Raw genomic sequence first — 144,179 nt, forward strand, 5'->3', positions numbered from 1 at the left:
ACTGAGAAGGATCAGGAGAGAGAGAGAGAAGGAGGGAGGGAGGCCGGGTGGGGGAGGAGAGAGACAGACATGGTGGTGAGGGAGAAGAGAGAGCAGAGAGTTTGCCGAGGTAAGAAGCAAAGCTGTGACCTACTAATGCAGAACTGAGGAATTCTCACTGCTGACTCGAAACACATTCCTCCCGCTTGTACAGTTTAACCCCCACACCACCACCACTACCACTGCCTTCATCTACAGTGCAAACACAGGACAAAACTACACTAAACAATCTTCACAAAAATGTAAAAACTGTACAGTGTCACAAGAATGTAGCCATTCATACACCTATCAAATTACGAGGGGTTGTCCACGAAGAGAGAGACTCTGACTCCGAGAGAAGGTAATATTGTGTCCGAACAATGACAACGGTGTAATTTGAAGTGATGTGTGTAATTCAAGGTAAAACACATTTTTGAAGGTATTAGAACATCAATTACTGAACACAATGGCATAAATACTTCAGAAAAGGTATGAAGAGATGATAGTTAAAGAGGCTTTCTAGTTCTATCAAGATGTAAAACATTCTGGATACATAATACCTGACTTATCATAATACCCTTTCACCTTTAAAGTAAGAATGAACTATTATCTCAACTAAGATTGAGTGATTAGTAGGCCGAATTGATTTGGTTAATCAAAACATTTCAAAATATGAACTTTCATTTCATACTGGGATGGACATACTGTATATACCCTGATATACGTAACGTATATTCCAGCCTAAGTCTAAGTTATTAACTAACCCATTAACTAACCTAAACCAACCCAGACCAGAATGTACTGGAACCCCAACAGCCCCCCCCCCCCCCCCCCCCCCCACACACACACACACACACACCTCTCACTCCTGGGTCTTTCATATGTGCTGATTGCTGTGCACAAATTGATGTCAAAGCTCCTATACATCAATGTACTCAAATACAACTTGGACTTAAGTGTTAGTACAATATACAATATGGACACATCAAATCCAATTGAAAAATAATTTTGATTACATTTTATTGACGAAAACGAGGTGTGCTGCCGAGTGCTCTAAAAAATACGAGTTAGTAACTTAATTTACCCACGACACACAGAGACACTGGAGGACTGAAGCACTGCATGCATGAAAAAGCACTGCATGAAAAAAACCCCACAAATAATTCAGTATTTATGAAAAAGGCCCCTATCAGGCAATATGAATCCAAACAGAACTCACAGCTCGTCTGGTTCTGCCTTGTTTCAGCGGTCTGTGTCCTTGTCAAGCTGAGGTTCTCTGACCCGGACTCTGAGAGTGGGAATGCATCAATGATGGTCACATGCTGCTTTTTTCTATCTATGCCCCAGTCAGTCAGTCAGTCAGTCAGTTAGTTAGTCGGTCAGTCAGTCAGTCAGTCATTCCCTCTATTGTGGACCCAGTAGCCTGTTGTGCGTTCTGTAGCAGGCTAGTAGCCCACCCCTCTCAGAGTCAGACAAGTACTAGCTGTATAATTGATAGTGCAGGATGAGTTATGCTTCATAAAGGGAAGCACATTAGTGGCCTCATCCACCGCAGCACTGACGCTGAGACGGCTGGGAGAGCCTGAGGAACTGACGTCAAGCTAGAGCCGGTTCAAATATTTAACGGCTGGTAACTGATCTGTGGCATTCCATCATCACAGGCCATATATCTAGCAGCACTGACTGACCTCTCCATCATTTATTTCTATTGTCATATGAGGTGTGAGACCGTAGATCCACCATGTTGTCATAGTGTGATACTGTGCGATTTTGGACTAGCAAACAACACATTTTAATTTCCAAAAAGTACTACAGTGTACAATGCCTTTTCATCAAGATGAAAATACAAAACGGCAAATACAGTAAACATATGATTATACACTCTGAGATGTTTTTACACAAACCTTAAACTATAAAAGCTTAGTTTGCTAATGTGTTGAGATGATGGTATAAACCATATAGACCATCACCTTCAGTGAGACTGGGGGAAGGACAAGAGAGCACCGTTACGCCGTGCTTTCAGCCCACCTGATAAGACAATAGAGTAGAGATCTCAGTCAGGCCTTTCAGAAAGCCAGTCAGCCAGGCCTTCTTTTCAGCCCTTCTACCCACTATTAACCAAGCCTGCAGGCGCCTAGCGGTGGGGTGTCTAGGCCTGAGCTCCATACTTAAGTCCCCAGCTTAACCTCCATTCAGACACAAAGCCCCTTAGCCATGCCTATCAGGACCACGTCCATCCCCGCCGTCACCCTCCGACAACTCTCAATCGGGGTACCCCCCTCTCCGTCCCTTCACCAATTTTACACCCTGGCAGGGCGACGTCTGGGGGTGTCTTTGTGCGCCCGCGCGGAGGCCGAGGTACAGGGGCCGAGAGAACATGTAGGTCTCCATGGAGATGTACAGGGCAGCTAAGAGCTAGGATGCGATGAGAATATAACACACACATCTATGTACACACAGCAAACACTGGCCTCTGAAATTAAGTATGAACGGAGGGACACACCGACTTGTGTAAATCAAACAGTGGAAGCGAGGGTGGAAGCCAATAGCGTGGGGACGGACAGAGAAGGCCCACAGAGATTGCTGTAAGTTAGAGTGCCGTCCGTATTAGTCGGTAAATAGAGAAACACATTCAGAAGAGATGTGTTTATGTACAGACTAACAGACAGATGTATTGATAACACAAACAGACAGGAAGTAGGGGAGAACGAGGAGCGAGGTAGAGAGAGAGCGGCGATGGGGATACCCCTATAACAGAACTACATTCACTTCACAATGTCGCCTTTTTACCAGTTAAATATTATGTCAAACTCATCAAAATGACTCCAAACTGTGCAGACAAAATGCATGCAATAATTGAACGAAGCTTACAATGATAAAACACATACATACCCATACACACGAAGATTAAACAAACAAAAAAACTGAGGAAAATTAGCCCCCCCTTCTTCCCTCTCTTTCGGCCTCACTACTGGGGCCCAATTTTAGGTTTCACCTTTTCCAACATAGTTTTCAATGGGAAAATCCAAGCGAAAATATCAAAACTTACAATTAAAAAAAAGCAATCATTGCATTTCATTTGGGCGAGAGGGAAATGTGGAAGGACGGAGGAAAACCTTCCGATGGGAGCGGGAGGAAGGAAAGCGGGAGAAAGGAAAGGGTTCTAAAGTACACACATGGACAGAGACACTTTTTAAAAACAAGAGGAAAGACGAGTAACGCTGAAAACCCTAGAAGACACGAAAAGAAGAATCCATGAGCGATAGATAAAGAAACATAAAGGAAACAAATCATTTCAGAAACACTTAAAAAGAGAGTATGTGAATAACAAAAGGATGAGAAAAATACCAGCAGAGGTCAGATGAGTCTGGCAATATTTTCCCCCCTTTTCCTGCGTTTTTGCCCGATTCCACCTCGATCATCCCTCGATCCTTGTTGCTCTCTTCTTTCTCCCTCTCCTCGTTGCTTTGCCTCTTGTGTTGCAGCCTAACCCCAGTCTTCTCTCTAGTCCTCTCCCCTTTCTCTCTCCTTTTCTGCCTCCTCATCTCCCCTTCACACAGACACCTTTCTCTTATTTCTGTCCCCTCTTCCTAGATCATTCTTGGAAGAGAGCAGAGGGTTAAAGAAATAAAAGGTCTGGTGGAAAAGCAGACAGTGGGAAATCAAAGCAGAAAAGGCAGCAGAGTGGAGGCAGGATGTTGGCAAGAGGTACGCTGCTCCTGGCTCTGTGCATGGGATAGCTCACGCTGGATCAGCACAGAACTGTTTTCGCTGTACACTCGCTAAAGCACAAACACACCACAGCCAGGGAAAAAGGTATTGGTGGTGTAGTGGAGAGAGCTTGGAGAGAGAGAAAATGAGGGCGAGAGATGGAGGGAGGGTAAGAGGGCGTCAGTCATCTAGTGTGTGTGTGCAAGTGGGGTAGGAATGAAGGAGAGAGCAAGAGAGGGAGGGACAGGGCAAGAGAAATAAAGAAAAGGGGTGGTTCTGAAAAGAATATCTTAGGGGGAGGGTAAGAGGAGTGTATAAGTGGAGAGAGGGAAGGGGAAGGGATGGACATTTTTTTCTCTTTTTTCCGTTCACAATTTTGTCTCAAATTTCACCCATTTTTTTAAACGACCCTCATGCTCTCTCCCCCGTCCTCAGCTGCTTTGTCAGTAGTTCAGCCTCTCGCCTTCCCGTTTCTCCTTCCCTTCCTCTTTCCCTTTGTCCAAATCAGGAACATTTCTCTGGCCGTGCACTTGAACTCTGAAAGCTTTACTCAGTCGATTTCCCCTTTGCTGGCCCCCCAGCACACTCTAACACACAGCCAGCAGGCAGGGGGTGAGCTAGTAAGAGGCACAGACAGAGGAGAGAGCAATAGAGAGAGAGAGAATGAGAAAAATAGAGAGAATGGGAGAAAGAGAACAGAAGGAGAGAACGAGACCGAGAAAGAGAGACGGAGGGGCAAAAATGGACTTGGAGAACTACAGAGGGGGAGGGGAAAGGTTTGTCAACATGAATTCAAGGTTATGGCTACTCAGGAAATGTCACTATCTTGGATCATCAATTTGCAAGGGTTTCCCTCTACAACATTGAAGTATCGCTTATTTATTTTAAGAAAAACTTAGACTTCAAAAACAAAGTACAATTTAGGAAAAAAATACAACTCAAGACCCATGGTTATGTTAACAAGCAGTACATTTTCTTATTCATATCCATTTTTCTGTATTTAATTTAAGTGATTTTACTCAGATGGCCCAACTGAACAAAACTCTGGTCTGTGACTCTGTGTGTGTGTGTGTGTGTGTGTGTGTGTGTGTGTGTGTGTGTGTGTGTGTGTGTGTGTGTGTGTGTGTGTGTGTGTGTGTGTGTGTGTGTGTGTGTGTGTGTGTGTGTGTGTGTGTGTGTGTGTGTGTGTGTATGAGCGTGCGTGCGCGTGCGCGTGTGTGGGCGCACGGGTGTGTGTGAGGGTACATGAGTTTAGTGTTGACATAATAATCTTTCTGGTGGGAAAAAAGACAATATCCTATGTCTACTTGTGGGTTTAAAACTACTAAATGGAATCATACATTGTACAGAAAAGCTATCCGTAACTTGTGAAACAGCACTAGATCACCATGGTAACAACTGCTTTTTATGTAAAGGGTTCATCTCAGGGGCACTAGGTATGTACTTTTACATTCATGTGTTTTGATAAACATGCATATAAAATCAGCCTGTAAAATCAGCCAATAGGCTCTAACTACGGCTTTGTTGCATAATTCATTCTGATTGGTTGAAGGGTGTTCTACACAGGTACATTATAGAGTGTGTGGATTGGTGCTAAAAAATAGTTGTTGAGGAAAAGCACAGAACACTGCCTGTTCATGGCCAACTACATTCTAATAAAAACAGCAATAGCAAAGAGCAGCATATATCTCTTAGTAGTTCCAATTTTCATTCATACATGTTGCCCTTTACCACCTTTCCTTCCCATACTGACCATTGAGGGATAAGACTAGGTCAGAGGAACAAGGAACAAGGTTGGAGGATGAAATAAGATAACAACAAGATGGATAGAAACAGTTGCGGAGCTATAATATAAACTAGGCGTGAACATTATGAGACATAATACAGAGTCCGATCATTGAGAACAACGTCTGGAACACACATCACCTATTCAATCTGGGTGGTGTGATTTGACCGCACAGCACCAAAATGAGCAGGCAGTCTCCTTTTTCAATGTAGTACGAAGGCAGGCAGGCCTCTAATGCGTTACAAATACAAACTGTTATCGATCCATACTGACAGAGAGTTGTAACGGGGCTGGGGGAGAGAGGGAGGGAGGGCGGGGGAGGAGGGAAGGAAGGAGCGAGGGATGGATGGAAAACCAAGTGGATGTTAAAGGTCAAAGGAGAGGTGTGCCGCAATCTCTCTCACCTTTATTAAAGCACCGATATATACACACTGAACATAACCACATTACTACAGACCCAGAAGAGTGGTGAGGTGGGGGAGGGTTGGGGAGGAGAGAGACCCAATTCCATTAGAAACACTTCACTCCTAATGCAGACAAACTATTCTCCTGCCCAAGGACAATCATTACCTGAGGGGAAGAGAGGGAGGGCGTGTTTGTTAGGAGAAGGGATGCTTATACTGCCGCTGATCTTGGAAGGCCAGGGCTATCGATCGCGTTAAAGCTCTCTGCGAATTGGAGAAATCAATATGTTTTTAAAGGCGAAGCAGGTTGCATGTGGCGTGTGCGCGTGGGCTTCATTGATACCAGGCGGATTCATAGAGTGGCTGATGCCCAAACTATGGCAGATAAACGATCTGAATTTGAGGTCAGGTCTCCAACTTCCCAGCAGTTGTTTAGAAGTACCAGATCAAGGATCTGTGATCCGGCGAGAAATGCACAGGGAGATGCTATACATGTTTTGCATTCCTTCATTGTAATGAAACAAAGACAGGGGTGCTCGCCAGAGAAATACCAAATACAGAAGACAACTACAAGTAATTAATACGATAACCCAAAGAGTCCTACAGTATGACATGGCAATCCAAACCATGCCTGAGGAAGACCTCGTCTGGTCAAATTATAGAACTACACATAATAAACCAAAAGCCTATAATTAATAGACTATGAGACTAGAACTAAATAAGTCTATCTAACACACTATTGTTGTTAGAGTCTTAATATCACAAACAGAATGTGTCCTTTTTCCCCCTGCCCGTCAGGCATGTGCAGCTGATGATGGCCCATCTAAACTACACCTAAACTATATCGAAACTAATTTCACACATATGATAATATAGTTAGTTTAAAGACAAGATTAAAATGACAATAGTCTGATTGGTGAGAATATTATCAATTGTTAAATTGTATATGAAGAATCTGATGAACAGCACAGCTTGGAATTGGCACAGAGATGAAACGGAATTCCAAAAAAGGAGTGCCAGAAAGTGACTTTGACTAATTCTCCTACAGTCACAAGCAGGTAAGACATTCTGATGTCTATATAGTACTGTATCAAAAAGAGCAGATTCAACTATTCTATTTTTTGTGAATTACTGCTATTACTTGCATGCACTAGCAACACTCAAAGCACAGTAATATATGGTACCAGTCAAAAGTTTGGACACACCTCCTCATTCAAGGGTTTTTCTTTATTTTGTATTATTTTCTACATTGTAGAATAATAGTGAAGACATCAAAACTATGAAATAACACATTAAATCATGTAGTAACCAAAAAAGTGTCAAACAAATCAAAATATATTTTATATTCTTCAAAGTAGCCACCTTTTACCTTGATGACAGCTTTGCACACTCTTGGCATTCTCTCACTCAGCTTCATGAGGTAGAGTCACCTGGAATGCTTTTCCTTCACCACACCTCCAGGTGGTGAAGGTAAGCAACAACACTTGAACTACGCTGATTCACAACACAGGGACACAACAAGGGGCTTACTCAGCCCCCTCCTGCACTCCCTGTTCACCCATGACCGCTCCCACTCAATCATCAAGTTTACAGATGACACAACAGTGGTAGGCCTGATTGCCAACAACAACTAGACAGCCTACAGGGAGAAGGTGAGGGACCTGGTGGAGTCTGGCAAGGAAAATAACGTCTCCCTCAACGTCAACAAAATGAAGGAGCTGATCGTGGACTTCAGAAGAGCAGCAGAGGGAGCACGTGCCATCCTGATACGACAACTACACCGCCCGCAACCGCAAGGCTCTCTAGAGAGTGGCGTGGTCTGCCCAACGCATCACCAGGGGCACACTGCCTGCCCTCCAGGACATCTACAGCACCCGGTGTTACAGGAAAGCCAAGAAGATCATCAAGGACCTCTGTTCGTTTGCCCATCTTAATCTTTTATTTTTATTGGCCAGTCTGAGATATGGCTTTAACTTTGCAACTCCAGCATCCCGGAGTCGCCTCTTCACTGTTGATGTTGAGACTGGTGTTTTGCGGGTACTATTTAATGAAGCTGCCAGTTGAGGACTTGTGAGGCATCTGTTTCTCAAACTAGACACTCTAATGTACTTGTCCTCTTGCTCAGTTGTGCACCAGGGCCTCCCACTCCTCTTTCTATTCTGGTTAAAGCCAGTTTGCGCTGTTCTGTGAAGGGAGTAGTACACAGCGTTGTACGAGATCTTCAGTTTCTTGGCAATTTCTTGCATAGAATAGCCTTATTTCTCAGAACAAGAATATACTGATGAGTTTCAGAAGAAAGTTCTTTGTTTCTGGCCATTTTGAGCCTGTAACCGAACCCACAAATGCTGATGCTCCAGATGCTCAACTAGTCTAAAGAAGGCTAGCTTTATTGCTTCTTTAATCAGAACAACAGTTTTCAGCTGTGCTAACATAATTGCAAAAGGGTTTTCTAATGATCAATTAGCTTTTTAAAATGATAAACTTGGATTAGCTAACACAACGTGCCATTGTAACACAGGAGTGATGGTTGCTGATAATGGGCCTCTCTACGCCTATGTAGATATTCCATTAAAAATCTGCCATTTCCAGCAACAATTGTCATTTACAACATTAACAATGTCTACACTGTATCTCTGATCAATTTGATGTTAATTTAATGGACAAAAAAACTGCTTTTCTTTCAAAAACAAGGACATTTCTAAGTGACCCCAAACTTTTGAACGGTAGTGTACATACAGTACATACATACATATATATTTATACTCCGGACTCCGACATTGCCAGTCCTAATATTTATATATTTCTTAATTCCATTATTTTATTTTTTAGATTTCAGTATATTGTTAGTTATTACTGCACTGTTGGAGCTAGGAACAAAAGCATTTTGATTCACCCGCAATAACATCTGCTAAATACACTGCTCAAAAAAATAAAGGGAACACTTAAACAACACAATGTAACTCCAAGTCAATCACACTTCTGTGAAATCAAACTGTCCACTTAGGAAGCAACACTGATTGACAATAAATTTCACATGCTGTTGTGCAAATGGAATAGACAAAAGGTGGAAATTATAGGCAATTAGCAAGACACCCCCAAAAAAGGAGTGATTCTGCAGGTGGTGATCACAGACCACTTCTCAGTTCCTATGCTTCCTGGCTGATGTTTTGGTCACTTTTGAATGCTGGCGGTGCTCTCACTCTAGTGGTAGCATGAGACGGAGTCTACAACCCACACAAGTGGCTCAGGTAGTGCAGTTCATCCAGGATGGCACATCAATGCGAGCTGGGGCAAAAAGGTTTGCTGTGTCTGTCAGCGTAGTGTCCAGAGCATGGAGGCGCTACCAGGAGACAGGCCAGTACATCAGGAGACGTGGAGGAGGCCGTAGGAGGGCAACAACCCAGCAGCAGGACCGCTACCTCCGCCTTTGTGCAAGGAGGTGCACTGCCAGCGCCCTGCAAAATGACCTCCAGCAGTCCACAAATGTGCATGTGTCTGCTCAAACGGTCAGAAACAGACTCCATGACGGTGGTATGAGGGCCCGACGTCCACAGGTGGGGGTTGTGCTTACAGCCCAACACCGTGCAGGACGTTTGGCATTTGCCAGAGAACACCAAGATTGGCAAATTCGCCACTGGCGCCCTGTGCTCTTCACAGATGAAAGCAGGTTCACACTGAGCACATGAGCACATGTGACAGACGTGACAGAGTCTGGAGACGCCGTGGAGAACGTTCTGCTGCCTGCAACATCCTCCAGCATGACCGGTTTGGCGATGGGTCAGTCATGGTGTGGGGTGGCATTTCTTTGTGGGGCCGCACAGCCATCCATGTGCTCGCCAGAGGTAGCCTGACTGCCAATAGGTTCCCGAGATGAGATCCTCAGACCCCTTGTGAGACCATATGCTGACACATGCACATTTGTGGACTGCTGGAGGTCATTTTGCAGGGCTCTGGCAGTGCACCTCCTTCCACAAAGGCGGAGGTAGCGGTCCTGCTGCTGGGTTGTTGCCCTCCTACGGCCTCCTCCACGTCTCCTGATGTACTGGCCTATCTCCTGGTAGCGCCTCCATGCTCTGGACACTACACTGACAGACACAGCAAACCTTCTTGCCACAGCTCGCATTGATGTGCCATCCTGGATGAACTGCACTACCTGAGCCACTTGTGTGGGTTGTAGACTCCGTCTCATGCTACCACTAGAGTGAGAGCACCGCCAGCATTCAAAAGTGACCAAAACATCAGCCAGGAAGCATAGGAACTGAGAAGTGGTCTGTGATCACCACCTGCAGAATCACTCCTTTTTTGGGGGTGTCTTGCTAATTGCCTATAATTTCCACCTTTTGTCTATTCCATTTGCACAACAGCATGTGAAATTTATTGTCAATCAGTGTTGCTTCCTAAGTGGACAGTTTGATTTCACAGAAGTGTGATTGACTTGGAGTTACATTGTGTTGTTTAAGTGTTACCTTTATTTTTTTGAGCAGTGTATGTGTATGAGACAAATAAAAAATAAAAAGTATTATATTTTTTTAATGGTGTATGTACAGTATATTTAGGCCAGTGCTTGACTTGGACTGAAATAGGTGCCGGTACTCATTTTGGGTGCCGGTACCGTTTATAAGTAGGTGCAGAAACCCCTCAACAGTTTTTAGCTAATATTCTATGGGAGGTGCAGGAACTCAAACAGAAGAAAATTTGAGGTGCCGGTACTCAATTCTGGGGAGCTTCTGCCCAACTCAAGTACTGTGAATAGGTCAAAATCAAAATATTGTCCTGTTTGGAACACTGACAAGTAGAGCATTAAAAAAAATATATATATACATGTGTGCCCACCCAGGCCCACCCGTTCCTACACCTCTGGTACCATGTGTCAACTGTGTAACTTTGTCTCTCTTGAATCCCCACCTCTCCCTCAAGCTATCGGGAGGGCCTTACTCTAAGAGCTCTAAGGAGCCAGACCAGTCTTGGCTTTCAACACTCTCTGTCAGTCCTGATTGTAACAGGAAGCCAAACGACCCGTGGCTCTTTGGTCAAATGAATTGCTTGTTTAAAGGCATCAAGAAAAAAATGCAATCAGTCTTGCCGTCAATGACCGGAATGGCCCACTGAGATGTAGGCTAAGAAAATGGCCCACTGAGATGTAGGCTAAGAAAATGGCCCACTGAGATGTAGGCTAAGAAAATGTATGGGGGGAGAGAGAGAGAGATGCAGAGGGAAGATAGCAGAGGGGAGAAGGAGAGATAGTGAGAGACTTTGTTAAATATTCTTTTTGTCGTAAATTAATATTCCAACTCATATACTCTCAACAGACCACAGTGACCCTACAATATCTTTATCCTCTCTCTTTCTAATTCTCCCATCCCACCTTCCCTCTCTCCATCTCTCTCTCTCTGCGATCATTTCCTCTTGACTTGGCATCTGGGACAAGGGGGGTGGGAAAGTGAAGAAGAGACCAGACAGCAGTCTAACACACTGTTCTCTGGCCAGCTCCTGCTAAGGTGACGTCACCGCTGAGCCACCCTAGAATTTGAATGTGAAGAGATTAAGTGTGTGTATGTGTGTGTGTGTGTGTGTGTGTGTGTGTGTGTGTGTGGTGGGGGGTGATAGGAATTAGAGACGAGAGAGAGAGAGAGAGAGAGAGAGAGAGATAGAGAGAGAGAGAGAGATATATATAGAGAGAGAGAGGAGGAACATGAGAAACCTCAGACCAGTCTGCCCTCTGCTGGTCAAAAAGAAAGTTAGAGAGTGTAGCCTGTACTTCTTCAATCAGAAATCAGACCCACAGCTCCAGCAGTGAGGACCAATAGGTCACAGCAGCTCATTAGTTGCCATGGCGCCCTAGCAGCAAAAAGTTTGGACACACCTACTCATTCAAGAGTTTTTCTTTATTTTTTACTCTTTTCTGCATTGCAAAACTATTAAATAACACATTTGGAATCATGTAGTAACCAAAAAAGTGTTAAACAAATCAAAATATATTTTATATTTGAGAATATTCAAAGTAGCCACCCTTTGCCTTGATGACAAGGCTTTTGGCATTCTCTCAACCAGCTTAATGAGATAGTCACCTGGAATGCATTTCAATTAACAGGTGTGCCTTGTTAAATGTTAATTTGTGGAATTTCTTTCCTTCTTAATGTGTTTGAGCCAATCAGTTTGTTGTGACAAGGTAGGGGTGGTATACAGAAGAAAGCCCTATTTGGTAAAAGACCAAGTCCATATTATCGCAAGAACAGGTCAAATAAGCAAAGTGAAAAAACAGTCCATCATTACTTTAAGACATGAAGGTCAGTCAATCTGGAACAAGTGCAGTCACAAAAACCATTAAGCGCTATGATGAAACTGGCCCTCATGAGGACCGCCACAGGAAAGGAAGACCCAGAGTTACCTCAGCTGCAGGTGATACGTACATTAGAGTTTCCAGCCTCAGAAATTGCAGCCCAAATAAATGCTTCATAGACACATCTCAACATCAAGTGTTCAGAGGAGACCGTGTGAATCAGGCCTTCATGGTCAAATTTCTGCAAAGAAACCATTACTAAAGGACACCAATAAGAAGAAGAGACTTGCTTGGGCCAAGAAACATGAGCAATAGACAACAGACTGGTGGAAATCTGTCCTTTGGTCCCAATTTGAGACTTTAGGTTCCAACCGGCGTGTCTTTGTGAGAAGCAGAGTAGGTGAACGGATGATCTCTGCATGTGTGGTTCCCACCGTGAAGCATGGAGTAGGAGGTGTGATGGTGTGGGGGTACTTTTCTGGACACTGTCTGAGATTTATTTAGAATGCAATGCAATGGCTACCACCGCATTCTGCAACGATACGCCATCCAATCTGGTTTGCGCTGAGTGGGACTGTCATTTGTTTTTCAACAAGACAATGACCCAACTCACCTCCAGGCTGTGTAAGGACTATATGAAAAGCCAACTGACAATTACTCCTGAGGTTCTGACTTGTTGCACCCTCGACAACTACTGTGATTATTATTATTTGACCATGCTGGTCATTTATGAACATTTGAACATCTTGGCCATGTTCTGTTATAATCTCCACCCGGCACAGCCAGAAGAGGACTGGCCACCCCTCATAGCTTGGTTCCTCTCTAGGTTTCTTCCTAGGTTTTGGCCTTTCTAGGGAGTTTTTCCTAGCCACCGTGCTTCTACACCTGCATTGCTTGCTGTTTGGGGTTTTAGGCTGGGTTTCTGTACAGCACTTTGAGATATCAGCTGATGTAAGAAGGGCTATATAAATAAATATGATTTGATTTGACCAAGAAGGAGAGTGATGGAGTGTTGCATCATTTGACCTGGCCTCCACAATCACCCAACCTCAACCTAATTGAGATGGTTTGGGATGAGTTGGACTGCAGAGTGAAGGAAAAGCAGCCAACAAATGCTCAGCATATGTGGGAACTCCTTCAAGACTGTTGGAAAAGCATTTCAGGTGAAGCTGGTTGAGAGAATGCCAAGAGTGTGCAAAGCTGTCATCAAGGCAAAGGGTGGCTACTTTGAAGAATCTAAAATATAAAATATATTTAGATTTGTTTAAAACTTGTTTTGGTTACTACATGATTCTATATGTGTTATTTCATAGTTTTGATGTCTTCACTATTATTATACAATGTAGAAAATAGTAAAAATAAAGAAAAACCCCTTGAATGAGTAGTTGTGTTCAAACTTTTGACTGGTACTGTATATTTTGCTTTATGCTGTTTTTTCTAACATTAAACTTTACAGATTTACAGACAGACTGGCAAGTCAACTTTTTTTGTCTTGGCTAGCTAGCTGACTAATAATGATTTTCTTTGAATGATGCATTTGGACACTGTACCAGCTTTTTGTTTCACCTGGCTGCTGGTGCCTGATCTTTTGAAAACATAAATGGAGGAGTCAATTATGCTTGAGGTATATGAGAAAGTCGGCACCAAAATGCAGAAAATGAAAACACCACGAGCTGAACGGAAAACCCAATCTAAAATCTGTTTGAAGTGTAGACTTCCGGATATGTGATCTCTAAATGATAACCATTTCATTGAATACCTCAATGTTCTTCACAAGTTACATTATAGCAATGACTTGAGTTCCAGTGTTAAAATGCTAAACATCAGTTGAGGAGTCACCCGAAGCTTGAGAGGAAAAGGAAATGCAGTGGAGGAAAGCAGTGCTGAGGCAGAGGGCTTGTTGTGAGGACAACTGGCTACCACTCTGAACTGTGTGGTAAACTTTCTGGCGCCTAGAGCTGCTAAGGCATCACCCAAGTGGTTGCTACACATTGTGAAGGAGGAGAAGTCCAGTGGCTACATGACTCAGGCTGGTTCCCAGAGTAGCCCTCTACAAGATCATCATCAGACTCCATCTCCAACAACCATCTCCCTAATCTAACCTAATCTTCCTAACCATCTCCTTAATCTGATCAAGCCATGAACTGACCCTCTACATTTTTGGAGGATGCATGCGCTCAAAGACTTAGCTAGCTACTATTGAGATGCAGCCTGTGTATCAATTACAGTGCCAGTGTTGCTATTGAATGAAAGGCCTCCACACAGTGACGCAAGATGCAGTCCTTCAGTTTAATGTGTTGCTGTGAGCCACTGGCATTTATAGATGGTGTATGGACTTAGAGCACTGTAAGCAGCCATCCAGGTCGGGCCATCAGGAATTTCAAGGCTTCTCCTTGTAGCAGTCTGGAGGATGTTTTTGAATACAAGCCTAAAATGTAGTGTCTTGAATTTTGTTGACAAGAAAATTATTATTTTGATGACAGAATTAATTTGCCCCCAGACATTCTTAGGTAAAATGTGACTACCTGTCCTAAGTTAAATATACATCAGTAGTGAAGCCTACAAGATGCTATAGGCATGATGAGCGCTTAACTTAATCAATGATTCCTGAGTGGAAGAATAATTGCCCTTATGTACTGTATGTTAGATAAATGATGCAATGTGACATATTATAAAAACATGCCGTACGCCTTTAGACATGTTTCTTGTTGCGTCAAAACATCTGGTTGTCAGAGACTGCTGATGACACCAACATGCAGGCCTATGAAGTCACTACAAGCACAGTTACATAGGGTCAAAATAACTTTGAAATGAACATGGAAGCTTGTCACAGGTGGATTTCAAGTTTGGGTAGACTGACATTATACATTGAGGGGCTGTTGTTATTTTAGTAGTCTTATAAGCCACATGTTGTTAGGCCTACTATTCATCAATATAAATAATAATAGGTTAGGACTATAATAAGGTTATAACATGGTGAGAATTACATTTCATCCTTACATGTTTTTGAATGATAGCCTGTGATAGTAGAAGACTATCAGTTCACCGGGGCTTACCATATTTGGTCTGCAGCATATTGCTAATAGCTCCGAACAAGGAAGTGAGTCATATTTACGGTGTAACTTCTCGCTTGCAACACTACGCAACACATGGAAAATCCAATTGCATTAACATTTGTACGTCCTCTCTCCTCGTAACCTTATCAAAACCCATTGGTGGAGAAGGTCAGAGGGGCGGGACATATGGCTTTCTCATCCAATGGGTTTTGAGAAAAGACAAGAGCGAGGACGCTAGGAGTATGCAATTGAGATATTCCCACAGACCAACGCAAAACCAGGAACGTGGATCGCTTTGACTGTACCAAAGAGAACAAGGAAGCAACATGTGCCGATAACTATACAAGTAATATGATCACAGCAATATACAGAGGAAATAGAGAAAATAGTAATTGTACTGGATATTTAAAATACTGCGGTTATTATACAGGTAAGTGAGAAATATTGAGAAGTGTACCATATTTCTAAATCAACCTTTTGATGTGATTGAACAATTATTTTGTAAACAAATGTTGGCTCTTTCCACATGTGATTTAAATAACTTGGTTATTGTTTGGTTATTACAAACGTTGTAAATGTATTTATTATTTAGGGAATATATTGCTTAATGACCATAAATTACAGCAATTACAACAGCCTACTCACCACGACAGTCCTTGTAGCATGTAATCATTTAATTGTAGCCTAGTTTAATTGTTGTTTAGCTTTTTTATTCCCAAATCGAAGTATTATTTAAGTTTGTATATTTTAAACAATTTAGACTTAATCTTTAGGATAAACGCGGAATCTATTCAAGGAAACATTTAGAATTTCCAATTACATGGGGGGATTTCCGCGTTGAGAACCCACTCCCCTGTTCAATGTTTTCGAACAAGGCAAAAAAAAAAGTCTGCGCCACAACGCGGAAAATTACAAAACCACGGGCTGAACGGAAAACCCAATCTGAAATCTGTTTGACGTGTAGCCTACAGGATGTGTGATCTCTAAATGATAACAATTTATTTTTCTTCACAAGTTACATTATAGCAATCACTTGAGTTCAAGTGATAAAATGTATCCAATCTCTGCAGTGTGGACTCTTTCCATAGGCTCAGGAAGCACGTGGCCGGGCTATAGGACACTCAAATTCACTCTTTTAGATCTGAAGTTTCCGCAGTTTTCTTGCAATTTACATGAACTTGCTATCAACAAGACTCACCACATGGCATGGGGCAACAATCTAATGTATTGTATATGCTGCTATAACATTACTGTGCTATAACCATAATCTTTCAAGCTGCCATATTACTCAACAACAAACATTAATTAACTAGTGTCAAAGAAATACAGACAGCATGTATAACACAGAAGCTTCTCACTGCCAGTATTCACTCATCTTAATAGGAACTAGTTATTATACAATTATTGGTTATTATATAGGTTATGGAACTGTGTTAGGCTAGGTGGACTGGTTCACATTATTGGTTATTGAACTGTGTTAGGCTAGGTGGACTGGTTCAGATTATTGGTTATTATATAGGTTATGGAACTCTGTTAGGCTAGGTGGACTGGTTCAGATTATTGGTTATTATATAGGTTATTGAACTGTGTTAGTCTAGGTGGACTGGTTCAGATTATTGGTTATTATATAGGTTATGGAACTCTGTTAGGCTAGGTGGACTGGTTCATATTATTGGTTATTATATAGGTTATTGAACTGTGTTAGTCTAGGTGGACTGGTTCAGATTATTGGTTATTATATAGGTTATTGAACTGTGTTAGTCTAGGTGGACTGGTTCAGATTATTGGTTATTATATAGGTTATTGAACTGTGTTAGTCTAGGTGGACTGGTTCAGATTATTGGTTATTATATAGGTTATGGAACTGTGTTAGGCTAGGTGGACTGGTTCAGATTATTGGTTATTATATAGGTTATTGAACTGTGTTAGTCTAGGTGGACTGGTTCAGATTATTGGTTATTATATAGGTTATGGAACTGTGTTAGGCTAGGTGGACTGGTTCAGATTATTTGTTATTATATAGGTCATGGAACTGTGTTAGGCTAGGTGGACTGGTTCAGATTATTGGGACACCATGTCAACTTTCTCACACTTGCACAACATGGACTGACATGTATGTTGTTATTGGGCTGTAGAGAGGTCATGTCTCGGTCTTTACACAAAGATCAATACAGAGGTTGCTGCAATACCAGCACCTCAGTTTTACTGCTTTGTCTGTTAGAGGCAGTGGGCCACTGTGTACTGTCACTCAAAGACTGCTTCTGGAAAGGTTGCTCTGCTTGTAAATGCAATTTGCATACAGATCTGACTTGACTTAAAGACACACCCAGGCTCCTTTTCACCTCTTTATCACCTGATTTTACTTACCGAAAGGCACATCTCAATAGGAGGTCCAGGTATGTCATGACATGTAACAAGTGAGGGGGGGGGGGGGGGGGCTTTCATCTTCAAATAAAATTATATTGGTCACATACACATATTTAGCAATGTTATTGTGGGTGTAGCGAAATGCTTGTGTTCCTAGCTCCAACAGTGCTGTAGTATCTAACAGGTCACAACAATGCACACAAATCTAAAAGTAAAACAATGGAATTAAGAAATATATAAATATTAAGATGAGCAATGTCAGTGTGGCATTGACTAGAATACAGTATATATGGTATATAGTATATACAGAATGCAGTAAATACATATGAAATTAGTAAAACAGTATGTAAACATTATTAAAGTGACTAGTGTTCCATTATTAAGGTGACCAGTGGTTCCATGTCTACGTGCATAGGGCAGCAGCCTCTAGGGTAAAGGGTTGCGTAACCGGGTGGTAGCCGCCTTGTGATGACTTTTTAACAGTCTGATGGCCTTGAGATAGAAGCTGTTTTTCAGTCTCTCGGCCCCACCTTTGATGCACCTGTACTGACCTCTCCTTCTGGATGATAGCGGGGTGAACAGGCCGTGGCTCGGGTGGTTGATGTCCTCTATTTTCCTCTCAAGCAAGAGAGGATGCCAATCACATTAGACCAACTCCTTGAAGTTTGCAGTTGTGTTTAAAAAACCAAAAAATTCTCAAAGCGTATTGTTTTAACCTTAAGTGTGTGTACCAGAGGAGGCTGGTGAAGGGAGGACAGCTCATAATAACGAATGGAGTGAATGGAATGGTATCAAACATTCCATTTATTCCGTTCCAGCAATTACTATGAGCCCGCCCTCCCCAGTTAAAGTGCCACCAGCCACCATTTGTGTGAACATTACTCTATTTATACTCGGGATATTCTTTTTTAACAGGAAAAGTTCAAAAATAGCCTGAGTGCGTCTTTAAACCTCTTGGCCCCCTAAGGAGCATAGGGCATCCACCATGACTCCACCTCACTTCTGTCTGAGGACAGGTATTCCCAAATGGGGGTACGCGCAATGCCGTCGGGGGTATGCCAAATAAAAATGTGAATCACATTAAAAAAAAAGATATATATTTTTAAAAAATGTCTTCACGTTTTCAAACAGTCCATTTATATTTTCCAGCGGGGCTATACATTTGGGCAAGTTTTTTTTCTCGCCTAGGTAGCCTCGTTTCACTGCCAAAAATGTGGTTAAACCGTCTAGTGTTCAGCGAAATAACAACACAACGTCAAATACGGGTAGCCTAGTCAAATAATTTACATCCAATCACATTACCGTTACTCTTTCGCAGGAATTCCACTAACGGTCCGTATGTAGCCAAACGTAGCTGCTGCTCGTGTTGGTAGCTGCTGCTCATGTTGGTATCTGTACTGAGAGGGAGACATAGTGGAGTGGTAATGCTCGTGCAAGCAGTTGCTACCGACGCCACTTGGGTAAACTGCAGAATCCACCGAGAGGCTCTTGCTGCCAAGGGCATGCCTGACAGTTTTGGACACTACAGTGAAAATGGTTCACTTTGTTAAAGCAAGGCCCCTGAATTCTTGTGTATTTTCTGCACTATGCAATGAATGGGCAGCGACCATGTAACACTTTTACAACATACAGCAGTGCGCTGGTTATCAAGGGGCAAAGTAATGACACGTTTTTTTGAATTGAGAGACGAGCTTAAAGTTTTCTTTGCTGACCATAATTTTATCTTGTCTGGCCGCTTGCATGATGACGAGTTTCTCACACGACTGGCCTATCTGGGTGATGTTTTTTCTCGCCTGAATGATCTGAATCTAGGATTACGGGGACTCTTCGCAATTATATTCAATGTGCGGAACAAAATTGAGGTTATGATTAAGAAGTTGGAGCTCTTCTCTGTCTGCATTAACAAGGACAACACACAGGTCTTTCCATCATTGTATGATTTTTTGTGTGCAAATGAACTCAAGCTTACGGACAATGTCAAATGTTATATAGCGAAGCACCTGAGAGTGAGTTAGGTGCGCAATTATGCAGGTACGTTCCCGAAACGGATGACACAAACAACTGGATTCAATTTCCCTTTCATGCCCAGCCTCCAGTCCATTTACCGATATCTGAACGAGAGCCTCATCGGAAATTGCAACAAGCGGTTCAGCGAAAATGTCATTTAATCAGAAGCCACTGCAGATTTCTGGATTGGGCTGCGCTCAGAGCATCTTTCCTTGGCAAATCGTGCTGTTAAGACACTGATGCCCTTTGCAACCACGTACCTATGTGAGAGTGGATTCTCGGTCCTCACTAGCATGAAAACTAAATACAGGCACAGTGTGTGTGGAAAATGATTTAAGACTGAGACGCTCCAATACAACCCAACATTGCAGTTATGTGCATCCTTTCAAGCACACCCTTCTCATTAACCTGTGGTGAGTTATTCACAATTTTTGTTGAACAAATAAGGTTTTATACATAAGATGGTTAAATAAAGAACAAAATTATTGATTATTATTATATTATTATTTGTGCCCTGGTCCTATAAGAGTTCTTTGTCAGTTCCCACAAAACCCACAAAAACTCACACTCATTCTTATGTTTCATAAATGTATCGTATAGTGTGTGTGTGGCAGGCTTACAATGATGGCTAAAAACAACATTTGAGAGTGTGCTGACCCTGGTGCTAGAAGGGGTACACAGCTGGAGGTTGAATGTTTGAAGGGGTACAGGACTATAAAAGTTTGGGAGCCACTGATCTAGGATATAGATGAGGGTCTGTTCATGGCATTACATTTTTTAACTGAAAAATGTCATTTATAGACAGGAAGATGTTTAATTCTGGTCTCAGTGGTCCTAACATATTCTAATCTAATCACGAGCAATGTCCACATCAATCCAGTCTAAATAAGGTAGTGAATGATTTAGTCATGACAGCGATAATGGCACATTAATATGCAAAGTTTATGATGACAGATGAGGCAACCAGTAAATGACTGGGCCATCATCTAACATGAGGTCAACTCTCTGAGCTGTAAGAGGTTTCACACTAGACTGTAGAGTGGAGTGGAGCATCGCACAGAATGAAACTTCTCACCACCTGTTGACTTGATAACCCTCGCCATTACATGCCCTGGCCTAGATACTGCACAAGAACCACATTGCTATGTTCAGAGATGCTCATGTCTCTCAATTTGCCTCTCAGTGTCCTCGGTGATATACAGCAGTGGCCAAAATATGTGTCTGTTAGTTACACTTCTGAGAAATGGCTCTACAGTTGTATAATCTTAATATGATCAATCTGTTGTTGCTGAAATGCACCGCAGGAAATGCAGAGGAGCACACTAACACACAGTTATATTAACAATATTGCACTTTTCATGTAGCCTACCTTTGGCGAGCTGATATCCTAACCACTGATCAAGCAACATTATGCACTAAACATTCCAATCCAGTCGCTGCAGGATTATTTTGCTGTGACAATATAGGTCAAATTAAGATCCTACATCTACAGTAGATGTTGCTGTGCAGTCTGAAAAAGAACAAACATGTGGCGATAGTTGTGGTCGATATTATTAGACTGAAAGACATTATGTGGCTGTGAAGTTAGAGAAGGGGTCAGACTGGGAACTACTCGGTCAGAACAATGTGATGAGTCAGTAGTCTGTGTCTGTAACAGTCTGTGTTACTGTATTTCTGCAAAGATGTAGGATCTTCATTTGGTCACCCTGTTGCAGGAGAATTTTCCTGCACAGCAGGACATTTTAAACGTGCAGTGTATTTGAGGTTTAAAAAGGCTTCTGAAGTTTATAATTTCCACGTTGAAATTTCAGACTTGATTTTCCCTTACAAAAAATGTAACCCTAACAGAAACATACATTAATTATAATCCACATAATAATTCTAATTTCCTGTTGCTGCAGGATTATTTTCCTGCTATAGCAAAACTCAAATTAAGATCCTACATTCTTTCTTTCCACCAACGGTGGGACGAGGCAGTTTAAAAGTGCAGACTAGAGGCACCACCCTTAAATGCTTTTCAGTTATGCCAGCTATCTGAAACAGGAAATCCTATCTGAAAATCCACCGTCAGCTGGGTTTAGAGAGTTGTCTTCAGACTGAGGGTACTGTTTGTAGTGTGTATCTGTGTCTGTCTGCGTGTGTGTTTATGTGAAAGAGAGATAGAGGGAGAGAGTTTCGACATAACATCCTGAGGCACACTGAGTTCTTCAAGGACTTGTGACCGTGTACTGGTAGAGTTCTAATGAAAAATGCATTCTGTTATTGAATAAGATACAATCACAGTACCATGTGATCATCAAAAGCATCTGAAAGCAATATTGTGAAGTAATAATGTATTGAATAGGACTTTGTTACCTCACCACCTGGTATTTCTCTACAACTGAGTTACAACGTGGTTACTAACTGTATAAGCTCACTGAACCTACCCCACTGGGACAAAACTGGTTGAATCAACATTGTTTCCTCGTCATTTCAACCACCAAAATCAATGTGATGACGTTGAATCAACGTGGGAAACTAATTGGATTTGCCAAATTTTTTGAGTTTTTTCTTTCCTCTTCAGATTTCACATTGAATTCAGGTTAGTTGACATTCAATCAAATGTAAATCAAAACTAGACGTTGAACTGACATCTGTTGTCACGCGGGACTAGGTGGGTGAAGGAATCAGACGCAGAAAGTTCCACTGTGCAAAAGTGCCCTTTACTTCGGCACACAAAATGATAAGTCCAAGAATACAGGGCGCGGTCAACAACGTGACAACCCAAAAAACACAGGGTGCCAAGTTTAAGAAAATAAATCCACCTCTACCTAAAACGCACACACGTAACATAAAGACAAAAAACAATAAACTGACAAAATAAACGAAGACGAAACAGTCCCGTATGGTGACAACACAGGAACACACGAACAGGAACAATCACCCACACCCCACAATACAAAACAGGCTACCTAAATATGGTTCCCAATCAGAGACAACAACTAACACCTGCCTCTGATTGAGAACCATATTAGGCCAACACATAGAAATAGACAAACTAGACATACAACATAGAATACCCACTCAGATCACACCCGTGACAGTAGCCCCCACCCGAGGTGGGGACTCCGGCCGCAAAACCTAAACCTATGGGGGAGGGTCTGGGTGGGCATCTGTCCGTGGTGGCGGCTCTGGCGCGGGACGTGGACCCCACTCCACCATAGTCATTACCCGCTTCATTAACCTCTTTGGAGCGGCGACCCTCGCCGCCGACCTTTAACTGGGAACCCTAATAAAGGGCCCCACTGCACTGAGGAGCGCCTCTGGACTGAAGGGCAGCTCCGGACTGGCTCCGGACTGAAGGGCGGCTCTGGCGGCTCCTGACTGGCGGGCGGCTCCTGACTGGCGGGCGGCTCTGGCGGCTCCTGACTGACGGGCGGCTCCTGACTGACGGGTGGCTCTGGTGGCTCCTGACTGACGTGCGGCTCTGGCGGCTCCTGATTGACGGGCGGCTCCTGACTGACGGGCGGTTCTGGCGGCTCCTGACTGACGGGCGGCTCAAGCGACGCTGGACAGACGGATGGCTCAGGCGGCGCTGGACAGACGGACGGCTCAGGACAGGAGGGCGGCTCAGGCCTGCGGAGGCGCACTGTAGGCCTGGTGCGTGGTGCCGGAACTGGTGGTACCGGGCTGGGAACCCCCCCGGTGCGAGTGCGGGTTGCTGGAACTGGAGGCCTGGTACGTGGGGCCGGCACCGGAGGGCTGGTGCGTGGAGAAGGCACCGGATAGACCGGACCGTGGAGGCGCACTACGGGTCTCGAGCACCGAGCCTGCCCAACCCTACCTGGCTGAATGCTCCCCGTAGCCATGCCAGTGCGGCGAGGTGGAATAGGCCGCGCTGTGCTGGCGAACCGGGGACACTATGCGTAGGGCTGGTGCCATGTACCCCGGCCCGAGGAGACGCACTGGAGACCAGATGCATAGAGCCGGCTTCATGGCACCTGGCTCGATGCCCACTCTAACCCGGCCGATATGAGGCGCTGCTATGTACCGCACCGGTCTATGCACACGTACTGGAGACACCGTGCGTATCCCCGCATAACACGGTGCCTGCCCGGACCATCTCTCTCCACGGTAAGCGCGGGAAGGTGGCTCAGGTGTCCTACCTGACTTAGCCACATATAACCACGTATAACATCCCTTGCCGTCTAGAATGTCCTCCCATGTCCATTCCTCTCGAGCTTTCGGTCGCTGCTGCTGCCCGTTACCACGCTGCTTGGTCCTTTGGTGGTGGGTGATTCTGTAACGTCCATCGTTAGGAGAAAGAGAGGAGGACCAAGGTGCAGCGTGGTAAGTATCCATTTTAATAAGGATACTTGAACATAAAGAACAAAAAACAATAAACTGACAAAATAAACGAAGACGAAACAGTCCCGTATGGTGACAACACAGGAACACACGAACAGGGACAATCACCCACACCCCACAATACAAAACAGGCTACCTAAATATGGTTCCCAATCAGAGACAACAACTAACACCTGCCTCTGATTGAGAACCATATCAGGCCAACACATAGAAATAGACAAACTAGACATACAACATAGAATGCCCACTCAGATCACACCCTGACCAAACAAAACATAGAAACATACAAAGCAAACTATGGTCAGGGCGTGACATCTGTGCCCAGTGGGACTGTACGGTAAAGCTATTTGTTATGTTGGTCTTAAGGGAAATTAACTTCTTCACTTGTGAACTGTAGAAACAAATTGTTTTTGTATAATTGCTTAACAGTTTACATAATGCCATTAGTACATAGTTGTGTCACCAGAAAAAGTCTGTCACCTCCGGGAAGATGCTTAAGGTGGAATATAATTGTCACGCCTTCCTCAAGCTGATGCAACTAATGTTTTTTTTTTTATTCTCCCTGACTCTCTCTGTATGTCAGGTCTACACTAACAACAACAATTAACCCTCGCACCTCGACTAAACCAGAGCAGGAAGTTAACACACTTGCACTCCTCACATACGTAGTTTCATGATGGTTAATCAGCCACACTGGCTCAGCGTTTCTGCTAAGCTGGCAAACATTCCACTTCTTTGACCGGTACTGTAGGCAGGGGTTGTACTGTACTTTCTCCCCTGTGTCAATCTGACACTGTCTGGCACTATTGAGAAGAAACAAACTCTGTATCTATCAGAAGGCACATACTGTACCTTTGGTCTGTAACTGAATCTGACACGTTTTGCGTATGTAACATATTGATATGCCAACATGGCCTATGAGTCTATTTGCATCTTGTTTGCCTGTATACAAACTACGACCTTTGGCTCCCAGTTTGTTTAAACAACAGAAGGCCAGTCTGACTTGCGTACATTGAACATATATATACATCTAGTGTGGTCTGAAGGTAATGATAATAGAAAACACACAGTGGCTAAATACTCTAGGAAGTGGTATTATCCGAGAAGCTGACTTCCTCCTGCCCAACATTAGACTGAAAGGCAGACCGTGAAATAGGGCTATTCTGGGGTTTGAGGAACTGTGAAAATAATTTTGTTGACAGTGGTGGTGGCTTGTGAATTGTACACACACGCTGTAGTTTCGGGAATATGTTTTTCACGCTGTACAGTTGGTTAAAATATTCTAAATTAGTTGAGTAGCTTTACAGGATAGACTAATGCTTTCTGCACCTATTTCCTCACAGAAACTATGAAGAGAGAGGTAAACGCCGGGGTAAATTTCCTGAGAAGCCTAGCCGTGGAGCGGGGTGGCTTGGATAGAACCAAAGCTGACGCTTTTGCTGGAAAGCTGCGGCTACTTCTGTGCGACAAATTCAAAGACCACTGGTACCCCGACAACCCCAACAAAGGACAGGCATTCAGGTAGACAACAAGGGAAGTGAAATATTAAAGAATTTAAGTAACTGGGTTGTTATTTCGTGTGGATGTCTATGAGAAGATACACATACAGTGCTGTGGAAAAGTATTTGCCCCCTTACGGATTTCAGAAATTTTTGCACATTTGTCTCACTTAAATGTTTCAGATCATCAAACAAATTTAAATATTACACAAAGATAACCCAAGCAAACACAAAATGCAGTTTTTAAGTGATGATTTTATTTATTAAGGGAAAAAAGCTATCCGAACCTTCAAAAGGTAAAAGCCCCCTAAACCTAATAACTGGGTGTGCCACCCTCAGCAGCAACAACTGCAATCAAGCATTTGCGATAACTGGCAATGAGTCTTTCACATCGCTGTGGAGGAATTTTGGCCCACTCTTCTTTGCAGAATTGTTTTAATTCGGCCACATTGGAGGGTTTTCGAGCATGAACCGCCTTTTTAAGGTCACGCCACAGCATCTCAATCGGATTCAAGTCCGGACGTTGGCTAGGCCACTCCAAAACCTTAATTTAGTTTTTTTTAAGCCATTCAGAGGTGGACTTGCTGGTGTGTTTTGGATCATTGTCCTGCTGCAGAAACCAAGTGCACTTCAGCTTGAGGTCACGAACTGATGGCCGGACATTCTGCTTCGGGATTTTTTGGTAGAGAGCAGAATTCATGGTTCCATCAAATCACAGCAAGTCGTCCAGGTCCTGAAGCAGCAAAGCAGCCCCAGACCATCATACTACCACTACCATATTTTACTGTTGGTATGATGTTCTTTTTCTGAAATGCTGTGTTACTTTTACGCCAGATGTAGCGGTACGCACACCTTCCAAAAATTTCAACTTTTGTCTCGTCAGTCCACATAATATTTTCCCAAAAGTCTTGGGGATCATCAAGATGTTTTTTGCCAAAAGTGAGACGAGTCTTTATGTTCCTTTTGGTCAGCAGTGGTTTTCGCCTTGGAACTCTGCCATGGATGCCATTTTTCCCCAGTCTCTTTCTTATGGTTGAGTCATGAACACTGATCTTAACTGAGGCAAGTGAGGCCTGCAGTTCTTTAGATGTTGTTGTGGGTTCTTTTGTGACCTCTTGGATGAGTCGTCGTTGCGCTCTTGGGGTAATTTTGGTAGTTCGGCCACTCCTGGGAAGGTTCACCAGTGTTCCAAATTTTCTCCATTTGTGGATAATGGCTCTCACAGTGGTTCGCTGGAGTCCCAAAGCTTTAGAAATGACGTTGTAACCCTTTCCAGACTGATAGATGTCAATTACTTTTTTTCTCATCTGTTCCTGAATTTCTTTGGACTACTTCACTTTGTCAGACAGGTTCTATTTAAGTAATTTCTTGATTCATCAGGTCTGGCAGTAATCAGGCCTGGGTGTGGCTAGTGAAATTGAACTCAGCTTTCCAAAAATGGTGATTAACCACAGTAAATTCATGATTTAACAAGGAGGGGCAATTACTTTGTCACATAGGGCCATGAAGGTTCTGTAACGGGCGTCATAATCCTCGGACGAGGAGGAGAGGCGAGAAGGATCAGACCAATATGCAGAGTGGAAAGTGGTCATCTTTTAATTCACGTAGACTGAACACTTAATATACAAAATAACAAACGTGACAAAACCGCAAACAGTCCCGTGTGGTACTAACACTGACACGAGATACAAACACCCACAAAACACACGTGAATCCCAGGCTGCCTAAGTATGATTCTCAATCAGGGACAACGATTGACAGCTGTCTCTGATTGAGAATCATACCCGGCCGAACACAGAAAATAACACATCGACAACCCACCCCAACTCACGCCCTGACCAACTAAATAAATACAAGAAAAAAGGAAAAACAGGTCAGGAACGTGACAGGTTCGGATAGCTTTTTTCCCTTAATAAATAAAATGAACGCTTAAAACGGCATTTTGTGTTTACTTGGGTTATCTTTGTGTAATATTTAAATTTGCTTGATGATCTGAAACATTTAAGTGTGACAAATGTACAAAAAAATAAGAAATCAGGAAGGGGGAAAATACTTTTTCACATCACTGTACATGATAAGTTGACTGTGGTCCAGGTGAACAGCTCTCTGCCCTTTGACCTCTCTTAGGTGCATCAGGGTAAGCGAGGGGGTGGTGTGTGATGAAGAGGTGCTGAGAGCGTGTGAGGAGAGCAAGCTCAAACCCAGCGAGCTGGGCCTCCCATGCGAGATTGCGCTGTGGATCGACCCACTGGAGGTGTGCGCACGGTGAGTCACACTATGTTACTCACACGTGCACAGACGTACACACACAGTGAGACAGTGACATACTCAGTCTCAGAGACAGAAGGCAGAGGAAGAAAGTTTTCATTCATTGTACAGTCATACAGTCAGCTCTCTGGAGGTACCATATTTATCATCATGATGCATGTGTTGTACGAACCTGCCCATTATGTGATGACTCATCAAGTTACGGTAGGAGGAGGGTGAGAAAATACAACAACTACAATGAGGGAATGATCCTGAGGGAGATGGGTTGATAGAAGTGAAACTGTTAGACCAGGGGTGTCAAACTCATTCCACGGAGGGCCTAGTGTCTGCAGGTTTTTGGTTTTTCCTTTCAATAAAGCCCTAGACAACCAGGTGTGGGGAGTTCCTAACTAATTAGTGATGTTAATTCATCAATCAAGTACAAGGGAGGAGCGAAAACCCGCAGACACTCGGCCCCCCGTTGAATGAGTTTGACACCTGTGTGTTAGACCCTTCAAACTTTTACTGCAGTGGGCTAAATCACGGTCACACAGAGTGATTATTGGTAGTCTTAAACAAATCTATTGTGAAACAAAAGCATACACCTCACACACATGGTTATGGGCTTAAAAAAAAAGACACCTGTTCCATGTCAGATATACAGTTGAAATGTATTCAATTTAGAGTTTGCATCCTAATATTACACTTTCTATACATCACAGAAGACTGAAATGTTTAAATAACGTTTGACATAGAAACACCAGATTTCCGGTGGCTTTTTTGATTATGAAATTATGAAAAATATGAATAACATTCCACTCATGAGGCCACTAGGTCATTTGACTGCAGGAAAGGGCTACAAGGTGGTTTATAGGTCATTCCAATGTGTTTTGTTACAGAAACTAATGTATTCTCTTTCCTCTCTCACAGGTCAGGGGAGAACTGCAGATACTTCACAGTAGCTCGTTTCAAAGAAGGAGAGGAGGAGGATGAGGAAGATGTGAAAGGAGCCAAAGATGTTGAACTGGATACGTCCGACTACCACTCTGCCAGCTCGTCTGACTGTGGCTCTGCTGTCTCCAGCGATACAGAGGAGGAGGGGAAGGATGGAGAGACGGACGGAAGAAAAGATGAGAAGACGAAAGAGAAAGAGGGAAAGAAAGAGAAGGAGAAGGTGGGGGGCGAACCTTGTGTGATTGCCATGATGCCCAGGGTTCGGAACAGGTTCAGGGTGGAGCATGCTCAACAGAAGGTCACCAAAACACTGGTAAGAACTTTTCTGTTAATCTACATTACCTTAATGTGGTACCAAATCTCCCTCTCTGACATCCACAATGTAGCACTATGGACACGTGGATTCACGTAGCACCAGATCCTACACATCCAGAAGAAGTGATCTCTAAGTACTATCTGATTGAATTGAAGATGAATTATAATCGAAATCCTATCTAAGTTCTCTCTCCCTCTGTTCTCTCTCTCTCCAGCTCCAGCCCACCTCTCAGCAGTACTTCTACCACCCTGCCCCTGTGTGGCCCACAACGTACAAGAAGAAGGGTCCTGTGTTCCTCACCACAATATACGCGCCTCCGCCTCCCCCAGCGTTCGGCTACTACGTCCTGCCCCAGCCACCCCCGCAGTTCATCATGCCTTATGCCACTCTGCAGCCATGGGGGGCTGTGAAGAGCTAAAACAACTGGTTAGAAAGTTAAACTGCTATTTTACATATGAGCCGATCACAATGGGCCTATGCAGGTTTTTGAAGGTGTGGGTGAGGCGCAATTAAGATAGTTTGACAAAATATTTGAAGGGTTAGCGAGGAGCAGAACTTGATTCATTATATCATTTTTTGATTGCTGTACACTTCTTTTTCTTCTTTTTGGTGACAATCAGTTTTGGGGATTTCCTCTATGTAACTTTCTTAGGTAGAATTGCCACTGAAGTAAACAGGGAATATACTAAAACAGGCATTTAGCAAATATTGCTACAGGCACTTCCCTAAGGGCTGCCAGTGTGTTTTGGTTTAGGGTAATCCACTGATTAAAAGTAGTCTATTCATATTGAAAAAAAGCAGTGGAACTGGCTTTGAGGTCCAGAGTGTAGTTTGAGGGCTGTATTCCTTCATTGGGTGCTCATAACATCTCAGGAATCCTCAGCAATAAGCTGAAAAACAAAGCTTTGATGATTTTAGATATTTTTGTAAATATTATAGACTACCTTTCATCTGTCACCTCTATGAAGCATCAAAATGGTAAATGTGCACTGTAAGATATAGACCATGTCATGGTCCTGGTGGGCCTAAAATACTTCAGTTTTTTGTTTCTACCTGGTAGTTAATTGGACTCACCTGGTGTCACAGGTCTGAATTAGTCCCTGATTAGGAGAGGATGAAAACCAGTAGTGTTTCGGCCCTTCAGGACCAGGATTGGGCAGCCCGGCTATAGACTGTAACGATATGCAGCTACATGTGGTAACATATGTACCGTGTCTCTTGAATTCTCAGAAGCTGCATCTAACTGCACATCATTACAATATAATGTATCAATACGAGACAATAGTCTTATTATTTTTGACAATTCACTGTGATTGTAACCTGTATATTTTACCTGTTAAGTACAAACCTCTCTCTATTTTATAATGATTAACAGACCAACCAGAAGCTTTTTGTACATACTGTTAACTTATTAAGAAAATGTAATTATCAACCACATTTGTTTTTTTAAATTTGTTGTAATTTATTTTTCCAACTGTGGGTGGTACCAAATTCACTGTTGTAAAGTCAAATTCCATGCATATTTATGGAGATTCTTTGTTTTACATATCTTGATAAAGTTTGTAGTGTTGGTGCATGTATAATTTTAATAATTATTTGTTTATCATTTCCTTTTTTAGAAATCTTTAGTCTGATAAAGGCCAGATTGAAGAACATCACAATTGTGATGTACTCTTATAATCTCCACCCGGCACAGCCAGAAGAGGTCTGGCCACCCCTCAGAGCCTGGTTCCTCTCTAGGTTTCTTCCTAGGTTCCTGCCGTTCTAGGGAGTTTTTCCTAAGCACCGTGCTGCATTGATTGCTGTTAGAGGTTTTAGGTTGTGTTTCTGTATAGCACTTTGTGACATCTGCTGATGTAAAAAGGGCTTTATAAATAAATGTGATTGAGTGATTGCTGGGATAAAATGGGTCTGAACTTAACTGTATTCACTCCTGTATAATCAGTCTTCCATGGATTTACTGTAAATTGTTTTCTATACTGGAAATAAAAAATGCTTGGGTGATCCAAATGTTTAGCTTTAATATGAATAGATGTTTTCATAACTTAATACTTATATTCTATATTTTTATACTGGCTTTTATTGGCCCATTGATCTGCTCTGGATGCATATTTATTAAATTTTATTAATTGCCTTTTCACTTGTTCTGAGTACAGAGCAGTACTCTGTTCACACAATTCTTACTGTATCTGATAGACAATTGTCCATGCTAATGTCTATGTTAAGCTGTGTCCGTTTTTATACTAATCATCTCTCTGTCTTGTCAGCACATAACATTAAATCAACCGATTTATAAAATCAAATTGTGTTTTTGCAATCTGTTACCTTGTGTATACTGTACTGTTTCACACAGACAAGTACTGTATTGAGAGAATATGTATATATTTACATGCGCAAGAGCTGTCTGTACGCTACCTCAGGCCAGAATCACTTGTAACTAAACTTTATAGCAACATACACTACATGGCCAAAAGTATGTGGACACCTGCTCGTCGAACATCTAATTTCAAAATCATGGGCATTAATATGGATTTGGTCCCCCCTTTGCAGGCCGTCATTGTAAATAAGAATTTGTTCTTAACTGACTTGCCTAGTTAAATAAAAGGCTGTTATAACAGCCTCCACTCTTCTGGGAAGGCTTTCCAGTAGATGTTGGAACATTGCTGCGGGGACTTGCTTCCATTCAGCCACAACAGCATTAGTGAGTTCGGCACTGATGTTGGGTGATTAGGCCTGGTTCGCAGTCGGCGTTCCAATTCCTCCCAAAGGTGTTCAATAGGGTTGAGGTCAGGGCTCTGTGCAGGCCAGTGAAGTTCTTCCACACCGGCATTGTCATGCTGAAACAGGAAAAGGCCTTCCCCAATCTGTTGCCACAAAGTTGGCAGCACAAAATTGTCTAGAATTTCATTGTACACTATAGCATTAAGATTTCCCTTCACTGCAACTTAGGGACCTAGCCCGAACAATGAAAAACAGTCCCAGTGTCACGCCCTGATCTTGGAGATCCTTATTATTCTCTATGTTTGGTTAGGTCAGGGTGTGACTCGGGTGGGAAAGTCCATGTTTTCTATTTCTTTGTTTTTGGCCAAGGGTAGTTCCCAATCAGAGGCAGCTGTCTATCGTTGTCTCTGATTGGGGATCATATATAAGTTGTCATTTTCCTTTTGGGTTTTGTGGGATCTTGTTTTCTGTTTAGTGTCTGTGCCTGACAGAACTGTTCGCTTTCGTTTTTTTCTTTGTTATTTTGTTTTGGTGTCATCAATAAAAAGACGATGTACGTCTACCACGCTGCGCCTTGGTCCACTCTTCATTCTACAAACGAGAGCCGCTACACCCAGACCATTATTCCTCCTCCACAAAACTGTATAGTTAGCACTAGCATTGGGGCAGGTAGCATTCTCCTGGCATCCGCCAAACCCAGATTTGTCCGTCGGACTGCCAGATGGTGAAGCATGATTCATTCATCACTCCCGAGAATGCGTTTCCTTTGCTCCAGAGTCCAATGGCGGCAAGCTTTACACCACACCAGCCGATGCTTGGCATTACGTATGGTGATCCTAGGCTTGTGTGCGGCTGCTCAGCCATCAAAACCAATTTCATGACGCTCCCGACAAACAGTTATTGTGCTGACGTTGCTTCCAGAGGCAGTTTGGAACTCGGTAGTGAGTGTTGCAACTGGGGACATGACTTTTACACGCTACGCGCTTCAGCACTCGGCGGTCCCATTCTGTGAGCTTGTGTGGCCTACCACTTCGCGGCTGAGTCGTTGTTGCTCCTAGATGTTTCCACTTCACAAATAACAGCACTAACAGTTGACCGGGGCAGCTCTAGCGAGGCAGAAATTTGATGAACTGACTTGTTGGAAAGATGGCATCTTATGACGGTGCCACGTTGAAAGTCACTGAGCTCTTCAGTAAGGCCATTCTACTGCCAATGTTTGTCTATGGAGATTGCATCGCTGTGTACTCGATTTTATACACCTGTCAGAAATGGGTGTGGGTGAAATAGCCCAATCCACTAATTTGAAGGGGTGTCCACATACAGTACCAGTCAACATTTTGGACACACCTACTAATTTCAGGGTTTTTCCTTTAGTTTTACTATTTTCTGCATTGAAAAATAATGGTGAATAACACACATATTGAATCATGTAGTAACCAAAAAAGTGTTAAACAAATCAAAATATATTTATATTTGAGATTCTTCAAAGTAGCCACCCTTTGCCTTGATGACAGCTTTGCACACCTTTGCACACCCTTGGCATTCTCTCAACCAGCTTCACCTGGAATGTTTTTCCATTGTCCTGTTGAAAAACGAATGATAGTCCCACTAAGCGCAAACCAGATGGGATGGCATATTGCTGAAAAATGCTGTGGTAGCCATGCTGGTTAAGTGTGCCTTGAATTTGAAATAAATCACTGACAGTGTCTCCAGTAAAGCACCCCCATACCATCACATCTCCTCCTCCATGCTTCAAGATGGGAACTACACATGCAGAGATCATCCGTTCACCTACTCTGCGTCTCACAAAGACACGGCCAGTTGGAACCCAAATCTCAAATTTGGACTCATCAGACCAAAGGACAGATTTCCACCAGTCTAATGTCAATTGCTTGTGTTTCTTGGCCCAAACAAGTATCTTCTTCTTACTGGTGTCCTTTAGTAGTGGTTTCTTTGCAGAAATTCGATCATGAAGGCCTGATTCACACAGTTTCCTCTGAACAGTTGATGTTGAGATGTGTCTGTTACTTGAACTCTGTGAAGCATTTATTTGGGCTGCAATTTCTGAGGTTGGTAACTCGAATGAACTTATCGTCTGCAGCAGAGCTAACTCTGGGTCTTCCTTTCCTGTGGCGAGCCTCATGAGAGCCAGTTTCATCAAGTGCTTGATGGTTTTTGCGACTGCACTTGAAGAAACTTTCAAAGTTCTTGACATGTTCTGTATTGACTGACCTTCATGTCTTAAAGTAAAATGGACTGTTGTTTCTCTTTGCTTATTTGAGCTGTTCTTGCCATAATATGGACTTGGTCTTTTACCAAATAGGGCTATCTTCTGTATACCACCCCACCCTTGTCACAATACAACTGATAGGCTCAAACGTGTTAAGGAAAGAAATTCCAAGAAAAGCTGTCATCAAGGCAAAGCGTGGCTACTTTGAAGAATCTGAAATATAAAATATATTTAGATTTTTTAAACACTTTTTTGTTTACTACATGCTTCCATATGTGTTATTTTATAGTTTGATGTCTTCACTATTATTCTACAATGTCGAAAATAGTAAAAATACCTGAAATGAGTAGGTGTGTCCAAACTTTTGACTGGTACTGTACTTTTGTATATATAGTGTACTCCGGACTCTGACATTGCTCGTCTTAATATTTCTATATTTCTTAATTCCATTCTTTTAGTTTTTAGAATTGTGTGTATTGTTGTGTATTGTTAGATATTACTGCACTGTTGGAGCTAGGAACACAAGCATTTTGCTACATCTGCAATAATGTTTGTGTATGGAGATTGCATGGTTGTGTGCTGAATTTTATACACCGGTCAGCAATGGGTGTTGCTTAAATAGCAGGATCCACTAATTTGAAGGGGTGTCCACATACTTTTGTATATATATAGTGTACTATGTTGGCCTTGGGCCCAGTATTTATCAAATCAGTCTCCACCAATTAATCATAACCCTGTTTTCACAACCTCTCCCGGACATTGATACAGAGACCAGGTCAGGTCAGGTCGTGATACAGAAACCAGGTCAGGTCCAGTAGAAAGCAACTCTGAGGCGGTCATCCAGTCACTTAGAGCCGTGAGAGTAGTGACACTGTCGTCAGCAGCAGCCCAGCACAGGATACCTTGTCGGAAGGATCCGTGTGAGGTGAGTGCGTCACATGGCCCAAGGTCATGACGCTGTTCCTCCCAGGCATAGAACCTAGGAAATGGGGTGAGAGGTTGTGTACACTACACTATAGCTCAAGGATTTTTGAGGAATGTTACTTAGGTGTCTGGGGGGGGGGGGGGGGTAGTTATCTAAATGTCACTTATTGCATAAATTTCTTGTGGAGAGATAAAGATCTCTAGAGTTTAGTGGTTGAGACATCTGAGAACAGTACAAAACAAAATACAACAATTACGAGGTGATGTCTACATTCCATGGGACGTTTATTAACAGTAAAATAATAACAATGCAGTTTTATTCAAGAGAGCCTGAAAATCCCTCTCATATAAATGCGGGTCTGATAATAAATAGTTGGCGACATACTGTATACCATTGTCCCTAAATCTCAATAAACACCCTACTCCTTTGTCCACCAGAGGTCCCCCTGGAGCTGTGAAAGTGTTGTTTGAGAATAGGCTCACTATGTCAATGCACAGGTAAATAACAACAGTACTAGTCTATAATGTGCTTTTTATTGGTGGCCTATGTTACAGCTTATTTGCAATTGATAATGCCTTAATTCATTCATTCTAGAAGGCCACAGAATATAATTTTGGGAGCACACAGTATTGTGGTATTTTTAAAACAATTTGTTTCATCAGGGATTGCTGGATTTTTTTAAATCCATTTTTTTTTATCAGTACTGTAATTAATGGAACACATCACTGAAAAACCCATCAAGATGGGATTTAAAAAAGAGAGCGACAAGCTAAAATAGTTGTCCAACTGAATTGGTGATTGACTCCTCACCATCTGAAATGATCATATTTGATCAACCTGTCATAAAACCCTTACATCCTGTATCTTGCAAATACCAGCCTATAATTATCCAATGAGTAGACTAGCCTACATCTGCGTGAGGACCCCCCCCCCCCCCCCCCCCCCCCCCCCCCAACGTAAGTTGTTTTTTGGGGTATCTGTGCTTTACTTTAATACATTCCTAAAGAAAATAGCTTAAAATACGGAATTTGAAATGATTTATACTTCTACTTTTACTTTTGATACTTAAGTACATTTTAGCAATTACATTTACTTTTGATACTTAAGTATATTTAGAACCAAATACTTTTAGACTTTAGTAGTATTTTACTGGGTTACTTTTACTTGAGTAACTTTCGATTATTAAGGTATTTATACTTTTACTCAAGTATGACAATTGGGTACTTTTTCCACCACTGTATGCACGCACGCACGCACGCACACACACACACACACACACGTAGAGAGAGAGAAAGAGAGAGCGAGATACTTTTTTATGGCGCACTCTCATACACTATATCCTCATAACCCTTGCAAATAAGAATAGCGGCTCCGTCAACCAGTCAACTGTCAGTGGTGAGCGTATCACATGCCGCTAGTGGAGGTGTTCGATGTTCGTGTTCAGGTGACGATGTTTGCGTTCAGGTGAGCGCTTACAGTTAGTTATACAGTCCTTATGCCGCTACCTTCATGAGCCACGGAGAGGAGGACCTGGGACACAGCTGGCCCATCGTTTCCCGCACTCCAGGGAAGAGCACGGACAAGGCAGAGGCGGGACAGTGAGAGGACGAGGCATCAGAGGACAACAACACGGAGAGCCGACACAGCCGAACCAAACGCGACATGGAGATGACAACCCGCAATTTGCACCTCGACCCCAAAGTTGACAATTGCGATGGAGTGATCAACATAAACCGCGGGGACATGACGGAGATATCTGTGCCGCTGTCCCACTCTGGGAAGCGTATGCCTCAAATCGAGGGGGGCAATCTTTATAGATTGCGAGATAGAAAAGTTTTATTGGAGGACAAAAAGTGTCTGTGCGCTTGGGCTCTAGGCACCGCGCTGCTTGGGACACTGCTCATGATACTGCACGCGGAGCTGTGTCCGTTTATTTACCAACCGGTAAGTCATTTTGGTCACGTCACATTCCGTAAAATTCACTTTCAACTACCAACAAGACTGTTAAAATATAATCATGCTAACGAATTTATCAAGGAAAGCATAACAAATCCCTGGCTATTAAAGTTGTTTGCGGTTGGTTTTCAGTTTCTATGAAATAAAGTGGACCTACATTATAGTCTTACAACTCTCAAGTTGAAAGAGAAGAACTGAAAGAGCTGTTTCTATTTAAAAATGATAAGATCAAGACAGTGAGCTTAAAGTACAATGCTTCCCTCAGAAAGCCAACATTCAAAGTGGGTCAAAGACAGGTGTCAAACATATGCCACTATTGCCACTTTGTACAGGCCATTATGGATATATAGAAGATTCATAATTTCCCAGCTCACATATTTTGATTAATCAAGAGACAAGTTATCATGTGCCATAAAAGTGATTTAGTCTAAGACACCTGTTGTCACGCCCTGGCCTTAGTATTCTTTGTTTTCTTTATTATTTTAGTTAGGTCAGGGTGTGACATGGGGAATGTTTTTGTTTTGTTGGTGTTGGGTATAGTATAGGGGTTTGTGTGGAGTACATGTGTCTAGTGTTGTCTATGTATGTTTGGTTGTCTAGGAGAGTCTATGGTTGCCTGAATGAGTTCCCAATTAGAGACAGCTGATTTCGGTTGTCTCTGATTGGGAGCCTTATTTAGGGTAGCCATAGGCTCTCATTGGTTGTGGGTAATTGTCTATGTAGAACGTTTGTAGCCTGTATGTGCACAACGTTATTTAGCTTCACGGTCGTTTGTTGTTTTTTTGTTCGTTTTGTTAAAGTGTTTCGTATCGTGTTTATTTTTCGTCATCTTAAAAAATAAAAGAAGATGGCTTACTTTCCAAAAGCTGCGTTTTGGTCCATTAATCCGCCACACGATCGTGACAGAATTACCCACCATAGGACCAAGCGGCATGGAAAGCGGCAACAGGATCTACCTACACAGGATTCATGGACATGGGAGGAGATACTGGATGGTAAGGGGCCATGGGCTCAACCGGGAGAATATCGCCTTCCTCGTGAAGAGCTGGAGGCAGCTAAAGCCGAGAGGAGGCGATATGAGGAGGCAGCACGGAGACAAGGCTGGAAGCCCGTGAGTACAACCCAAAAATTTCTTGGGGGGGGCCTTAAAGGGAGTGTGGCGAAGTCAGGTAGGAAACCTGCGCCTACTCCCTGTACTTACCGTGGAGAGCGAGAGTACGGGCAGACACCGTGTTACGCAGTAGAGCGCACGGTGTCTCCTGTACGTGTGCATAGCCCGGTTCGGTACATTTCAGCTCCACGTATCGGCCGGGCTAGACTGAGCGTTGAGCCGTATGTCATGAAGCCGGCCCAACGCATCTGGTCACCAGTGCGTCTCCTCGGGCCGGCGTACATGGCACCAGCCTTAAGCATGGTGTCCCCGGTTCGCCTACATAGGCCGGTGCGGGTTATTCCACCTCCCCGCACTGGTCAGGCGACGGGGAGCATAGAACCAGGTAAGGTTGGGCAGGCTCGGCGTTCAAGGGAGCCAGTAAGCCTGCACGGTCCGGTATTTCCGGCGCCACCTCCCCGCCCCAACCCAGTACCACCAGTGCCTCCTCCACGCACTAGCTATATGGTGCGTGTCTCCAGCCCTTTACCACCAGTGTCTAAACCACGCACCAAGCCTCCTGTGTGTCCCCAGAGTCCTGTGCGTCCTGTTGCTGCTCCCCGCACTAGCCCTGAGATGCGTGTCCCCAGCCCGGTGCCACCAGTCCCGGCACCACGCACCAGGCCTACAGTGCGCCTCAGCCGGCAGGAGTCTGCCGTCTGCACAGCGATGACTGAACTGCCCGTCTGCCAAGCGCCATCTGAGCCATCCGTCTCCCCAGCGCCATCTGAGCCATCCGTCTCCCCAGCGCCATCTGAGCCATCCGTCTGCCATGAGCCTGCAAAGCCATCCGTCTGCCATGAGCCTGCAAAGCCGCCCGTCTGCCATGAGCCTGCAAAGCCGCCCGTCTGCCATGAGCCAACTGAGCCGCCAGACAGGAGCCGCTAGAGCCGCCAGCCAGACAGGAGCCGCTAGAGCCGCCAGCCAGACAGGAGCCGCTAGAGCCGCCAGCCAGACAGGAGCCGCTAGAGCCGTCCGTCAGACAGGATCTGCCAGAGCCGTCCGTCAGACAGGATCTGCCAGAGCCGTCCGTCAGACAGGATCTGCCAGAGCCGCCAACCAGACAGGATCTGCCAGAGCCGCCAACCAGACAGGATCTGCCAGAGCCGCCAACCAGACAGGATCTGCCAGAGCCGCCAACCAGACAGGATCTGCCAGAGCCGCCAACCAGACAGGATCTGCCAGAGCCGCCAATCAGACAGGAGCAGCCAGATCAGTCAGCCAGCCATGAGCAGCCAGATCCGTCAGCTAGCCATGAGCAGCCAGATCCGTCAGCTAGCCATGAGCAGCCAGATCCGTCAGCTAGCCATGAGCAGCCAGATCCGTCAGCTAGCCATGAGCAGCCAGATCCGTCAGCTAGCCATGAGCAGCCAGATCCGTCAGCTAGCCATGAGCAGCCAGATCCGTCAGCTAGCCATGAGCAGCCAGATCCGTCAGCTAGCCATGAGCAGCCAGATCCGTCAGCTAGCCATGAGCAGCCAGATCCGTCAGCTAGCCATGAGCAGCCAGATCCGTCAGCTAGCCATGAGCAGCCAGATCCGTCAGCTAGCCATGAGCAGCCAGATCCGTCAGCTAGCCATGAGCAGCCAGATCCGTCAGCCAGCCATGAGCAGCCAGATCCGTCAGCCAGCCATGAGCAGCCAGATCCGTCAGCCAGCCATGAGCAGCCAGATCTGTCAGCCAGCCATGGGCCGTCCCTCAGTCCGGAGCTGCAGTCCCTCAGTCCGGAGCTGCCATTCCTCAGTCCGGAGCTGCCATTCCTCAGTCCGGAGCTGCCCCTTACCCTGGTGCTGCCCCTTATCCTGGTGCTGCCCCTTATCCTGGTGCTGCCCCTTACCCTGGTGCTGCCCCTTACCCTGGTGCTGCCCCTTACCCTGGTGCTGCCCCTTACCCTGGTGCTGCCCCTGACCCTGGTACTGCCCCTGACCCTGGTACTGCCCCTTACCCTGGTACTGCCCCTTACCCTGGTACTGCCCCTGACCCTGGTACTGCCCCTTACCCTGGTACTGCCCCTTAGTCCGGAACTGCCCCTTCATGCAATGGGGTTAATGTGGAGGGGGGTCGTTTGGAGGAAGCCTAGGGGGTGGTTAGGTACTGTGGTGACGTGGGGACCGCGACCAGAGCCGGAGCCACCACCGTGGATGGAAGCCCACCCAGACCCTCCCCTAGACTGTGTATGGTGCGCCCGGAGTTCGCGCCTCAAGGGGGGGGTTATGTCACGCCCTGGCCTTAGTATTCTTTGTTTTCTTTATTATTTTAGTTAGGTCAGGGTGTGACATGGGGAATGTTTTTGTTTTGTTGGTGTTGGATATAGTATAGGGGTTTGTGTGGAGTACATGTGTCTAGTGTTGTCTATGTATGTTTGGTTGTCTAGGAGAGTCTATGGTTGCCTGAATGAGTTCCCAATTAGAGACAGCTGATTTCGGTTGTCTCTGATTGGGAGCCTTATTTAGGGTAGCCATAGGCTCTCATTGGTTGTGGGTAATTGTCTATGTAGAACGTTTGTAGCCTGTATGTGTATGTGCACAACGTTATTTAGCTTCACGGTCGTTTGTTGTTTTTTTGTTCGTTTTGTTAAAGTGTTTCGTATCGTGTTTATTTTTCGTCATCTTAAAAAATAAAAGAAGATGGCTTACTTTCCAAAAGCTGCGTTTTGGTCCATTAATCCGCCACACGATCGTGACACCTGTTGACCTGTCATATCCACATGCCAGAGAGAGAGAGACAGTAAAGTCAGTGGTACATTATATTTGGAAAGCTCACAATATATGATTCCCCTTAGAACAGCAAATACCATAATGATTATCAAGTTACTGTTGAATAGGCTAGTGGTGAGAACACCAATGTTGTCCTTGTAATAAGTAAAATAAATTAGATTGATTCTCTACCTAACCGTTAACTACACCTGTTTGACACCACAAGGATGGCTTGTTGGTTTGCTGCGCTAGAGACCTCTTTAGGGTTCAATACCTTGTCCCCACCTGACCAATGATAAAATGACAAGCAACGCAGGCCTCAACAGCAACATGTAATACAACTGAAAACTGCAGGAATCAACTGACCTACTGCTGGCCAGGCCACCACAGAAATTCATTGAATAGTAGCAACTATCTCAGGGAACCAGATATCCTGTATACCCCTAGTACTCTGACTAGGCTGCTCAAGAAAGAGAGTCTATCTGAGAATAGGTCACAGACCTACTGAACACTATTTGTGATTTTTTTATGAGTGAATGTCACCCCCCTTGTGTGGAGAATGTGTTTCAACCTCTGCATGGATAATTAAAATGTTAAAGGGATACTTTGGGATTTTGGCAATGAGGCCCGTTATCTACTTCCCCAGAGTCAGATGAACTTGTGGATGCCATTTTTATGTCTCTGTGTCTAGTATGAAGGAGGTTGGATGTAGTTTCACGAGCAATGCTAACTAGCATTAGCGCAATGACTGGAAGTCTATGGGTAACTGCTAGCATGCTCTGGGGAAGTATAAAGGGTCTCATTGCCAAAATCTTGAAGTGATTTGACATGAAGTGGTCAGTCAGACGGACAGAAAACAGGTGTTGTTGATACAACATAAAGATCATGAATGCTATTATCAACCTACATGTGCCCTGTAGCTCTACCACAAAGTCCTTGGATTAATCTACGTACAGAAATACTATATCCAGTCCATTCATAGGAAGAGAACGGAACGGCATGTCTAATTGTTGTCGTAACCATTTCCTTGATTAACAGACCCGTTAAACAAGCATGACTTGCGTCGCAGCATAATAGCATAACCCACACCTGGGATTTGAACTCGGTGACCTGATTATGAGCCCATTTCCAGAACCACTGCTTGCTACTGCCGTCTCTTCACATTAACATACAGATTAGGGTGGATAACAACACCAGTCCACACAATCAAGCAGTTTTTAACTCCGTCCCACTGAAGTTCTAGAATATACGTGCCAGTTCCATAAGTAGAAAAGAGGCTCTCAGCAACTCACCTATGGTGCAACCAAATGTCAGGCCACCTTAACACTATAAGGTAGGTGATTCCTACCCTGGTGTAACCAGCCTGACCACTGCACTCAAAAGAAATTCAATTCACTTTCACTTATCAAGTGAAGTGAAAACAATGGAGTGAAACAATCGGTCAGCCTGATTATACCTGCCTGGCCGTCCAGTGAAAGGAGATCCAATCTGAGGTCCCTATACTTAGAGGTAATTACAGCTAGATGAGCAAGCTATAGCCCATGTCCAGCTGACCTAAATCCTCCTTGTAATGATCCCAAGGCAGGTGAAGTGAAAACTGCTAAGTGCAGCAGGCAGGCTGTTTAAATCAGGCTGATTTCAGGGAAAGGAGATCCAATCTGTTTTGTTTGATTAATATGATTGTCATGATTGATCAAATATTGATTTGCAACTAGGCTGACATGCAGTGTAAGCCTGGGCCTGGAGGAAGTTGATTTTGGAAGTTGATGTTGCAACCAGCTCCATATGCTGATGAATCTGGCAATTACCCAGGCAGGCATTTCCATGCATTTTCCCCTATACATTATCTTGATTTTGAAAACCAATTGAGTTTGCCAAACTATTATTTTTGGAAATGCATAAGTTGTATCAAAACTCTAAAATAACATAGGCTATATGATGAGTGAGATAACTGGATGCTCAGAAATAGCTAGATGCCTGGTATACCCTCTCTGCATGACAGTGTATTTAAGGATACTTTTCCTTGGAAACCAGGTTATGCAGGATGAGGAAAATGTGCTATTTGTGGTACTTTTTCCACATTGTATTTGTTTCCCTTCACAGCTAGTGTTTCTCAGGTTGCCCACGGTCATTTTGGATCTTTCCACATCATTTGTGTTTCATTAGAGACTGTTTGAATAATGCAAGAGTTTCACCTCTCCTGGAGATGGGGGGCTGGGCTGAGGCTGGGCTGATTGTCAAGGTCTTTGGGCCAGCATGCCAGACTGATATGACTGAGTGTGACCATCTAGTTAGTTACATCAGCTAATCTGCACTGTGTTTTCCAGAGTTAAATGGCGTCAGGTTTGACTGTGTGCCAAGAGGATGCGTTTCTAGTAAAACAAACAGCAATGATTATTGATGTTATTAGCTACGCCTAACAGCTGTTTGGGTGTGCCATTGTCACAGAACACAGCACACCGAGGACATTGTTGCAAATTAACTAGACCTTATCAAAAGTGATCAACAGAAGGGGTTTTCCTTTCTTTTAATAATTAATTCAGAATTATGATGAATGTTTCAGGCTCTACTCACATCATCTACTCACAGCGTCTGTCTGAAGGCTGATGGGATGGATTCTGGCCTGCATTGGTCTTAGGTGGCCTTTCTGTCTGTCCAAGGCCTGGATAAACAACCCGTGTTAGAGTTACTATAAATTAGGTCGTTTCAAAAAGGCTTGCAATTACTCTGTTTCCAAAGGGAAAATATTACAAAACAAATTTAGACATTCAGAGCTGTGGTCTCCATGTGATAGGTCTAATAATGTAGTCAAATTAACGTTACGCTGATGTGGAGTCCAATTAGGCGTGGGATAAAATTAGACATGATGCAGATGCTACAAGTGAAATTGTGGAAAACAATCAAAGTTGCCAACGCACGTCACACCATACCACCTCTCTGCGTTGAAGTTTCCCTAACGTTGTCTGAAAATGTGCAATTATATCTTTTAGACTGTAAACTCCAACCACCCATCATTAAATGAACTCCCCGTTAAAACTTTCATCGAGGTTACATCAGTTGCCTGCGTGGACGTCATGGCAATAAACAACACAACTTTTATCATAGCCTACTGTCGAGACGATCGTTTCAAGTACAGTGAAGTCAAGTGATATTTACTCACAGGGTTAATTATTAAGACACTCATAGCCTACCTACCAGATGTGTTAACATATCATTGCATAATTCGCGGGGAGTAGTATGGCCGCGCTGAAAGTCTGCTAATACAGAACTAGTAAAGGCCCAGTGCACTACTTTTGTGAAAATATTTAAACAAATCTATTTGTATTTGAGTTTTTACCAGCATTTGTAACTTGAGTCTGATAATTATCTGTACAAAACAGTTAATCTGATAATACTGTACTTCTGGAATATAAAAATACTTGTTTGATATATGTTTTCCATTTTCTTGAAATACTCTGCAAATGCAACTTATTTCTATGTGTAAATTGAAACGGTCTATTCATTCCTTCTACCTTTCAGTAGATCTTAACCAGAGCAATTTACAGTAGTGAATGCATACAGGTGCAGCAGTAGGCTAGTGGTTAGAGCATTGGTCCAGTAACCGAAAGGTTGCTAGATCAAATCACAGAGCTGACAAGGTAAAAATCTGTCGCTCTGCCCCTGAACGAGGCAGTTAACCCACTGTTCCTAGGCCGTCATTGTAAATAAGAATTTGTTCTTAACTTACTTGCCTAGTTAAAAAAAAAAAAAAAATCATACAAGTCTGCTGTGGGAATTGAAATTCACAACTGTAGTGTTGTGAGTTCAACAACTAAGCCACATCATCATAAACCACTTGATGTCTCAATGTACTGCATTGCACTTTGTTTTTCTTTATGGTGATAGAAATATTTGAAGACAGACTTTCTGGATTCTATTAGAATGTCAATTGCTGAGAAAAAGACAGGGCAACAACTCTTACAATTACAACCATTGAATCCTGCAAGATACTGTTCTTACAGTTTTTCCCAATTGTTGACACACTAAAATTGGAACTTGAAACGCAATCACCAAAACCTGAAACTCGTGTACTAAATCCCGAAACCAAGTCTGCAAAATTGCAAGCACAATTCCTGCTTTACACTCAGTTTTCAATTCTATATCACACTTTTTGCAAAACACTACACACAGATCTCTACATTAGGCCCAACATTCAAAATTAAAATCTCTTTAGTCCCTTTGGAAAGCAACGCCAATCACAATGCCAAGCTCTATAAACCAATTGGCAACTGTATTGCATTTGTGTGTGTTTATTTATGTATATTTGAGTAGGTATACATTACTGTAACAATCTTTTACAACCGGCTACAGTGTAACACTGAAAATGCAAAGGGCATAAACCTGCTGATGGGATATTCATAGTAGTGTTTTGTGTTGAGCACATCAGTCCATTGTTGGTTGGTAGACAGATCTATTCATATGACGCGTGTGTTTGTCATTTTGATGCAAAAAAAACACTTTGGAAAGAGATAAAACAGTTTGGATTGTAGTGTTTGCTTTTGCTAGATAGTTGTAGAGATTTGCATTTTGTGTTCGTGGTTTTGTGTTTTGTGTTTAGAGTTTTGGGAAAATGGCCCAAAGATTCAGCAAACGTGTGTAAACAACTGCGGAAAACCATAATTATACAACTACCTTTTTTGGCAAAGTGGAGATACTGAAAAAAAATGTATGCCCATGCTACAGATGTCTATATCGGCCCAGTGCACTACTTTTGTGATAATATATATTTTTGGGGTTTTGAAATTGTACTTTTTATTTGTATTATATGTTTTTTTATTCAGATTTGTCAGGGGCTGCTGCAACACCCTCAGCACCCCCACTTCCAGCGGCTATGCTCATAGCTACAGAAGCCAAATCCTATTCCCTTTTCTTTCATCTAACTAAATGTACCATGATCTTTAGGTTTTGCTGCAGTCCATGGTAAAGTTGATAAACTGATTTAAGAATCTTGGATAGCATGTCACCTCTCACCTGGTTAGTACAGTTTTAAAGTTCACTTGCTGCAATTTTACACATTTCGCCAGAGGGCAGAGAGAATATTTACCAATTTCATAACTGATTTCACAGAATTCTACTCATTTTGCTATAGGGAGGAGAGAAATGTTTGTAGTTTTTTTGCACTGACTTATGCCATGTTAATATGATATATCTGAGTGAGAGCGAATAACAAAATTAATGGGAGCCCCCTGGAAATCAGGGCCCCTGGGTAATTGAACCACTTTTACACGATTACTAGTTTATATAGCTGTCTAGACCAATATAGAAAAAGTTAGCTGATGTGCTAATTGAGTGAGTCTCAGTGACTGACATAACAATAGAAAAACTGCTTATACACAACCAAATTTTGATTGCACCTTGTGTATTGTGTACCTTGTGTACCTTGCACCAAATTGCACCTTGTGCATTCTACTATTCTAGCTCTCAACAGTAAGTTGAGACCCTGACTAAGTTCCTAAAAGAACCAATAAACAAAAAAATATACTTATTTTGGGTCGGGGGCACCCTAGCAGGCGCGGGGCCCTAAGCGTTTGCTTATGTCGCTTAGTGGCTAGGGCCGGCTCTGCTAGTTTATAAAGATCGTCTTAATGCATCAGCTAAGAGCTTTGTAGGCCTATACTCATTTTATTTGGTTGCGCGACCTGGTGGTCCACTTGAAGTCAATACTGCATATCATGCCAGGTCAATATGCCTCCTTGATCTAATGCCACCCAAGTGTGTGCGTGCGTTCATGAGTGTGCATGTGCATCACACACATTATAAAGTTGTCACCAAATCAGTGTGCGTGGCCAGCGGAGGGTGAAGGTCAGAGCATTCCACTAACACTAACACACTGCTACTGGAAAACGCCAAACGGAAAAGAATCGAAAACAGAAGCACTGTTTGAATAACTTTAAACCTCCCTTTAATGTCTTTATCTTGTCTGTCCTCCTCTTCCTCCCCAGGGCTCCCGCTACGCCTTTATCATCAACTGCTCCATCAGCATGTCCACTGGGTGTCTTCTGATTCTCATCGTAGCCTTCCATTATAAGGACATCAGGGTGAGTGTGTGTTCTCTCTGACCTCTGACCCCAGTACTGACTGTGCAGCCCAGCTCTCTATCACTGGAAAGAACTGGGTTAGTTACTCTTTGAACATAGGAGTTGAAGGCAGGGGTTACATTAAATCACTTATTGTTAAAGGTAAGCAGGATTAGGCGGCCACCTGTTGCCTACAGGCTAGAGATAACAAGTATGATAATGTAATCAGACAGACACTATTTACATCATGCAGGTTTTTCCGATCAAATAGCCTAACCTAAATGGCGCTCAATCAAATTAACAAGCAACATATCCTAAAAACAGGAGAGGTCAAAGTAAAATGGACAATATGGAATGTACAATCAGAACTGTTGTCCAGGAGTTTCACCCCATTGTCATGATCAGTGGTTTCAAGTTTGTATCGGTCCGATTTTGACAAGCTGATCATAGCGAAAAAATTAAATATTTTTCCTGCTGTGTAAACACATTGCAAATAGGCTTGAGATACCCAACTTTGTCAGGAGTTATCTGATATTCAGAGTTTACAGTTTTTTACATCGCTTACACACTAAAAGTGGTACTTGAGGCGCACTCAGTGAAACTATTAACTCATGTACTACCTAATCTTCGGACCAAGTGTAACGCTCGTCTTCCTCCTCTTCTGAGGAGGAGTAGTAGGAAGGATCATAGGACCAATGTGCAGCGTGGTAAGTTTCCATACTTTAATAAAGCAAATAGAAACACTGAACAAAAACAACAAAGTGAACGAACGAAAACGAAACAGTCCCCTTTGGTAACAATACAGACACAGGAACAATCACCCACAACCCACAATGACAAACAGGCTACCTAAATATGGCTCCCAATCAGAGACAACGACTGACACCTGCCTCTGATTGAGAACCATATCAGGCCAAACACATAGAAACAGACAAACTAGACATACAACATAGAATGCCCACTCAGATCACACCCTGACCAAACAAAACATAGAAACATACAACGCAAACTATGGTCAGGGCGTGACACCAAGTCTGCAAAACTGCAAGCACATTATCTGCTTTACAATCAGTTTGTAATTGTAAAACACACTTTTGCAAAACACTAAACACAGTTCTCTACATTAGACACATCATTCAAAACTAACAGGTCTTGTGTTTCGTTTGGAAAACATTGCCATTCCAAATGCCACACTCATTTACCGATTACCTACACACAGTGCTCCTGTTTGAAAACACTTATAGCTAATTTCTTCACTTCTAAATCAGAGCTTGAGCACTATAAACAATGGAGGCCAATTTTGGAGAGAGAGTATTTGTTTTGTCTGTTACTGTTCATCCTGAAATCTGGATGAAAATACAATGTTTTGAGAAAGAAATAGATTTTATTCCCCCCCTTGCATTTATGTTTACAGTACAAATATATACTGAATATGCATACATACTGTATATATTTGTGCACATACATGTACGCGTGAGTGCTATAACAAACTGCCATGGATTCCACCGCACACTGAACATGCAAAAGACACAAGATTGTAGTGTTTTACATTTTTCACATCCATGTGTAGTTGGCATGTATAAGAGCTAATCATTTGATGCTTTGTGTGTAGAGTTTTGATGCAAAAACACTATTTTGAGAAAAGTTAAAATAGTTTTGAATGAAGTGTTTAGTTTTGCAAGAGATGTGTGACGTTTTGCATGTTGTGTGTGTGTTTTGGGGTTTTGTGGGTAGAGTCTAGAGAAAGGAGCCATATCAAGGGAAGGTGTGGCAAAATCAAGGGAAGGTGTGGCAATAGCTAGGGAAGACTGTGGCAATATCAAGGGAAGAGTGTGGCAATATCAAGGGAAGGGTGTGGCAATATCAAGGGAAGAGTGTGGCAATATCAAAGGAAGGGTGTGGCAATATCAAGGGAACGGAGTGGCAATATTAAGGGAACGGTGTGGCAATATCAAGGGAACGGTGTGGCAATATCAAGGGAAGGGTGTGGCTGAAGTTACCCCTCTGCTGCAGGAACTGGGTGGCGATTGGGTAATGGGAAAGTCAGTCAAGGGCAGCAAGACTATGAACTGAGTGTTCTAATATGCTACGGCAGTTTCAAATATCAAGAGTTACAAAGAAACCTCAAAGCAACAGGAATTGGAGGTTTTGGCCAGCGCAGGATTTGGTTTTCATTGTCTTTAGTGATATAAAAAAGTGATATCTTGGACTTGTGTCATGTCAGACTAGGATCAGACAGGATTATATTCATCATCTAAGAGACTTGTGAGTCAGAGGGCTTGTGTCGCTTACAACCCCCACAATCTTGACTTTCACTGGCTCCGTATCTGCTTGGGTGGGTCTTTGTTTGCCTTGGCATCATGTTTCTGTCGTTGCTGTTCTTCCAATTCCCACCTTTAGTTAATCATCATTTCCTTAATGCTTCAAATCAAATGAACAATTCTCCGTTGACATCCTTCTTTTCCTACCTCTCTCTCTCTCTCCCACTCAATCCCTTTCCCTCTTGCAATCTCTCTCTCTCTCTTTCTCTTTTTATTTATCTTTCACTCTCTTTCCCCCTCTCTCTCCCTCTAACTTTCCTCCTCCCTCTGGCTCTTTTGTTCGCCCTCATCCCTGTCCCGACCCCTCTCTTTTTCTCCAGCTCTTCATCATTGACCACAACCAGGTGGACTGGCGCATCGCTATGACAAGCCGCAGGGTGCTGGGCATCTCCCTCGAGCTGCTGGTCTGTGCCATTCATCCCGTGGGCACCTACTGGGAGGTGGGCATCCCTGCGCCCATCGCCAGGGAGGGGGTAGAGGTCAACTCCTCCAACTCGGCGCCGCTGTGTGTGTCCTCCCGCCACGGGGAGGTGCTGTTGGACACAGAGCTGCTACTGTCGGCGCTGATGTTCCTCAGGCTGTACCTGGTCCACAGGACGATCCTACTGCACAGCAAGGTGCTGCTCAGTGCCTCCTATAGGAGTATCGGCTCGCTCAACAACATCAACTTCACGTTCCGCTTCGTGCTCAAGGTGCTGATGAACAAGTACCCGGCGCGCACGCTGATGGTGTTCATCTTCTTGTTCTGGCTCATCGCCTCCTGGATGCTCACGCTGTGTGAGAGGTAGGGTGGAGGGGCGCGCACACGTCGGCACACACTCATGCTCACTCACTCACACACACACACACACACACACACACACACACACACACACACACACACACACACACACACACACACACACACACACACACACACACACACACACACACACACACACACACACACACACACACACACACACACACACATCTCATGCATAACTCACACACATCTCATGCATGACTCACACACACTCTCCTGTTTGAGAAACACAGGCACAACCAGACGTCTGTGTGATAGAAAGAACAGAAAAAGAGGACACACAGTAAGAGATAAAAACAGTTTGCCTAAATATAAATATAACACATTACTACTGCCAGCACAGAAACACGCACACATACACATACACCCCTGCACAGTTTATTACAAACAGACTGAGGCAATAAATTGCTCACTCTACTTCAAATATTGATGGTCAATTTGAGTTCCCCATTCAGAAAGGATGTCTAATAACAAATTCAATGTTGATTGTTTTCTGTTGAGTTACTCCGACAAATTACTCTTCATTGCGAGCCAACACATACCATCCTAGGCCTCTGAAGTCGGCTTGTGGCCAACGTGAGGTCATTTGTTTAGGCTGAACCTACAATGGGATGGGATTCTGAGATCTCAGTTACATAGAGAAATCAAACGTGTTAATTAATCAAGCTGCATGTTAAACAAACTGACGTTTTGGTTATACGATCTGATGATTGACAGATTGTAAGACTTCTGAGTAACACCCGACAGGTATAATGCATTATAACTTCCCTGTAGGCAATAGAATACTTAAGATGAACACTGAATTGGAATGGTCTTGAAATAGATTCTGAGAAAACAACAACTTACAAAAGTCAGCCCATTTTTGAGTCAATTTCACCATCTGTCCAGACAATTCAACTTCCATTTTCTCTTTCCTGGAATTGAAACAGGACCTTCCCTGACCCCACAGCCACTGACAGATAAACAGATAATCACAGTCTAACTGTAACTACAACGCTTGGATCTTTGGTTGCCCATAAAGATTCTAAATCTCAAAACAAAACAAATCAAATGTTATTTGTCACATGCGCTGAATACAACAGGTGTAGACCTTACCGTGAAATCCTTCCTTACAAGCCCTTAACCAACAATGCAGTTTTAAGAAAATAGAGTTAAGAAAAGATCTACTAAATAAACTAAAGTAAAAAAAATCTAAAATAACAAGAATGAGGCTGTATACAGGGGGTACTGGTACCGAGTCAATATGCGGGGGTACAGGTTAGACGAAGTAATTTGTACATGTAGGTAGGGTTAAAGTGACTATGCATAGATAATAAACAGCGAGAAGCTGCAGTGTACAATCAATGATTAATTGTAAAACAGTCTTATGGCTTGGGGGTAGAAGCTGTTAAGGAGGCTTTTGGACCTAGACTTGGTGCTCTGGTACCGCTTACGGTGCGATGGCAGAGAGAACAGTCTATGACTTGGGTGACTGGAGTTCTTGACAATCAGATTTGCCAACTTAATATATCTCTGTTTTTGTCTTACCCATTGGTCTGATCTTGTTAGTAATGTAATGTCTATATAATATCGATAAAATCTATGAATATCTTCATGTAAGACATATGTATCTGTGTATGTAGTGAGTGACCCCAGGGTGTGTGGCCCTCTACAGGCAGACACAGGAGGAGACTGGTCGTATGGACACGGCTCTCTGGCTCATTGCCATCACCTTCCTCACAGTGGGATACGGGGACGTGTCCCCCAAAACCAGCTGTGGAAAAGTGGTGTGCCTCTTCACCGGAGTCATGGTAACTATATGGAGTCATGGTAACTATATGGGGAGGGGAATATGGAGAGATAGCCTGAGTGTCAAAGCATGATTAAGCCTGTATCTTAAAGGTTACAATGGCTTTTTATAGCAGAACATTACTGTAAAGTAGACAGGCTAAATAACATACAGAGGCTTGCGAAAGTATTCACCCCCCTTGGCATTTTTCCTATTTTGTTGCCTTACAACCTGGAATTAAAATATATTTTTTGAGGGTTTGTATAATTTGATTTACACAACATGTCTACCACTTTGAAGAATATTTTTAATTGTGAAAATAACAAGAAATAAGAATTGTGATACAGTGAATTATAAGTGAAATAATCTGTCTGTAAACAATTGTTGGAAAAATTACTTGTGTCATGCACAAAGTAGATGTCCTATCCGACTTGCCAAAACTATAGTTTGTTAACAAGAACTTCGTGGAGTGGTTGAAAAAAACGGTTTTAATGACTCCAACCGAAGTGTATGTAAACTTCCGACTTCAACTGTATATACTGAGATCATGTGACACTTAGATTGTTCACAGGTGGACTTTATTTAACTAATTATATGACTTCTGAAGGTAATTGGTTGCACCAGATCTTATTTAGGAGCGTCATAGCAAAGGGGGTGAATATATGTGCACGCACCACTTTTCAGTTTTTTATTTTTAGAATTTTTTTGAAACAATATATTTTTTTATTTCACTTCACCAATTTGCAATATTTTGTGTATGTCCATTACATGAAATCCAAATAAAAATTAATTTAAATTTGAGGTTGTAATGCAACAAAATAGGAAAAACAACAAGGTGATGAATAATTCTGCAAGGAACTGTACATGTACTTGTAATGGCTGTCTAATGCCTCCTCCTCGGATGAGGAGGAGGAGTAAGGGTCGGACCAAAATGCAGCGTTGAATGTAGACATAATTAATTTATTTGACAAGACGAACACTGACGCGAACTACACTTGATAATTAACAAAATAACAAACCAACGACGTAGACTGACCTGAACATAAGAACTTACATATAGACACGAAGAACGCACGAACAGGAAAGACTAGCCAAACGAATGAACAAACGAAACAGTCCCGTGTGGTGCAACGGACACAGACACAGGAACAATCACCCACAAACAAACAGTGAGAACAGCCTACCTTAATATGGTCCTCAATCAGAGGAAACATCAAACACCTGCCTCTATTTGAGAACCATATCAGGCAACACATTTAACCCAACATAGAAACACATAACATAGAATGCCCACGCCAACTCACGCCCTGACCAACTAAACACATACAAAAACAAGGAAAACAGGTCAGGAACGTGACAGAACCCCCCCCCCCCCCCCCCCCCCTCAAGGTGCGAACTCCGGGCGCACCACCTAAAGTCTAGGGGAGGGTCTGGGTGGGCATCTGTCCACGGTGGCGGCTCCGGCTCCGGACGTGGTCCCCACCCCACCATAGTCAAACCCCGCTTCTGTATCTTCCTCCAAATTAACCCCACTGGATTAAGGGGCAGCACCGGACTAAGGGGCAGCACCGGACTGAGGGGCAGCACCGGACTGAGGGGCAGCTCCGGACTGAGGGGCAGCTCCGGACTGAGGGGCTGCTCGTGCCTGGCGGACGGCTCTGGCTGCTCGTGGCTGGCTGGCGGCTCTGGCTGCTCGTGGCTGGCTGGCGGCTCTGGCTGCTCGTGGCTGGCTGGCGGCTCTGGTTGCTCGTGGCTGGCTGGCGTCTCTGGCTGCTCGTGGCTGGCTGGCGGCTCTGGCTGCTCGTGGCTGGCTGGCGGCTCTGGCTGCTCGTGGCTGGCTGGCGGCTCTGGCTGCTCATGGCTGGCGGAAGGCTCTGGCTGCTCCTGTCTGGCGGAAGGCTCTGGCTGCTCCTGTCTGGCGGAAGGCTCTGGCTGCTCCTGTCTGGCGGAAGGCTCTGGCTGCTCCTGTCTGGCGGAAGGCTCTGGCTGCTCCTGTCTGGCGGAAGGCTCTGGCTGCTCCTGTCTGGCGGAAGGCTCTGGCTGCTCCTGTCTGGCGGATGGCTCTGGCTGCTCCTGTCTGGCGGAAGGCTCTGGCTGCTCCTGTCTGGCGGAAGGCTCTAGCGGCTCCTGTCTGGCAGATGGCTCTGAAGGCTCATGACAGACGGGCGGCTTTGAAGGCTCAGTATAGACGGGCAGTTCATGCGGCGCTTGGCAGACAGACAGCCCATACGGCGTTGGGCAGACGGGCAGTTCAGGCGCCGTTGTGCAGACGGGCAGTTCAGGTGCCGCTGGGCAGACGGCAGACTCTGGCCGGCTGAGGCGCACTGTAGGCCTGGTGCCGGAACTGGAGGTACCGGGCTAAGGACACGCACCTTCAGGCTAGTGCGGGGAGCAGCAACAGGACGCACAGGACTCTGGAGGCGCACAGGAGGCTTAGTGCGTGGTGTAGGCACTGGTGGTAATGGGGAGGAGACACGCACCATAGGGCTAGTGCGTGGAGGAGGAACAGGGCTCTGGAGACGCACAGAAGGCTTGGTGCGTGGTGCCGGCACTGGTGGTACTGGGCTGGGGCGGGGACGTGGCGCCGGATATACCGGACCATGCAGGCGTACTGGCTCCCTTGAGCATGAGCCTGCCCAACCTTACCTGGTTGTATGCTACCCGTCGCCCGACCAGTGCAGGGAGGTGGAATAACCCGCACTGGGCTGTGTATGCGAACCGGGGACACCATGCATAAGGCTGGTGCCATGTATGCCGGCCCGAGGAGACGCACTGGTGGCCAGATGCGTTGGGCCGGCTTCATGACATCCGGCTCAATACTCAATCTAGCCCTGCCAGTGCGGGGAGGTGGAATAACCCGCACCGGGCTATGCACACGTACAGGAGACACCGTGCGCTCTACCGCATAACACAGTGTCTGCTCGTACTCGCGCTCTCCACGGTAAGCTCAGGAAGTTGGCGCAGGTCTCCTACCTGACTTCGCCACACTCCCTTTAAGGCCCCCCCCAAGAAATTTTTGGGCTTGACTCACAGGTTTCCAGCCTCGCTTCCGTGCTGCCTCCTCATACCACCGCCTCTTGGCTTTAGCTGCCTCCAGCTCTTCACGAGGGCGGCGATATTCTCCTGGCTGTGCCCATGGACCTTTTCCGTCCAATATTTCCTCCCATGTCCATGAATCCTGCGATCGCTGTTGCTTTCTCCCGCGCCGCTTGGTCCTTTGTTGGTGGGTGATTCTGTAACGGCTGTCTAATGCCTCCTCCTCGGATGAGGAGGAGGAGTAAGGGTCGGACCAAAATGCAGCGTGGAATGTAGACATCATTTATTTATTTGACAAGACGAACACTGACACGAATTACACTTGATAATTAACAAAATAACAAACCAACGACATAGACTGACCTGAACATAAGAACTTACATATAGACACGAAGAACGCACGAACAGGAAAGACTAGCCAAACGAATGAACAAACGAAACAGTCCCGTGTGGTGCAACGGACACAGACACAGGAACAATCACCCACAAACAAACAGTGAGAACAGCCTACCTTAATATGGTTCTCAATCAGAGGAAACGTCAAACACCTGCCTCTAATTGAGAACCATATCAGGCTACACATTTAACCCAACATAGAAACACATAATATAGAATGCCCACCCCAACTCACGCCCTGACCAACTAAACACATACAAAAAGAAGGAAAACAGGTCAGGAACGTGACAGTACTGTACATGGCTCCATGTCTCTGCAGGTGTACAGAAGTATGATCAAAAATGTAGCCCGTTTTCTACAGCAGGGAAATAATCCTGCAGCAACAGGAAATGTGAATTACTATATGGATTATAATTAATTAACATTTTTGTAAGGGTTGATACATTTTTCGTAAGGGAAAATCATGTCTGAAATTTCAAGGTGGAAATTACAAACTTCAGAAGCCTTTTAAAACCTCAAATACACTGCATTGCAGGAAGGTTATTCTGCAACAGGGTGATCAAATGAAGAAGAATAGAGGGAAACTGAAACACTAGACAGTGCTTTCTAGTTGGTTGTTTTGTAAGTACCTATTACGTTGAAGTGGCTGCAGAAAGTTATTTACTTACAGTAGAAATACAGTGGTGCTTGGTGCCACCCAGTCCCAATAATGACTTTGATGCTGGCGGCTAGTTGCTGGGTACATGCAGAGAGCATGCCATGTACAGTACTGTTGCTACTGACTCATTGTTTGCCTGTCGCTACTCCCATCGATCTCTCTTGTTTTGGCTTCTTTCTCTATTATTTTCCCATGATGGCATTCTTACAATTTCCTACACTACAGCATGTGCCCCCTGTGTGTTGCCAGTGCATGCTATGATGTCTTAAAGTACAGTAGCTGTAGTTTTCATATTGAAGCTTTTCTATTCTATTCTGAAAATGTAACACTACTGTACCAGTGTAATATTATTTTATTATTGTTTTCCCCACGGTCAGCCTGTATATTACATGTTCAGGGGAGAATGCCCAATGATGTCTTGGTTGTTTATGGGTCAGAGAAGTGATTTTCTGGTACCAGGCACTCTCTCATCACACGCACGCACGCACGCACGCACGCACGCACGCACGCACGCACGCACACACGCACACACACACACACACACACACACACACACACACACACACACACACACACACACACACACATTGGAGTAGTTGTTATGTAGATGTCTTGGCACTGAGCAGAGGTGGGAGATGTGAAAGGTTACAGTGAGCTTACTGTTTTTATGGGTGAACTCAGAGAGTACAGGCACTGATAATATTGAACTGTATTTTTATAGCACGTTTCTTACAGAATGCAGCCCCAATGTGCTCTACATGATAACATATGACCTTTCTCTTGTCGAACGACGAAAGCAGTGTGGTTATTGATGCATGTATTGTTATGTCTGTGACTCAAACACTTTGGTTACACCCACTGGTAACAAAGGTACACGCAGTAGAAAAAAAGCTAATTTGAAGCACTGTAAGCATATTTGAAATTTGTGAAAGAGCTGCGACTCTTATGTTCAAGCAGTCTGGGTGCCATGGAAATGACATTAAATAATACACTTCAGGTGTTGTTTAGTCATAGAAAAGAACAAAGGAGTTTCACTATGATATATTGTCATATTCAACTGCCATTGTTTACTAAACAATGGACCCTCACCAGTAAGAATATAGGCCAATATCTCAGTTAAGTAGGTTGATGCTGAGTACAAAGAGTTGATAGGTTTTTACAATGGAAGAATATTTGAGAAGGAGATGGAGAGAGATGGAGAGTAAAGGGAGAGTGAGAGGTGGGAGGTTGGAGGGGGGGGGGGGTGGTAAGAGGGAGTGGGGGAGTGAAAAGGAGAGTGAGGGAGAGTGGAATGCAGAGGGAGATGCAAAGGTAGAGGGAGAGTGAGACGTAGAGGGAAAGGGCAATGGAGACAGAGAGGGAGAGAGATGCAGAGTGAGAAGTAGAGGGAGAGATAGAGGGAGATTTAATTTTTACTCATATCCACATGGCAGTCAATCAAATCAAAGTTTATTGGATATTACAATACATACACAACAAAACGTTCAAGTTGAAATCACAAGAGAAATTCAAGACAATATGTACATTCAGGAGACTCAAATTTTGTTTCGTTAATATACAGTACCAGTCAAACGTTTGGACACACCTACTCATTCAAGGGATTTTCTATATTTTTAATATTTTCGACAGTACCAGTCAAAAGTTTGGACATACCTACTTATTCAAGGGATAGTCTTTATTTTTTACTATTTTCTACATTGTAGAATAATAGGGAAGACATCAAAACTATGAAATAACACAAATGGAAGCATGTAGTAACCAAAAAAGTGTTTAACAAATCTGAATATATTTTATAGTTGAGATTCTTCAAAGTAGCCACCCTTTGCCGGGATGACAGCTTTGCACACTCTTGGCATTCTCTCAACCAGCTTCACCTGGAATGCTTTTCTAACAGTCTTGAAGCAGTTCCCACATATGCTGAGCACTTGTTGGCTGCTTTTTCTTCACTCTGCAGTCCAACTCATCCCAAACCATCTCAATTAGGTTGAGGTTGGGTGATTGTGGAGGCCAGGTCATCTGATGCAGCACTCCATCACTCTCCTTCTTGGTCAAATAGCCCTTACACAGCCTGGAGGTGTGTTGGGTCATTGTCCTGTTGAAAAACAAATTATAGTCCCATTAAGTGGAAACCAGATGGGATGGCATATCGATGCAGAATGCTGTGGTAGCCATGCTGGTTAGGTGGGCCTTGAATTCTAAATAAATCACAGACAGTGTCACCAGCAAAGCACCCCCACACCATCCCACCTCCTCCTCCATGCGTCACGGTGGGAACCATACATGCGGAGATCATACGTTCACCTTCTCTGCGTCTCACAAAGAAACGTCAGTTGGAAACCAAAATCGCAAATTTGGACTCATCCGACCAAAGGACAGATTTCCACCGGTCTAATGACCATTGCTCATGTTTCTTGGCCCAAGCAAGTCTCTTCTTATTATTGGTGTCCTTTAGTAGTGGTTTCTTGCAGCAATTCAACTATGAATTTGCCTGATTCACGCAGTCTCCTCTGAACAGTTGATGTTGAGATGTGTCTGTTACTTGAACTCTGTGAAGGATTTATCTGGGCAGCAATTTCTGAGGCTGGTAACTCTAATGAACTTATCGTCTGCAGCAGAGGTAACTCTGGGTCTTCCTTTCCTGTGGCGGTCCTCATGAGAGCCAGTTTCGTCATAACACTTGATGGTTTTTACGACTGCACTTGCAGTCTTGCAACTTATTGAAACTTATTGAAACTTATTGACTTATTGAAACTTATTGAAACTCACTTGCAACTTATTGAAATGTTCCGCATTGACTGATCTTCATGTCTTAAAGTAATGATGGACTGTCGTTTCTCTTTGCTTATTTGAGCTGTTCTGGCCATAATTATTTATTTTTTTACCAAATAGGGCGATCTTCCTAAAACCACCCATACCACCCAATAATACACCTGATTGGCTCAAACAAATAAAGAAGGAAAGAAATTCCACAAATACATTTTTAACAAGGCACACCTGTTAAGTGAAATGCATTTCAGGTGACTACCTCATGAAGCTGGTTGAGAGAATGCCAAGTGTGTGCAAAGCTGTCATCGATGCAAAGGGTGGCTACTTTGTAGAATTTCAAATATAAAATATATTTTGATTTGTTTAACACTTTTTTGGTTACTACATGATTTCATGTGTTATTTCAAATTTTGGATTTCTTCACTATTATTCTACAATGTAGAAAATAGTAAAAATAAAGAAAAACCCTGGAATGAGAAGGTGTGTCCAAACTTCTGACTGGTACTGTACATTGGTATGGAATGGGCAACTTTTTATATTTCTCAGTCCTGGCATGTGGAATAGAGAGCAGGTGAATCTGTCTGACACTTGTCCTCGGCAGACGGGTAACTGTTCTCTGAAGGGGGTCTTGAACAGGGAAAAAGGAAAGTCAAGGTACAGTTTCTCTCTTCTATCATGAAGTGAGGGCAGTGATAGTGACGTCAGAGCATTGTTGTTTCCAGGATATGCCGTGCCAGGGATGGTTCTGCAAACACGCTTCTGTATGGGTTTGAGTTGTTCAGAGAGGGCTTGAGTCAAGGAGCTGTGCCAAGCTGTTGCGGTATACTCTAGGCAGGGTTGAACATAGCCCGTGTAGATGGCTACCAGGTCCATTTGTGGCATGTTAAATATTTTAAGTCGACGTTGGAAGACTTTTTGCTTCCCTTGCGAATCATTGAATCGATTTGTTCGTCCTATTGCAGAATGTTTTGCACAATGACTCCAAGGACTTTCACACTTCCACAAACTTGCAGGTTTTCCCCATATATCATAAGGGGACATGCAGGGGACAGGTTTCTCATACATGCTACCAACAGGATCTTGCATTTTGAAGGGCCTTGGGCCATGTGACTAGTACAGGGAGAGGGAGGGAGGTATCTGGGTGTTTTCTGCTTGTTGGGCTGTAAGGACTTGGCTCTCTGCCTCACCTTAGCTCTGTCCGTTTCCGATCCGAGTAGATAAGCGGCGGAGAGTCACAAGACCAGCAGAGGGGCGCGAGCCAGGCCGAGACACCTCCCTGACACAGTGGAAAATTATCCTTCACTCCTCTTTCTCTCCCTCTCCCCTTGTTTTTATAAGCTTTCCCCTTTTTAAGGGGAAACTTTCCACCATTTCCATTTTTCGGTAGTTTATAGCCTTTGGCACCACTGGAACAGGAGGGCGTGCCAACCTGTGCCAATGACTTGAAAAAAAAAAGAATTTCCTACTCCCAACAGGGCAGCTCTCTAGGACAATGAGTGAAGCAGTACTCACACCTGTAGTCCTCGGCTGTCAATGACCCCTAGGCTCAACACCTCTATCCTGGGCTGGTCTGCCTCTCTGGTAGTGTCCCAGCTGTGTTGGGGAGGTGAGCGGAGCAGCGTGCTCACCACACATCCTATCAGTGGGGTGTGGATGGATCCCTGGGAAGGATGTTGTGCCTCTTAGAATTCCCAGATTACACTGGTGCAGATTCACATGGAATCTTTGGTTCCAGTCATGCCCATATCAGTACCAGTGAGTGGGTTGGTTGATGTTAGGAAGCAGGCAGAGTATTTTGGGAGCTCTTAGGAGGGGACAGGGGACTAGTGCAGGATTTGTGATTTATCCATCCGAATGGCTCTTAGCATTCTCTCTGTGACCAGACTGTAACCCGTGTTTCATTGTGAGCCTTGGCGTGCATGCTAATGTGATTGTTCTTTTTTTATCAGACTTTGATCTCTCTCTCTCTCTTTTACTAATGCAAACAAGGGAAGGGAAACAGGTAAAAATTGGTCTTCATTTTCAAACAAGTCTAATCTTTAAATGATATGATTACACTGTGTCTCTAAAACCATGTACTGTATTTCCACAGTAATTACACTGGCAGGTACAATGCAATTACGTTGTAGGTAGATACACATTGGTACAACTGTGAGCTTTGTGCAATTACAGTACATATTGATATAAAATTGCACTCAATGGTAAATTAACTATGTTAAATCTCCCCCATAGGTTAGAATTGTAGTCTAAGATTACACAGTCAGAATTTGTGTGTTGAGACTATTGTACCACACTGAAATATAGTCACTTTTAGTGCCAAGTCACTCTGATTCACTCTGTGGGGTTCCTGAGCATTCGTCAGCATTTAGTTGTTCTCTATACTACTATATCAGTGGCACAGTGGCATATGATTAACCATTTCACGCTCACATAAGCATAAGGTCAATTCCGTGTAACTAGTATTATTAGGCGAAATAGGCAAAATAGGCCCACCCTATTTGTCCAAGTTATAGCAAGTCACAACTATGTCATAACTTCTTGAAAAGGAATTACGATGTCTATCTTGATGTTGGCCAAACAGACCTGAAGCTATAGGGCTGATTTTGAATGTTGACATGATCATTTTGTGAATTCCGACTGACTCCCGCTCTTACGGGTCACAAGAGGACACGAGGAGGATGACAAACGGCGATGGTGGTAACCATAGTGACGGTGGTGTGGCTGTCTGTGTGTTTGTCCATAGGGTGTGGCTTGTACCGCCATGCTGGTGGCCGTCATGACCAAGAAGCTGGCACTGAACAAAGGAGAGAAACACGTGCACTTCTTCATGATGGACATCCAGATCTCCAAGCGGGTGAGACGAGGAGAATGACTGCACTAGAGTTTTTCCATATACCATGTGTCCACCTAGTCAGGAAAACTCTGGGCCCTAGTTCTAACCTTTACAAGGGCTGGGAGTTTTTCCTGGTCAGGTGGCCACATGGTCAGTAAAAATACCTGGCTCTATAATGACAGTAATGAATGAACATGTTGTGGGTGTCTCTCAGTTCAAGGAGTCATTTATCCCCATATTTCCAATAACTGAATGATAAGAAAAACATACTGTGACGATCCAAACCACTGTCTTGCATTGATAACTGGTAGCAGCCAGCTCCCTTCAAAGGTTCCCTCGGTCTCACAAGAAAAACAAAACCCTTGACACAACAGATGAGGCCTTCTGGGTGGATGCAGCGATATTTTCCACGTTGCACGCGTGTTATGATTTTGGAGTCTTTTTATAATATTATTTTTTCCTTAAATAGGCCATTCCAGAGGACAGGATAGTGTGGGAAAAGGACTGGGGGGGTGGAGGGCTTGGGAGGTGGGGCCCGCCAATCTCTTAATAGCCTCCAAAAGGCGTCAAAAGGAGGAAATAATCGTGTCCCTGTCAGGAAAGTAACTTGTGTCAGTCCAGGATGGGGAGCTCGGACCGACAGGAAACTGGATAAGATGATGTGTGTGTGTACTCACTGCCATAACTGAGGACACAGTGAGCAAGCGTTTGTTGGTGAGGGGTTACTTCATGTTGAAGCCTCTGACAGGATCCATCTGTTTGCTTATCGCCGGGAAGGAGAATCAACAACCTGAAAATAAACGAGCACAACGGAAGATGCTAGCATGATTTCCATATCCATTTCCAAATATTCATCATTCTCTAATATGTAAGTAGTGTATGGCAGGATTCTTTGACATCCACTGACCTGATTGAGCATTAGCTGAGCGCTAGGTTGGCAGTGTAGGGTGTAGGCTACACCTGGCTGCAGGCTGCAGTGTGTTGTCAGTGTGAGGATGTGAGGTTGTAGGTCTGCTGAGGATATAACCACTTCCTCCCTGGCACTGAACACATCCTCTCACTGGGTGCATCCTTATGTCTGTTTGTAGTTGTTTGGTGTGTGTGTGCGCGTCCCTGCGGAGCTGTCCGTCATTGCCCTGATTTACGTTGACAGGAAGAATAAGGAAAGACATCTGGGCACGGCCCCTGACGGCCCCTAATAATAACCCCACACAGAGGACAACACAAGACAAGGCCCGGCTGTAGTGACATCACCAAGCTCAGATAGCAGGGCAGTTACGGTGTCCTCGTCAGGAAGGATAGCAGACATGAATAGAATCAAAGAGAAACAAGAGGAATATGTTTCCGTAACCAACATATGGCCCACTGATGCCTATTCACATCCTCAAATATTATTCCCTGTATGACGGGTACGTGTACATCCGTTTGGGTTTTTAGCAAACACCGCCGTGTAGCAAACATTAGTGTACAGCCCATCCCGCCTGACCCAGTTCTGCACTAGGCAACATTGTTTTCATCAACATTAACCATGGACTACCTCTCACTTCATAACAGCAGTTTAATCAGCAAATAAACATTCTCCCATGATGGCACCATGACATAAACATTCTCCCATGATGGCACCATGACATAAACATTCTCCCATGATGGCACCATGACATAAACATTCTCCCAAGATGGCACCATGACATAAACATTCTCCCATGATGGCACCATGATATAAACATTCTCCCATGATGGCACCATGATATAAACATTCTCCCATGATGGCACCATGGTATAAACATGCTCCCATGATGGCACCATGACATAAACATGCCCCCAAGATGGCACCATGATATAAACATATTCCCATGATGGCACCATGATATAAACATATTCCCATGATGGCACCATGATATAAACATTCTCCCATGATGGCACCATGATTTAAACATACTCCCATGATGGCATCATGATATAAACATTCTCCCATGATGGCACCATGATATAAACATTTTCCCATGATGGCATCATGATATAAACATTCTCCCATGATGGCACCATGATTTAAACATGCTCCCATGATGGCATCATGATATAAACATATTCCCATGATGGCACCATGATATAAACATTCTCCCATGATGGCACCATGATATAAACATTCTCCCATGATGGCACCATGGTATAAACATGCTCCCATGATGGCACCATGACATAAACATGCCCCCAAGATGGCACCATGATATAAACATATTCCCATGATGGCACCATGATATAAACATTCTCCCATGATGGCACCATGATTTAAACATTCTCCCATGATGGCACCATGATATAAACATTCTCCCATGATGGCACCATGATATAAACATTCTCCCATGATGGCACCATGATTTTAACATACTCCCATGATGGCACCATGATTTAAACATATTCCCATGATGGCACCATGATATAAACATATTCCCATGATGGCACCATGATTTTAACATACTCCCATGATGGCACCATAATATAAACATTCTCCCATGATGGCACCATGATTTAAACATATTCCCATGATGGCACCATGATTTAAACATACTCCCATGATGGCACCATGATATAAACATTCTCCCATGATGGCACCATGATTTAAACATTCTCCAATGATGGCACCATGATTTAAACATTCTCCCATGATGGCACCATGATATAAACATATTCCCATGATGGCACCATGACATAAACATGCCCCCAAGATGGCACCATGATATAAACATTCTCCCATGATGGCACCATGATTTAAACATTCTCCCATGATGGCACCATGATATAAACATTCTCCCATGATGGCACCATGATATAAACATATTCCCATGATGGCACCATGGTATAAACATTCTCCCATGATGGCACCATGATATAAACATTCTCCCATGATGGCACCATGATATAAACATGCTCCCATGATGGCATCATGATTTAAACATTCTCCCATGATGGCACCATGATATAAACATATTCCCATGATGGCACCATGATATAAACATGCCCCCAAGATGGCACCATGATATAAACATATTCCCATGATGGCACCATGACATAAACATATTCCCATGATGGCATCATGATATAAACATTCTCCCATGATGGCACCATGATATAAACATTCTCCCATGATGGCACCATGATATAAACATTCTCCCATGATGGCACCATGATATAAACATGCCCCCAAGATGGCACCATGATATAAACATATTCCCATGATGGCACCATGACATAAACATATTCCCATGATGGCACCATGATATAAACATATTCCCATGATGGCACCATGATTTAAACATACTCCCATGATGGCATCATGACATAAACATTCTCCCATGATGGCACCATGATTTAAACATTCTCCCATGATGGCACCATGATATAAACATATTCCCATGATGGCACCATGATATAAACATATTCCCATGATGGCACCATGATATAAACATATTCCCATGATGGCACCATGATATAAACATATTCCCATGATGGCACCATGATTTAAACATACTCCCATGATGGCATCATGACATAAACATTCTCCCATGATGGCACCATGATTTAAACATTCTCCCATGATGGCACCATGATATAAACATATTCCCATGATGGCACCATGATATAAACATATTCCCACGATGGCACCATGATATAAACATATTCCCAAGATGGCACCATGATATAAACATATTCCCATGATGGCATCATGATATAAACATATTCCCAAGATGGCACCATGATATAAACATATTCCCATGATGGCACCATGATATAAACATATTCCCATGATGGCACCATGATATAAACATATTCCCAAGATGGCACCATGATATAAACATATTCCCATGATGGCATCATGATATAAACATATTCCCATGATGGCACCATGATATAAACATTCTCCCATGATGGCACCATGATATAAACATTTTCCCATGATGGCACCATGATATAAACATATTCCCATGATGGCACCATGATATAAACATTCTCCCATGATGGCACCATGATATAAACATTTTCCCATGATGGCACCATGATATAAACATATTCCCATGATGGCACCATGATATAAACATTCTCCCATGATGGCACCATGATATAAACATTCTCCCATGATGGCACCATGATATAAACATTCTCCCATGATGGCACCATGATATAAACATTTTCCCATGATGGCACCATGATATAAACATATTCCCATGATGGCACCATGATATAAACATTCTCCCATGATGGCACCATGATATAAACATTCTCCCATGATGGCACCATGATATAAACATTTTCCCATGATGGCACCATGATATAAACATATTCCCATGATGGCACCATGATATAAACATTCTCCCATGATGGCACCATGATATAAACATTTTCCCATGATGGCACCATGATATAAACATTTTCCCATGATGGCACCATGATATAAACATATTCCCATGATGGCACCATGATATAACATGCCCTCAAGATGACACCATGCTAACCTTCCGGTTAGTGCTGTAAGTCTTTATAACTTAATCCTGCCATAAGCATGAGTGTTAGCTTAATGCATCACCGTTCCATATACTCTTATCTCCAGCTTTGACAGTCATGCTGTACAAAGGAGTGTGTGTCACACACGTACACGTTAGGGCTGCAGGTTTGATTGACTGGGTCTTGATGTTGGCACTCTGTCTGTCCCAGATCCGCCATGCTGCTGCCAATGTGCTGAGGGAGTGTTGGCTGCTGCACCGCACCAACCTGACCAGGGGAAACAGTGGAGAGCACCGCAGACACCAGAGGTGCCTACTGGAGGCCATCAGAGTGTAAGTCCTCATCACAGTTTAACCTTTGTATTTCAGATGGGAGTAGGCCATCAGTTTGTCCTCTACTATATGCATCTTCAGGTTTCTTGACACATCTCATCTCTACTAGATTTGTTCTGCAGAAACACTGGAGAACAGAAGAATAGCAATACTTTTAGAGACCGTTCAGAACACTAAGCCGTCTAAAGTGTGTGTGTGTGTGTGTGTGTTGTGATGGTTTTATGGGTCATTAACTCTTTGTCAACACTGAACTGAGTCTATTTTGTTTGGATGCTATGGTCCAGCAAAACAAGCTTGGCACTCCACCCCTTCGGTAAAAGATTAGGCCACTATCTAAAATCGACTTTAGACATCAATCAAATGGATACATTCACTGACAATAGTACAGTTTGAATTCAGAATAGAGTAAAGCATACAACATAGTCTCACTCTTACAAAAGCTCTCATGACTAAAATAACTGGACAGTGGTCATCTGACAAACAGTGAAACATTTATTTGACACAGAATTCAGAAGAAGGAACTTCCATCATGTGAAGTCAAATCACAACTAAGAAACACCGGAAAAGTTACAAAAAACTGCTTGTGTTTGACAAAAAAAACATCCTGAATGACAGCTCCTTCTCCATAATAGCACTTGGGAACTTTGACGTCCTCTGCCTGCTTCCCCATGTCTACTTTCATTGTTGTTCATCCATGATGTTTGACAATATGTATCCTAGCCTTCCTGCTAATAACAAGTGGAGTGAGGTGTGGGGTTGCCTGACTTCTTTCACTGGAGATCAAGGAAGCTTAGACGTGTGAATGTGTGAGTCATTATCAGGTAGCAGGACTTCATAATACTGTGTGTGTGTGCATGTGTGTATGTGCATGTGTGTGGGCGAGAGAGAGTATGCCTGTTAGGGTGGAGGGGTTACATTTCCTGTTGTACAGTTAGCAGACCCACTTTAAATACACGGTGGAAGAAAGCATGAGGAGGCACTTCCAGCACCTTGGAATGGAGACGGAGCCAAACAGTTAAGTTACTATTTAGAAACTCCTTTTGCTTTTACTTTTTCAGGTTTTTATGCATCGGTTCTTTGGCTCTGGCATCCCCACTAGGACATTTTAGTGCACATGAGTGCTTGATGGAAGTTCCCTGCAATATTGGTTTCTGTTTTTCTTATTCTGGGGCAGTTCTGGTTTCATCCAGCTTAGAATCTAAATGTAGTTTTTTTCCCCAACCCTAAACGTCGAAATCATTGGAGCAACAGATATTTCTCCAATCTACCCATTCTGAACACAAAGCAGGGCTCCTGGATGTTGAGTTATTGACAGTATCTAAGAGCCAAACACGATAAACTTAAAGGGTCAACCTGCAGATGCTACATCCAGTCTCCCCAGGGGACTGGGGTTGGTTGTCTCACAATTTGGTTGTCACAGTGCTAATTAATCCCAATGTCAATGGCACTGTGTAATACACTATATTTAAGGTTAACATGTGTGAATTCTTTGAAAGAACTCATCCACCTGGTCAATTCATGTCAGCATGACAAAACATTGAGGTGAGGGGAATGTATGTCTATTTCATAGGTGAAAGTTAAAAAAAAAATTGATTGGTGCTTTCTTTGTAAATGTTTGAATTTTGGGAGTATCTATGAACAATTATGTTTGTTGAAAATAGGAAAGGGAGGGCTATATTTCAAACCTATTTCTGAGTTCCTAGGTCAAATCATGTGATAACTGTTGGGGATGGTTGTCACATGGAATGTGAAGTAGGTTGTCGCTATCAGCTCCATTACATCCCAAGCTCTTTAGTTATTGTGCTATAAAGAGCTCCCTTCTCACACACATATTTTTTCTAACACACACCCACATAAAAATGATTTGTTACGTTAAATTATATTCTGGGCAGAACAAAATAATAATTTGAAGTTGATGCGTCATTTCTAACAAAACCTTTTGATATAGCCAATCGTTTCAGTGACTATTTCACTGGTAAAGTGGACAAACTGAGAAGTGAATTTACAACATTGAACAGTGAACCATCATATTATTGTATTGAAGATCTAATAATGAAAGAGAATGATTGCTGTTTTGAATTTGGTCAACATTGTGCGTGTAACAGTATAACTTTAGTATGTCCCCTCGCCCCGACCCGGGCGTGAACCAGGGACCCTCTGCACACATCAACAACGGTCGACCACGAAGCATCGTTACCCATCGCTCCACAAAGGCCGCGGCCCTTGCAGAGCAAGGTGCAACACTACTTCTAGGTTTCAGAGCAAGTGACGTAACTGATTGAAACGCTAGTAGCGCGTACCCACTAACTAGCTAGCCATTTCACATCCGTTACACTCACCCCCCTTTCAACCTCCTCCTTTTCCGCAGCAACCAGTGATCCGGGTCAACAGCATCAATGTAACAGTATAACTTTAGTACGTCCCCTCGCCCCAACACGGGCGCGAACCAGGGACCCTCTGCACACATCAACAACAGTCACCCACTGAGCGTCGTTACCCATCGCTCCACAAAAGCCGCGGCCCTTGCAGAGCAAGGGGCAACCCTACTTCTAGGTTTCAGAGCAAGTGACGTAACTGATTGAAACGCTAGTAGCGCGTACCCGCTAACTAGCTAGCCATTTCACATCCGTTACATGCGGAAGAGGTGGAAAAACTATTGGTATCCATCAAAAAGGATAAGTCACCAGGTATAGACAACCAATATGGGAAGCATTTGAGAATAGTAGCAGACTGTATTGCCACCCCTATTTGCCATGTCTTTAACCAAAGCCTAAAGGAGTGTGTGTCCACAGGCGTGGAAGGAAGATAAAGTAATTCCCGTACCTAATAATAGTAAAGCAACCTTTACTGGCTGTAACAGATGCCCAATCAGTTTGCAGCCTGTTCTTTGTAAGAGATGGATAAAATTGTGTTTGAACAAATGCTACGCGATTTTTCAAAGAACAAGTTAACTACTGACTTCAGTGTGCATATAGGGAAGGGCACCCAACTTGTACTGACTAAGATGGCTGATGATTGGCTAAAATAAATGGATAGTAAGATGATAGTTGGAGCTGTATTATTAGATTTCAGTGCAGCCTTTGATGTTATTGATCATCATTTGCATTGAAAAAAGGTGTTATGGATTTACATCACCTGCCATTATACGGTTAGAGAGTTACTAATCAAATGGAACTCAGAGAGTATTCTTCAATGGAACCTTCTCCAACATCAGATACAGTTGAAGTCGGAAGTTTACATACACTTAGGTTGGAGTCATTAAAACTAGTTTTTCAACCACTCCACACATTTCTTGTTAACAAACTATAGTTTTGGCAAGTCGGTTAGGACATCTACTTTGTGCATGACACAAGTAATTTTTCCAACAATTGTTTACAGACAGATTATTTCACTTATAATTGTATCACAATTCCACTGTATCACAATTCCAGTGGGTCAGAAGTTTACATACACTAAGTTGACTGTGCCTTTAAACAGCTTGGAAAATTCCAGAAAATTATGTCATGACTTTAGAAGCTTCTGATAATTGACATAATTTGAGTCAATTGGAGGTGTACCTGTGGATGTATTTCAAGGCCTGCCTTCAAACTCAGTGCCTCTTTGCTTGACATCATGGGAAAATCAAAAGAAATCAGCCAAGACCCAAGAAAAAAAGTTATAGTCCTCCACAAGTGTGGTTCATCCTTGGGAGCAATTTTCAAACGTCTGAAGGTACCACGTTCATCTGTACAAACAATAGTACGCAAGTATAAACACCATGGGACCACGCAACCGGCATAGCGCTCAGGAAGGAGACGCGTTCTGTCTCCTAGAGATGAATGTACTTTGGTGCGAGAAGCGCAAATCAATCCCAGAACAACAGCATAGGACCTTGTGAAGATGCTGGAGGAAACAGGTACAAAAGTATCTATATCCACAGTAAAACAAGTCCTATATCGACATAACCTGAAAGGCCGCTCAGCAAAGAAGTAGCCACTGCTCCAAAACCGCCATAAAAAAGCCAGACTACAGTTTGCAACTGCACATGGGGACAAAGATCTGACTTTTTTGAGAAATGTCCTCTGGTCTGATGAAACAGAAATAGAACTGGTTGGCCATAATGACCATCGTTATGTTTGGTGGAAAAAGGGGGAGGCTTGCAAGCCGAAGAACACCATCCTAACCGTGAAGCACAGCATCTCGTGATGCCATCTATTTTGTGAAGTGCACCAGTACCTCCTGCAGCATCATGTTGTGGGGTTGCTTTGCTGCAGGAGGTACTGGTGCACTTCACAAAATAGATGGCATCACGAGGAAGGAAAATTATGTGGATATATTGAAGCAACATCTCAAGACATCATTCAGAAAGGTAAAGCTTGGTCGCAAATGGGTCTTCCAAATGGACAATGACCCCAAGCATACTTCCAAAGTTGTGGCAAAATGGCTTAAGGACAACAAAGTCAAGGTATTGGAGTGGCCATCACAAAGCCCTGACCTCAATCCTATAGAACATTTGTGGGCAGAACTGAAAAAGTGTGTGCGAGCACAGAGGCCTACAAACCTGACTCAGTTACACCAGCTCTGTCAGGAGGAATGGGCCAACATTCACCCAACTTATTGTGGGAAGCTTGTGGAAGGCTACCCGAAATATTTGACCCAAGTTAAACAATTTAAAGGCAATGCTACCAAATACTAATTGAGTGTATGTAAACTTCTGACCCACTGGGAATGTGATGAAAGAAATAAAATCTGAAATAAATCATTCTCTCAACTATTATTCTGACATTTCACATTGTTAAAATAAAAGTGGTGATCCTAACTGACCTAAAACACAGAATCTTTACTAGGACTAAATGTCAGGAATTGTGAAAAACTGAGTTTAAATGTATTTGGCTAAGGTGTACAGTCATGGCCAAAAGTTTTGAGAATGTCACAAATATTAATTTTCACAAAGTCTGCTGCCTCAGTTTGTATGATGGCAATTTGCATATACTCCAGAATGTTATGAAGAGTGATCAGATGAATTGCAATTAATTTCAAAGTCCCTCTTTGCCATGCAACTGAACTGAATCCCAAAAACCATTTCCACTGCATTTCAGCCCTGCCAGAAAAGGACCAGCTGACATCATGCCAGTGATTCTCTCGTTAACACAGGTGTGAGTGTTAACGAGGACAAGCCTGGAGATCACTCTGTCATGCTGATTGAGTTCGAATAACAGACTGGAAGCTTCAAAAGGAGGGTGGTGCTTGGAATCATTGTTCTTCCTCTGTCAATCATGGTTACCTGCAATGAAACACATGCTGTCATCATTGCTTTGCACAAAAGGGCTTCACAGGCAAGGATATTGCTGCCAGTAAGATTCCACCTAAATCAACCATTTATCGGATCATCAAGAACTTCAAGGAGAGCGGTTCAATTGTTGTGAAGATGGCTTCAAGGTGCCCAAGAAAGCCCAGCAAGCGCCAGGACCATCTCCTAAAGTTGATTCAGCTGTGGGATCAGGGCACCACCAGTACAGAGCTTGCTCAGGAATGGCAGCAGGCAGGTGTGAGTGAATCTGCACGCAGAGTGAGGCAAAGACTTTTGGAGGATGGCCCGGTGTCAAGAAGGGCAGCAAAGAAGCCACTTCTCTCCAGGAAAAACATCAGGAACAGACTGATATTCTGAAAAAGGTACAGGGATTGGACTCCTGAGTACTGAGGCAAAGTCATTTTCTCTAATGAATCCCCTTTCCGATTGTTTGGGGCACCCGGAAAAAAGCTTGTCCGGAGAAGTCAAGGTGAGCGCTACCATCAGTCCTGTGTCATGCCAACAGTAAAGCATCCTGAGGCCATTCATGTGTGGGGTTACTTCTCAGCCAAAGGAGTGGGCTCACTCACAATTTTGCCTAAGAACACAGCAATGAATAAAGAATGGTACCAACACAACCTCCGGGAGCAACTTCTCCCAACCATCCAGGAACAGTTTGGTGACGAACAATGCCTTTTCCAGCATGATGGAGCACCTTGTCATAAGGCAAAAGTGATAACTAAGTGGCTCGGGGAACAAAACATCGATATTTTGGGTCCATGGCCAGGAAACTCCCCAGATCTTAATCACATGGAGAACTTGTGGTCAATCCTCAAGAGGCGGTTGGACAAACAACAACCCACAAATTCTGACAAACCCCAAGCATTGATTATGCAAGAATGGGCTGTCATCAGTCAGGATGTGGCCCAGAATTTAATTGACAGCATGCCAGGGCGGATTGCAGAGGTCTTGAAAAAGAAGGGTCAACACTGCAAATATTGACTCTTTGCATCATCTTCATGTAATTGTCAATAAAAGCCTTTGACACTTATGAAATGCTTGTAATTATACTTCAGTATTCCATAGTAACATCTCACAAAAATATCTAAAGACACTGAAGCAGCAAACTTTGTGAAAATTAATATTTGGGTCATTCTCAAAACTTTTGGCCACGACTGTTGCCTTGGGCTGTTACTATTCTCTATTGTTTACAAGAATGCACACTCTACACATAAGCACCTACAGCCAGTGAGCTCACTGAGGCTCTTAGTAAAGAGTTACAGTCAGAATGGGTAATTAACAATAAACTGGCCTTAAATACATCTAAAACCAAAAGCATTGTATTTGGTTAAAAGCATTCTCTAAGCCTCAACTGGAGTTGTGCAGGATGTGACCAGGATGTGACCATTGAACAAGTTGAAGAAGCTGAACTCCAGGGAGTAACATTGGATGGTATGTTATCAAAGTCTGGTTATATTGACAAAGTTGTTATAAAAATATGTTCTGCGTTTGTGACACAAAGATCAACTGTACTAGTTGTTCGGGCTCTGATCTTGTCCAGTCATAATTACTGTGTCTGGTGTTACGGTCAGGTTCAGCAAAGAAAGACTTAGCAAAGCTGCAGCTGGCTCAAAACAAAGCAGTGTGCCTTGCCCTTAACAGCACAAACAGAACTAACATCAACAACATGCATGATGGTCTCACGGTTGAGGGTTGAGGAGAAATTGACTACTTATCTTCTAGTCTTTTGAAGAAACATTTGTGTGTTGCAATATGACTAACCACTTGTATAATCTATGTGCATACACTTGAAAAAGACACATTCCCCACCAGACATGCCACTATGGGTTTTCTTCACGGTACCCAAACCAAAAACAGATTTTATGCGTTGCTTAGTTATGTATAACGCCATGTCATCGTGGAATGCTCTGCCACCAGAGGTTACTCAGGCAAAAAGCAAGTTTAGCTGTAAAAATCTGATAATAAACATACAGTATTGTATCACAGCGCCTCTCCTCTTTCTAAAGATCTGATTTAACTGTACTGTATATAAGAATATGAATATACACTGAGTATACAAACATTAAGAACACCCGCTCTTTCCATGCCATAGACTAACCAGGTGAATCCAGGTGAAAGCTATCATCCCTTATTGATGTCAATTGTTAAATTTACTTCAATCAGTAGCGTGAAGGGGAGGAGACTTGACACAATTGAGACATGGATTGTGTATGTGTGCCATTCAGAGGGTGAATGGGCAAGATAAACTATTTAAGTGCCTTTGAACGGGGTATGTTAGTAGGTGCCAGGCACATCAGTTTGTGTCAAGAACTGCAGCGCTGCTGGGGTTTTAACGCTCAACAGTTTCCCTTGTGTATCAAGAATGGTCCACCACACAAAGGACATCCAGCCAACTTGACACAAGTGTGGGAAGTGTTGGAGTCAACATTGGCCAGAATCCCTAGGGAATTATTTTGATACCTCGTAGAGTCCATGCCTTGATGAATTGAGGCTGTCCTGAGGGCAACTGTTCTGTACTTTGTCATGTATTTGTATGTTTTATGTGGACCTCAGGAAGAGTAGCTGCTGCATGTGCAGTAGCTAATGGGGATCTTAATGAACTTAACTAAACACATGTACATACACATTTACTCAGAATGTCATATGATATTCTCACAACATAAAATGCTGAATTTGGTCAGGAATATTGTTCAATCAAAGAAAGGCTATTTGTAAGATGTTATATTTCTTCATTTCCTGTTACAAAATGAATAAACTACTAGCAAACATTGTGAAAATCAACAACATACTGTGTGACATCCAACCCCACGATGTGGCTGGTTGTCACAAGTGGACAGAGTGTGTTTGATGGCTTAGAACTCCATATTAGAATAAGATATGAGGTTAAAAAGGGTCCCCATTTCAACCGAAGACCTTGGTCTTTCTCCTAATATTAAAAAATAATCTTGTTAGATATACTAGTGCTGAGAAATACACACAAGAGTACAATGTGTGACAACCAACCCTGGTCTCCCCTAACCATTGATCCTTGAAGAGTATGACTTACTGATGAGGCATTTATAAAGTTCAACTGTTGTGCCTCTTCAGAACCCCAAATATAAGCTAGTTATGCTCCAATGTTTTGAAACAAAGTAAATGTAAACAAACACTATATAGCCTCAAACATAGTTTAAACTATTTTGATAGTATGGATGGTCAGTTCTTGCATCCATAGCCCTGTCTATGAATGTGAGTGGTTTCATTTCTACAGCTCCATCCCTCAACTTTTTACCGAAACAGGGGCATGGAGAACGCTATGTTCTTGTTTCTATTGCTGATTGCCATTTTAAGTCTGAAGCAATTGTTTTCTTTTATGTACCTCAGCTTTTCTCAAAGCCAAAGGATTGTGTAATTGTTAGTATAAGGGGTGTTGTGATTGTTCAGTGAAGGGGACCCTCTATAGTGCACACACTACCCAATCAGATCTATACTGTAATGGGTAGAAGTGGCAGTAATGACAGTTTCTCACTTCAGGCCCAGACATTTATTTAAGGTCACTATCACACCGTTATCATACTAAGATGTTGCTATGTCCTTTGTCTGTTTTGGACAGATTCCGGCACCTGCGCCTCAAACAAAGGAAGCTGAGAGATTACGCCAGTGAGATGGTCGACCTGCCCAAGGTAAACCAACCACACCATACAGTAGGCTAGAACAACTCACGGCAGAGCTGTGAAATGCACCCTACTATGTTGTGTGCATTTGCATGAATGAAAGCTGAAGTGTAGGCCTGTGTATGTCTCTGCTGGTATGTGATGTTTTTTTGTCTTGTGTGTGCGTGTATGTGTGTATCTAGTGCGTACATGCATGCATGCGCGTGCTTGTGTGTGGGTATAAGTGTCTCCATTTGTGTGTGCATTTGTATATGTGTGTGTGTGTGTGAGTTCATGTGTTTTTCTGCTGCATTGCGTGGCTGTGCCGGTCATTGTGTGCCAGTGTTCAGGTTGTACATGACCCCTACTCATCTGGGAGGTCCCTCTTTCATGTCCCCTGCTCTGCTCTCTACTGAAACTGGGTCAAAGGATAAAATATCAACAAGCACACACACACTGATGAACGCACAGACACCTACATTTGCAAGCGCGCGCGCACACACACACACACACACACACACACACACACACACACACACACACACACACACACACACACACACACACACACACGTGTGCAGGATAACCCAGATCCAGGTAATAACCACACTTTTGAAACAGACCATTATCCAGTATATTAAATTTGCTGTGTAATTTATTACTAGGTGTTGAGACACATAAAATGTCTGTAAAAGACACATAAAACTCTATAAAACAGCCATGAGTTCTAGCAGAAGGTTCAAGTCACTCTGTGATGTATTCCTAGACTCAGAGCTTTTTACCTAATGGGCAGTATACCTGGCAAAGAATGCACAACTAAAGAAAATGTCTATAGTTAATGGGTGGTAAGCACTTTTATTAATTAAATTGATCAATATATTTGTGCAAGTCCAGCTCATGTGTATATCGAACACAGGAACCAGTTTATGAGGAAGAAACGATCACAGGAGACATGGGAGATGGGAGATAAGTACATGTGTCATATGTGGTTCCCCTCAATGTTTTAACTACCCTAGGGAGTTGTTTCCCCCAAGAGAGTTGCCACTGTCACCCTCAGCTCATCTGGGGTTAAGTCTGGGTTTATCTGAATTCCATGTCTGGATTTTGTTAGGCATGCTTGTGTTGTTACGACAAATAACTATAAAAAAACACAACACAACTAGCATTGGGTGAATGGATTAATTGTCTGTTTGATCGTTTGTTTGGTTGATTGACGGTGAACAGATGCAGATGATAATGTTTGGTTGATTGATGGTTGATCGATGGTGAACAGATGCAGTAGATCATGTTTGGTTGTTTGGTTGGTTGATGGTGAACAGATGCAGTAGATCATGTTTGGTTGTTTGGTTGGTTGATGGTGAACAGATGCAGTAGATCATGTTTGGTTGTTTGGTTGGTTGATGGTGAACAGATGCAGTAGATCATGTTTGGTTGTTTGGTTGATTGATGGTGAACAGATGCAGATGATCATGTTTGGTTGGTTGGTTAATTGATGGTGAACAGATGCAGATGATCATGTTTGGTTGTTTGGTTGGTTGATGGTGAACAGATGCAGATGATCATGTTTGGTTGATTGATGGTTAATTGATGGTGAACAGATGCAGATGATCATATTTGGTTGGTTGGTTGATTGGTTGGTTGATTGATGGTGAACAGATGCAGATGATCATATTTGGTTGGTTGGTTGATTGGTTGGTTGATTGATGGTGAACAGATGCAGATGATCATGTTTGGTTGTTTGTTTGGTTGGTTGGTTGATTGATGGTGAACAGATGCAGATGATCATGTGCGACTTGAGTGCCAACTGGAACAACTCGTACCGGGAGCTGGAGCAGCGCATCATCTCCATGGAGCAGAAGTTAGACGAGCTGAGCCACTGCTTCCAACAGACCTCTGAGCTGCTGGCACAGGCCCTGCGCTACCGCAACCCTGAAATCAGGTACAGCTAACACAACCCCAACCCTGAAATCACGTATAGCTTACACAACCCCAACCCTGAAATCAGGTAGAGCTAACACAACCCCAACCCTGAAATCACGTATAGCTTACACAACCCCAACCCTGAAATCAGGTAGAGCTAACACAACCCCGACCCTGAGATCACGTATAGCTAACACAACCCCGACCCTGAGATCAGGTATAGCTAACACAACCCCGACCCTGAAATCAGGTATAGCTAACACAACCCCGACCCTGAGATCAGGTAGAGCTAACACAACCCCGACCCTGAGATCAGGTAGAGCTAACACAACCCCGACCCTGAGATCAGGTAGAGCTAACACAACCCCAACCCTGAAATCAGGTAGAGCTAACACAACCCCGACCCTGAAATCAGGTAGAGCTAACACAACCGCGACCCTGAAATCAGGTAGAGCTAACACAACCCCGACCCTGAGATCAGGTATAGCTAACACAACCCCGACCCCGAGATCAGGTATAGCTAACACAACCCCGACCCTGAGATCAGGTAGAGCTAACACAACCTCGACCCCGAGATCAGGTAAAGCTAACACAACCTCGACCCCGAGATCAGGTATAGCTAACACAACCCCGACAATGAGATCAGGTATAGCTAACACAACCCCAACCCTGAGATCAGGTAAAGCTAACACAACCTCGACCCCGAGATCACGTACAGCTAACACAACCCCGACCCTGAAATCAGGTAGAGCTAACACAACCCCGACCCTGAGTTCAGGTAGAGCTAACACAACCGCGACCCTGAAATCAGGTATAGCTAACACAACCCCGACCCTGAGATCAGGTATAGCTAACACAACCCCGACCCTGAGATAGGTAGAGCTAATACAACCCCGACCCTGAAATCAGGTATAGCTAACACAACCCCGACCCTGAGATCAGGTAAAGCTAACACAACCGCAACCGTGAAATCAGGTAGAGCTAACACAACCCCGACCCTGAGATCAGCTACAGATAACACAACCCCGACCATGAGATCAGGTAGAGCTAACACAACCGCAACCCTGAGATCACGTATAGCTAACACAACCCCGACCCTGAGATCAGGTATAGCTAACACAACCCCGACCCCGAGATCAGGTATAGCTAACACAACCCCGACCCCGAAATCAGGTATAGCTAACACAACCCCGACCCCGAGATCAGGTATAGCTAACACAACCCCGACCCTGAAATCAGGTAGAGCTAACACAACCCCGACCCTGAGATCACGTATAGCTAACACAACCCCGACCCTGAGATCAGGTATAGCTAACACAACCCCGACCCTGAAATCAGGTATAGCTAACACAACCCCGACCCTGAGATCAGGTAGAGCTAACACAACCTCGACCCCGAGATCAGGTAGAGCTAACACAACCTCGACCCCGAAATCAGGTAGAGCTAACACAACCCCAACTCTGATATCAGGTAGAGCTAACACAACCCCGACCCTGAGATCAGGTACAAATAACACAACCCCAACCCTAACTTCAGGTAGAGCTAACACAACCCCGACCCTGAAATCAGGTACAGCTAACACAACCCCGACCCTGAGTTCAGGTAGAGCTAACACAACCCCGACCCTGAGATCAGGTAGAGCTAACACAACCCCGACCCTGAGATCAGGTAGAGCTAACACAACCCCGACCCTGAGATCAGGTAGAGCTAACACAACCCCAACCCTGAAATCAGGTAGAGCTAACACAACCCCGACCCTGAAATCAGGTAGAGCTAACACAACCGCGACCCTGAAATCAGGTAGAGCTAACACAACCCCGACCCTGAGATCAGGTATAGCTAACACAACCCCGACCCCGAGATCAGGTATAGCTAACACAACCCCGACCCTGAGATCAGGTAGAGCTAACACAACCTCGACCCCGAGATCAGGTAAAGCTAACACAACCTCGACCCCGAGATCAGGTATAGCTAACACAACCCCGACAATGAGATCAGGTATAGCTAACACAACCCCAACCCTGAGATCAGGTAAAGCTAACACAACCTCGACCCCGAGATCACGTACAGCTAACACAACCCCGACCCTGAAATCAGGTACAGCTAACACAACCCCGACCCTGAGTTCAGGTAGAGCTAACACAACCGCGACCCTGAAATCAGGTATAGCTAACACAACCCCGACCCTGAGATCAGGTATAGCTAACACAACCCCGACCCCGAGATCAGGTATAGCTAACACAACCCCGACCCTGAGATAGGTAGAGCTAATACAACCCCGACCCTGAAATCAGGTATAGCTAACACAACCCCGACCCTGAGATCAGGTAAAGCTAACACAACCGCAACCGTGAAATCAGGTAGAGCTAACACAACCCCGACCCTGAGATCAGCTACAGATAACACAACCCCGACCCTGAGATCAGGTAGAGCTAACACAACCGCAACCCTGAGATCAGGTATAGCTAACACAACCCCGACCCTGAGATCAGGTATAGCTAACACAACCCCGACCCCGAGATCAGGTATAGCTAACACAACCCCGACCCCGAAATCAGGTATAGCTAACACAACCCCGACCCCGAGATCAGGTATAGCTAACACAACCCCGACCCTGAAATCAGGTAGAGCTAACACAACCCCGACCCTGAGATCACGTATAGCTAACACAACCCCCACCCTGAGATCAGTTATAGCTAACACAACCCCGACCCTGAAATCAGGTATAGCTAACACAACCCCGACCCTGAGATCAGGTAGAGCTAACACAACCTCGACCCCGAGATCAGGTAGAGCTAACACAACCTCGACCCCGAAATCAGGTAGAGCTAACACAACCCCAACTCTGATATCAGGTAGAGCTAACACAACCCCGACCCTGAGATCAGGTACAGATAACACAACCCCAACCCTGAGATCAGGTAGAGCTAACACAACCCCGAACCTGAAATCAGGTACAGCTAACACAACCCCGACCCTGAGTTCAGGTAGAGCTAACACAACCCCGACCCTGAGATCAGGTAGAGCTAACACAACCCCGACCCTGAGATCAGGTAGAGCTAACACAACCCCGACCCTGAGATCAGGTAGAGCTAACACAACCCCAACCCTGAAATCAGGTAGAGCTAACACAACCCCGACCCTGAAATCAGGTAGAGCTAACACAACCGCGACCCTGAAATCAGGTAGAGCTAACACAACCCCGACCCTGAGATCAGGTATAGCTAACACAACCCCGACCCCGAGATCAGGTATAGCTAACACAACCCCGACCCTGAGATCAGGTAGAGCTAACACAACCTCGACCCCGAGATCAGGTAAAGCTAACACAACCTCGACCCTGAGATCAGGTATAGCTAACACAACCCCGACCCCGAGATCAGGTATAGCTAACACAACCCCGACCCTGAGATAGGTAGAGCTAATACAACCCCGACCCTGAAATCAGGTATAGCTAACACAACCCCGACCCTGAGATCAGGTAAAGCTAACACAACCGCAACCGTGAAATCAGGTAGAGCTAACACAACCCCGACCCTGAGATCAGCTACAGATAACACAACCCCGACCCTGAGATCAGGTAGAGCTAACACAACCGCAACCCTGAGATCACGTATAGCTAACACAACCCCGACCCTGAGATCAGGTATAGCTAACACAACCCCGACCCCGAGATCAGGTATAGCTAACACAACCCCGACCCTGAGATCAGCTACAGATAACACAACCCCGACCCTGAGATCAGGTAGAGCTAACACAACCGTAACCCTGAGATCACGTATGGCTAACACAACCCCGACCCTGAGATCAGGTATAGCTAACACAACCCCGACCCCGAGATCAGGTATAGCTAACACAACCCCGACCCCGAAATCAGGTATAGCTAACACAACCCCGACCCCGAGATCAGGTATAGCTAACACAACCTCGACCCCGAGATCAGGTATAGCTAACACAACCCCGACAATGAGATCAGGTATAGCTAACACAACCCCGACCCTGAGATCAGGTATAGCTAACACAACCCCGACCCCGAGATCAGGTATAGCTAACACAACCCCGACCCCGAGATCAGGTAAAGCTAACACAACCGCAACCCTGAGATCAGGTAGAGCTAACACAACCGCAACCCTGAAATCAGGTAGAGCTAACACAACCCCGACCCCGAAATCAGGTATAGCTAACACAACCGCAACCCTGAAATCAGGTAGAGCTAACACAACCCCGACCCTGAAATCAGGTAGAGCTAACACAACCCCGACCCTGAGATCAGGTAGAGCTAACAGAACCCCGACCCTGAAATCAGGTATAGCTAACACAACCCCGACCCTGAAATCAGGTAGAGCTAACACAACCGCAACCCCGAGATCAGGTATAGCTAACACAACCCCGACATCAGGTATAGCTAATACAACCCCAACCCTGAGATCAGATATAGCTAACACAACCCCGACCCTGAGATCAGGAAGAGCTAACACAACCCCGACCCTGAGATCAGGTATAGCTAACACAACCCCGACCCTGAGATCAGGTATAGCTAACACAACCCCGACCCTGAGATCACGTACAGCTAACACAACCCCGACCCTGAGATCAGATATAGCTAACACAACCCCGACCCTGAGATCAGGTATAGCTAACACAACCCCGACCCTGAGATCACGTACAGCTAACACAACCCTGACCCTGAGATCAGGTATAGCTAACACAACCCCGACCCTGAGATCAGGTACAGCTAACACAACCCCAAACCTGAGATCAGGTATAGCTAACACAACCCCGACCCCGAGATCAGGTATAGCTAACACAACCCCGACCCCGAGATCAGGTATAGCTAACACAACCCCGACCCCGAGATCAGGTAGAGCTAACACAACCGCAACCCTGAAATCAGGTAGAGCTAACACAACCGCAACCCTGAAATCAGGTAGAGCTAACACAACCCCGACCCCGAAATCAGGTATAGCTAACACAACCGCAACCCTGAAATCAGGTAGAGCTAACACAACCCCGACCCTGAAATCAGGTAGAGCTAACACAACCCCGACCCTGAGATCAGGTAGAGCTAACAGAACCCCGACCCTGAAATCAGGTATAGCTAACACAACCCCGACCCTGAAATCAGGTAGAGCTAACACAACCGCAACCCCGAGATCAGGTATAGCTAACACAACCCCGACATCAGGTATAGCTAATACAACCCCAACCCTGAGATCAGATATAGCTAACACAACCCCGACCCTGAGATCAGGAAGAGCTAACACAACCCCGACCCTGAGATCAGGTATAGCTAACACAACCCCGACCCTGAGATCAGGTATAGCTAACACAACCCCGACCCTGAGATCACGTACAGCTAACACAACCCCGACCCTGAGATCAGATATAGCTAACACAACCCCGACCCTGAGATCAGGTATAGCTAACACAACCCCGACCCTGAGATCACGTACAGCTAACACAACCCTGACCCTGAGATCAGGTATAGCTAACACAACCCCGACCCTGAGATCAGGTACAGCTAACACAACCCCAAACCTGAGATCAGGTATAGCTAACACAACCCCGACCCCGAGATCAGGTATAGCTAACACAACCCCGACCCCGAGATCAGGTATAGCTAACACAACCCCGACCCCGAGATCAGGTAGAGCTAACACAACCGCAACCCTGAAATCAGGTAGAGCTAACACAACCGCAACCCCGAAATCAGGTATAGCTAACACAACCCCGACCCCGAGATCAGGTATAGCTAACACAACCCCGACCCCGAGATCAGGTATAGCTAACACAACCCCGACCCTGAGATCAGGTAGAGCTAACACAACCGCAACCCTGAGATCAGGTATAGCTAACACAACCCCAACCCTGAGATCAGGTAGAGCTAACACAACCGCAACCCTGAGATCAGGTATAGCTAACACAACCCCGACCCTGAGATCAGGTAGAGCTAACACAACCGCAACCCTGAAATCAGGTAAAGCTAACACAACACCGACCCGGAGATCAGGTAGAGCTAACACAACCCCGACCCTGAGATCAGATATAGCTAACACAACCCCGACCCTGAGATCAGGTATAGCTAACACAACCCCGACCCTGAGATCACGTACAGCTAACACAACCCCGACCCTGAGATCAGGTATAGCTAACACAACCCCGACCCTGAGATCAGGTATAGCTAACACAACCCCGACCCTGAGATCAGGTACAGCTAACACAACCCCAAACCTGAGATCAGGTATAGCTAACACAACCCCGACCCCGAGATCAGGTATAGCTAACACAACCCCGACCCTGAGATCACGTACAGCTAACACAACCCCGACCCTGAGATCAGATATAGCTAACACAACCCCGACCCTGAGATCAGGTATAGCTAACACAACCCCGACCCTGAGATCACGTACAGCTAACACAACCCTGACCCTGAGATCAGGTATAGCTAACACAACCCCGACCCTGAGATCAGGTACAGCTAACACAACCCCAAACCTGAGATCAGGTATAGCTAACACAACCCCGACCCCGAGATCAGGTATAGCTAACACAACCCCGACCCCGAGATCAGGTATAGCTAACACAACCCCGACCCCGAGATCAGGTAGAGCTAACACAACCGCAACCCCGAAATCAGGTATAGCTAACACAACCCCGACCCCGAGATCAGGTATAGCTAACACAACCCCGACCCCGAGATCAGGTATAGCTAACACAACCCCGACCCTGAGATCAGGTAGAGCTAACACAACCGCAACCCTGAGATCAGGTATAGCTAACACAACCCCAACCCTGAGATCAGGTAGAGCTAACACAACCGCAACCCTGAGATCAGGTATAGCTAACACAACCCCGACCCTGAGATCAGGTAGAGCTAACACAACCGCAACCCTGAAATCAGGTAAAGCTAACACAACACCGACCCGGAGATCAGGTAGAGCTAACACAACCCCGACCCTGAGATCAGATATAGTTAACACAACCCCGACCCTGAGATCAGATATAGCTAACACAACCCCGACCCTGAGATCAGGTATAGCTAACACAACCCCGACCCTGAGATCACGTACAGCTAACACAACCCTGACCCTGAGATCAGGTATAGCTAACACAACCCCGACCCTGAGATCAGGTGTAGCTAACACAACCCCGACCCTGAGATCAGGTACAGCTAACACAACCCCAAACCTGAGATCAGGTATAGCTAACACAACCCCGACCCCGAGATCAGGTATAGCTAACACAACCCCAACCCTGAGATCAGGTATAGCTAACACAACCCCGACCCTGAAATCAGGTAGAACTAACACAACCCGACCCTGAAATCAGGTAGAGCTAACACAACACCGACCCGGAGATCAGGTAGAGCTAACACAACCCCGACCCTGAAATCAGGTAGAACTAACACAACCCCGACCCTGAGATCAGGTACAGCTAACACAACCCCGACCCTGAGATCAGGTACAGCTAACACAACCTCGACCCCGAGATCAGGTATAGCTAACACAACCCCGACCCCGAGATCAGGTATAGCTAACACAACCCCGACCCCGAGATCAGGTATAGCTAACACAACCCCGACCCCGAGATCAGGTATAGCTAACACAACCCCGACCCCGAGATCAGGTAGAGCTAACACAACCCCGACCCCGAGATCAGGTATAGCTAACACAACCCCGACCCCGAGATCAGGTATAGCTAACACAACCCCGACCCCGAGATCAGGTACAGCTAACACAACCGCAACCCCGAAATCAGGTATAGCTAACACAACCTCGACCCTGAGATCAGGTAGAGCTAACACAACCGCAACCCCGAAATCAGGTACAGCTAACACAACCCCGACCCCGAGATCAGGTACAGCTAACACAACCCCGACCCCGAGATCAGGTATAGCTAACACAACCCCGACAATGAGATCAGGTATAGCTAACACAACCCCGACCCTGAGATCAGGTATAGCTAACACAACCCCGACCCCGAGATCAGGTATAGCTAACACAACCCCGACCCTGAGATCAGGTAAAGCTAACACAACCGCAACCCTGAGATCAGGTAGAGCTAACACAACCGCAACCCTGAAATCAGGTAGAGCTAACACAACCCCGACCCCGAAATCAGGTATAGCTAACACAACCGCAACCCTGAAATCAGGTAGAGCTAACACAACCCCGACCCTGAAATCAGGTAGAGCTAACACAACCCCGACCCTGAGATCAGGTAGAGCTAACAGAACCCCGACCCTGAAATCAGGTATAGCTAACACAACCCCGACCCTGAAATCAGGTAGAGCTAACACAACCGCAACCCCGAGATCAGGTATAGCTAACACAACCCCGACATCAGGTATAGCTAATACAACCCCAACCCTGAGATCAGATATAGCTAACACAACCCCGACCCTGAGATCAGGAAGAGCTAACACAACCCCGACCCTGAGATCAGGTATAGCTAACACAACCCCGACCCTGAGATCAGGTATAGCTAACACAACCCCGACCCTGAGATCACGTACAGCTAACACAACCCCGACCCTGAGATCAGATATAGCTAACACAACCCCGACCCTGAGATCAGGTATAGCTAACACAACCCCGACCCTGAGATCACGTACAGCTAACACAACCCTGACCCTGAGATCAGGTATAGCTAACACAACCCCGACCCTGAGATCAGGTACAGCTAACACAACCCCAAACCTGAGATCAGGTATAGCTAACACAACCCCGACCCCGAGATCAGGTATAGCTAACACAACCCCGACCCCGAGATCAGGTATAGCTAACACAACCCCGACCCCGAGATCAGGTAGAGCTAACACAACCGCAACCCTGAAATCAGGTAGAGCTAACACAACCGCAACCCTGAAATCAGGTAGAGCTAACACAACCCCGACCCCGAAATCAGGTATAGCTAACACAACCGCAACCCTGAAATCAGGTAGAGCTAACACAACCGCAACCCTGAAATCAGGTAGAGCTAACACAACCCCGACCCTGAAATCAGGTAGAGCTAACACAACCCCGACCCTGAGATCAGGTAGAGCTAACAGAACCCCGACCCTGAAATCAGGTATAGCTAACACAACCCCGACCCTGAAATCAGGTAGAGCTAACACAACCGCAACCCCGAGATCAGGTATAGCTAACACAACCCCGACATCAGGTATAGCTAATACAACCCCAACCCTGAGATCAGATATAGCTAACACAACCCCGACCCTGAGATCAGGAAGAGCTAACACAACCCCGACCCTGAGATCAGGTATAGCTAACACAACCCCGACCCTGAGATCAGGTATAGCTAACACAACCCCGACCCTGAGATCACGTACAGCTAACACAACCCCGACCCTGAGATCAGATATAGCTAACACAACCCCGACCCTGAGATCAGGTATAGCTAACACAACCCCGACCCTGAGATCACGTACAGCTAACACAACCCTGACCCTGAGATCAGGTATAGCTAACACAACCCCGACCCTGAGATCAGGTACAGCTAACACAACCCCAAACCTGAGATCAGGTATAGCTAACACAACCCCGACCCCGAGATCAGGTATAGCTAACACAACCCCGACCCCGAGATCAGGTATAGCTAACACAACCCCGACCCCGAGATCAGGTAGAGCTAACACAACCGCAACCCTGAAATCAGGTAGAGCTAACACAACCGCAACCCCGAAATCAGGTATAGCTAACACAACCCCGACCCCGAGATCAGGTATAGCTAACACAACCCCGACCCCGAGATCAGGTATAGCTAACACAACCCCGACCCTGAGATCAGGTAGAGCTAACACAACCGCAACCCTGAGATCAGGTATAGCTAACACAACCCCAACCCTGAGATCAGGTAGAGCTAACACAACCGCAACCCTGAGATCAGGTATAGCTAACACAACCCCGACCCTGAGATCAGGTAGAGCTAACACAACCGCAACCCTGAAATCAGGTAAAGCTAACACAACACCGACCCGGAGATCAGGTAGAGCTAACACAACCCCGACCCTGAGATCAGATATAGCTAACACAACCCCGACCCTGAGATCAGGTATAGCTAACACAACCCCGACCCTGAGATCACGTACAGCTAACACAACCCCGACCCTGAGATCAGGTATAGCTAACACAACCCCGACCCTGAGATCAGGTATAGCTAACACAACCCCGACCCTGAGATCAGGTACAGCTAACACAACCCCAAACCTGAGATCAGGTATAGCTAACACAACCCCGACCCCGAGATCAGGTATAGCTAACACAACCCCGACCCTGAGATCACGTACAGCTAACACAACCCCGACCCTGAGATCAGATATAGCTAACACAACCCCGACCCTGAGATCAGGTATAGCTAACACAACCCCGACCCTGAGATCACGTACAGCTAACACAACCCTGACCCTGAGATCAGGTATAGCTAACACAACCCCGACCCTGAGATCAGGTACAGCTAACACAACCCCAAACCTGAGATCAGGTATAGCTAACACAACCCCGACCCCGAGATCAGGTATAGCTAACACAACCCCGACCCCGAGATCAGGTATAGCTAACACAACCCCGACCCCGAGATCAGGTATAGCTAACACAACCCCGACCCCGAGATCAGGTAGAGCTAACACAACCGCAACCCCGAAATCAGGTATAGCTAACACAACCCCGACCCCGAGATCAGGTATAGCTAACACAACCCCGACCCCGAGATCAGGTATAGCTAACACAACCCCGACCCTGAGATCAGGTAGAGCTAACACAACCGCAACCCTGAGATCAGGTATAGCTAACACAACCCCAACCCTGAGATCAGGTAGAGCTAACACAACCGCAACCCTGAGATCAGGTATAGCTAACACAACCCCGACCCTGAGATCAGGTAGAGCTAACACAACCGCAACCCTGAAATCAGGTAAAGCTAACACAACACCGACCCGGAGATCAGGTAGAGCTAACACAACCCCGACCCTGAGATCAGATATAGCTAACACAACCCCGACCCTGAGATCAGATATAGCTAACACAACCCCGACCCTGAGATCAGGTATAGCTAACACAACCCCGACCCTGAGATCACGTACAGCTAACACAACCCTGACCCTGAGATCAGGTATAGCTAACACAACCCCGACCCTGAGATCAGGTATAGCTAACACAACCCCGACCCTGAGATCAGGTACAGCTAACACAACCCCAAACCTGAGATCAGGTATAGCTAACACAACCCCGACCCCGAGATCAGGTATAGCTAACACAACCCCAACCCTGAGATCAGGTATAGCTAACACAACCCCGACCCTGAAATCAGGTAGAACTAACACAACCCGACCCTGAAATCAGGTAGAGCTAACACAACACCGACCCGGAGATCAGGTAGAGCTAACACAACCCCGACCCTGAAATCAGGTAGAACTAACACAACCCCGACCCTGAGATCAGGTACAGCTAACACAACCCCGACCCTGAGATCAGGTACAGCTAACACAACCTCGACCCCGAGATCAGGTATAGCTAACACAACCCCGACCCCGAGATCAGGTATAGCTAACACAACCCCGACCCCGAGATCAGGTATAGCTAACACAACCCCGACCCCGAGATCAGGTATAGCTAACACAACCCCGACCCCGAGATCAGGTAGAGCTAACACAACCCCGACCCCGAGATCAGGTATAGCTAACACAACCCCGACCCCGAGATCAGGTATAGCTAACACAACCCCGACCCCGAGATCAGGTACAGCTAACACAACCGCAACCCCGAAATCAGGTATAGCTAACACAACCTCGACCCTGAGATCAGGTAGAGCTAACACAACCGCAACCCCGAAATCAGGTACAGCTAACACAACCCCGACCCCGAGATCAGGTACAGCTAACACAACCCCGACCCCGAGATCAGGTATAGCTAACACAACCCCAAACCTGAGATCAGGTATAGCTAACACAACCCCGACCCCGAGATCAGGTATAGCTAACACAACCCCGACCCTGAGATCACGTACAGCTAACACAACCCCGACCCTGAGATCAGATATAGCTAACACAACCCCGACCCTGAGATCAGGTATAGCTAACACAACCCCGACCCTGAGATCACGTACAGCTAACACAACCCTGACCCTGAGATCAGGTATAGCTAACACAACCCCGACCCTGAGATCAGGTACAGCTAACACAACCCCAAACCTGAGATCAGGTATAGCTAACACAACCCCGACCCCGAGATCAGGTATAGCTAACACAACCCCGACCCCGAGATCAGGTATAGCTAACACAACCCCGACCCCGAGATCAGGTATAGCTAACACAACCCCGACCCCGAGATCAGGTAGAGCTAACACAACCGCAACCCCGAAATCAGGTATAGCTAACACAACCCCGACCCCGAGATCAGGTATAGCTAACACAACCCCGACCCCGAGATCAGGTATAGCTAACACAACCCCGACCCTGAGATCAGGTAGAGCTAACACAACCGCAACCCTGAGATCAGGTATAGCTAACACAACCCCAACCCTGAGATCAGGTAGAGCTAACACAACCGCAACCCTGAGATCAGGTATAGCTAACACAACCCCGACCCTGAGATCAGGTAGAGCTAACACAACCGCAACCCTGAAATCAGGTAAAGCTAACACAACACCGACCCGGAGATCAGGTAGAGCTAACACAACCCCGACCCTGAGATCAGATATAGCTAACACAACCCCGACCCTGAGATCAGATATAGCTAACACAACCCCGACCCTGAGATCAGGTATAGCTAACACAACCCCGACCCTGAGATCACGTACAGCTAACACAACCCTGACCCTGAGATCAGGTATAGCTAACACAACCCCGACCCTGAGATCAGGTATAGCTAACACAACCCCGACCCTGAGATCAGGTACAGCTAACACAACCCCAAACCTGAGATCAGGTATAGCTAACACAACCCCGACCCCGAGATCAGGTATAGCTAACACAACCCCAACCCTGAGATCAGGTATAGCTAACACAACCCCGACCCTGAAATCAGGTAGAACTAACACAACCCGACCCTGAAATCAGGTAGAGCTAACACAACACCGACCCGGAGATCAGGTAGAGCTAACACAACCCCGACCCTGAAATCAGGTAGAACTAACACAACCCCGACCCTGAGATCAGGTACAGCTAACACAACCCCGACCCTGAGATCAGGTACAGCTAACACAACCTCGACCCCGAGATCAGGTATAGCTAACACAACCCCGACCCCGAGATCAGGTATAGCTAACACAACCCCGACCCCGAGATCAGGTATAGCTAACACAACCCCGACCCCGAGATCAGGTATAGCTAACACAACCCCGACCCCGAGATCAGGTAGAGCTAACACAACCCCGACCCCGAGATCAGGTATAGCTAACACAACCCCGACCCCGAGATCAGGTATAGCTAACACAACCCCGACCCCGAGATCAGGTACAGCTAACACAACCGCAACCCCGAAATCAGGTATAGCTAACACAACCTCGACCCTGAGATCAGGTAGAGCTAACACAACCGCAACCCCGAAATCAGGTATAGCTAACACAACCCCGACCCCGAGATCAGGTATAGCTAACACAACCCCGACCCCGAGATCAGGTATAGCTAACACAACCCCGACCCTGAGATCAGGTAGAGCTAACACAACCGCAACCCTGAGATCAGGTATAGCTAACACAACCCCAACCCTGAGATCAGGTAGAGCTAACACAACCGCAACCCTGAGATCAGGTATAGCTAACACAACCCCGACCCTGAGATCAGGTAGAGCTAACACAACCGCAACCCTGAAATCAGGTAAAGCTAACACAACACCGACCCGGAGATCAGGTAGAGCTAACACAACCCCGACCCTGAGATCAGATATAGCTAACACAACCCCGACCCTGAGATCAGATATAGCTAACACAACCCCGACCCTGAGATCAGGTATAGCTAACACAACCCCGACCCTGAGATCACGTACAGCTAACACAACCCTGACCCTGAGATCAGGTATAGCTAACACAACCCCGACCCTGAGATCAGGTATAGCTAACACAACCCCGACCCTGAGATCAGGTACAGCTAACACAACCCCAAACCTGAGATCAGGTATAGCTAACACAACCCCGACCCCGAGATCAGGTATAGCTAACACAACCCCAACCCTGAGATCAGGTATAGCTAACACAACCCCGACCCTGAAATCAGGTAGAACTAACACAACCCGACCCTGAAATCAGGTAGAGCTAACACAACACCGACCCGGAGATCAGGTAGAGCTAACACAACCCCGACCCTGAAATCAGGTAGAACTAACACAACCCCGACCCTGAGATCAGGTACAGCTAACACAACCCCGACCCTGAGATCAGGTACAGCTAACACAACCTCGACCCCGAGATCAGGTATAGCTAACACAACCCCGACCCCGAGATCAGGTATAGCTAACACAACCCCGACCCCGAGATCAGGTATAGCTAACACAACCCCGACCCCGAGATCAGGTATAGCTAACACAACCCCGACCCCGAGATCAGGTAGAGCTAACACAACCCCGACCCCGAGATCAGGTATAGCTAACACAACCCCGACCCCGAGATCAGGTATAGCTAACACAACCCCGACCCCGAGATCAGGTACAGCTAACACAACCGCAACCCCGAAATCAGGTATAGCTAACACAACCTCGACCCTGAGATCAGGTAGAGCTAACACAACCGCAACCCCGAAATCAGGTACAGCTAACACAACCCCGACCCCGAGATCAGGTACAGCTAACACAACCCCGACCCCGAGATCACGTACAGCTAACACAACCCCGACCCCGAGATCACGTACAGCTAACACAACCGCAACCCTGAAATCAGGTATAGCTAACACAACCGCAACCCTGAAATCAGGTAGAGCTAACACAACCGCAACCCTGAAATCAGGTATAGCTAACACAACCCCGACCCTGAAATCAGGTAGAGCTAACACAACCCCGACCCTGAGATCAGGTAGAGCTAACACAACCCCGACCCTGAGATCAGGTAGAGCTAACACAACCCCGACCCTGAGATCAGGTAGAGCTAACACAACCCCGACCCTGAGATCAGGTAGAGCTAACACAACCCCGACCCTGAGATCAGGTAGAGCTAACACAACCCCGACCCTGAGATCAGGTAGAGCTAACACAACCCCGACCCTGAGATCAGGTAGAGCTAACACAACCCCGACCCTGAGATCAGGTACAGCTAACACAACCCCGACCCTGAGATCAGGTAAAGCTAACACAACCTCGACCCTGAGATCAGGTAGAGCTAACACAATCGCAACCCTGAAATCAGGTAGAGCTAACACAACCCCGACCCTGAGATCAGGTAGAGCTAACACAACCCCGACCCTGAAATCAGGTACAGCTAACACAACCCCGACCCCGAGATCAGGTAGAGCTAACACAACCCCGACCCTGAGATCAGGTAGAGCTAACACAACCCCGACCCTGAGATCAGGTAGAGCTAACACAACCCCGACCCTGAAATCAGGTATAGCTAACACAACCCCGACCCTGAAATCAGGTATAGCTAACACAACCCCGACCCTGAGATCAGGTATAGCTAACACAACCCCAACCCTGAGATCAGGTATAGCTAACACAACCCCGACCCTGAGATCAGGTACAGATAACACAACCACATCACATACTGTATATCAGGTACAGTTAACCCAACCACAATCCAACCAAGTGCTAACAGTCACTATCTGGACAATATGTGTGAAATGCTTGATCATGTATGTGATATCAACAGAGAGGTATATTTTCTGGGTAACCTAAACATTTACGGGCATTCATCAAGCTGTCCACTCAAGACAAAGCCTCAAACTATAACAAGTGCCTGCAACCTGGTTCAGGTTATCAATCAACCTACCACTGTATTTACAAACAGCACAGGAATGAAATCATCCAAATGTATTGATCACATCTTTACTAATGCTGCATAAATCTACACATCCATCAGATATAGTAATCAAAATATAGAAGTTATATCTAGGAAAACCAAAGGCTGGGCCTAATATAGTGTATAAGAGATCCTACCGAGGTTTTGTAATGATTCCTATGTTGAAGATGTAAATAATATTTGCTGGTCTGTGGTCTGTAATGAGGAGCAACCGGACGTTGCACTTCATGAAATTGCTTATTCCAGTTACTAATAAGCATGCACCCATTAGGAAAATGAATGTAAAAACTGTTAAATCCCTGGTTGAGGGATGAGGCAAAAGGAATGGCAAATAAGTCTAGCTGCACAGCCGATTGGCAAACTTACTGTAAATTGAGTGTTGTTGCTACCATGCTGTCATGTCATGTGCTATCATGCTGTGTTGTCTTCGGTCTCTCTTTATGTAGTGTCTCTCTTGTCGTGATGTGTGTTTTGTCCTATATTTTTAATCCCAGCCTCCGTCCCCACATGAGGCCTTTTGACTTTTGGTAGGCCGACATTGTAAATAAGATTCTGTTCTTAACTGACTTGCATAATTAAATAAAGGTTAAATAAAATAAAACATTTTACTTAACTAAACAAAAAATAAGAACATTTTTTACTATGAAACAAAGATAAAGGATGACAGTAAAAAGCTTTGGAGCTCCTTAATGAAATTTTGGGCAAAAAGCTAAACTCAGCTCCATCCTTCATTGAATCAGATGGCTCATTCATCACAAAACCCACTGATATTGGCAACTATTTAAATTATTTTTTCATTGGCAAGATTAGAAAATGTAGGCATGTAGCCAACAACAAACTCTGCCCCTACACATCCATGAATAACTGACTAAATTATGAAGGACAAACATTGTAATTTTAAATTCTGTTAAGTGAGTGTGGAAGAGGTGAAAAGATTATTGTTGTCTATCAACAATGACAAACCACCTGGGTCTTGCAACTTGGATCGAAAATTACTAAGGATGATGGTGGACTATATTGCCACTCTTATTTAATCTCTTCAATCAAAGCCTACAGGAAAGTGTGTGCCCTCAGGCCTGGAGAGAAGCAAAAGTGATTCCGCTACCCAAGAATAGTAAATCCCCCTTTACTGGTTCAAACAGGCAACCAATCAACCTGCTACCAACCCTTAGTAAACTTTTGGAAAAAATGGTGGCAGCTGACTAGGCCCCTTACATTTTTCAATCTTTACTAATGACATGCCACTGGCACTGAGCAAAGCCTGTGTGTCTATTTATGCTGATGACTCAACATCATACGTCAGCTACCACAGCAAGTGAAATCACTGCAACACAACAAAGACCTTCTGTCAGTTTTAGAATGGATGACAAGTAATTAGCTAGTCCTAAATATTTCTAAAACTTTGACTAACCATTCACTAAACCCTAAACCTCAACTTAATATTGTAATGAATAATGTGGAAATTGAGCAAATTGAGACTAAACTGCTTTGTGTAATCCTGGATTAGAAACTGTCAGTCAAAACATATTGATGCAACGGTAGCAAAAATGTGGAGAGGTCTGTGCATAATAAAGCGCTGCTCTGCTTTCTTGACATCGCTATCAACAAAACAAGTCCTACAGGCCCTAGTTTTGTTGTAGCTGGACTACTGCCCAGTCATATGGTAAAGTGCCACAAAGAGGGACATCGGCAAATTACAGTTGCCCCAGAACAGAGCAGCACGGCTGGTCCTTAAATGTACACAGAGAGCTGACATCAATAACATGCATGTCAATCTCTCCTGGCTCAAAGTAGAGGAGACATTGACTGCATCACTAGTACTACTTGTCTTTGTGAGAGGTATGATGATGAAATTATGAAAGCACCAAGCTGTCTGTTCAAATGACTAGCACACAGCTCAGACACCCATGCATACCCCACAAGACATACCACCAGGGGTCTCTTCAGTCTCCAAGTCCAGAGCAGACACCGATAAACACACAGTACTACACAGAGCCATGACTACATGGAACTCTATTGCACATCAATTAACTCATGCAAGCAGTAAAAATCTGATTTGAAAAACAGATAAAACTACACCTTATGCAACAACGTGGACTGTAAAGAGACGCACACATACGCACACACATTGTAATGTTGTTGTATTGTGGTATTATCCATTTTGTATTGTACATACTGAATGTAGTGGTAGAGTAGTGGTGTAATAATGTGTTGTATGATGTACTGTTTTAATTTGTTTGGACCCCAAGAAGTGTAGCTACTGCCTTGGCAGCAGCTAATGGGGATCCTTAATAAATACAAATACAAACTCATATCAGGTACAGCTAACACAACCACAACCGTTACTGTATATCAGGTATAGGTAAGACAACCACAACCCAAACACAACCCTGAGATTAGACCATTTCACAACCACAACCTAAGCAGTTTTTACAGTAGACCTTAAAGGTGCTACAAATAGGGATTTTTTATGTAATTTCAGAAAATGTCCATCATATACAGTATCTGGCGCTAATTGTGGAATGATAGAGTTTCACAGTATTATTTATCTGCCAGTGTTGTGATATTCACCTATTGATTTTTCCAGCCAGAGCAGCATCTGTTGTCAAAGCTGTTCTGACTTTGTGGCTGTGTTATCTAGTGGGAATTGCTCGGTCATTTCCTGGTTGCATTTTCCGTTTATGTGAGAAAACAAGCACTTAATAGTGTAAGGAATCATGGCACTAAATCACTGTGATATATATTTTCAATAACAAAAATATTGTTACTGTTACTTCCGGTTTTGGTCCACCAGCTTTAAACAGCTGAGAATAAACTGAGAATAACCTGCACTGTAGATTCTAACTATTCTCTCTCTACAGGTGACTCGTGGCTGTGTGGTGGTGGTGGTTGGATGAACCACACTCGCTGCAGGCCTTTCCCAAAGACTAAATATGGATGCTACCAGCCTTCTGTAATTTCCATCAGACCGGGATGGGAATCCTCTTCCCCCCAAAGCTGCATTTAACATTTGGCCTGCTGCACCACTTGGACTACTGCCAGGACCAAGGCTGGTCATCATGTTCTGACCCAGCGGCTGAATGGACCCTACGCACAACGACTCGTACTTGTAAAGACAAAAAAGAAAAAGGACTTCATTTTCTGAAATAGATGACTGGTGTATTTTTATCAGATGTGTTTAATGTAGAAGGTTTTGCGTTAACAATCTCAATTAAGAACTCCAGTAACATGGCCTCTGGTTCTGTAGCTTGTGTCATCTCAGAGGGAGGGGCTCTATGGGTTCACCCACTGATGGCTCTGTAAAGTATGTCCCCTAACTCCTGCTATTAGTGTTACACGTTACATTGGAGGCCCCTAAACATAATGCCTGGTTCCTATGGAATGAGAGGTTTAAACAGCGTTTTTAAATGTGAGGGGAACTTTGAATGCCACTCAGTATTGACAGCCTCCCTCAAAGCATCTTTCAATCATACCTTTTTCACAAGTAAAACACAACGGTAATTCCACACGGTTTTCCTAACAGGAAGTATAAAGAGGTGACATTCTCAGAGGCACCAGTGTATGGGACAACTGCCTTATTACTAGAGAGAGCTGCTGGTCACTTTTAAAATACACATCTCTGTTCTCTTACTGTTCTAATCCTCTCCATTTTGTTAGATTAGGAAATAAAACACAATTTCTCTTCACACGGCCTCAGTCAGAGGGATAAACTGCTAGTCAGTTGCCATGTCTCAAGGGCTGCCCGCTCGCCCACTCAAACACTCCCTACGGTACTGTGGAGTTACCAAAGTAGACTCTGAATTTAACAGACTCTTTCGCATAAAGAACTAATCTAGACTGTTAAGGCCCGACATATTGTTGTTTTAAGGATGATTGTATGGGGAAGCAGTCAATTTATATAGTTAAGCTGTTCTCATAACGATCAAGATACAAGTAGCATAGCCTAATAAAGTATGCAGGCTGATATTTATTGGGATGACTCATGTACTGGAGGCAGCTCTGTAGAGTGGTCACTATCTGGCACAGCCACAGTCATAAAATCTGATTTGAAACCTAACCACACTGCTAAACATAATGCCAAACCAAATTTGTGTTTTCAATAATTTTGACAATATAGCCAATTTTGACTTTGTAAGTGGCCCATCTAGTGGAAACCGCTCAGTTCTGCTTCCAGGGCAAGACTCACGACAATAAACGTCAACCTGCATAAAGTACATGGAGACATTTCTCACTGTTATTCTAATTCTGATGTGACAGCTCCCCCCAGAGGATATGTACATGCATGACAATCACACACCAGTCATAGACATGAATGAATGTCAAACGATGTCATATTCTTGGGTCTCTGTGTCAGCCTATGGGTAATACATCAGTCTAAAAACTTTTGAAATCTTTTACCAAACAATACTTGTGTGACATGGATTGTTTTTGGACTAGTAACGGCCAAATTATACTTAGTACACAGGTAGGATTAAAAGTGGCCAGTCTTTAAATGAGTGTGCATTTTTAGAACACAGCTCTCAATACCTGTTGCACTCAAGTGTGAATGGGGAAATATGGGTCAGGGGCACTGCATTGTCTTATATGCATAATTTATGTCATTCACTTTGTGAATCCACAAATTGTACCTGTTCTCCAGCCCCAATGGTAAGGCTGGTAATCTGGGGCATTACTAAATCAAGCACCTTGTGAGGACAACTATTCCCATGGCTGTATTTAAACTGGACTTCTGTATTTTCATTAACTGGAGTTAAGATATTTAATTAAAAAATATATATATTTTGTTTTTTTAACATGAGGATCACATGTACAGGTAATATTGTGAAATCGGCTTACAAAAGGATAAATTCTGCAAAAACGATAACTGAAAGCGTTTACAGCTTTTCTTTTGCACATGATAAAACCATGCATTGTAAATACATTTTCTGGTCTTCCTGACAATTTAAAGCCATTGGTGAGTGGAAGTATTTGAATGAGTATTGTTCTACCAGCTAAATCATAACCTACTTATAATATTAACAATAATATAGCCATCTCATGGAACTGAATTAATGATAATGCTTTAGTCTTCCTAATGTACCCTATGACCTCTTACAAAGACAACTCAAGTAAAATATATAATTTTAATATGATTGTATTTTTGCTCTTTTGGTGAAATCAGAATGTTTTAGTGAAAGTGAAAACACATTTTAAACGAATACATACATACATACATAGATTATTTCTTAAGGAATCATCTTTCATTCACAGTGAAAAAAGTCAAACAAGTCCACAAACTGCATTGTCCTCCTCTACCCCTAAGCATAGTAAATGATAGGCTTGCCTGCCTGTGTGAGCCATGGAAAAACCACTGCTTTGAATAGGGCCTAGACTGGGCCCTGCTGTGGGCCCATTTCAGTGTTAAGTCCTTTGGGTGTTTTTCAGTTTGTGCCAGAGAAAAGCAGCAGGCCTACAAAACATCTGCCCACAGTGACAGGAGAAGGGTATCCGGCACTCTTTCCTCAGCTTCAAAGTTATGCTGTCACCTGGACATCTAGTCGTGTTGGAAACTCCAACCATGTGCTGTGCGAGGCACTTTGCGCCGTCGAAGGTCTCCCCGCAGGCAGTGCATATGTAGCGGGTGGCCTGGGCGTGCTGGAGGTAGTGGCGCAGGAGGTGCAGCCGCCGCAGGAACGACCTACCACAGTGGCAGCGGTACCGCCGGGAGCCCCGGTGGAGGTAGCGGTGCTTCACACTGAGCGAGGGCTGCTGCGAGACGGCGCCGCACTGGCGGCAGGTGTAGGTGCCCTTGGAGCGCCAGCTCATCTTCATGCGTTTCTCCAGGGCCAGCTCCTTACTTCTATTCACAAACATACACATGATGCTAAGAGGGGCTGGGGCAAAGGCAAGGGTAAGGGGTGAAGACTGAGCTAGGGGGGGGGTAGGGACAGGTGAGAGGTGGATCATGGTGATTTTCCCCAGGGCCGAGGCTGAGACAGGTCTAGGGGATGGGGTGGTGGGGGATCTGATAGGCTCCATGGCTAGGGCAGTGGGCCTGGGTGTCTGCTGTTGGACAGATTTTGCCTGATGGACAGTCTGTTGAAGAAGGTTAGAGAACTGCCCAAGGGTCTTTGTTGTGTTAGTCTGCGTGGGTGCCGTGACCTGCGGTTTGGGAGGGTTGGTCTGTGAGGCCACTGGGACCAGCCTGGCCATTTTCCCTGGACCACCACCAGTGTTGTCAAAGAGCAAGGTGGCCACCACAGGAACAGCTGGCTGGGAAGAGGAGGTGGTAGACAGCATTACTCTAGGCAGAGACACAGTAGACTGTCCAGCAGGTGTTAGCTGGCCAACTGCACTGGGGCCCTGATCAGCCACGGGGACTGGGGCCAGTTGTTTCAGCTCCTTGATGCCACTACTGTAACACATCAGGGTGGAGCTACTGGGGCTCTGCTGGCCTGAGGTGGTAGAGATAGCCATGGGTACGAAGGAGAAAGTCGTAGCGGAGGACCCACCAGCTTGGGTGACCAGCTTGTCAGCGTGAGCCAAAACAATATGGTCCACCAGACTGCCCTCAGTAAGAAAGTAAGCTTTACACATAACGCATTGGATGCCCTTCTGTTTATTGCAGTACTTCATGTGATGTTCCAGACTAGTGAAGGGCCCTCTTCCGCAACGGACACAGGCCCCTTTGTCAGGCGTCTCTGTGACTGGGCTCTGAACTCGGGACTTGGTACTGTGATAGGAAATCATATGGTTGGCCAGGACATCACTAGAAAAGAAAAACTTGCACACAGAACATTGGATGCACTTCCTCTCAGAGCAGGTCTTCATGTGGTTGTCCAGATTAGTGAATGGCCCCTTGCCACAATGGTCACAGGTACCTTTGTCAGGGGTCTCTGATGGGATACTGTGAACGAGAACCTTATGGTCGGCCAGGGCTGTCTCTGTAGGAAAGAAAACGTTGCAAACAAAGCATTTGAAGCCCTTCTTCCCAGAGCAGGTCCTCAAGTGGATATCCAGACTAGTGAATGGACCTCTGCCACAATGGGGACAGGTACCTTCAGGGGTCTCGGAGTCCGTGCTCTGGACTTGGTATGGGATGCTCTGGACTTGGTATGGGGTTCTATGGACATGGTATGGGGTGCTGTGATAGCAAACCATATGATCAGCCAGGACCGATTCAGTAGGAAAAAAAACTTTGCACACAGAGCATTTTAAGCCCTTCTGCTTAGAGCAGGTCCTCATGTGGATGTCCAGACTAGTGAATGGTCCACTGCCGCAATAAACACAGACACCTTGGTCAGAGGTCTTTGATGTGGCGCTGTGATATTTAAGATTATGGTCCACCAGAGATTTCTCAGAAGGAAATTGGACTTTGCACTCAGAGCATTGGAAGGACCAATCCCTAGAGCAGCTCCTCAAATGGAAGTCCATATCAGTGAATGGCCCTCTGCCGCAAACAGCACACATAGTGGAAAGCTGTCCGTGAACTGAAACATTATGGTTCTGCAGGGCCTTCCTATTATGGAAGAGTACTCTGCACTCAGTGCATGTAAGACCTTTCCAACTGCAGCTTCTCAAATGAACATCCATATTAGTGAATGGCCCTGTTCCACAATGGATACACGTAGTGGGATCAGGAACATATGGGGGGGATGTGTCTTTTTTGGGACAGTTGTGGTTTTTGTAGATGGCCAGATCGGGGAAGACCTGACGGCAGAACTCACAGGCGTACATTTGGCCCGATATGGCTTCAGAGTGAGCCCGAACCTGATGGTCCAACATGGCCATCTCAGTAGGGAAGACTGCTTGGCATAAAGAGCATTGAAAGTCCTTCCTCATATTGCAGGTCTTCACATGAAATTCCATATTATGATACGGTCCTTTGGCACAATAGATGCAATAATAAGGCATGACTTGGGACAACTTGGTCTGGGGCTGCTTAGTCCGGAATGGCCGGGTCTTGGCGTTCCGTGTGCGTACAGGAGTGTAAGAAGACCCACTGGATTCCCCAGTGCTGCTGGACCCCGTGTCAGAATCTGATAACTCTTCTGGGTTAAATTCTGACTCCTGCTCAGACGAGGAGGGCTCAACATCTTCGTCAATAAGCATCTCAGCATCTTCGTCCTCTTTTTCGCTGTGGATGTCATTCTTCCTATCCTCCTCCTGTTTGCTTTTAATTTCCTCCTCTTCTTCACTCAGCCTGATGTCCTCCTCATCGATATCCGTTTCCCCGCTGCTCTCTGTTAACCTTTCGTTGTCTGTTCCTCCAGCGCTCTCAGTGTGTTCGCTATATTCACCCCCCTCTCCATCGCTGATACCCTCATCCCACTGGAGGGGGGCGCCATCAACCTCAACCCCTCTCTCCAGTTTGACACAGATCCTCAGTGTGGGAGTCAGAGTGGAGGGGTCTGGTTTGACATCTTCCTCCTCCTCCTCTGATTCCTCCAGCCTATGTCTTGTCTTTGTCACTCTCCCATTGCGTTCCATGCTGTATGTATGGTCTAGGGTCACCGCTGAAGGTGGAGTACACTGTGCATTTAAAGTCTCCTCACTTCCATTCAAGCCATCATTTAAGGTGTCCTCATGGTCAAGAGCCACCACCAAAGGAACAGTATGCTGTCCCTTTAAAGTCTCTTCACTTCCATTCAAGCAATCATTTGAGTTGTCCTCATGTTTGAGGGCCAAGGCTGAAGGTAGAGTATACTGTCCCTTTAAAGTTTCTTCACTGCTATTCAAGACATTATTTGAGATGTCCCCAAGGGGTGTATTTAACAACTCGGTGAACAAGTGTATTCCTATGTGCTTGTTGAGATCCCACAAGTTGCTGAAATGCAGCTGGCAGTTGCTGCAATGGAGGACTGAGTTTGGGTGTGCGTTGACTAGGTGCATGGCCAGTGATATTGTGCGACTGAAAGTCACCCGACAGATGTTGCAGGACGTTGAGACCTTGGACCTATGGCTCTCAAAGTGTTCAATCAACTCCTGGCCAGACTTGAATTGCATGCCACATTCCCAGCACTTTCCCCCCAGCTCCATGCCGTAAGCAGAGATGCTGTCCCCTGACAGGTCACAGTCATCGTCACTCGAGTCCTCTGGCATCGAGAACGGGCGTGGCACAGAAACCCTGGGGATCTCCTGCAATTCACAGCAAAATTACTTATTAGAGACAAAGTGAGTAAATGAATCAATCAATAGTTTACAAAGTGATGACTATTGACTGACCACAAATATATTATTGTTTGCCAATTGTTGCATATAAGGCAGGCACTGGTGAACGTCAATAAATAGAGCCTTGGAAACAGTCTACAGAAAGATACAGCACACTCAAAGCCTAACCGCCAGAGTAGTTTTTCTTAATCAGTTCATTAAAGGATAAGTTCTGTATTTTCTATGTAAACGGCATTTTATAGACGTATGCAGACACTTTGTGATTTCACTTGTTTTTGAGAAACTTACCCCACCAGCAATACATGACATTCTGTCATTCCTAACTTGAATCACACCTTTATACTCCATTTTGTGCGACTCGAGCAGTTTCCCCTATCCATCTGTGCCACTTCTCCGTGTAGCCTGCGCATACGGACACGGAAAAGTATCATGGGTTACACGGAGAATTATCGCTCGAGTCACACAAAATGGAATATAACATTGCGGATAAAGTTCAGAATCACACAATTTCATGTGTACAGCATCTAAAGACCTGCATCACTATACTGAGAGAGTTGCTGTTTTTCAAAAAAATACGTACTTAGGTGTTTTTGGAGCCTTTGTTCATGTTTTATAATGCCCCTGCAACTGCTGAACAAGCATGAGGAAGTATATCGCTTGTGGGTTACGCTTCTCAAAAACAAATGAAGTCGCAAAAAAAGTGTCTGGGTACTTCTATAACATGCCAAATACAGATTTGGTTCAAAAGAGTGAACTTCTCCTTTAATAGCCTACATAAGGAAAACATATAAAAAGTACCAAGTGTACAGGTGTAGAAATAAAGCTGAGATTTTCAGAGGGTTCCCTGTCCTGCAGATGAGAAAAGAGAGAAAATAACAAGGCAGCCAATGGAGAGGGCATTGAGAGAGGAAAGAGAGAAGTATAGATAGGGATACATTCAAAAGGGATACAGAGACAATACCATTTCCATGCCAGACTGAATCGATTGAAAGGGAATTTGGGTTAAAAATGTAAATAATGAAAAATTCCTCAAACAAATTATCAAAATTGACAGCCATCAAAATTAAATGCACTCTCCCACTGTACATCGTTTGGGATGGATGACATACCACTGTGAACACTGATAGGATATCATTGATAACTAATGTCTCTGGCCTGTATCAACAACTCACCGGTGGACTCCGCTTGTGGCCTTTGTTCACATCCTCCAGTAGCTCCACCTCTGCCCCCACGGTCTCCTGAATCACTATGTCTTCCGGAACCATCTCCATAGCAACCGTATACTGGCTCCCTACATTTTGAGGGACACAAAGTAAGCAAAAAGAAATCCACACACAGACACAGACAGTGACTGACAGACACACACACACACACGATAAAGTGACATGGAGAAAGTCAGAATAACTTGCTACAGTATTACCACAGATAAAAGAAGGGTTAGTTGCCAGTTTCTTTGGCATTACTGTGTAGACTGATAGTTAAAACTCCCAAAGGCAAAATATTAGTTCTAATGTCACTTTCTGCTAAATGTTGCTAATATTGGCCAAGAGGGTTGCTAACTTCCATGATATTGTGCAGCTAAGCGCCCGAGTGACGCAATGGTCTAAGGCACTGCATCTCAGTGCAAGGGGCGTCACTACAGTCCCTGGTTCGAAACCAGGCTGTATCACATCCGGCCGTGATTGGGAGTCCCATAGAGCGGCGCATAATTGGCCCAGCAGCGTCCGGGTTTGGCCATCATTGTAAATAAGAATTTGTTCTTAACTGACTTGCCTAGTTAAATAAAGGTTAGATCCCCTCTCTGCTGGTACTAGCGTTAGCTAGGCTACACAGATAGCCACTTAAAAAGTTAATCAAAAATATGTTTTTACTCAGACAATCTAGGGTGTAATCATTAGTCCAAACAGTTGCAAATTGGACAAATTCTGGTAGGTCCCGCCCCGTTTTGTTTGCTTCCGTTTCCGAAACGATTTGTAACAGAATAGCGTCATGAATACACCCTTAACTAGATATGAGACAAGTTATTCCAATGATGTACTTCAGACTACACAGGTGTGTAGGTAGATCGCTCACTAACGTACAAGTTAACTCTCAAATGTGAGGATCACGTAACAATTTCTCTCCAATGTAATGACGCGCTCAATGCTGTTGTTATCGATCGAGAGAGCGCGTTCCCCCATTCGATAATGCCGTTGGTTTGGTGCACGTGCGAAATTGGCATTGATTCGTTTATTTTTGGACTTAAATTCCCTAGCTAACACCTACTACGAATTGTACATAACTATAGCAACATTTGTAAAAACATTACCTTTTATGTCCCTTTTAAACGTTAAAAATCCCTGCTTTGGCTTCCATCATTTTATTCCCTATTTCCTGTTTTAACAGGAATGGGTGGAGTCAGTGTGAAGCCTACAGCTCCCAGTATGCACCAGTGGCCATCTTTGTAAACGCTATACTACAACTCCCAGTGTTCATATTATACCTAACGATTTCCACACATTTGCAAAAAACAAACAAATAAAAATTCATAATTAGGCTACACGTACTGCTGTAGAAATGACACACTGTACCTTTGTTCACCGTAATGTAACCTCTGTCCATAAGGGCCTAATTTAATTTATGATTTAAATGTGATGCCAAGTTGATGCCATTTCTATGATGTAATTAATTATTAGGCCTATTTTATTAGCTAAGTAGGGAATTTAAATTTGTAAAAATAGGACTATATTGTTGTTAAGTAGCTAAATTACTATTTTTAGGGTATATGTAGGACACTTTTATCTTCTCCACAGCTTAATGGCACAATCTAACGGCAATAATAAAGTATTGAAACCTTTCCGCATTAGTATATGGTATCATACCATATAGGCCTACAAAAAAACACGTGGTTCTATTTGATTATTATTTATTCAGTTTTGTATCACTAGTTTCCATCCAATTGGTGACAGATTTTCATGCGAATATTCCAATATCGGCATAAAAACAATATGCGCATTTTCCCACCAGAGATGTTTCAAACAAATTGATTTGCTGCAGATAAAATACTGTGCGTGATGACGCAGTGCACATAATTATATTTATTGTTAAATCCCCATAACATTTTTATTTATTGTTAAATCCCCATGTACCGAATAAAAATACAAGTTAAATGGGTTTCCATCTAATTACCATCTACAACAAAATAAAATATTTTCAGGGCACTGGCTCATCACACATGCATGTATTGCTTTGAGCATTGCACTGTGCATTGAAGCCTAATCACATGATTTATTCTAGGTTCACTTAGAGGACATTTCAAAATCCATCTGAAATTATTGTCATCAACATGTGACACCCTGTTATATATATAAATAAAAGAGTATGATTAGCTAAAAGTATGCCTGAACTACAGGAACGGTGCTACAATTTACTAACCACATTTTACACTGCATTTTCAAACGTTGGAACTCCAATCAGTTTACAAAACATGGAATTATGGGTTGTATTCATTACGTCTTGCAACGGAAACAGTTTAACGTTTAAGAACCAAACGGAAGAAAACAGCAAACGGAACGAAACGGGGAGGGACCTAGCACATACCTACTTGAATTTGTCCAAAAGAAACTCTCGTAATCGGCATAATGAATACGCCCCTGTCGTGCAGCAAAACCACAGTGAACTGCCCGGAACTAATGTAGCCTAGTCAGCTGGCTTCGTTTCCCGAACGAAAGATTTGAGAGATGTACTTCAGCGTTACCGTTTGCTTTTGTTCCCGTTTTGTGGATTCTATATGGAAAGCAAGTAGCTAATCCTTCATGAAAACCTAATTAATCGCATAACGTAAGTGTTAACGAAATAACTACGTGTATTGTAAAATGAAAGACGAGTGAAAGTGTTTTTTTTTAAATATGCGTCGTTGGCCTGGAAAGACTAGCGTTCATTCAATCATTGTAATTTTCCCGGCTACAACTATGGCAATTTCCATGGTTTGTTCATGGCTGTTCGTGTAGTAGGTATATCATCTATTTAGAATGTTCCTGTCCACTTTACCTGGACAGCGAGTTGATCTAGGTAATAATAGACATTCACCACTTACCAAGAGGAGGTTTCGCATAGTCGTGGTCACAGTTAAGTGTCCGGCTCCTGGTTCTCGGTTTCTCGAACATCAACTCCAAGACGAGCCGTTGCACTTTCCAGATTCCCGCGTTGTTGCGGGATGATAGTCGTTATATTGCAAACGTCTAGGAACAGCCCCCGGTCTGACGAAGGAAGATAGTCGCCAGGGTTGAAGTGTAAGTTGCAAATATACAGAATGTGCTTCCTCGACGTATCTTAAAGTCTTTTCTAATTGCATGCCCCCACTTCTTCTTCAATTCATCAATGCTCGGGGGATATATGACTGTTTTTGTTTGGAATTTGAGCACTGCGGGACACTACAAACACGTATGTTTTTCGAGTCCGCCATTTCTGTTGCAGGAAATGCGTCTACCCACCTGCACCTACTTCCGCTTTTAAAAGCCAGGAATTGTGAATAGAGCCACCCTTCAGATCCATTCCACCCAAATATATTGATGTTACTGTAGCTAGCCGCCGCATATCAGTAGAGCGGTATCCATTACATTTGAACTGATGTTGTAGCTATCTGTTCCCTTTTTTATTTTTACAGTTGACCACAGTGTGCAACATGTCAGAATCTGGCCACAGTCAACCCGGGATGTATGGACAGGGAAGAAGGAGAAGGCGACGCCGAGACAGGGATGTGGGTCCCCCGGGGCAAAACCTCTCTGGTCTCAGTCGAAATTGAGAATATGTCCCCAGAGAACGCAGGGTAACAACAAGAGTGCACGGCTTTCCTCTGTGGGAAAATTATCTCTATGGGCTTCTTTAGTTTATTGTAATTATCATCTGGTCTTTGAAGGATGCCAGTGAGGAGCTTCCAGGACCACTCCTTCAAAAGACCCCCATCATACTGGCCAAACCCCCTGGAGAACGGGTAAGGAGAGATGCTCTTGCTGAAGGTTGTTGTCTGTAAGCTGACTGAAGGTTTTTACTGAATTCAGATGCATGGGTCTTGACAGTAAATACAACAACAAGTATAATGCATTGGCTCTTGTTTTAGTCCAAGCCTTCCCAGAGTGTACCCATCAGTGGAGGCCAGGCTCTGGAGAAGCCCATCATGCTCATCAAGACCAGGGAGGATGGGGGGGGAACCAGGGACCCCTCCTGACGTGGCTTCTCCAGCCTCTGGCTCTGGGGCCTCAAAGCTAGAGAGGGAGGGCCAGCGCCCTACCCAACCTGTCTACCAGATCCAAAACAGAGGCATGGGAGCAGCTGCTTCCAGTCAATACTGGTCAAAGACCACTGCTTTCTTTACTAGTGTCATCAGTGACCAGAGACAAAATACAGACAATGAAAGAAAGGCCTCAGACCACCATGGATGCAGGACATGTCTACTGATCACCAGCATTACCCTAGCCATTATAAGCGTTTATTTACTGTAGCAGTGAATACAATCTATAACACACTTACAGCTGTGATTGGCCAGACCAAGCTCGTCCCCCCTGAGAAGATGAAGCACAGCATCAAGCTGGTGGACGATCAGATGAACTGGTGTGACAGCGCCATGGAGGTAAAGCTCTTCTGATTATCGTTGTCATGCTATACATATGTGCAACATATGCAACTTTATTTATTTATTTATCAACTCCTAAATATACGTGAACTGCACCATTTTAAACCCAGAGTTTTTAGGAGCTCAATGGTTAAGCACCTTACTGCTCAACACTTTTTTGTGAGTGCGTAGGGAAAAGGGGGCCTGAATATAACATGGGTCAAGTTTAGGGTAGATTGAGGTATAATGCCACCCTACCTCAAAAATATTCATCATCAATATGATGCTAACTAGTTAAAATATCCCATTTGGGATCTAGCTTATGATTAGATCAATAGGGTAAATGCAGATAGCGACACCATGTTTCAGCCAATTTATTTCTAGCCACTATGCCTTTTATTGGTTGGGCTACAGGTGATAATGTTTATTACTAATAGCTTACCTGATAATATGGACTATGCATGGTCCAATATCTAAAAATTATAAAATTTAATAATTCACATGGTGTCAGCATAATTTTATTTTCATTCATTTTGGAGAAGAATTACCTTTTAAAAAAATCGCAAGAACTGTGCTTCTCAGTCCTTATACATAAAAATTATCCGGGGAGACCCGGAGCCCCCTCTTAACCCCCTCCACTGCGATCTTTTTCCCCACTGGTACACATTTTCCCAGAGGAAACACTGAGCCAGAAAGACATGTTGTGTAACAGTTGTGTTGTCCTGTGTTACAGTACCTAAGGGACCAGACAGACATGTTGGTAGTGGGAGTCATTGGCCTACAGGGAAATCCACCACCATGTCTCTCCTGTCTGCCAACGCACCTGACGAAGACCAAAGGTATTGTACTATTGGCACCTCCTTACATGGAGCTCTTTCCATCTATAAAGAAGGGGAATGTTGTGTTGTAAATTGTTATATTCTAAACAAATGTAATTCAATTAGAAAGTAAACGGTAACAGATGGTTGTATTGTATCTGTGTGTCTGACAGGCCTGTGTGTGTTTGTGTAGGGGCTATGTGTTCAGGGCCCAGAGATCAAAGAGAGAGGAGGGAACCAGAGCACTGGTATTGACTTCTACATTACCCAGGAAAGAGTCATCTTCTTGGACACACAGGTCAGATTAAAGCATCAGTGGTTAAGGCGAATCGCTCTATCTCTAATTTTGTATTTATCCATATACCATTCCTCTTGCTCCAATGTTATTTTCTATGCCAATATGTTCCTCCAGCCCATCCTTAGCCCCTCCATTTTGGATCACCTCATCAACCTCCCTCACACCTACAGTGGGCTCCAAAATTACTGGCATCCCTGACTGGCAATGCACAAACAATACTTTAAAAAAATATAAACAATGCAATTATAGAGATAAACTCAAAATACCAACATGTGAAAAATACTGTACTTTATTAATATTTCAATGGAACCAACCAAAATCATTCAATTATTTAATACAAAATAAATTTAACCAAAATCAAGGTTTCATAATTATTGGCACTCCTCATTTAGTACTTAGTGCAACCACCTCTGGCAAGGATAACAGTATGTAGTCTTTTCCTGTAATGTTTGACAAGGTTAAGGAACACATTTGGAGGGATTTTGAACCATTCCTCTATGCAGATCCTTTCAAGATCCTTCACATTTTTGGGTTTGCGCTTATCAACAGCCCCCTTCAACTCAGCCCACAGGTTTTCGATTGGATTGAGGTCCGGCGACTGAGATGGCCATGGCAGAACATTGATTTTGTTGTCACAGAACCATTTCTGTGTGGATCTTGAGGTATGTTTCGGGTCATTGTCTTGTTGGAAAGTCCACCTACGACCAAGTCCCAGCCTTCTGGCAGAGTCAACCAGATTGTCAGCCAAAATTGCCTGACACTTGGTAGAATTCATTATGCCATCAATCTTAATCAGTGCCCCTGGACCTCTGGAATTAAAACAGCCCCAAAACATCACTGACCCCCCTCCATATTTCACCGTGGGTATGAGGTACCTCTCCTTGTATGCATCTCTGTCTGCCAAACATGCCGATGCTGTATCTGACCAAAACGTTCAATTTTGGTCTCATCTGACCAGAGCACCCTCTTCCAGTCATAATTTAAATGACGTTTGGCAAACTCCAAGCGCTTGCGTCTGTGTCTTGTGGTCAGAAAAGGCTTTCTTCTGGTAACCCTTCCAAAGAGCCTGTGGATGTGGAGGTGGCGTCTGATGGTGCTTTTTGAAACCTGGTGACCCCAAGATGCCACCAAGGCCTGCAATTCTTTCACAGTGATTCTTGGGGATTTTGTTGCTTCTCTCACCATCCTCCTCCCTATCCTGGGGGGTAAAATGCATTTGCGTCCTCTACCCGTGAGGTTTTCAACTGTTCCATATCTTTTACATTTTCTAATAATTGCCCTGACAGTGCTCAGTGGTATATTCAATCGTTTGTGGATCTTCTTGTAGCCATTACCAGATTTATGAAGGTATACGACCATCTGTCTCTTTTGAACTGCTAGTTCTTTTGTTTTCTTCATGGTGTTGGATGACAGCGGGATATTGCATGTGTGTTACCTCATTTTTATACCCTAGTGAAACAGGAAGTGATGTAATGGCTCAATATAGTTCTATAAGACTTAGATTCATTTAAATAAGTGGAATTTAATTTGTGGTTTAATTTTGGTAGATGTTATTTACAATAATCTTTAAGGGTGCCATTAATTGTGAAACCTTGATTTGGAGGACATTGATTTTTCATTAAATCAATAAAAAATGTTGGTTGGTTCCATTGAAACATTAATAAAGTACAGTATTTCTCACATGTTGGTATTTTGAGTTTATCTCTATAATTATATTGTTTATATTTGTTTAAGCATTGTTTGTGCATTGCCAGTCAGGGGTGCCAGTAATTTTGGAGCCCACTGTATGTGGAGATGCAGGTCAGTTAGGGGCCAGCAGGGGGCACTGCGCAACAGAGGCTCTAAAGGAGAGCTACTTTCTGTCTAATCTGATCCATTCTTATGATTCAGTCTTGAAACATCTGTCTGTTTGCATAACGTGTTCCCATACTGTATGTTGAAGTCGGTTTGTAAGTTGTACTGTTCTCTCAAGGTGTTAACTCACTCTTTCACCTCTGCTCTTTTTGAATCAGTCTCTTCAGATCACTGCCTTCCTGTTCACAGTGTGCCACGTGGTCATTGTGATTCAAGACTGGTTCACTGACATCAACCTCTACAGGTAACCACCCCACCCGTCTGGGAAACGAGTCCATTAGCACTGATTTACTAATGCTTATCATGGGGTTTTCAAATCAGGGCAGATAGGATCATTATTGGAGGGTAGGGTTCCATGTTCTGTGTCTGAGTGTATTTTGGCTATGGCATTACCTTTTTCATTCATCCCCATGGAAATATTTTTGGGGAAATGATTTACACCCTCACATCCATTCCACTGTCACACCATTGGGAATGTTCTGATATCATATTCATGTTGTGGTTGTTGTGCTGTGTGAATATTCTGACCAGGTTGTACGAAGTGTCTCTGTGATGATGATATTGTTTCTGACCAGGTTCCTCCAGACAGCGGAGATGTACCAACAGGCTTATCACAACATTCACATATTTAAACACTATACTATTGTGTTGTTTCTATATTAGGATTCCTGCACGTGCATCTTTCTGAAGAGTGAGAGGTGCAAAGCAGAGACAAATGTCATTAAAAAGCCCCATAAAGTGTGCAGACATGGGTTTAGTTAGCATGTATTGACTGATCATGTTTTGGTTTCTATATGCAGGCATGTTGTCCATGCTGGACTGTAATATTTTTCCCTGGACTGGACCGCGACTCCCTGGAAACAGCTCAACATGTTCCTGCTGCCCTTCATGGAGAATGAGGGGGAGGACGTGCAAACCAAAGCAGGTCAGAGCAAATACCATGTCTTAGTTTTCACACACGTCTGTCTATCTTTGTGGATATTCTCCTCTCTCATTCCTTTCTTATGTTGATTACCCATGTCTGTGTTTTGTTCTAGGGTCCGGGGCTGCCCCTCTCTTCTCTCCTCCCGGGCTACAGAGGACACCCCACCTTCTCCTCTCAGGTCTCCAAGCTCCGCAGCCAAATCCTGGCCATGTCCCGCTGTCAGCTGTCACACACCATCCTCACAGAGAAGAACTGGTAAGGGAAGCACAGAGGGACACACGTGTTGTCGTGTCTGTCACTCACTGTATACATTTTGTGATTAGCTGGAAATGAGGCAAAACTGTACTCGAAAATATGTTTGACTGTTATGTTGTGACAGGTTTCACTATGCAGCTCGCATCTGGGACGGGGTGAAGAAGTCCTCAGCCCTGTCTGAATACAGTCGTCTACCGGCCTAGCAGCACTGTCAACCTGTTATGAATATACTGGAGGAAATGGATGTCCCTCTCCTACATCAGGACTAGAAGAGACAGAGGGAGGTGGGTCTGGAGATGGACAGTGCCAGTACTATTGGGCTCACAGGTTCAGTCAGTGGTGATATGAGGTGCTTGATGTTGAGGAGAGGTCCATCTCATTGGGAACATATGGAACTACAGATAGTTCAACAGTTCAACTTTGGTGCCTCTGGCTTTGTAACAGAGGGAGAAAAGGGGACAGCTGATCAGATTCAGGTGTCAATGTGACCGTAAATAACCTTGCTAAGTTTCAGCAGATTCAGATGGTACAGAGAATGACTGACTTTGACTAACATGATACAAATGGTGAAAGTAATATTTAGTTGAAGCATACAGTGGTGCTTCATTTTTATTTCATATGTGATTGTCTAAAGTATTTGTTACCCGGTTCACCTGAAATGTTCAAATTGTTTATTATGTAAAGATGGAGCTGAGATTCAGGGCGAGACACTCTGCAACTTGACAAGAATTTATAAAAATATGATGTAATCATTAACATTAAACAGATATACTCTGTTATATCTCCCTTCTGATGTAGTAAGATAAGAATACTGTAAGAACATTCTGAAAGAGTATAAAATCCTTTGTATTCCTCAACCTTTCCATTTCAGGCAAGTAATATTGATTAAGTCTTAACTAGGATTATTTTCAAATCCAGAAACAAAAATATTTTTTGATTATGCAATCATCTCAAAACATCAGCTTTGACTGTAATGGTGGTGATAGAATCCTTAAAAAAAAATTGACTTCATGCTGTAGGTTATAGAAATTAAATTGGTATGAATATGCAAAAGGAAGCATAGTATTTTATGTATATATTTGGACAAGATATAGTTTCCTTGTATAATTAAAAAGGCACTTATGAAAAAACATCCCTTGATCTTGATAAACACAATCAAAACAGTCTCTTTGACATTATCTCACTCATAGGCCTTCAGAGCCTTCTTCAGTAATTTTGTGCATCTTCAGACCATCAATGTTGACCCAGCTGCCTTTGTCAGAATTCTGATGCGTCTTTGCTTATCTCCTTGTTCAGAGGGGACTTGAGGACTGCTTTCAGCTCCTCCACTGGCACATTTGTTCTACCAGCAAGGCTATGCAGAGGCTCATTATCAAGACCAAAAGCCTGATAGTACATTCTGATCTCCCTTACCAAGATGGTTATATCTACACTAACAGAGAGACCTGAAATTGATATTGCTGCCACCCAGCCAGATACATGTGCTGATCTCCATATGTTGGCTTGGAGAGCCTCATTCTTCCTCTGGTTGATTTTCAGGTTTATGTTGGGAATGGCTAACAGCAGGACATGCCTCTTGAGAACAGGAGTTTCCTTCTCCATTTTCTCCACCAGTTTGGGGAAGTCATAGTGAGGTAGTGAAACTGGAGATGAGGAAGACCTGAGGAGACTCCACAACATGATACTCAAAGTCCTAAGAAGAGCAAACAAATGAAAATCAAGACAAGTACAACCACAACAGTAACTATGTTTCCATTAACTTGTACAGTGATTAAAAATATAAAAAAAGGTCGACATTTAGGAAGTTCGCATAGAAAATAGATGCGACAATTGTCTGCTAGGGTGAGTTTCCATTTAACTATCTTTTTGATGAAGAAAGCTGGACGTAATGACATCACCCCTACAAATATTTATTTATTTCTTTGGCTTTACTTTTTAACATTAGGCTTTATTCTACACCAGCACCATACCAGTGTGTACATACACTGAGTGTACGGAACATCTGCTCTTTCCCTGACGTGGACTGACCAGGTGAAAGCTATGATCCCTTATTGATGTTACCTGTTAAATACACTTCAATCAGTGTAGATGAAGGGGATGAGACTGGTAAAATAAGGACTTTTAAGCCTTGAGACAATTGAGACATGGATTGTGTACGTGTGGCATTCAAAGGATGAATGGGCAAGACAAAAGATTTAAGTGCCTTTGAACTGGGTATAGTAGTAAGTGCCAGGTGCAGGTGCACCAGTTTGAATGTGTCAAGAACTGCAACACTGTTGGGTTTTTCACGCTCAACAGTTTCCCGTGTGTATCAAGAATGGTCCACCACCCAAAGGGCATTCAGCCAACTTGACACAACAGTGTTGAGTCAATATGGGCCAACATCCCTGTGGAACGCTTTTGACATATTTTAGATCCCATGGCCGAAGTGCAACTCAGTATTAGGAAGGTGTTCTTAATGTTTTGTACACTCAGTGTACATGCAACATAATGTCATATTGCAATGAGAACATAGCATTTTACAAACAACATCATGTGACTCTAAGGGAATACCCCAATAAAGTGCCATAAGGGATGGATGCAGATTAACACAAATATTCTTTACTTTGTTTATAACCAATGATGTTACACTAGCCGAATAAGCAGCACATGAGTAAAGTCTTTTTATGAAAAAAAATCATGATTTAAGTACCATTGCGCTCAAACTCAAAATGTTGGTGTGTTAAACCAATATACAACGAATGAAGGGTGGTTTGCACACAAAATATACAAAACTTCCCAACTTCCTTTTACATTTTTTTCTTTTTCAGCAGGTCAGGGAATAAACTAACACAAATGTTTCGTTGTCTACCTTCTTCTGTGTATGTCTGGTTTCAGACAGCAGTTATCAAGAGTGAGACACAGCCGTGAATTATAGTAATCAACAGGACCAAGTTTTGCAAAACTTTAGAATTAAATGTTAGAATTGGGTATTTTAAAACTGAAAATGAGATTCTAATCCTTGACACAAGTATGAATGATTGTTAACAACAGTTGATTAACAATTGGTTGGCATTCTCACATGTTCGTGGAGTGGATCATGTACTCACCTATAACAAAGATATCAAATCTATATTGAGCAAGTATTTGCTGAAGTTGTATCTATTTGCTGAAGTTGTATCTATTTTTTGGTGTGAACCACCCTTAAATGTGTTACATTTCCATTCAAATGAATGAACAATCGATTCTCAAATGACATCTTTGTTGTAAGCACCGGCTGAGTGACGGAATCTCAGTCTACAGTTATGGACCTGTGTTTGTCATTTTTAGCCTGCATAGATGCATAGATAACAAACACAGCGAGTAGCAGCAGTGTACAAAAACGGGGGGGGGGTCGGGGGTCAGCCATTCCCAGTTCACTCCCTAACTTTTTCCCTTGTCCCTAACCCTTAGATGTTTGTAAATGTGTAAGGTGTAAGCAATACGGTGTGAGCTCTACCACTTTCCCGAGTATACCTATCCAGACCCTTCAGAAAAATCAGAGTTAAGTCAGGGCCAAGGAGGAGGGATAGGGAGTGAATTTGGACCAGCAAATAATGTGTATGTGCCACCTAAGAGTTTCAATTCAGTTTTTTTTGTTCATTCAGGTTGAAGTTCACAGTGGAACTTACATTACCATTCTATTATGTGTAAAAAAAATAAAATGAATGATGACTGAAATATATTTTGATATAAATATATATATATTTTTTTTTTTTCTTCATATTTCAGAATGCAAAGATAGGAACTGTGTAAGAACAGTGGTGAAGTCCAGAGTTAGGGAGGTTAGAACAGAATCTAAGGGAAGAATAGGGAAGGAAAGAACTGTTGTGACATTGATGTTATTATACAATAAACAGGTGAAATTAGTAGAAAGAGGAGGAAGGGAAGCGCTACTAAGGTACACAATAGTACATTTTGGTAGACAGAAGGTGCTCTTTGGTAAAAGGGGTGAATTGGTCATCAAAAAGAAAGGAGGACCAAGGCACTCTTCAAATACTTAATTAAAATGCCTTTATTTGTATGGCATGTTCAATAGAAACAAGGTTTAAAAAATCCGACGCGTTTCCACTGCATGGCCTTCGTCAGAGAGTACAAAGAAATAATACAATGTCCTCTTTTGAACAGCTTTTCCAATTAGCCCTAATTTGAAGAGGGAGTGATTACAAAATTGATTGGACACACCTAGTAAGCAATACTATACACATTAAAAAGTGAAATACTGTAGCTATGTTATCATAAAAATACAACTCCAAGCTAGAAGTATCAGAATACTTAGAAAGGTAGTTCTAACCTTAAATATGACTGGGAAAAGTGTCAAGAATAAGAAAGCAATATATTATATATTAATATATTATATTATATACTAGTTGAGTATCTGGAGCATTAGCATTTGTGGGTTTGATTACAGGCTCAAAATGTCCAGAAACAGAACTTTCGTCTGAAACTCGTCAGTATATTCTTGTTCTGAGAAATGAAGGTGATTCCATGTGAGAAATTGCCAAGAAACTGAAGAGCTCATACAACGCTGTGTACTACTCCCTTCACAGAACAGTGCAAACTGGCTCTAACCAGAATAGAAAGAGGAGTGGGAGGCCCCGGTGCACAACTGAGCAACAGGACAAGTACATTAGTGTCTAGTTTGAGAAACAGACGCCTCACAAGTCCTCAACTGGCAGCTTCATTAAATAGTATCCACAAAACACCAGTCTCAACGTCAACAGTGAAGAGGCGACTCCAGGATGTTGGCCTTCCAAGCAGAGTTCCTCTGTCCAGTGTCTGTGTTCTTTTGCCGATCTTAATCTTTTCTTTTTATTGGCCAGTCTGAGATATGGCTTTTTCTTTACAACTCTGCCTAGAAGGCCAGCAGATACACAACATTAAACATATTTAAGGAAAGCAATCGCATTCTGTAACATAAGTCTCCAATCAATAATTGTAGATGCCTGAAAGGCACCAGAATATCTAACTGCAAGGAATGCTGTGCATTGTTCCACACATAAGAGGCAAAAAAAACAAATGGAGATTTTCCCAATTCTGTGGAGACCAAATGGATCTCCAGAGTTATATTAAGATTTGGTTCAGTAACATGAACAATTCCTAGGTCAACAAACTAATACAATCAGTGGAAGTTGCTGACGGGAGGACAGCTCATAATAATGGCTGTAACGGAGCGAATGTAATGGCATCAAACACATGGAAACTATGCAATTGATGTATTTGATACCGTTCAACTCATTTCACTCCAGCCATTACCACGAGCCCGTCCTCCCCAATTAAGGTGCCACCAACCTCCTGTGGCTACAATATGTATAAGCCGTACATTCATTAGCTGGCAATAAAAGTAATATTTAATCGGTATGTTCCTGGTCAATTTTTAAGTGTTGTTATAGTATGGATTGTACCGCTGAGTGACCGTTCTGTAACGTTGAGCCCTCCCTTATAAAAAAAAGATTGCAGTTTTGAAACTGCAGTAAAGTGCAGTAACTGCAGTCGACTGGTATTTTGGATGCAGTAATTGCAGTATACTGCACTCTAACGACAGTTACACTGCAAAATGACTGCATTAAGAAAAACTTATTTTGGATGCAGTATTTGCAGCATAATGCAGTTATACTGCACTCTGACTGCAATCTTTTTTCATAAGGGCTGCTGAACAGGTCCTGTATTTTTGACAACAGCGAATTTTGCTAGCAAAGGTCGCAATTGCTTGTATTATTATTATACATAAAGGAAATAAATTGTACATTTTACAGGTTATGATCATAACAACTAAGTCTCTGACATAAAGAGGGAGAACAGTAAACATGCAGGTTTGGGTCTTTTATATATATATATTTTTTTTTACATTGTAATAAACTTAGTGAAATATTAACGGAATATATTTACAAAATAATACATATAGTAGCAGTCAGCTTTGTACATCAGGACGACAACTACATGTGTTTTGACTACTAGAGTCTTTTTTTTTATGATGGACATTTTTTAATGTAGGAAAACCAGCATACATATAAGAAGCATACAAATAGACAATGATAACATATGCTAGGGGGTACAACAAATGACATATTATACAAAGACCTTAAAAGAAACACACATTGATTGTTTTAACAGCTTTCTTATTAGAAGAATGTTGAATGGTCTTAAAACCTGTTGATGATAGGGGGCGCTATAAACACTTTGGGGGAAAATCGTTCACAATTTAAACGGCCTCATACTCAATTCTTGCTCGTACAATATGCATATTATTATTACTATTGGATAGAAAACACTCTCTAGTTTCTAAAACCGTTTGAATTATTTCTCTGAGTGAAACAGAACTCATTCTGCAGCAGATTTCCTGTCAAGGAGTGAGATTTCAGAAGTCGAGGTCCCTGTTCTGGGCTCAGTTTATAAGTCCCCATGTAAGCCATCGGGCTACATGCACTGCACACGCCTTCCTATAGATGTCAGTAAGCGGGGAGATTTTGAATGGAGTGAATTGCGCAATCTGGGACCTTTTATAAGACCGTGGAACGGAAGGACCGTCCTTTTCAACGGTGCGCTTGGCGCACGGAGTCATCACAATGGCGTCCTGAAAATGCTTTCGTTTTAGTAGTTCTATATCTCCGGTCATGTTTTTATTCGTTATAGGTGTTAAAGACATCATAAGGTAGTTAATTTAAACCGACTTAGCAGTTTATTGCAATTTTCTGGGATTTCTTTCTCATGCGCTTTCAAGAGTTTGACACCTCTCCAGTTGTTGGCTAACATTAGCAGCTATTTCGACCGGACAAGAGGACATCTTTCAACCCAAAGACGATTGTTCTGGAGAAATGACACCTTGTCCAAGATTCTGATGGAAGCTCAACTAATAGTAAGCAGTCTTTATGCTGTTAATTCGTACTTATGTTGACAAATGTCAGATAATAATTCCGCCATGAATTATGGTGCGGTCTCGCTTAAGCGCACGCTGTATGCTTGAAGTAACGTTAATTTTAAAAATGTAACCCAGCGATTGCATTTAGAACTAATTTGTCTTTCAATTGCTGTCCAACCTGTATTTTTTAGTCAAGTTTTGGAATAGTTTTCGATAAGAATAGGTGTCTTTCCAAGATGGCGCCGGACAGATTGCTTGACGTTATGGACACTATTTTCATTGTATAAGCACGATTTGTGCCGCTAAATATGCACATTTTCGAACAAACTCTATATGCATTGTGTAATATGATGTTATAGGACTGTCATCTGAAGAATTCTGAGAAGGTTAGTGAAAAAATTAATATCTTTTGGTGGTTTATACGTAATGGCTATGTTTGGCTTGAATTAATGCTATTGTGAGCTATTGTGATGTTTGCTATTGTGCTAAGCTAATATAACGCTATATTGTGTTTTCGCTGTAAAACACTTAGAACATCTGAAATATTGTCTGGATTCACAAGATCTGTGTCTTTCAATTGCTGTACGCTGTGTATTTTTAAGAAATGTTTTATGATGAGTAATTAGGTAATACACGTTGGTCTCTATAATTGCTCTGGCTGCTTCGGTGCTATTTTTGATGGTAGCTCTGATGGTAGCTGCAATGTAAAACTGATTTATACCTCAAATATGCAAATTTTTCGAACAAAACATAGATTTATTGTGTAACATGTTATAAGACTGTCATCTGAGGAAGTTGTTTCTTGGTTAGTTTGGTTGGTTCTTGGTTAGTTAGGTTGGCTTTGTGCATGCTACCTGTGCTGTGAAAAATGTCTGTCCTTCTTTGTATTTGGTGGTGAGCTAACATAAATATACGTGCTGTTTTCGCTGTAAAACATTTTAAAAATCGGACATGTTGACTGGATTCACAAGATGTGTATCTTTCATTTGCCGTATTGGACTTGTTAATGTGTGAAAGTTAAATATTTCAAAAAAATATTTTGGGAATTTCGTGCTCTGCCTTTTCAGTGGAATGTGGGAGGAGTTCCGCTAGCGGAACGCAGGGGCTAGACAGGTTTGTACTGCTCGAATTTCTTATAGAAAACACGGAAGAGTGTTTTTTTATTAGTGAATTTACATTTATGAATATGACATTTTGCCATTTGCACAATTAGATTTACAAGGTAAAATATTTTTTCTTTATCCTTATTTTAAGGAAACCGAGCAGCACATTCTCCTATAACAAAACAAAAGTAATCAAGAATATTAACAATTATAAAACTGAGTATCTTTCCATAATTGTTTTACATGTAGACAATGCCAAAATAAATGCAAAACTGTTTCTGGATGCTCAACACAAAAAGTACAGTCAATGTTAATGTCTTAAGTTAATTCAGGGAATGATTCGCAGAGCAATACTTATGGATCATTCTGAAAGAGACCTCTGACCTTGTTAACAAGCAGGTATTTGTGTGGTAATAACCAGACTTTTTCCCAACAGATATTAATGACAAATGTATTCCAGTAAGTTGTGACATAAGGAATGGATACAAAGCACGTATAGATCTGTTGTTCTGAGGGAGCAAGGAGAAACACATTTTTCCTATTGGATAGTCAACTGGATTAAGCGAGGGTAGGTCAAGAAGGTGAGGTCTGGCTACACCTCTAAACAACATGAGAGTTCCAGATGGAATAGCATCAAAGACAATGGCGAACTCTCTAGGTGTAACAGGGATATTGTAACGAGATTAAATATTCCTCATAATTGAGTAACAATCCTTCTGCATTAAAAAGTTGACTCACCAGCAGGATATGATTATTAAACCAGTTCTTAAAAAATAAAGACTTGTTTCTATACAAAATATCCTTATTGTTCCAAATGAAATACCTATGCGGGGGGAAATTATGTTTATATATTAACGACCACGCTAAGAATACTTGTCTTTGAAAAGCAGATAATTTTGTAGGAATCTTATCAATGTTATAGTTACAAAGTAACATAAAATTGAGGCCACCAAAACGGGAAAAGATATAATGAGGGCTGAAATTCCAAATTGAAGTTGGATTCTTTAAGAAATGTTTAGCCCAATTTATCTTAAAAGTATTATTCAAAGTAGGAAAATCAAATAAATTGAGACCACCATATTCATATGAGTTCATAACGACAGATTTCCTAAAATAATGTGTACGATTTTTCCAGATGAAGTTGAAAAGAACCTGGTCAACCGCTTTTACCTATTTTGTTATCAAGATATATGGACTGGGCTGCATAAGTAAGTCTGAAGACACCTTCAACTTTAGAAAGCAATACTCAACCTTTCAAGGATAAATCCCTCTGCAACCAATGGTTCAACTTGTTTTTGTTTTTTTCAATAATAGGTATGAAATTTAATAAGCACCATTCCTGTTGATTCTTGGATATGGTAATCCCAAGGTATGTTACTTTTTCCTTGACTGGAATATTGCATATACTGTAGAAGGTATCACACAGTCTTTAACAGCAAATAATTCACACTTATTAAGGTTTAGGCAAAGACCAGATGCTTTGGAAAATATATTTATCACATTGATTGCCCTAGGAATCTGGTCAGCATCTTTCAAAAAGAGGGTGATGTCATCTGCAAGCTGATTTATGATAATATCTCTGTCAGCAATAGAGATCCCTTTTATATCGCTGGATTTAACAGAACTTTGTTGGGTTGCAAGCAGGAAGAGGTAAGGTGAAATTGGGCAACCTTGCCTAATTCCTCTTTTCAAATCAAATCTAGGAGAAGAGCCATGCTTTAATTTAATGGAACTGTTCCCATTCATATAAAGAGTTTTAATAGTACTACAAAATAATTCCCCAAAACAAAATTTCTCAAGGGAGAGAAATAGAAACTTATGTTCCACTGTATCGAAGGCTTTATAAAAGTTTAAGAAAACAATACAACTATCTTCGAGGATTAGATCAGAATAGTCAATAAGGTCTAACACCAGTCGGATATTATTATACAGTTGAAGTCGGAAGTTTACATACACTTAGGTTGGGGACATTAAAACTCGATTTTCAAACACTCCACAAGTTTCTTGTTAACAAACTATAGTTTTGGCAAGTCGGTTAGGACATCTACTTTGTGCATGACACAAGTCATTTTTCCAACAATTGTTTACAGACAGATTATTTAACTTATAATTCCCTGTATCACATTCCCTGTACCAGTGGGTCAGACGTTTACATACACTAAGTTGACTGTGCCTTTAAACAGCTTGGAAAATTCCAGAAAATTATGTAATGACTTTAGAAGCTTCTGTTAGGCTAATTTACATCATTTGAGTCAATTGGAGATGTACCTGTGGATGTATTTCAAGACCTACCTTCAAACTCCGTGCCACTTTGCTTGACATCATGGGAAAATCAAAAGGAATCAGCCAAGACCTCAGAAAAAAATTGTAGACCTCCACAAATATGATTTATCCTTGGGAGCAATTTCCAAATGCCTGAAGGTACCACGTTCATCTGTACAAACAATAGTATGCAAGTATAAACACCATGGGACCATGCAGCCATCATAACACTCAGGAAGGAGATGCGTTCTGTCTCCTAGAGATGAACGTACTTTGGTGCGAAAAGTGCAAATCAATCCCAGAACAACAGCAAAGGCCCTTGTGAAGATGCTGGAGGAAACAGGTACAAAAGTATCTATATCCACAGTAAAACGAGTCCTATATCGACATAACCTGAAAGGCCGCTCCACAAGGAAGAAGCCACTGCTCCAAAACCGCCCCCAGAAAAGCCAGACTACGGTTTGCAACTGCACATGGGGACATATTTATTCTGTGATTCGTTGTCATTAAAGACTGTTGCTGAAAGGATTCATGCTGTTGCACAAATGATTGAACTAGCTGAGGGGACACTAGTTACCATCAAGTACGCAGATGGAGGAAGCAAGAGGAAGAGGTTCCTCCCCTCTCAACCTTTTCAGGTACAGTACAACAAGATAATATCTGCTTTCTCTCTGGAAAAGTCTTGGACCTCATTAAACTTGTTAATGTGCAATTTTCTCAATGCTTATAGGACATTGTAATGTTCGTTGGGGCCCCTGATATGGCTTCGGAAACCTTCCGTCTTGATTTACCCATGTTATCCGCCAGTTACACATGTGCCCAGGCAGGAACAGTGGAGGACAGCGGGATTGTTAAAGATGTGGTGTTCTACACTATTTGGCTGGCCGAGGATCAGGTAGAGGTGACTACTTTCACATTTAGACAGATTCAACAATCTGACATCATAAGTACTGGTGCTCCTTCATGCTTATATCTGAAACAACTAACATAGGGCAGTGGTGGTCAAACCTCAGGTACACCTTGCCGTTACATGTATTTTATATATTCCAGAGTTACTACAATAGACTCAACTTATCAGCTACTAATCAAACCCATTACTTGGTGAATTTGTTTAGCTATTTCCGGGCTGCTACTACATTGTGAAACATATGGGGGTTGCAGAGAAGTTTGAGAACCACTGAAAAGTATTGTGGTTTTTCAGGAAAATAAACCAACACAAGATCAAATAGCCTCACATGTGTCTACACCCATCAGGTCCCCACCTGCCTCACAAGTGTCTACACCCACCAGGTCCCCACCTGCCTCACAAGGGTCTACACCCACCAGGTCCCCACCTGCCTCACAAGTGTCTACACCCACCAGGTCCCCACCTGCTTCACAAGTGTCTACACCCACCAGGTCCCCACCTGCCTCACAAGTGTCTACACCCACCAGGTCCCCACCTGCCTCACAAGTGTCTACACCCACCAGGTCCCCACCTGCTTCACAAGTGTCTACACCCACCAGGTCCCCACCTGCTTCACAAGTGTCTACACCCACCAGGTCCCCACCTGCCTCAAAAGTGTCTCCACCTGCCTCATAAGTGTCTACACTCACCAGGTCCCCACCTACCTTGGCATCCACTGATGAAGAGTATGCTTGATATTAACCATTCAAAAATTCTGAATAATTGCAAGATCTATGTTTTGGGTTAATAATGTTTGCTTTTATGCTTTTATTTTAAAGAAATTCTCTGAAGACGCTGCTCTTCAGGCTGGCTAAAAAAAGTGGACAGAGAACACACCCCGTTGGCCAATATGGTAAATGTTTCTCAGAGCCAGGTCCTGCCATCCTCAACTAGAGCCTTTAAGAGGGCGCACTTCAACGCCACCTGCAAGCTAAACATAGTGTTTGTAGACACAAATGTATGGGGAGGAAGCCATCTGACGGTGGACCACTTCGAGAGCTTGCCTGCCTTCTCCTAAGGGAGATCAGAAATAGTTGCTTGTTCACCGGGCAAGAGGACTCCAAATCCCTGGAGCTGAACAGAGATGGTATATACATTGTTCAATTACAATACATAATAAAGCTGATATTTTGAACACTTATTAAGAGGAACTACAGTTAAATGCCTATTTCGCTTCTAAGCCTACGGATCTTAATTTGGTATAGAATCTAATTTACCCAGCGGTGGATTTATGAATTGTCTTATAAAGACAATGTTTTTCATGTAAATGTTGTACCAAAGCTATGATACACTTCTTTCTGAATGTGCATTAAATGACAGTTGTTATGCTCATGTTACAAAGCCTCATATCTATACCATCAAGTGTTGCCAATCATTCAAAGTAAAGCAAATCATCCTCTGAAATTTGTGTTATGATTATTGGTTTAATGTTATATATATATATCGTATGATCCATATCATATGATCCATATCATGATGTTTCCTGTCTTCTCTCCAATATTTGTTTGTTTCATTATTATTTCTGTAGCACGCGAGACTGGCCAATACCAGACTTTGGGGGCAATGGTGGCAGTCTGTCTGGTGCAAGCTGGAGCAGCATCACGATTCTTGAGTGAACGGATGTTCTGTTTGCTGGCACTGCTGCCTAACCCCTCACCTGAACAGGAGGACATTATGGATGATACCTTCTGAGACACACTCAAAAAGGTTCAGTTCAATGAGAACTTTTTTTAACATTACAGTGTAAGAAAGGTTACCTAAAGTATATATTTAATAGGTAAATGTCCATTTTGGTTTTTCGAATAAAACCTAGGGAATTCATTCCTTTACAGATACAAGCCGGTGCCAGCCTGGAAGAGGCAAGGTTGACAGCATTTGAAGCAGTGGACACACTCACAATGCTGGGGGTGTACAAATACCTTACCAGCTTGACAGAGTGAGACAGGCTTGTGAAAGAAGCTACAGAGGCATTTCTCACAGACAGACTGAAGGAACCTATTAAGCAGTGAGTACAGGGGAGAAATAAAGTAGTTATGTAGAACTGACTGTTAAATATTTGATAATCTTTTGGAATCACCTTCAAAAATTTCTGTCTTAGATTTACAGAAGGGCTGAAGACCCTTGGCCTTCTAGAATGTCTGAGGGCACACCCACACATGCTTCGTGAGCTTTTTGTGGCTGGTGTCACAAAGCCATTGACATCTGAAGACCTGTTGGAGCTGTTCCTACCAAACGCTCCCCAGCGGGCATCAACAGCAGGAGACAGGAGGAACTAGTTCTAATCTGCTGGAGGGACTTCCTCTTAGAGATCGATGGTAAGTTCATGATTGCTATTGTCTGTCATATTTGGATACAACTACATTGTCAATGTATTAATATAGTGATGTTCAGATTAATTGAACCCTGTTTGAAACGGATTGGTCAAATTTACAGGACCCGGGGCACCAGTTACTTGTGGAATGGTCCTCCAATTTGTGTCAGGAGCAGAAGAAATACCCCCACTTGGCTTCGACACACGGCCAACATTAGAGTTCCTGCCTGAACACAAGGTCTACCCTGAGGCAAACACTTGCGAGTTGTGATGCGTTTACCCATGCACCAGAATTACAAACAATTCAAGAAGTTCATGGTGGAAGCCATAATTCAAGCCCCAACATTTGGCTTTACTTAGATCGATAGGTGTCATGCCTTAAAATGGATAACATACATTCTAAAGTGTATTTACCAATTCGACAATGTTATCTCTTTGAGATCATGTCGGCAGGGTAGCCTAGTGGTTAGAGCGTTGGGCTAGTAACCGAAAGGTTGCAAGTTCAAATCCACGAGCTGACAAGGTACAAATCTGTCGTTCTGCCCCTGAACAGGGCAGTTAACCCACTGTTCCTAGGCTGTCATTGAAAATAAGAGTTTGTTCTTAACTGACTTGCCTAGTTAAATAAAAATAAAAAAGGTTAAAAATGTAAGTCGCTCTGGATAAGAGCGTCTGCTAAATGACTTAAATGTAAATGTAATGTCCATTTTTGGTGTAGAATATTTGAATACAAAAATACAATTCAGCTGTTAGGTTGATGGATAAAATGTAGCTGTTATGCTGTGGGTTCAGTTGAGATGTTTGTATGAAATGTGCTTTTCTTTAAAACAGCAAGTTGTGGATTAGATGGGCACCCTCTCACTATTGTCTTTCACAATTCAGAGACTTAACAGTGCTCAATGTATTTTGCGTAACTGACTCTGCAGTCAACTTGACTTTGTTCAGCACTTTCATTTATGTAAAATGTTCTGGGAGGGAAAACCAGGTGCTGAGACAAAACGCTGGTGGGCTTGAACAAACAAGACGAACTGGCAACAGACACAGAAAAGACAGGTATAAGTACCCAGGGGATAATGGGGAAGATGGGTGACACCTGGAGGGGGTGGAGACAAGCACAAGGACAGGTGAAACAGATCAGGGCGTGGCAGAGTGGTGTGACGCATTTGTTTAATGATGAAAGTATAAATTATTTTTTTTTGTGAAAAGCACAGCAAAACATAACAAATAACATATTAAACACCAGATTGTGGTTCCACAGGTTTTTAAAATAACTACCAGTATTTGGTGGGGAGGGGTTGGAATCGATGAAACAAACAAATACATATTTGGGGTACTACTGCCCACATCCTGTTTTCAACAGTACAAAACTGAATTTAAAAAAGTACATTTATTTTTTAGCTGCATTCTTCTCTCATCATTGACATCAATTTTCATCAGCAATGACAAAAAATGAGACACGAGGGCATCCCACACTCATTTTAGACCCGAATGTGTATTTTCATATGCTCTCACTCATATCACTATCTCCTTTGACATATTCCATATGTGGCATTTCAACATTGACACAGAGGGGCACTCATGTATTTTCTTGGAACTACATACACTACTGTAGCATCTTGTTCAAATTTCTCACATTTTAGGCATCCAGCTGAGGCCTTGGATGGATCATGTTCCACTGAAATGGGCACAGGGGTATAAGAATAATCATTTTAGTGTGGTGGCAAAGTAGTTGAACAGGAGAAGAGGATGTGGCTACTTGTAGAGGGAGGGCAGTGGGGGTGGTGGGTTGAACATCTGCAGTGAAGCTGATTGGTTACTCTGTCTTATCACATCTTGACTAAAATAAAGATTTAGAAATTAGTTCGACATTGCCATAGTTCATCAGCTGAAAAGACGACATTAACATACTCCCAGAGATAGCAATATATTCAGTATTCACTGAATGAAGTAGCCTACCATCCCCATTTACAATTGTATTCATCAATTAAATAAATTATACTATAGCACATTCAATTACATTATTATTGTAGACTATAGACTACTTCTTGTACAATACCGTAATCATTGAATGAAGTAGCGTACCCATTCCCATTTACCATTTAATTGATCAATTAGATCAGCCTTTCTTAAAGTATGGGTCGCGACCCAAAGTGGGTCGTGGACCTCTTAATGGTGGGTCGCGACGTGTCAGAGTAAATGTATAATTATTTAATGCATTGATTTGGCCAAGTGCAACTGCAGTCTCTGTTCAGTGCGCTCTCTGCTCAGTTTGGCAGCTGCGCGAGAGCGAGGGAGATGCCCGTGTGCTTCGCGGTTTACCAGATCTTTTTCTGGAGTTTTCTTGAAGATCACTCCGCGACACACCCTGCAGCTCTGTCGTTCAACAGCTGTGAACCACTGACTTGTCATTCCCACTCGCCAAATGGACTCATGCTCGCTACAAGTTCTGACTGAGCTCAATCAAGCCAATACACCGATGAGATTCTGTCTTTCATACATACTTTGAGAATTAATGAGGAGCTCCCTCAATGTGTTTTGTGCGGGGAAGTGCTTAGTAATGAGTCAATCAAAACGAACAAATTCATATAACGACACTTCCTGACCAAACATCCACAGCATGACGATATACCCAGGGAATTATTTCAGAACAGGGTAGAATGCTTCAGGAAACAGTGCTTCGACAGTGGAAAAGTAAAGCCGGCTAGCAAGATATTGTTGTCATTTTATAAAATATGATACGCAGGAATAAGGGAGTACTATCTCATAGTAGTATATGTGAGTTTCTCTTTTAAACAATCCCCTGGCATTGTACACAGCTAATAGCTAACGTCAGCCAAAGCAAGTTAGCTAGCTACTGATAGTGCAACCCTAAGTAACAGTACAGATGAAGATGAAAAATGATCAGGCCGACTGTACATCTTACTGTAGAAGTTCTTGTATCATGTCAAGTCAGGTGGTAAGCTTGCCCAGGCTATCTCTCTTATCACCCCCATACACTGGGGATAAAAGTGATCGGACCTTGCATCCACGAACGTGCGTGTGCTTGGCCAGTGAGCGCATTCCTATGAAATGGAGTTGCAAGCTAGCGCGATGACACTTTCTATGAAAAGAGGGAGCTGTGTAAAGACCCTGGGTTTATAAGAGCAGATATCGACTCCGCCCCTTGAGCATGCTTTTGGGGCACAGTTGATAGCCCACAAAGCATGCTCAAGCGGATAAACCCAGGGTTGTTACAATATAGTACATCATTAATGAGAGACTGGGTTGCAAAAGGAGACTTTTTCCTCTGACTGGGATCCAGATCGTTTCCCGGATTCAAACAATAACAAATAGGAGCAACACAGACAAAGCCCGCTATTTTTTGCAGGAAGTTGTGAAACAGGTTCATGACACAAAACATAACTTAGAGAAACAGAATCTTAAAAACATGTGGGTTATAGACCACACAATGGAAGAAATGAAAGCTGGTCAGGGTTGATCAATTCAAAAGTAGGGTCTGTCACATGAGGTTTGAGGTTCTGACTGAAAATGTAACTAAAGGAATAGAAACTCTCCCCATCAGGAGACTGAAAAGAAAATAGATCATGTTTTGTAGTGATTTCAATGTTGAAGATGTACAATGCATTCGGAAAGTATTCAGACACGTTGACTTTTTCCACATTTTGCTACGTTAGCCGTATTCTATAATGGATTAAATCATTTTTTTCACTCATCACTCCACACAATGCCCCATAATGACAAAGCAAAAACAGTTTTTTTTATGCACATTTATTCTTGGGTATGACGCTACAAGCTTGGCACAACTGTATTTGGGGAGTTTCTCCCATTCTTCTCTGCAGATCCTCTCAAGCTCTGTCAAGTTGGATGGGGAGCGTCGCTGCACAGCTATTTTCAGGTCTCTCCAGAGATGTTTGATCGGGTTCAAGTCCGGGTTCTGGCATTGCCCCTCAAGAACATTCAGAGACTTGTCCCGAAGTCACTCCTGCGTTGTCTTGGCTTTGTGCTTAGGGTAATTGTCCTGTTGGAAGGTGAACCTTCGCCCCAGTCTGAGGTCCTGAGCTTTCTGAGCAGGTTTTCATCAAGGATCTCTCTGTACTTTGCTCCCTTCATCTTTTCCTTGATCCTGACTAGTCTCCCAGTCCCTGCTACTGAAAAGCATTGCCGAAGCCTGATGCTGCCACCACCATGCTTCACCGTAGGGATGGTGCCAGGTTTCCTCCAGATGTGATGCTTGGCATTCAGACCAGAGAATCTTGTTTCTAATGGTTTGAGAGTCCTTTAGGTGCTTTTTGGAAAACTCCAAGTCATGTACCTTTTACTGAGGAGTGTCCGTCTGGCCACTCAAGGCCTGATTGGTGGAGTGCTGCAGAGATGGTTGTCCTTTTGGAAGGTTCTCCCATCTCCACAAAGGAACTCTGGAGCTCTGTTAGAGTGACCATCGGGTTCTTGGTCACCTCCCTGACCATGGCCCTTCTCCCCAGATTGCTCAGTTTGGCCGGGCAGCCATTTATATTAAGAGTTTTGGTGGTTCCAAACTTCTTCCATTGAAGGATGATGGAGTCCACTGTGTTCTTGGGGACCTTCAATGCTGCAGAAATGTTTTAGTACCCTTCCCCAGATCTGTGCCTCAACACAATCCTGAGCTCTATGCACAATTCCTTCGACCTCATGGCTTGGTTTTTGCTCTGACATGCACTGTCAACTGTTGGACCTTATATAGACAGGTGTGTGCCTTTCCAAATCATGTCCAACCAATAGAATTTACCACAGGTGGACTCCAAGAAAATGACTGTAAAAACTGTTAAATCCGTGTGGATTGATGAGGAATTGAAAATGTGTATGGCTGAGATAAATGGTAAGTCTGGCTGCACGGCAGATTGGCAAACTTACTGTAAATTGAGAAATCATGTCACCAAACTAAACAAAAAGAAGAAATTGTAGCATGAAACAAAATAAATATATAAAGAATGATAGTAAAAAGCTTTTGAGGACATTGAATGAAATTTTGGGCTAAAGGGCGACATCAGCTCCATCCTTCACTGAATCCGATGGCTCATTCATCACAAAACCCACTGATATTGCCAACTACTTTAAGGATTGTTTCATTGGCAAGTTAAGCAACAACAAATTCTGAACCTACTCTTCCATTCATAACTGACCAAATTATGAAAGACAAGCATTGTCATTTTGAATTCCGTAAAGTGAGTGTGGAACGAGTGAAAAATGATCGTTGTCTATTAACAATGACAAGCCACCTGGGTCTGACAACTTGGATGGAAAATTACTGAGGATGGTAGTGGACTATATTGCCACTCCTATTGCCATCTCTTCAATCTAAGCCTACAGGAAAGCATGTGCCCTCAGGCCTGGAGAGAAGCAAAAGTCATTCCGCTACCCAAGAATAGTAAAGCCCCCTTTACTGACTCAAACAGCCGACCAATTAGTCTGCTACCAACCCTTAGTAAACTTTTGGAGAGAAAAAATGTATTTGGCCAGATACAATGCTATTTCACAGTAAACAAATTAACAACTGACATTCATGACGCTTACAGTGAAGGGCATTTAACATGTACAGCATTTACACAAATGATTGATGATTGGTTGAAATAAATTAATAATTAGAAACTTGTGGGAGCTGTTTTATTAGACTTAATCATAATCTGCTGCTGGAAAAACCTATGTGTTATTGCTTTACATCCCCTGCTATATCGTGGATTGAGAATAACCTGTCTAACAGAACCCAGAGGGTGTTCTTTAATTGAAAACTCTCGCATAATCCAGGTAGACTATGGCATTCCATAGTGATCAAGGTAATTAGGTTGTAATCAAAGCTGTTCACACAGCAGCCATATAGACAGAAACTAAAGTATGGCACAAAACTATGCTATCTGACTGCATAAGGTTTGTTAACAAATGACACAACATATCTAAAAAGGTAGCCTACAACTATATTACATTCAATTAATTTCTCTATTTTCTTCATAACACACACACATAGTTACCATATGAGCAATATCTAGTGGGATGGTTATGGAATACTTGTTCAATTCTGAAGTCGTGTTCTAGGTCCCTTACTTTTTTCACTCTTTACTAATGACCTGCAACTGGCACTGAGTAAAGCCGGTGTGTCTATGTATGCTGATGACTCAGCATTAAACACATCAGCTACTACAGAAAGTGAATTCACTGCAACACTTAACAAAGAGCTGCATTCAGTTTTAGAATGGGTGGCAAGTAATAAACTAGTCCTAAATATTTCAAAAAATGAAAAGCATTGTATTTGGGACAAACCATTCACTAAACCTCAACTAAATCTTGAAGTGAATATTGTGGATATTTTTTTATTTTTCATTCTTTGCCTCATTGAACGAGGAAGCAGGAGTTTGGGAGAATAAAGAGTCAGCTCATCTTTTCATATACTTTTCATCTTTTTTAATTTACAGAATTAATCTTGTTCATCAAGCAAACACATTAACACTGTACACATCCAGTGACATTTTTAATTTCAAGTATATTTCTGCTATGTAAAAAATGGGATTCAATAGCCTTTGTTATGTTATTCAGAATGTTAAAAACAGGTGAAAGCTAACAATGCCAATGATTTGAAGCAATGTACCACACTTGCTTAGATTGGCAAATGCCTCGCCAAACATCCATGCCTCACTGACTCACAGGGCCTTGAGGAGAGAAGAGGATGGGTGTGAGTGTGTGTAGGGGTTATGGGATGGATGTAGGTGTAGGTTGTTGTGAGTGTGTATTTTTTTGCAAGAGCTGTCCCTAAAATGAAATGGCTATAGTGCATTCCACAGGTGGCTGCAGCATTACGCTGGCGGGGGTGAAGGGGTTGAGTTAACCCTACATAATGTGACGCCCCAAGGAAGCGTCCAGTGAAAGGTGCTATTCAATAACATCCAGTATTAATACACACAACAGGTAGATAGTGGAGACTGGGGCTGGGGCGTGGGGAGATGGGGGGTGGGGGGGGTGGACAATGACAGGGAGGCTCCTGTTACGATGGAACTAGTAAACAGAGCGAGGCAATGCCTAGGAGAGGAGGAGAGGTAAGGAGGTGAAGGCACAGTGTCTCTCAGTAGAACAGGGTGACAGAGACCATGGATGTTACCAGGAGCAGGAGACTCAGTCCGATGCTCTGGGCGTTGTTACACAGGTTGCCCTCGCAGCACTTCATGTCCATGCCCATGGCGGGCCCCAGTGCTTGTGACCCGTCTCCCACACAGATGCTCTTGGAGACACATCCCTTCATTGTTATCTTCACGCCACCCGTGTTCACTAGCAGCACACACAAGAAAATGTTACTGATATTCACAAGACTCAATGCTTCCCAAGTCCAGTCAACTCCTGATAAGTGCACATTGGATAAAGCTTTCAGCCTATGGAATAATCCAGCAGGTGCTGATTCTGTAGGTACCAGATTACATTTGGACCTGGTGAAATGTGAAGATATACCGTCCACTAGGGGCAACATGAGGGCCTATTACCATCTAGTAGGCTTGCTAGGGTGTTGTGATGGGGGATAGGGTGTTTAAGCCGCAGACTCCGGCTCCGAGGGTCTGTCTTCAATCCCAGTGCAAGGAGCTCGATTTTGTTTTAAGGCTTTCCCAAACCTTAACCCTTAACTTAACCAATCAGAAATAATGCATAAACCTAAGTTGAACCCTATCCCAAACCTTAGCCCTATCCTTAACCATTGGGAATTCATGCCTAAATGTACATGTTAGTTTCACTTTTAAGGAGTTTCACTGACAGCTAAGATACATCACCACGTCGTAATTAAAACGTTGGGCCATGGAGTATTTTTTTTGCTGCAGTTAGGCCACGGTTGGAGGTTTATTTGGAGATTGGAAAACTTATCAGTGCAGTGCACATTCATTTAAAATACGTATTTATGCATGAATTTGTGGATATCCATCATCCATTTCTTATGATATGTTATGAATTACAATTCATATGATATGTTACAAATTGCCAAACGTAAGATATGTTACGAATTCCAAAATATTTGTTGCTAACATTAGCTATGTGGCTAGGTGGTTAACGCTAACGTTAGCTAGCAGTAGGGGTTAGTGTTAGCGGTTAGGGTTAAGGTAAGGTGTTAGGGCAAGGGTTATCTAAAAGGTTAGGGGAAGGGGTAGCTAAGTATCTAAAATGCTAAGGTTGTAGGTGATGAGATACAAACATGCAACCTTTGGGTTGCTAGACGTTCGCATTATATGCCCACCCTCTATGTTTTTGTTTTATTATTTCACTGCCATACTGTGTTTGATCTTGTCTAGCCATCTTGTCTCAAGAGGACCACAATGGAAATAAGTCTCAGACTTTATTGTGTTATCCTCTATAATTTTATTCATGTGCATGTATGGCTTTTAAGTTTTATGTGTGCTTGTTTTTTTAAATGGTCGAATTAATAAACTAAACTAAACCCATCCACTCCAACCAACCACCCTCCTTACATTTTTGCCTTACGTAACCTTCTATCTGATGTAACTATACCGAACATAACATGTCATACTAATTTGAGTGTCCCGGATTTACGTTTACTATGAGACCATTTTGAGAGACTAAATGAAGAGGCTTTAGGAATGTAAAGAACGTACAGATAATGTTAATCTGACACACTACCTGTTGTTGAGATGCAGAGGTCCTCCTCTCCCAAGCACCTCAGAGTTCTCGTGCAGTCCGTTCCGGTACAGGTGAAGCATGTCTTGCCATTAGGAGGGGCTTTAGTGGACTCTAAAGGATAGGTGATTGCACTTTTCACTCCCAGCTCACCACAAACCAAAATCAAAATAGATTCATTCTATTCCTTATAATAGCCTATTCAGTGGTGACCCGTTATTCAGAGCATTTTTTTGAGCCCCACATTTTTTGAAAAAAAGTTAAAGCAGGAAATAAAATTGTATTTTTGTTTTGTTTTGCATGTTATTTTGGCATTAATACGAGTAACATATCAGTTTGCAAACAATGTAAAAAAATATATATCATTGAGTTAATAAAGCCACCTACAAACATGATCTCTTTTTTGTTTTCTTTAGTAAATCAGCTCCAAAATGCAGGTGTTTCAGCCTAGATCAGTGCTTTCTATGGTGGTGGGGCAAGCCAGCAATGATTGGCTCAGTGTTCTATCACTCATGGGGACACTACGTCACGGCCAAGTAGTAAGGGTAGACATAGAACATTTTAGCCCTTTGGTTCCTGCCATAGAATTACATTAGTAGTGCCCTTCCAATAAGGCTCAAGGTCATTGGCCACAGATAAAATGATGTCAAATCACGTTATATGTACAGTACCTTTGATTGGACTGATCATGTCAACATCTTACTTCCAAAATCCTTGTCATATGTCATACGAAGAGAAATTGTGTCTGCTTACATGCCCGCTTTATTTATCATATGGTTCTGACTTGGTGTACAGGGAAAACACTGTAAGAATGGCCCATGTTCTGAATTCTGTCCCTGTACATTTCAAAAGTGCTGAACAACTAGTTATATTGACTGTTAGTCCTGGCTCGTTCATTAATGTCTTAATCAAAATTATCCGCTTGTTGTCCCCTTATGCCACAGTTTGTACATCTCAATTGTCAGTAGGAACCACATTTGTTTAAGCAAGTCAGCTATATTAGCTATACTGCTGTTAGGACTCTGCTGTTAGGACAGCTTTATGTAGACCTAACAGTTTGTGGGCACCGTTTCTCACTGTTATAGTGCAATTAATGTAATGTTTAGGATTGTTGTGTGGTGACTGCTTGCCCCACCAAGATTTACATGCTAAAATCGCCACTGAGCCTATTTAAATTATTCATATTCCTCTATGTTGAAAACACCTGGCAGCCGTTAAATAATTTCGCTAAATACATCGGTTGGTTGTATTTCATTTTAGGTAGACATACCAATTTAAGAATTGACTTATTCCAATTGATCAACTCAAACTTTCCTCATAGAACTATCAATTAAAATGATTCATTTCATTTCAGCCTTTCAACATGCTATCAAATGGAATGTTTTAATAGTAGCATTTATTATAAACTAACATAGCCTATACATTCTCATTGAGATAGTTACCAGGGACGCTTTGGGAGTTGCAGAGGTCCGTATTGCAGCATTTGCTGGCGATCGTTGTGCGCGAGATTCCGAAGTTCACTGCTGCACTGAGACACGCAGCAGGCACCGCGCAAGACTTCGCGTTGATATCCAATAATTTTGTATCATCTGGAAATGGAAAGAAGAGGTCGAGGCAAGCAAAAAAACACACAGGTTAAAAAACGTAACTAAATATTTGTTTTTTTTCGTTAAGCTAAAATGTATGACCTAAATTAACCCGCCATTAATTTACCAATATAGGATATGATCCGCGAGCTTCCACATTGGGTTGGATTAAGACAGTAAGTCTGCTTGTCGGTGCATGCTCCTGATTCTCCTGGTGTGCACTCAAAGCACTTGAGTGAATATGCTGGGAAGGTGAAAAGTTACAGCATCCCATTATTTGAAAATAGTTTCATAAATGATCAAGGAGATAATAGACTAAAACGTGGACAATGTTTTCTTTGGCTGAAATGCATTTGTCATTCAAAAGGTAAATTGATAAATGCTGTTGAAGTTATATTTATTGCTTCATTTTAGTTATAAACTGTGGGCTATAGGCTACACTGAAATTGCAAAGAAAGTTTAATAATTGCTGAACTTGATCTTCAAAGCAGAATTAATAAGTAATACAAACAATAGATGGGTTCTAGCCACATTTAAAGATTTTTCGGAACTATTTTGACATTTAAAATAAATTCAATTTGAAATGCATGTTAACCGTAGGCTACAGCCTAAATAGTCCTCTTACCTTTGGGAAGAAGCACGCTCACGAGGATGGGTACAATAAGGTGCATTTTGACTTGGAGCTGAAGGAGGTGAAATGATAAAGGGTGTGTCGAGTTACAGCATTTATCTGTTATCATTTAGAGGTGTGGTATGTTTGTCAAGAAACATCCACACTCACAGAGCTATCGAAATCCAATGAGTTCAATAACTGAGTTCTGAATACAGTGTTCTGTTGCCGAACACATACCTTTTGTAGAATGTGGATTTTTTGTTGAAATTTCACATTTGTTTTCTGTGGTTTTACATCCTGGAATTAAAATGCATTACCTTTTTTCACTGCTCGGTGTTCTGCAAAACCTTCACAATTTCAAAATAAAAATAAATGTCAAATTAACATTATTTACTGCCTTGCTGCAAACAGGATGCATGCTTTGAAATGTGTTTCTCAGTACAGGCTTTCACTCTTTTCACTCTGTCATACAGGACAGTGTGAAGCGACGTTGTTGATCTATCCAAACACAGGTTAGCGTTTTTCGTCATGAAACTTGTTCTGGAGGCAGCTTTGCAGAGTGGTCACTAGCTGGCCAGACACAAAGTCATACAATCAGATTTTAAACCCAGCCTTAACCACACTGCTAACCCTAATGGTGAAGACCTTTTTGTGCAAAAAGCACATTTTGGTTTTCATACATTTTTACAATACAGCCAATTTTGACAGAAAACAGAATTGAATATGCATGACTTGAGACTGATGGATTTGTTTTCTGTGTTCTATTGTTTTCTTAGTTTTTTGCATAGTCGAGAGAGGATGAGAGAGACATTTGGACAGGAGTTAATGTTGTTTGACCTGATGAGTGATGAGGAGGATGGCCTGCAAAAAGGCAAACCAGTGTGGCTTTGTCAAGAACTACAGAGCCGCTTGTAGAGGGACCAGAGCTACTTGGCCAGCCACACCACATGGATCATGTCTGGGGACTTTTCGCCAAGGCAATCTAGATGCAATAGGCCCCTCAACACTATAGCAACACTTTAACTCCAATGGAAGCTTGCCGTGGGCAAGGTAGGAATTTCAGCACTTCAGCATAACATTTCCAACAGGTTTCTTCATGATTCTATTTAAAGCTGCGATATGTAACTTTTTGGGCGATCTGACCAAATTCACATTGAAATGTTGGTTATAGATCTTTCATTCTCATTGAAAGCAGGTCTAGGAAGCAGTAGATATGTTCTATGTGCGCTATTTACAGTCGTGGCCAAAAGTTTTGAGAATGACACAAATATTAATTTTCACAAAGTCTGCTGCCTCAGTTTGTATGATGGCAATTTGCATATACTTCAGAATGTTATGAAGAGTGATCAGATGAATTGCAATTAATTGCAAAGTCCCTCTTTGCCATGCAAATTAACTGAATCCCAAAAAAACATTTCCACTGCATTTCAGCCCTGCCAGAAAAGGACCAGCTGACATCATGCCAGTGATTCTCTCGTTAACACAGGTGTGAGTGTTGACGAGGACAAGGCTGGAGATCACTCTGTCATGCTGATTGAGTTTGAATAACAGACTGGAAGCTTCAAAAGGAAGGTGGTGCTTGGAATCATTGTTCTTCCTCTGTCAATCATGGTTACCTACAAGGAAACACGTCCCGTCATCATTGCTTTGCACAAAAAGGGCTTCACAGGCAAGGATATTGCTGCCAGTAAGATTGCACCTAAAATCAACCATTTAGCAGATCATCAAGAACTTCAAAGAGAGCAGTTCAATTGTTGTGAAGAAGGCTTCAGGGCGCCCAAGAAAGCCCAGCAAGCGCCAGGACCAAAAGTATACCTGAATGCAGAAGAACATAACATTTTGTTTGACATTTACAAATATTTATAATGAAAGTAAGGAAAGAAACTGAGTAGGTTACTGACAGACAGAAGAGGCGTTTTGGGGACAAGGCTGTTACAACACAGCCACTTTGCCCTTTCTAAGAAACAGGCAGTAAGGCCTCTCTGATGACAAGGAGGCAGTTCAAATAAAAATGAGTGAAATAACATTGAGGTTGTTCCTAAAGTTGATTCAGCTGTGGGATCAGGGCACCACCAGTACAGAGCTTGCTCAGGAATGGCAGCAGGCAGGTGTGAGTGCATCTGCACGCAGAGTGAGGCGAAGACTTTTGGAGGATGGCCCGGTGTCAAGAAGGGCAGCAAAGAAGCCAATTCTTTCCAGGATAAACATCAGGGACAGACTGATATTCTGCAAAAGGTACATGGACTGCTGAGGACTGGGGTAAAGTAATTTTCTTTGATGAATCCCCTTTCCAATTGTTTGGGGCATCTGGAAAAAAGCTTGTCCGGAGAAGACAAGGTGAGCGCTACCATCAGTCCTGTGTCATGCCAACAGTAAAGCATCCTAAGACCATTCATGTGTGGGGTTGCTTCTCAGCGAAGCGAGTGGGCTCACTCACAATGTTTCCTAAGAACACAGCCATGAATAAAGAATGGTACCAACACATCCTCCGAGAGCAACTTCTCCCAACCATCCAGGAACAGTTTGGTGACAAACAATGCCTTTTCCAGCATGATGGAGCACCTTGCCATAAGGCAAAAGTGATAACTAAGTGGCTCGGGGAACAAAACATTGATATTTTGGGTCCATGGCCAGGAAACTCCCCAGACCTTAATCCCATTGAGAACTTGTGGTCAATCCTCAAGAGGTGGGTAGACAAACAAAAACCCACACATTCTGACAAATTCCAAGCATCAATTATGCAAGAATGGGCTGCCATCAGTCAGGATGTGGACCAGAAGTTAATTAACAGCATGCCAGGGCGGATTGCAGAGGTCTTGAAAAAACAACACTGCAAATATTGACTCTTTGCATCAACTTCATGTAATTGTCAATAAAAGCCTTTGACACTTATAAAATGCTTGTAGTTATACTTCAGTATTCCATATCTGACAAAAATATCCAAAGACACTAAGGCAGCAGACTTTGTGGAAATTAAGATAAGTGTCATTCTCAAAACTTTTGGCCACAACTGTATATGCTTCCCGATCTTAAGTTAAGTTTTAGTGTCTAATACTTTTGATTCTGTACACCAGCTTCAAACAGCTGAAAATACATTATACATTGTTGGTTATGGAAAACATATTACACAGCAGTTTAAATTGTAAAATGAGAATGTACACTATACTTGCTTGTTTTGATACAAACTGAAATTAGGCGAACTATTACAATTTTAGCAGCCAGGAAATGGCGGAGCAATTTCTGCATAGTGCACCTTTAAAGTAATGTTCTCAAATTGTTCCAAGAAAGTTAAGAAACAAGGTTCTTCTGTGGGAATTTCAGTACTTCAGCATAACGTTTCCTACACATTTCATCGTGGTTCTATTTAAAATAATGTTTCCGAACGTTCAGAGAATGTTAAGAAAGTTCTTCTGTTGGAATTTCAGTACTTAAGCATAACGTTTTTGGCAGGTTTTCCTCATATTTAAAGTAATGTTCTCAGAACATTAAGAACACTTTCTATACATTTTTTTTGCGTGAACAATGCATAACCAAACTCATTTCCATGTGTCCTGTTTTTGATTGGAGTTCAAAACCATTAACCGAAGCTAGCAGTGTTATTAAAAGTATTATTGAAAGATGTTCACAGGACATTATTGAATTACTTTCAAATAACCTATCATATTCGTTCTCAGAATGTTAATAAAAGCTCCCATGAAAACTTACTCACAACAAGTAAGTTCTCAACATCTCTGCCTCATATTGACACAATCACTTCCCCTCCCTTTGTCTCCATGCATAAGACATTCTGTTTGCAGCATCTGGTTGTGGTGTGCCGTCTGTGTCAACTTAAATTTGGTTGTTGTAACTGTTTTTGCAATTAGTCTGCATATCCGTCTCCCTGAGCATGATTATGCCCATGTATGGAAACAAAGCCGCCTATATACTGTTTGCCTTGTGCCTAGAGGCTGACAGTTGTTCATCATCCAGACAGGAAACACAGTAGTAAGTAAGTCTAGTGAACCTTGACTTATTCAGATTTTGCTGTGTTACAGCCTGAATTCAAAATTGATTCAATATATTATATCTACCCACAATACCCCATAATGACAAAGCGAAAACATGTTTTTAGACATTTATTACAATTTATTGAAAATGACATACAATTGAAGTTGGAAGTTTACGTACACCTGAGCCAAATACATCTAAACTCAGTTTTTCACAATGCCTGACATTTAGTCCTAGTAAAAATTCCCTGTTTTAGGTTAGTTAGGAGCACCATTTTATTTTAACAATGTGAAATGTCAGAATAATAGTTGAGAGAATGATTTATTTCAGATTTTATTTCTTTCAAAACATTCCCAGTGGGTCAGAAGTTTACATACACTCAATTAGTATTTGGTAGCATTGCCTATAAATTGTTTAACTTGGGTCAAACGTTTCGGGTAGACTTCCACAAGCTTCCCACAATAAGTTGGGTGAATTTTGGCCCATTCCTCCTGACAGAGCTGATGTAACTGAGTCAGGTTTGTAGGCCTCCTTGCTCGCACACACTTTTTCAGTTCTGCCCACACATTTTCTATAGGAGGTAAGGGCTTTGTGATGGACACTCCAATACCTTGTCTTTGTTGTCCTTAAGCCATTTTGCCACAACTTTGGAAGTATGCTTGGGGTCATTGTTCATTTGGAAGACGCATTTGCGACCAAGCTTTAACTTCCTGACTGATGTCTTGAGATGTTGCTTCAATATATCCACATAATTTCCCTCCCTCATGATGACATCTATTTTGTGAAATGCACCAGTACCTCTTGCAGCAAAGCACCCCCACAACATGATGCTGCCCCCCCCCCCCCCCCTGTGCTTCACGGTTGGGTTGGTGTTCTTTGGCTTGCAAGCATCCCCCTTTTTCCTCCAAACATAATGATGTCATTATGGCCAAACAGTTATATTTGTTTCATCAGACCACAGGACATTTCTCCAAAAAGTACGATCTTTGTCCCCATGTGCAGTTGCAAACCGTAGTCTGGCTTTTTTATGGCGGTTTTGGAGCAGTGGCTTCTTCCTTGCTGAGTGGCCTTTCAGGTTATGTCGATATAGGACTCTTTTTACTGTGGATATATATACTTTTGTACCTGTTTCCTCCAGCATCTTTACAAGGTCCTTTGCTGTTGTTCTGGGATTGATTTGCACTTTTCGCACCAAAGTGCGTTCATCTCTAGGAGACAGAACGCGTCTCCTTCCTGAGCGGTATGATGGCTGCGTGGTCCCATGGTGTTTATACTTGCGTATTATTGTTTGTACAGATGAACGTGGTACCTTCAAGCCTTTGGAAATTGCTCCCAACTAGACTTGTGGAGCTCTACAATTTTTTTCTGAGGTCTTGATTTCTTTTGATTTTCCCATGATGTCAAGCAAAGAGGCACTGAGTTTGAAGGTAGGCCTTGCAATACATCCACAGTTACACCTCCAATTGACTCAAATTATGGAAATTAGCCTAACAGAAGCTTCTAAAGCCATGACATAATTTTCTGGTATTTTTCAAGCTGTTTAAAGGCACAGTCAACTTGGTGTATGTAAACTTCTGACCCACTGGAATTGTAATACAGGGAATTATAAAAGAAATAATCTGTCTGTAAACAATTGTTGGAAAAATTACTTGTGTCATGCACAAAGTAGATGTCCTAACCGACTTGCCAAAACTATAGTTTGTTAATTAAAAAGGTCACATCTTTCCAAAACTTCATATGTGTGATTAGGCAACCCTCATGAAGTGTAAATCAGTCATTTCTCCCAACAGATGTCAAAGAAAAAACTCTCATGCACACACACACATAAAGGATGGAGTGACACAGTGCAGGGCTTAAAGACACACAGAGCCTGCAATGGCATTACCATAATCTCTAGGCTGTGCCGAGTTCAACGAGATGCCCCGCTTGACCGTAGCTCGCTGGGTCTGAATGCAGCGACCGTGAAAAAAAGTAGGCCCAAAATTTCAGGTGGGTGGGTTACATTTTTTATAAAAGCTTAGGATTTGAGATCTGATTTGAACACAAACGCAATTCTTTATAAGCCTAATTGCCTCTTGGTTGGTTAGAGAAGAGGGAAAGAGAGAGAGCGAGAGAGAGGGAGAGCCCCAGACAGTGTTGTTGGATTCAGAAAATAAACTATGCATGCTACCTGACAGAAAGGATGAGTGTACGTGGGTCATACAGAGGAGAATAACATTTAGGCAGATTATTAAGCGACTGGGAGTGAACAGTTTTTTCCAATCCTATGATCAGGAATGTGACTCATTGTCAAAATAAAAAGTATGATGTACTGTTCTGTCAGTACATGATCAAATTCAGTTCACATTCTTATTACATACAATTTTTGGTCTGTTCTGTTATTGAAAAGGAACCTAAATGAGGTAGAATTGATATGAGGACACTGATAAATATATACAGTAGCAGTCAAAAGTTGATCCTTTACTCAATCAAGGGATTTTCACAATTTTCACAATTTTCAACATTGTAGAATGATAGTGAATACTTCAAAACTATGAAATAAAACATATGGAATCATGTAATTACCAAAAAAGTGTTAAACTAATCAAAATATATTTTATATTTGAGATTCTTCAAAATAGCCAACTTTGCCTTGATGACAGCTTTGCACACTCTTGGCATTCTCTCAACCAGCTTCACCTGGAATGCATTTTAATTAACAGGAGTGCTTGTTAAAAGTTTGTGGAATTTCTTTCCTTCTTAATGCGTTTGAGCCAATCAGTTTTGTTGTGACAAGGTAGGGGTGGTATAAAGAAGATAGCCCTATTAGGTAAAAGACCAAGTCCATACTATGGCAAGAACAGCTCAAATAAGCAAAGACAAACGACAGTCCATCATTACTTTAAGACATGAAGGTCAGTCAACTTTTTTGGTTACTAAATGATTCCATATATGTTATTTCATAGTTTTGATGTCTAAAGAATTACCGTAGAATGAGAAGATGTGTCCAAACCTTTACTGGTACTGTATATATATATATTTACTAGATCTCCAACCCAAAATAATAACGTGTGAATAGCTTGCTATTCTCATGCTTAAGTTCAAGGTCAGAATATGAATATATATATATATATATATATATATATATATATATATATATATATATATATATATATATATATATATATATATATATATATATATATATATATATATATACTGCTCAAAAAAATAAAGGGAACACTTAAACAACACAATGTGACTCCAAGTCAATCACACTTCTGTGAAATCAAACTGTCCACTTAGGAAGCAACACTGATTGACAATAAATTTCACATGCTGTTGTGCAAATGGAATAGACAACAGGTGGAAATTAGAGGCAATTAACAAGACACGCCCAATAAAGGAGTGGTTCTGCAGGTGGTGACCACAGACCACTTCTCAGTTCCTATGCTTCCTGGCTGATGTTTTGGTCACTTTTGAATGCTGGCGGTGCTTTCACTCTAGTGGTAGCATGAGACGGAGTCTACAACCCACACAAGTGGCTCAGGTAGTGCAGCTCATCCAGGATGGCACCTCAATGCGAGCTGTGGCAAGAAGGTTTGCTGTGTCTGTCAGCATGGTGTCCAGAGCATGGAGGCGCTACCAGGAGACAGGCCAGTACATCAGGAGACGTGGAGGAGGCCGTAGGAGGGCAACAACCCAGCAGCAGGACCGCTACCTCCGCCTTTGTGCAAGGAGGAGCACTGCCAGAGCCCTGCAAATTGACCTTCAGCAGGCCACAAATGTGCATGTGTCTGCTCAAACGGTCAGAAACAGACTCCATGAGGGTGGTATGAGGGCCCGACGTCCACAGGTGGGGGTTGTGCTTACAGCCCAACACCGTGCAGGACGTTTGGCATTTGCCAGAGAACACCAAGAGTGGCAAATTAGCCACTGGCGCCCTGTGCTCTTCACAGATGAAAGCAGGTTCACACTGAGCACATGAGACAGACGTGACAGAGTCTAGAGACGCCGTGGAGAACGTTCTGCTGCCTGCAACATCCTCCAGCATGACCGG

At 43.3% G+C, this 144,179-nt stretch overlaps 4 protein-coding genes and 1 pseudogene across 8 annotated transcripts; 3 read left to right on the forward strand and 2 right to left on the reverse strand.

The window, feature by feature from the left end:
* The first annotated feature begins 15,504 nt into the window (after positions 1–15,504).
* On the forward strand, positions 15,505–31,295 carry LOC129838033 (uncharacterized). Of its 2 annotated transcripts, XM_055904699.1 has the most exons (6): positions 15,505–15,685; positions 25,320–25,497; positions 27,603–27,740; positions 28,653–28,989; positions 29,207–29,418; positions 30,612–31,295. In XM_055904699.1, exons 1-5 carry the CDS (start codon positions 15,607–15,609, stop codon positions 29,408–29,410), a joined length of 936 nt encoding a protein of 311 aa, XP_055760674.1. In that variant the 5' UTR covers positions 15,505–15,606; the 3' UTR covers positions 29,411–29,418; positions 30,612–31,295. The 2 variants fall into 2 exon arrangements, with proteins under 2 accessions (XP_055760674.1, XP_055760673.1); XM_055904698.1 differs by having other exon boundaries at positions 15,506–15,685; positions 29,207–31,295.
* Positions 31,296–36,277: 4,982 nt separating this feature from the next.
* On the forward strand, positions 36,278–95,995 carry LOC129838029 (intermediate conductance calcium-activated potassium channel protein 4-like). Its single transcript, XM_055904693.1, has 9 exons — positions 36,278–36,812; positions 46,652–46,747; positions 49,368–49,831; positions 51,507–51,642; positions 61,220–61,330; positions 66,020–66,141; positions 75,024–75,093; positions 76,836–77,002; positions 95,790–95,995. The coding sequence occupies exons 1-9, from the start codon at positions 36,531–36,533 to the stop codon at positions 95,791–95,793; spliced, it is 1,452 nt and encodes a 483-aa protein (XP_055760668.1). The 5' UTR covers positions 36,278–36,530; the 3' UTR covers positions 95,794–95,995.
* Positions 95,996–98,037: 2,042 nt separating this feature from the next.
* Positions 98,038–106,236, reverse strand: LOC129838011 (uncharacterized). 4 transcript variants are annotated; one of them, XM_055904637.1, is made up of 4 exons: positions 106,154–106,236; positions 103,251–103,369; positions 102,877–102,927; positions 98,038–102,045 (listed from the first exon to the last, which is right to left on the reverse strand). In XM_055904637.1, exons 1-4 carry the CDS (start codon positions 106,221–106,223, stop codon positions 98,329–98,331), a joined length of 3,957 nt encoding a protein of 1,318 aa, XP_055760612.1. In that variant the 5' UTR covers positions 106,224–106,236; the 3' UTR covers positions 98,038–98,328. The 4 variants fall into 4 exon arrangements, with proteins under 4 accessions (XP_055760612.1, XP_055760615.1, XP_055760613.1 ...); XM_055904640.1 differs by lacking the exon at positions 106,154–106,236 and adding an exon at positions 104,387–104,491; XM_055904638.1 differs by lacking the exon at positions 102,877–102,927.
* Positions 106,237–106,258: 22 nt separating this feature from the next.
* Positions 106,259–115,517, forward strand: LOC129837131 (nonsense-mediated mRNA decay factor SMG9-like; annotated as a pseudogene).
* A 16,217-nt stretch (positions 115,518–131,734) lies between these two features.
* On the reverse strand, positions 131,735–136,274 carry LOC129838037 (urokinase plasminogen activator surface receptor-like). Its single transcript, XM_055904704.1, has 5 exons — positions 136,166–136,274; positions 135,668–135,784; positions 135,397–135,543; positions 133,958–134,068; positions 131,735–132,607 (listed from the first exon to the last, which is right to left on the reverse strand). The coding sequence occupies exons 1-5, from the start codon at positions 136,209–136,211 to the stop codon at positions 132,405–132,407; spliced, it is 624 nt and encodes a 207-aa protein (XP_055760679.1). The 5' UTR covers positions 136,212–136,274; the 3' UTR covers positions 131,735–132,404.
* Between the last annotated feature and the right edge of the window lie 7,905 nt (positions 136,275–144,179).

Source organism: Salvelinus fontinalis, chromosome 38 (genome assembly GCF_029448725.1).
Source record: "Salvelinus fontinalis isolate EN_2023a chromosome 38, ASM2944872v1, whole genome shotgun sequence".
In the NCBI taxonomy this organism is placed as follows: Eukaryota; Metazoa; Chordata; class Actinopteri; order Salmoniformes; family Salmonidae; genus Salvelinus; species Salvelinus fontinalis.

Coding starts and splice junctions, on each gene's coding strand:
- LOC129838033 (XM_055904699.1), top strand. CDS start 15,607: ATGATCACAGCAATATACAGAGGAAATAGAGAAAATAGTAATTGTACT. Junction 25,498..27,602: donor AACAAAGGACAGGCATTCAG/GTAGACAACAAG, acceptor GACCTCTCTTAG/GTGCATCAGGGTAAGCGAGG. Junction 28,990..29,206: donor AGAAGGTCACCAAAACACTG/GTAAGAACTTTT, acceptor CTCTCTCTCCAG/CTCCAGCCCACCTCTCAGCA.
- LOC129838029 (XM_055904693.1), top strand. CDS start 36,531: ATGGAGATGACAACCCGCAATTTGCACCTCGACCCCAAAGTTGACAAT. Junction 36,813..46,651: donor GTCCGTTTATTTACCAACCG/GTAAGTCATTTT, acceptor CTTCCTCCCCAG/GGCTCCCGCTACGCCTTTAT. Junction 66,142..75,023: donor CTACTGGAGGCCATCAGAGT/GTAAGTCCTCAT, acceptor TGTTTTGGACAG/ATTCCGGCACCTGCGCCTCA.
- LOC129838011 (XM_055904637.1), bottom strand. CDS start 106,223: ATGTTCGAGAAACCGAGAACCAGGAGCCGGACACTTAACTGTGACCAC. Junction 102,928..103,250: donor GCCACAAGCGGAGTCCACCG/GTGAGTTGTTGA, acceptor TCTCATCTGCAG/GACAGGGAACCCTCTGAAAA. Junction 102,046..102,876: donor TTTCTACACCTGTACACTTG/GTACTTTTTATA, acceptor TGTGAATTGCAG/GAGATCCCCAGGGTTTCTGT.
- LOC129838037 (XM_055904704.1), bottom strand. CDS start 136,211: ATGCACCTTATTGTACCCATCCTCGTGAGCGTGCTTCTTCCCAAAG. Junction 135,785..136,165: donor GAGCGTGCTTCTTCCCAAAG/GTAAGAGGACTA, acceptor TCACCTTCCCAG/CATATTCACTCAAGTGCTTT. Junction 135,544..135,667: donor GCGGATCATATCCTATATTG/GTAAATTAATGG, acceptor TTCCATTTCCAG/ATGATACAAAATTATTGGAT.